Source organism: Hydractinia symbiolongicarpus, chromosome 15, assembly GCF_029227915.1.
Source record: "Hydractinia symbiolongicarpus strain clone_291-10 chromosome 15, HSymV2.1, whole genome shotgun sequence".
Lineage (NCBI taxonomy): Eukaryota > Metazoa > Cnidaria > Hydrozoa > Anthoathecata > Hydractiniidae > Hydractinia > Hydractinia symbiolongicarpus.
Genome location: NC_079889.1, coordinates 3,016,354 through 3,134,310, shown reverse-complemented (window position 1 = coordinate 3,134,310; position 117,957 = coordinate 3,016,354). Strand labels below are relative to the sequence as shown.

The 117,957-nt window shown below is 33.4% G+C and overlaps 9 protein-coding genes across 12 annotated transcripts; 8 read left to right on the top strand and 1 right to left on the bottom strand.

Moving 5' to 3' along the window:
- Positions 1-12,366: 12,366 nt before the first annotated feature.
- LOC130628626 (neurogenic differentiation factor 4-like) lies at positions 12,367-12,990 on the top strand. The gene has a single exon (XM_057441607.1). The coding sequence runs from the start codon at positions 12,367-12,369 to the stop codon at positions 12,814-12,816; it is 450 nt and encodes a 149-aa protein (XP_057297590.1). The 3' UTR covers positions 12,817-12,990.
- Positions 12,991-13,836: 846 nt separating this feature from the next.
- LOC130629093 (uncharacterized) lies at positions 13,837-30,911 on the bottom strand. 2 transcript variants are annotated; one of them, XM_057442196.1, is made up of 17 exons: positions 30,396-30,911; positions 29,900-29,978; positions 26,899-27,207; positions 25,444-26,487; positions 23,677-23,928; positions 23,188-23,291; positions 22,767-22,834; positions 22,524-22,681; positions 21,799-22,025; positions 21,154-21,300; positions 20,865-20,959; positions 20,236-20,597; positions 19,584-19,715; positions 18,758-18,992; positions 17,873-18,135; positions 17,239-17,305; positions 13,837-15,307 (listed from the first exon to the last, which is right to left on the bottom strand). In XM_057442196.1, exons 2-17 carry the CDS (start codon positions 29,958-29,960, stop codon positions 14,752-14,754), a joined length of 4,080 nt encoding a protein of 1,359 aa, XP_057298179.1. In that variant the 5' UTR covers positions 29,961-29,978; positions 30,396-30,911; the 3' UTR covers positions 13,837-14,751. The 2 variants fall into 2 exon arrangements, with proteins under 2 accessions (XP_057298179.1, XP_057298178.1); XM_057442195.1 differs by having other exon boundaries at positions 30,486-30,911.
- A 3,124-nt stretch (positions 30,912-34,035) lies between these two features.
- LOC130629094 (dynamin-like 120 kDa protein, mitochondrial) lies at positions 34,036-50,458 on the top strand. 2 transcript variants are annotated; one of them, XM_057442198.1, is made up of 27 exons: positions 34,036-34,189; positions 35,997-36,333; positions 37,063-37,183; positions 37,288-37,365; positions 37,769-37,881; positions 38,061-38,108; positions 38,572-38,679; positions 38,920-39,006; positions 39,730-39,927; positions 40,518-40,592; positions 40,705-40,776; positions 40,870-40,925; positions 41,156-41,199; positions 42,449-42,511; positions 42,615-42,682; positions 42,782-42,854; positions 43,095-43,167; positions 43,726-43,906; positions 44,028-44,270; positions 44,911-44,955; positions 45,158-45,280; positions 45,416-45,604; positions 46,447-46,590; positions 46,826-46,936; positions 47,984-48,077; positions 48,337-48,447; positions 48,775-50,458. In XM_057442198.1, exons 2-27 carry the CDS (start codon positions 36,001-36,003, stop codon positions 48,843-48,845), a joined length of 2,922 nt encoding a protein of 973 aa, XP_057298181.1. In that variant the 5' UTR covers positions 34,036-34,189; positions 35,997-36,000; the 3' UTR covers positions 48,846-50,458. The 2 variants fall into 2 exon arrangements, with proteins under 2 accessions (XP_057298181.1, XP_057298180.1); XM_057442197.1 differs by having other exon boundaries at positions 37,766-37,881.
- LOC130629099 (uncharacterized) lies at positions 50,436-58,918 on the top strand. Its single transcript, XM_057442205.1, has 2 exons — positions 50,436-51,147; positions 52,458-58,918. Exons 1-2 carry the CDS (start codon positions 50,470-50,472, stop codon positions 52,737-52,739), a joined length of 960 nt encoding a protein of 319 aa, XP_057298188.1. The 5' UTR covers positions 50,436-50,469; the 3' UTR covers positions 52,740-58,918.
- Positions 58,919-59,065: 147 nt separating this feature from the next.
- LOC130629098 (uncharacterized) lies at positions 59,066-60,857 on the top strand. Its single transcript, XM_057442204.1, has 2 exons — positions 59,066-60,003; positions 60,385-60,857. Exons 1-2 carry the CDS (start codon positions 59,320-59,322, stop codon positions 60,667-60,669), a joined length of 969 nt encoding a protein of 322 aa, XP_057298187.1. The 5' UTR covers positions 59,066-59,319; the 3' UTR covers positions 60,670-60,857.
- A 315-nt stretch (positions 60,858-61,172) lies between these two features.
- LOC130629102 (protein SREK1IP1-like) lies at positions 61,173-66,773 on the top strand. Its single transcript, XM_057442208.1, has 7 exons — positions 61,173-61,543; positions 61,849-61,914; positions 62,171-62,314; positions 62,771-62,810; positions 62,990-63,027; positions 64,768-64,810; positions 66,469-66,773. Exons 1-7 carry the CDS (start codon positions 61,495-61,497, stop codon positions 66,572-66,574), a joined length of 486 nt encoding a protein of 161 aa, XP_057298191.1. The 5' UTR covers positions 61,173-61,494; the 3' UTR covers positions 66,575-66,773.
- A 153-nt stretch (positions 66,774-66,926) lies between these two features.
- On the top strand, positions 66,927-70,057 carry LOC130629097 (uncharacterized). Of its 2 annotated transcripts, XM_057442203.1 has the most exons (3): positions 66,927-68,566; positions 69,063-69,156; positions 69,244-70,057. In XM_057442203.1, the coding sequence occupies exons 1-3, from the start codon at positions 67,877-67,879 to the stop codon at positions 69,342-69,344; spliced, it is 885 nt and encodes a 294-aa protein (XP_057298186.1). In that variant the 5' UTR covers positions 66,927-67,876; the 3' UTR covers positions 69,345-70,057. The 2 variants fall into 2 exon arrangements, with proteins under 2 accessions (XP_057298186.1, XP_057298185.1); XM_057442202.1 differs by having other exon boundaries at positions 69,063-70,057.
- A 175-nt stretch (positions 70,058-70,232) lies between these two features.
- LOC130629096 (tRNA wybutosine-synthesizing protein 2 homolog) lies at positions 70,233-75,546 on the top strand. The gene is made up of 4 exons (XM_057442201.1): positions 70,233-70,532; positions 71,800-72,428; positions 73,916-74,073; positions 75,115-75,546. Exons 1-4 carry the CDS (start codon positions 70,480-70,482, stop codon positions 75,532-75,534), a joined length of 1,260 nt encoding a protein of 419 aa, XP_057298184.1. The 5' UTR covers positions 70,233-70,479; the 3' UTR covers positions 75,535-75,546.
- Positions 75,547-78,648: 3,102 nt separating this feature from the next.
- Positions 78,649-106,364, top strand: LOC130629095 (rho GTPase-activating protein 39-like). Its single transcript, XM_057442200.1, has 16 exons — positions 78,649-78,818; positions 82,499-82,600; positions 84,181-84,319; positions 89,208-89,891; positions 90,040-90,365; positions 94,421-94,494; positions 94,774-95,009; positions 98,267-98,404; positions 99,062-99,134; positions 99,810-99,957; positions 100,126-100,255; positions 100,562-100,675; positions 101,063-101,220; positions 101,704-101,856; positions 102,234-102,342; positions 102,495-106,364. Exons 1-16 carry the CDS (start codon positions 78,808-78,810, stop codon positions 102,687-102,689), a joined length of 2,790 nt encoding a protein of 929 aa, XP_057298183.1. The 5' UTR covers positions 78,649-78,807; the 3' UTR covers positions 102,690-106,364.
- The last annotated feature ends 11,593 nt before the right edge of the window (positions 106,365-117,957 follow it).

Sequence of the window (117,957 nt, the reverse complement as noted above, 5' to 3'; positions counted from 1 at the left end):
CATGCTGAGCGCTAAGCAGAAAGGATAGATTCACACTTTTACAGGCTCTGGAATGACTCGGCTGAGGTTTGAACCCAAGACCTCCAACACTGGAAACGAACGCTCTACCACAAGGCTACCAGTTGGCTACTTCTGCGTACACGTAGGCCAGGTCGAGAGCGTGTGAAATTCGCTAGTGGCATTTTTGCGCACCCTCACAACGAAATAATTCACGTTGTGGCCCAGTTTTGAAATGTGAGAAAAATCGTCGTGTTGATGTCAGTAACAATTAGCATGTTTCGAGAGTATGGTCGAGAGCGTGTGAAATTCGCTAGTGGCATTTTTGCGCACCCTCACAACGAAATAATTCAAGTTGTGGCCCAGTTTTGAAATGTGAGAAAAATCGTCGTGTTGATGTCAGTAACAATTAGCATGTTTCGAGAGTATGAATCTATTAAATTAATCTGAGTGCTAAGTCGCTGCAAACATTGTAAACCTTCGAGAAGTTCTAAATGCGCGACTCTGATATAAAAACAACCAATGTGACTACATGTGGCGATCAAATTCAAAATTAGCCGTATGTGTGTCTAATCTAAAAAGTAATTAGAGGTAAGAGGAGAGAAATATATGGGACCGAAGCGAGTATCTAAAATATCATACAGTTAAACTTTGTAATTTTTTAGAAGGACCTTTTCAACAACAGTGTCTAAAGATTACAAACGTTGTGAAAAAACTATGCTTTTAAAAGCTGGAGTAACATCGTGTAACCGTAAAAAAGGCTTTCATTTTACAAACAATAGGATTTTATTGAAAATTTTTACAAAATTGAATCTTAATAATGTATAATTTTAAAACAAACTCATTGTTTTTATTTCAATTCATCAAAAGTTTGTTTCATATATTAGATTATCAGTAAAGGCCTGCATGTGAATCATCGAAGACGATTACGTCAAAAGGTCATGTAGCGATAGTAACATTATACTTAGTGAGGGAATTTTTACTTCCTCGTTATTGTTCTCGGCTTCACCAGGTTAGTCATGTGTGTACATGGAACGTGTTTTCTGTTGTATGACTAACAGAATGATTGCAAGTTATTTTTGATAAAAACCCCTTTATAGAGTGCGAATTAATCCGTAGTTTTATATTTGTCCTTGGTCTCTAAAATAATCTTTAGCCCCATAGTTAGCTGCAGCAATGGCACCGCCGGATCTTAAGCTGTGCAATCTAAAATCTTTAGGGTTAAGTTCGATGTATTTAACAGCGTACAAAACGTTTTCTCTAGCGGTTGTGTAGCTTAGTTTGTAGACATCTAGATACTTAAAATAAGAGACTACCCTCAATATAAATTCATCTTAACCTTCAGCAATTCGGCATTGATCGAAATATTTTTGTAGTAACGTAACGGGACATAAATTAGTCCTTGTCTTAGCAAAAAACAAAAAATATCCGTCTATGTACCAGTCGATTTTGCTTTTTTATATGAAGAATTTCATGTGGGTATCCATAAAGATGTAGTCAGAAGTTGTTGGTTCTTTCTTCTGTCTTGGCTTCAGACACAGCTTCTTACCTGCCTCCAGCACCATGTTGCACAAACTTGAATTGCACTCATTTGTATCCAATAGCAAATGCTAGTACGAATTCTATAACAAACACTAATGATCCAGATTGAATCACCAAAATAAGGTAAAGTGAGATGTAAATTGGTTTTAAGGAATTGCTTCAATTTCGGGAAATACATAACATAACATAACATTACATCGATTCTGACAATATCTAAATTTATTAAATCAGTCCTCTATAAAATATTGTTATTGTTAGTGAATAGGAATGTGCAATCTTGTGAAGCGGCGGCCTTTCGTTATATAAACAGGCCATGTGCAATAAACAGGCAATGTGCAATCTTGTGAAGCGACGGCCTTTCGCTATATAAACAGGCCATATGTTATATTTGTTTTTATAAACAATGTTCTCCGTTACAAAAAAATAATAATAATTTCGGGAAATTGACAGTGCCATCTCCGGAATTGAGTTGGTAATTGTCATAATTCTTATTATTGTTCTTCTCTCGCGATGTTTTCCACATAGCAGGTAGACATTGTGATAAAGAACGTAAGTCTTAATGGCTAATTTCGTTACTTTCTTGAAAAACTGCTAAAAGTAAAGAGAATTAATGATGTTTTTTTTGTCCGCCTGTGTCACATCTTTTATTTCAGTTGTATTATTTTAACCACCTGAGACATATTTGATTTAATGATAACTTTCGATTTCGCACCAGATGCTTTTCATTATCAATGGCACCCTGTGCCTGTACCGAATCAATCTTCAAAACAATCAAGTCTCCTTTATATCTATTACGTCCTGAAGGGCCGAAGACTAAAAGGTGTCTTTGATAAATGCTTTAGATTTATTTTTCGTTCTGCGTCATGCCCAAAATGTAGCTGATTTGTACCGTGAAATTACTACTATTCTTTAACTTCATCTTTCTCAATTTTGTCAAACAGTTCACAGAAGCACTAGACAGATGTGTTCATTGATCCAAGTAAAATAAAAAGGCATCTACGCCCTAAGATCCTGGACAAAGAAATTTTAAATCAAGTCTATCATATTTCTTATCTTGAAAACCAGCAAAACAATCAATCGTAAAGGTCCCCATATTGTATTGACTACGTGGAAACATTCTGGACTAGTTTCCAATCATCGTAATCTATAATTTTTGAGACTTTTACAGCATCAATCTTAAAGGATCTGGGTATCCAGTTGGTTTTAAAAGAGATCATAAACTTCTAATAATTCAAATATGTTCGATGAAATACTTTGTATTTCAATTTTAACTACTCCCAGATGAAGTTATCTTAGATGCCGCATAATTATCACTAAACGGACTTGAACTGATGTTGTTTTCTAAATGAATTAAACCAAAACTCTAAAGTCTTCAATCGTTGCCAAATAGAACTTTTGTTTTGTTTTGTTTCAAAGGAGTGAGCATTCTTTCTTTAAATCTTCAAAGATCTAGCGTCAGTTAAAATTGAAGGTATTTTCATCTAAACACTGGCAGTTACGCAATCGAAAATTATCTCTAAAATATAGCCTCCTTAAGTGCATCTGGGAAATTGAAGATATTGAAACTAGCATCCCACGATTTTCTACGATTCTATGGATTGCTACATTCGTTAAGCAAATAATGTCACCCAAAATAAATTCTGTAGAAATGATTTTGCCTGCGATTTTAGCTAATTTTCTTACAGAGATCAGCGGGTGTGTGGTGGCGTGCGAGATACTTTCAAATAAAGAAGTAAAGAAGAAATTCTTTATTCATAGACTTTTAAAATGTTTGTATCAAATTCAGGCTGAGTCGGGTTCCCAGCAGAAATTCTTTTCTTATAGTACAAATCCTGCCTTACGCAGCATGTCTCTCACTAAACAAGTATTTTATAACATTCAGAAGAAGTCTCTATCCCAGCGTTTAAGTAAATGATATTTTAAGCAGCCTTGTCATGCTAAAAATAAACTAAAGGGCGAAGTAACTTTGGAACTATGTAAGGAGCTGTTGTCAAACCAAACGGTAATACGGTGAAAACAAAATACTTGATTCACTTTCTTTAGATGTTTGTTGATTGTTTGTCAGTGGCTGGGCAATTTATTCTCCCATGTCCCTGTTTCTACACGCTTCGGTCCTCTTGACTAGTACTGGTTCACCCAAGGTCTTGTGATGGTGGATGATGAATCTGGATACCTGGGCTGGGCTATTTGGATGTGTGACATGAAAAGGCTGTTGGGGCTGAGGCGGGGGAAGAAAGGGTTGTTGGTATGATGAAGGATTGGATGAAGTTGGTATGATGAAGGATTTATCTTCTTACCATTGTCTGTACACATTCTGATAAGGTGTCCCATCCTGCAAGCGACCTATCACAATCCTGATGAGTTTGTTACCCTGGCTGATCTTCTGCCTCAGATCGGCCAGTTTTCTGAGTAGCTTGGTCTTCTTGCCTACTTCAATGAGTTTTAAAACATTGTCGATTTCTTGCAGAACATCGGTGTTGTAATAATCGAAAGTTTCCTATTAATTTTTAACTTGAACGTGCGGTTTCTTGTTTGCTCTCTCTTCACTGGCCATTTCTCTTTTTAAGGTTGGAAAACTTGGCATCAACTATGTCAAAATAACGTGTGCATCAGTCGGAAGGTATCTTCATGTGAGATGTTTGGAGTTACAGAGGCTTAGAATGTCTTTTGGCATTTAATACCTGTACACCTTGCTTAATATTGCAAGGAAGTCGCATCATGAGTGTTTTAAATAAAGATATTGTAATAAAACTGTCCAATATCAGTGTTAAAAAGACTCTTATTGATAGAATAGAACTTAATGGAAACTTTGGTTAGCCCTTGTTTCTACAGTCCTTAAATCTACATACCTATGTGAAGTCGAGCTGTTTTCTTTTCGTGTTCATAGGAGTTTAAAAATTGTGGTACGTTGTATGAATTTTCACTAACAATAGACAAATATCAGTATCTTCTTTCTGACTATTGATAGAATCATGTCTGTTAACAAAAATGAAGGCTGCCACAAGTACCAACAAAGATAATTTCTATATCAATAAAGTAAACTTTGCTAACAAATCACGAAGTGTTTATAACAAGGGAATAGGATTGTGTTCGCAAAACTTGCATGTTCTTGACATCAGGGGTGTTATAAAGTCGAGAGGTAGTAGATACAGGCGATTGCAATTAAAGAGCAACTAAAGAGCAGTGAATTTGACGATATCAAAGCTTCTGATGGCTGGCTAGGTCGCTGGAAATCCACCTTCTCAATCAAAGAACGTCGCATTGTTGGCGAGGCTGGAGATGTATCTACAGAAACCGTTTCTTCTTGGATAGAGAGGGTAAACGAATTGATTGAAGGCTACTCTTTGGATAACATTTGGAACATGGACGAATCTGGCTGTTTTTTTAAAGCCTTACCAGATAAAGGATTAGTTTAGGAAAACAAGCAAAGGGTGGCAAAAAATCGAAACAAAGATTAACTGTCGCTTTTTTTGTCAATGCAGCTGGCAAAAGAGTTGACGAACCCATTGTTATCTGGAAAAGTAAATCACCACGCTGTTTCAAAAGATTAAAGGATGCTTCACGCCCTGCTGATGTTCATTACTTTTCTAATCCTAAGTCTTGGATGACATCGGCTGTCATGGAAACCGTATTGACACGTTTTAACAGAAAGCTGGTACTCGTGGATAGAATAGTGATCCTTTTTCTCGACAATGCTCCCTGTCATCCAGAATCCATTATTGGCCAATTCTCGCAGATCAAGATCGTCTTTTTACCGAAAAATACAACTTCGAGGTTGCAACCACTAGATGCAGGCATCTTTTTAAAATTTCAAGGTCAAATATAGAAAAAACTTGTTAAATACGTATTGGCAAGAATCCAGGAGAACACATCAACAACTGAAATTGTCAAGGCTATCAACGTGCTTGTTGCTATTCGCTGGATACAAGATGCGTGAAAGGAAGTATCCAGCTCGACAATCAAAAATTGTTTTCAGAAATGTGGCATCAAAAGAGATAGCGAGGAGATAGAAGAAAATAACGGAGATGATGATTTGGAGTTTGAGGCACTTGTAAAGGAATTTACCACAGACTTATCCGCAGCAGAATATGTCAACTTCGACGCAAACGTTCCAGCATCAGAACACATGATTAACGAATTAGAAATCGATTGGCGACAGAAGGTCAGAGATGATAGTATCGATGCAATCTGCAATCGAGAAAAGCCAGATGATCAGATTCAGGAAATTTCTGACGACGACCAAGATGACGAGGATAATGACGACTATGGGCCAGAACAAGAAGAGCAGATGAGCTGCAAAGAAATCATCACAACGTTGGACAAAATGCGCCGTTGTACCGTTTTCGATGATGAAAGTCAAAAAATGCTGACGGCAGTTACAAAAAAGAATGAGGATCTACAAATTAAATGCAAGAAGCAAGCCTCTATCAAAGACTTTTTCTTGTAAAGTTTGATTAATGTTTCTGAATATAGCTTATATACCCTCAAATCCTAGCCTCTTAACTCCTTACTTTAAGCCCAGAAAAGCATAAATCACCTTTTTCGGTCAAAATCTCATCTAAAATAAAATTTGACACAAACTCTCTATAAAGCGGACATCCCGTTAAAGCGGACAGTTTTTTTTGTCCCAATGGTGTCCGCTTTAACGGGATTCCACTGTAATAGAATATTGTTTAGGAATCTTAACATTGCTTTTTGAGATTATTTTTAAACTGTCTTGATTCATGAATATGATATATGCGCCCTATCGTTTCCTTCTTTTTTATGGCGACTTTAAAAGTATGTCATATTTTTTATATTTCTTATGTTTAACGAAAAACAAGAGCAGAAACGTGTTCCCATTTTGGAAATGTTGGCTCCTGTACGGCACGCGCCACTTCTAATTAATCTTATCTTTTATAACATAAAATATCTTTGTTAGTTTATATATTTTTTGTTATTTATTTTGTTCTTAATTAAACTTTAATGATGATATTTATTTAAATGTTAATTAATGTTTAATATCTTTCTAAGTTTAAACAATGATAAGTTAGCCTCAACTATGCTAGACACTTCTTTACGTCTTCAATTTGATGCACGTTTGAAGAGTAGGGTGATCACTTTTTATGTTTGTCCACAATTTACCATTGTTTAAATTGGTTCAAAAGTTTGATCTTTTTACCATTTTTTTTATTAAGAAGAAAAAGTTGTGAGCACGAGGCTTTAAGTTATAGCAAAAGAATGGCTTTTGTGTAGGAATATCTGCAAAACAGAAAATTCCAGCTTAATAGAAATCCTGATTGAGTTTCGATTGGAATTGTGAAACATGTTTAACTTTAATGATATCACGCTATTTAAAAGTTAAGAAAATTTGATTCGAATTGAAGGTTCTTAGTTCTTAGTTGTTATTTTTTCAAGCAAAAATAATGCAGAGTCACGTAAAAAAATACTCACTTGGGTGGACTTCCTTACAGGGAGAAAAGGAAGGGGGAAAAACTAGTTTGTGACAGAGATATAAAACAGAAAATTTTTAGGAAGGTTTTCGAGTTTCTGTACTAAATTTCGTCTTTGTAATTTTGGTAGTGGTAACACTTTGAATACCATCATCGTTTGTTCGTTATTAAATCATCCTTTCCCTGAGCAGAAGTTCTAACGACAACCCTAATTATACAGCCTTTACAAAACTTTGTCATTTCTTATAAGGAAAAAATCGACTGTGTGCTTATAGCTCTTTCCGGGATAGAGTTCAAGAAAAAACCTCGAAAATATTTCTTTGTTTTATAAAGTTGTACTCCGTTTGATCCTTTGGATTTTTGAATAACTAGAAGTTGGCTGCACGGTGGTATATTTAAGTTGGTGTGCGTCTGATGATCGCTCAGCGTGAAACTCGGAGTTATGTACATATTTTGATTTTTATCTTGTAAATAAACGATAAAGTTATTTTCTTTGCTCCACTGAATGTATAGCGAAAATTATGTGGCTAGTTTTTCAACTAGAATTTTCTTTTTTGTTTTTTTCTTTTTTTCTTGTCAAGTAAACGCCTATTTTTCACATCATATGTACATCATCAAACGTCATCGCCGATAGCTAGTAGTAAAAAATGGTGCTATGACGACCATATTCTTTCCAGATATTTCAAATGGTCTTTTATAATAATCCGAATTTAAGAATTGCGTTAAATTTGAATGAAATTCATCATTTGATTTATGTTTAGAATAAACCAGGATACGATATCAAATAAATGAAATCTACAAAAAAATTCGAAACGGCTTAATATTACACAGTTTATTTAGGGTGGAAGTTAAACAATTTGAAACAATTTTTTTTAAGTCATGTGTTTAACCTTTCAGTAATAACGACACGCAGGACCAATTATCAACATGACAAATTTAGAATTCTTCTCAGCCGCCATAATTGGAAATGTGGAACATATACTGTGTATATTCATACTTCTAAGGAAAATTTCCCTTGTTAGGTAAGAAAGCTTTGTGTATGCGACATTTAATAATAATGGTTTTAAAGCTTGTGTCATAACAGTACGTTTTGTTCTTTTTTAGGTGTTTGCTGTTGAAATGGCTAATCCCTAGCTTCTATCTCTGCCACAATCCTACTAAATGGCTCATCAATCCGTATGAACATATAACATGAGCTATTCAGGAATAATTAAAATCTTAATATAAATAAAATCTTAATTTGAGTTCAAAGGTTTTATTGACATTTCATTGACATTGTTTTTTTATATTCATTTTATAAGATCCTTTTTTCCCTTACGTAATACGAGTTAGCAGGCAGTTTGCACAATGCGCTGTTACCAGATCTATTTAGCCGCCATTTCCAAAGTCTTTTTGGACCATTCCGAAATCTTACGACTTCTATTATTTCTTCACTAGCAGTCATTTGTATAATTAAATCTTTCGGTGTGCTATGCGGTCGCATCGGTCATTCTGTCAATCTGTTGTCAAATATTTATATTTTTGGACATCCGTAACTTAATATTCTGCTTTAAAATAAATGTTGCATGATTATAGTCTTCAAAAAAACACATTTAGGAGTAATTAAAGTAACTAATACACCCCTGTTGCTTTTGAAATATATTTTAATATTCTACTGGTACTTTCTACTGGTATCAACAGATATTGGCCGTAATGTTACAGTATTTTGGTCCAATTTACCCCATATAAAGAGCCCACAACGCGACTTGTGCGCCTGCGTATGACCGCGCAGAAGGTTTTCGTTACAGAATTATTTTCGAGGTAAATATTACTTAAATGTTTTCAAGTCAAAATTTTAGAGCCATGGGAATAACCAAACTGTTTTAAAGAATGTTTTACCTTATGTGGCATGAGAAGGATTTATAAACTGCTGATTCGCGTTAATTACCTATTACATGCTTTGAAAATTTGTCATTCGCGTTAATTAAAGATCGTAAGTTGGATTGTTTTTGGGCATAATAAGCAATTTTAATTTCATTTTACTTTCACTGGCTTCGTTCCTCATTGAACATAATTCTGAGTTGTGTACGGAGTCACTCCACAGCTGTGCGTGCAGTTTATGTGTAAAACTTTCTCAAGACAAATAAAATTTCATATTTCTCTTCAGTGAATTTGAAAAAAAATCCAAATCCGTGAAATCTACTACACTGACAACACAAAATTCCCCTAATTAACATCAATTCGCAAGTACTTTATTTCACGTCCTCTTTATTTGATTTATTTGCTTGGAATTTAAACAAAACAAAACAATCTTATTTTAAAAGGTTTGTAATCATAGTTAATTAGAGTTAAAAGCTCTATTTGTAATTCTCTCTTACAAACATTTAACACGTTTATAGGAGACGTTGAAATTTTAAAACCACAGGGAAGCGACTGTGAAGTTCCAAACATGATGAAGAACAATAATCTAGTATGGTTAAAAAAAAAAATTAAAAAATGAGCGAAATAACTATTATTGAATTAATTTAGCTTATTTTTATTTTGTTTTTATTATTATTCATTCATTTTTTTTGGCTTAAATGGACAAAAATTGTTTTTTTTTGTCCATATACATCACTCTATTTCTCTAAAACTCAATATTTTTAGCTAATTGACACATTCAACAAATGAACCAGTTCCCTGGCTCTCTTAGTGCTGTCTTGAATTGTCGATATATACTGGAATCAATAATTCAACATTAAACATCAGGATTTTAATATCAGGACCGTATAAGAGTCGTAGATATATTAAGAAGAAACATCTGTGTGGAATATCGGGACCGTAAATTATTGCTAGGGTTCGCCCGTCTTTTTTATACAGCATTGCGCGCGTCTCACTACTTGCGGTACCATTTTGCGTGACAGAAAGGCAGAAAAACGGGTATTATAATTTAGATGCTTATCAACTTGTATCAATTTGAGTCGATTTGTTTCGATTTGCGTCAATTTGTGTCGATTTGTGTTGATTTGCGTCGACTTGTGTTGATACACGTAGATATATATATCAACTTATGTACTTCCTATCGACGCTTTGATAAGCTAGAAGGAACGATACCCCATTCTGCTCCGTTAATACGTGCCTGTAACTCTTAAAACTAATAAACCGAAATAAATATTAAACCGTAAAACTAATAGCTTAAACAAATCCATATAAATCTTTATAAATTTTCAATAAAAATCCAATTATTATTTCAAAGGGCCTCATTAGCGAATTCAACACTTAGGTGTTGCATGCGTTCGCGCCTGTTAAGCATTGGGAATTGTACACATTTACCGTGTGTTCACGTAATTTTCTATAGCAGATTTGACACATCTGATAGCCCTATTAACAAGTCTCTGTCGCTTCTTTTCAAATCTTTTCAATAAACGAATGATCGGTCTGTGATAAACAGATGCGATAGTGATCACATTAAGCTCTTCAGAAACTCCCTAATCCTCTTTAACAGTATTAGTAAAATCGACATGATCGTTTTTAATCGTTAACATAATTAATTGATTTTTTTAACTCATGAAATGCCTTGCAACAATATTATTATTATTATTATTCCGAATATTTATACAGGATATAGCCACGGTCTTGGAAACACTGTTATCAATGTGGTTCCTGTGTCGGAATGCATACAATAAACATACACCGACAATACCCATCCAATTTCCCTCACATGGCATGGGTTGACCCGTAGCTGTGGTAAAGACACTTGCTAAACATGCCTGCGCTGTGGACCGAACCACGGACCCTGATTACAAAGCTAACGCCATAACCACAAGGTCACGCACCACCAATGGCATGTAGAATGTCAATTATTCGCAAAAAACCGTGAGTGTTATCACTGCGATCTTGTATATCACAAAAAAACGATCGACAAATAATAGCTACACAATAAAAACATCCTAATAATCCGAAAACTGTAAACTCGCCATTTTAAACAATTTTTTGGTTTAATCCTTATCCTTCAGTATTTTTTACTGATTTTGCTACTTGGAAGATAGATTTTATTATTCCAATAAGTCTTTCGGTTTAATTGCGTTTCGAAATAGGTGAAATTGAATTTGACCTCATAGAGCATTTAAAAAACAAGTTTGTGTAATTTTTTCCTTGTTTTAATTTGAGACCCTTAAGAAAACAATGTGCAGAATTAAAAAAAACACTATGAAATATATAATTAATTAGATTGTAGTTAATAAAGTAAAAGCTTATAAAAAATAAAAAGCAAAGTTAATTGCCTAGTTTTAATTTCCCTAAATATTTTTTCTCCTTATCCTTTATGTAAGCAAAAACGAAGTCCTTTGGAGAAACATAATGTCCCGCCTTACCAGGTGCTAACTGAAGCAACTTCCAGAGCTTTAAAAAAGTTTCTCTTCAAACTTCTGGCGTTTTTAGCATAGTGATTTTGCAAGATGTAAAAAACTTAACAATGTTATATCGCTCTAGATTTCTTTTTCTTTTTTTTTCCATTCTTTTAATTAATATTTTATATTGATATCTTTCTTTTTGTATTGTTAAATAAAATGATATTTAAAATCTATTAGTTCATATATTTTTTTAATTATTCATCAACTTCTAAAAAACAACGTAATTTTTATCGTCTGTCCCAAAAACAATAACATCGCTTTTTCCTTTTCACCTCTCCTAGACGTATGCAGTTCTCTTCATGCAAGATGTTAAGTTTGATCGAAAGATTAATAACAAAATGTGTTGCACATTACAAGGTGTCAAAAAAGTAAAGAATGGAAATATATTCGTTTTACAATTAGAATTCAATTGTTTTGAATCGATTTCTTAAGCTCGTTTTCAAAACAAAGGGATTATTTCAATAAGTTTTCCCGCATTTTAAGTCAACATGGCGGTCTACACGTTCTTTTGTTTTTTAATAAACTTCAATTTTATAATAATGTTTTTCACCCCTTTTGTGTGACACGTTTTTTTTCTCTCTGAAAACATTATGAAGTCTACATCATCTAATTTTCCTCTTTATATTTTTTTATTTTCAATGCCACGCTTTTTTTTTATTCTGAGAGACGAACTCATTATAAAGAAAAAAGTATGGTCGCAGCTCAAAATATCTTTGCAGAAAAATCTTTTGTTCATGCTATCTCCTAGCTACAACACCTTGCATATAAAAAGGACATGGGCATTCAGTCAACACTAAAACATTCAGAGAAAGTACTGGCAGGCACCTATTCTAGAGGTAAGAAATTTTACAACTTTATCAATTTTTAAAGGAGCAGCAGTGTTCAAATGCAATACATAGCTATTAAACATTCATTACTAAAAACCACTTTCGGTTATCATACAAATATACTATTGGCTACATTTCATTTCTATTAGATTTTTTATGCGTAGTATCAAAGTATTTCTGCTCTTTTTTAGAATCATTATGTATCCAAACGCCATGGAATATTCCCTCGTTGAGCGACTTCATCACTTTCCTCAACATCCATATGAATCTCAGTGTGCATTGAGTCCCCACGACACAAAACTCTATTCACAAAACAATGAAATCTTTGACATGCATTTCCCTAATTATAATCATCAAGACTTCCCACAAAATGTATTTCAACAAGATGACAACGTTAAGAAAACTGGGAAGCAAAAAAACAAACTAAATAATCAAATCATTCGACAACGTCAGCTTAGGAGGAATGAACGCGAACGAGCTCGTCAAAACAGACTTAATGATGCTTTCGATGTTTTGCGAGGCGCTATCCCAGATTTTCTTGCACCGTACAAGAAAGGACAAAAACTAACACAGATTGAAACTTTGCGACTTGCACGACATTACATATCCTCTTTGAAAGAATTACTGGACACAGAACAAACCTCCTAATCCTTTTTACTACTGTGAACAAAGATAGAATTTGACTCCATGGGACAACATGATACGCTTGTTTTCAAATCAAGTGACCAATTATTTGTATATAACTAATTTGTAAAATATGTGTAAATATGTATACATTAGAGATTTAGATTTGAAATTTTGACTAGAAAATATTTTATACTTTATCGATATTGTTGTGTTCAAAATTGGCTTTGAAAAAGAAAAACCATTTACCCAAGGAACTCATAAGGTAACTGATAATGCAGCTTTTACCCTATTCGCTCTTTTTTGCTTTGCTTCATGATTATGATATTTGCTGCAGTTTTCATATTTATTTATTAGGCACCTGCATGACGAATATTTAGGTCCCACACATCTCAGAGCTTTAGATATTGGCCATTAATCGAAACTACGCCTGAAAATAATGGGGAAAATACAATAATAGGGTTACTCAAAACTAGTTGAAATGCCCTGTGTAATTTGAGCATTACTTTATATCCACTAAAATAAAGGCCAAAACGACTTTCGACCCCCCTACCCCTGGATCAAACAGGGTTAAAATTTGGAAGAAATGGTCAGTAGTGTACGCTAGATGAAGAGGGAATTTGAGTGTTTGCTTCGACGTTAAACATCAGAAGGGGCAGGAGTTGTTTAGTGTAATAATGGATAAAATTAACATTAGTAAAATGAGCTTCGTTCTTAGACATTGAGGATTTGAAAATGTATCGCTAGCATTATATTTCACGAAACAGACGAAAAAAACTCGTAATTTGCGAAAAATATTCTCCTTTTAAATTAGTTCCATTTAGCAACAAATTTCGATGTAATGTTTAGAACGACACACCCAGATCGAGTGCGTTTAATTTACTACTGGAAATCTATAGTTTCGTTTTATAAGAACTAACTTTTCTACTAACACTTTCTTGGCTTTCAGTTTTCAGAAACATCGATCCCATTCCACTAAATCTAAACGTTGGAGCGTGATGAGTATACAGACAAAATACGATGTATCAGGTGAAAACCTTGGTATACTCTTCACTATATTTTTTTCTTAACAAAAACGGAATTAGTTGGAAATAAAAATAGACATCACATTATAATTAAAATATCATATTATTTATCAAAAAACTCTCACATGTTTTGGCTTTCAGATTGCCTAGTGTTTTTTTTTTGTTTTTTTTTTTCGTTTTCGGGGGTTGTTATTTGCCATTACGTTTTTTATGTGTTTTGAGAAAAAATATTCAAAATTATTTCTTTCTGCATTAAATAGAAGTTACAATCTTGGACCAATATGTTGAGACAAAAGCAGTTTTTTCAAATATGGTCAAACAGTCAATAGGCCAGGCAGACAGCGTTGAAAAGCTGCTAGTCACATCTTTTAGCACCCCCACACACCGAAATAATCCACGCCGGGATCCATAAAGACTCCGAAATTCGGAGAAAATGTCTTGCTGACGTAAGCAACAATTAGCAAACTTTAGGAATTTGGAAATTACCAAATAACCTAAGTCCTAAGTCAACTTTGAACATTGACAAGTTCAAAATGTGTGAATCTAATATAGAAATAACCAACGCAAATACTTGTGGTGGATAACCTGTGTTGTCTCGACATATTTTGACTAAGATTGTAGCTATAAAATCATACAGTATTTCTTGTGTTTTCCAGATTTTCATTACCTTTAGTAAAGCATGAGCAAGACTCAAAGTTTTCCAGCACGCCTACTGCAAGTTAATAAGGTGAAAAGCAAGACCTATATACAAAGGTATCAATTTCTGTGTAATACTTTTAATGACATCATAATGTCGTGAAAATATGTGTTTTTTCTAATGTTTTCCTATCTTCAACTCGCTATTGCTTCAGTTTCACGAGGAGAGATTTCCACTATCACTGCCTGAACAGTTCACAGTCCATAAAAAATATGAAAGATTCAATCAATGCAGACCTTATCGCTTCCCATTTCGCTCCATATATGATGAAAAAGAAAGTTCCGATTTTGTTAGACTATTATTAAAAACGTTATTTCCCTCGCCAATTTGACGATAAGATAACTGCAACGCGGGAGGAGTCTGCTCTCCTTCGCTGCTCTTTTGTGTAGTCTTTCTAAGATGGCTTGATGTTGTGCTTGGTTCGTAGGAACGTCCATGACCAGATAAAAATTGCATCCAGGCTTCTTTCACACGGGTTTGGCGTAATATATTGAAGTAAAATATAAACGCCCCTTGGAGGGAGTTAAAAATGCAGAACAAATATTGAAACGGTAGGCGTGCATCGGATATAGCTAATACACCAAACAGCCAGGTTAATCCGAGTAGCGTACAACAAGATACAGCTATGCGAACTTGTGTAGCAAAATCTGGAGATTGTGAAAACCTCTGTGAAGCCTTGTTGTTTTTTTGTAGCGATATGACGACAAGGATAAAAACAATAGCGTTGAAGAAAATGATGCAGCATGTTGGAAGAAGCAAACCATACCTCAGTGCATTTCCACTAACGATGCACCTTAAAAGAGAAGACGGCTTTTAAGAAGAACTTCAAGTAACTGTGTCCATACCTCCAATTGAAAATAATCTTATGTCTAAGTAATGCCTTGTTAAACCTACTGTTCATGCCCCGGGCGTTTATATTCCTTGCAGAATTTTAAGGGGGCGTTTATTGAAAAAAGGACGTTATAAAGAGACTGGGCGTTTATCAGAAACTGAAAAATAATTATTTTTTGACATATCTATAATTTCATGACAAAGTCACCACAAATAAATGGACAAAGAAATAGCAAAAAAAGAAATATTATGATGTTTTCTTCTGTTTTATCCTTTTATTTATCTGAAATATAGTAGAGAAAGTTTAAAAAATCTTCATTTCTCTTTGAATTGCCTGAACGAGAAAAAGCTCTAACACATGCTCTTTTTTGACTGAAAAGGAGGCGCTTATTAGAGCCGGGCGTTATTAGACAGTGCATTAAATAAATTTTTTAATATCTTAAGGGGCGTTTATTGGAGACGGGCGTGCCACACTAAACAGTTTGGCTTATTACTAGACGTGTTTGCGTGTTTTTCAAATAAATGTAGAAAGTTCATTGAAATATGCAACAACATGTCCTAATTACACAATTACACCTCAGTTTTTTTTTTCTGGGGGGGTCTCCATTTGGCACAAAACGAGGCTCAAGGGTAAAAGCGTTGTTAAGTACCGGATATTAAGGTGGTTCCCCTAGAAAAAAATTCTAAATTTCAAGAATCTTAGAATACTGTGGCAAGTAGTGCTTATGACAAATTTGGGTTTTTATTGCGCAATCTGCCACCTTTTCCAACCAACTGCAAATATAAGTGCATAGCAACGCCCATAGCAAAGATTTTCGCATTTTTAGACAGCTTTTTTGCCCCTCCGTCGATGTTTAATTCCTTGCAATAGCTAGATGCCACTTTCGAGCCTTTCAAGACAATAAATTACAGTTCTAAATGTAAAACGTATTGTAGCAATAGCATTCAGAAAGCTGCATTAACAGTGTACCCACCAAACTGAACTCGTCATCTAGTTTTCTCGTCATCAATTAGACTTAAGACTTGAGGTCTTAGGTATTTGGTGCTTTTCAGGTCGAAATAGTGCTGGCGTACACCTTTTGTTGATCCACAAGTCAAGAATGTCCATATAATAATTTTTGAACAAGTTTTTTACCGTTTAAGTTCGGAATCCACGCGAAACAAGAATTCTCAAGATCGAAGCACCCACGCTTTACAATTTCTTTTGTGGATACAGGCATTAGTGCCACCTAGTGTTTAAATGAAACCAATTTTCAAATCGAAGTTTTGTCTTTCAGTTATTTTGTCGAGATATTGCCTGTTTCGCCCCGTTTATGCTTTCCTGTCGTCCAAAAAATACCACATCAGTTCTTTAAAAGACGAGTCAGCCTTGCAAAAATGCGCTTCAATCAATCCATACACGTAACCCATGCGGAACAAAAGCGCCCAAAAAGGCGCTTGAAATAACGCATGTTATTCAGTTATTTGGTTAGGCGTTGAGCAGCTAAATGTCATATTTTGCCTGTACTTATCCTAGCAACGGGTAACCATGGCAACCAATCAATGAAATTTTTGACTTAATTTTGTCGTACCGTCACATACTATGATAACCTCATCAGGTTCTTCAGAAAAGACAATCCTCTGCGATATAGTTTTTTTTCTAGGAAAACCCCTTAAAGGGCAAAGGAATGGCTCGATAACAACCTTATTTCCAGGGTTTTTTGTTTCTCACCGAAGCTGCGCTTATTAAAATAAATATTTCATATCTCGTTTCACCGTTCAATACACCAAAAGAGAAAACAGGTCCTTGGATCAAGTTTGTTCTCTGTATGGCGAAATTTGTTTTTTCTTTAGTTTTTCTCAAAAAATTTCGAAAATTCAGAAAAAGAGTTGAATAGACAGATTTTCACTTACAATTCCTTATTGTTATAATCATCAAAACGAACGCCCATACAAACTGCAACAATCACGGCTGGTAATCCTAAAATAAAAATTGTGAATATCGTATATGTCGTGGATATCATGTGGATATCGTGTGTGTCATGCGAGTATCGTGTCAAACAGAAAACAGCGATTAATCTATATCATAATTCCTGTATACGTCTGCCTGTCTGTCACGCAAAATGGTACCACAATAAGCGATACGCACGCAATGCTGTATAAAAAGGACGGGCAAACTCGTGTTTTCCACGAGACCAGCGACTAGTTTAGAAATATTGATGTAACAAAACTAGATATTAGGATACTTGAGATTCTAAGCATTAGAAAGTAATAAAACATGGATATACATGACTCAGGGGTGCAAAGCGGTCAAGAGGATAATTTAATCCCTCACCAGTGCCACAACTTAGCATTGCAATTTTAGAATCCAAATCTAATTACAATAGAAAAGAATTTGTCGGGAGCTTGCTTTCTGTGCACCTCCATGAAGATGTCTAACTCCCGAAACAAATGGAATATGAAGAAAAAGGTTAAATGGAAAAATGGAATAATGGATTTGGCGTATGACGATTGCATTTAAAAAAATAGGTAATAAACTTTATCGTACCGAAAGCCACTAAAGATGCTTTCAATATAAAATTAGACGTGTACTCTCCAACTACTTTAACCACCTTTAGGTACAACATGACAGCTTCCACAAACATCCATCCAAAGCTGGTCAAAACAAAGTATTGAAGACTAGCTGAACCAACAATACACAACCATCTGTGTTCAGTGCGTTTGACAAAAATGAGAAAAGAAATCATGAGGCATCCAAGAGATATGCACATTCCAATCAGGACTTTTGATGGCGCATTTCGTCTTAAAAATCTAAAAAAGGAAAAAAAAAAAAATATATATATAGGCTTTGTCTTCTTATTTTCTGCTTTTCTGATAGATATGAATGGTCATTTATTACAGTGTTACTTCTTAGGGAGGGGGGATTCTCCACTGTAACGGCGAAATATGGAAGCTATTAATTAATTAGAATTTGGTTTAAGAAGTCCAAATCTGGTAAAAAGAGACAACAGCTAATTAAGTTCTTGTTACACTTCTTTAATTATTTATTTTTCCAGGAAAATTCAAAAAGTGTGCGGTAAAGTTGAACTGCAAAAGTTTCTCCCGCAAACACTTCTTTCCTTTAAAGGAAGAAGAGTCATAAAATCCTTGCGATATGTCCATCTCATTATTGTAGTTGTTTTAATATAGTGCTGGGAAATAAATAGTTATTTTTCCAACTCGTACAGAAAATAATCAGGACACGCTTAACCAGAATAATACCGTAGTATTATTCTATGCGAATGTCACCTAGCTGCAGTACTATTGTATCGTTACTAGTTTTGTTGCCAAATAGGAAGATGTGGTCCACAGTTGGTTCAAAACAAGCTGAACATTCTAAAGTATGTAAATAAACACATAAGAAATACCAGCAAATTTCATGTGCCGTACTTACCTAAACATAAGCAGTGTTAATAAGGTAAGAAATATTCCGGTGAGTGACAAAGCGCAGCCAATGTAAGTGATCACAGTCAAAGCAAACTCGTGATCTTTGTCCAATTGGTTTACAGATTTAACATCCAGATCAAACAGGACAGCAAAATGTGTCAAGTGGTTGCAACTACATTTTGTCCAGTTTTCACCTGAATGGAGTTGCCTGCATCCATCAGCTGACCAGCCACCTAGTTCGCCTAAAGCATTTAAAGAGCAGTATTATCAACAATCTGGCTAATTGTGGATTTTATTTTTTATACGTGTTTATAAAAATATCAGTCGATGTACTTTCTCTAAAAAACCTTAGGAACTGTGCTTTTGTGTTTGTAATTTGCAAAGAAAGAAATCGTTGATAAATGCCATAAAATCGTTTAGTCCATTGAAAATTATCATTGGTTATACAGCTTTTATTAGATATTGCATTAGCAAGCGTCGTGCACTAACTGCTACAAAATAACTGGGAGGAATAGAGAGAGGTTGGGTAAAAAAAAGACCAGGGAGAGACTTTTAGGAAGAATTAGTAAAGAGTTAAGTGGGGCTCATTAAAAGCCGTAGAGGAGAAAGTTTGCATGTGCAAAAATTACATTAGACATAGCGAGTAGCAAGTTACCACGATAACTTGATCAATGATATAAAATAAAAAATTAAGGTAGATCGAGATTTTGGGAAGTTTCCGCTCAAGTGAAAGCGATTTCATTTACTGCTTTTGCAAACTATCGCTGTCGACCTCGAACGACTGGACTACATTCATCGGCTTCATGGCTTTATAATATCTATCTGCCACCTACCATTAGCATTGTAGTCCCAGTACACACACTTAAGTCGATCTTTAGAAATCGTTGAAGTTTTCATTGTGTAAATGATATCTTCCGTTAAATTGATATGATGTTTTCCTCCAATACTCATTGAAAATATCTTTCCTGAAGCAAATATATTGACAAATATTAGATGTTTTGTCCCGTAGAAAAACTGATAGGGATATTCTGCAAATCTTTAATATTATTGTACACGGTAGACGATTGGAGAGTATCGAATCTGAGAATATATCGCATTTGTAATTTCCTTGGTATTTCGTGCCGTTAGCACAAAGTCTGTCAGGAGCAGAGATAAAATACAGGGATTATTATAAAAGACAAGTTGGTAGTTCGTGGATAAATCACGTGTTAGCCCTTTCTAAATATATCTCATTTCGTTTGTTTGTAGCACAGCTATAAAATTGCGCAGAGGCAGAGAAAAGGCTTTTGAAAAGATATTTATATTGTTTATATAGGATAACATATTTTAGCAGATGTCCCTCCTTCCAAATATTGGTGGCGTTTCTAACCCTATTGTGATTTAAGAAAGAACTATTAAAGTGCACTGCAGTCAATGCATTTTGTTTTAGTTGGAAAACTATATACCCCAAGTCTAAACGTGTGGCAATGAAATACTTAAAATTACCTTGAACGACCTTTTTAAACTTATTTGTTCTAATTCCAGTTCTGTCGCTTTGTATAATGGGAAATAACGTGTCTTTAGCGTAAAACACGAAATTTATTGATTTATTCTTTTCGTGATCAGTCATCAATGATTTCGGAATGTTTATCTTGAATACGGCATCGTTGCTTTTTTCATCATTGTACAGAAATGGTCGGGATGGGATAGATTCTGATTGAGCTCGAATTGTCATAACTCCTCCGCTGTCGTGCTTTGGTTGAAACGAGGCTATTCCAATATGGTGAGATGCGACTTGCACTGGTTGGTCAGTTTTTGAGGAGTTCTTATGTAGCTTTGTAGCAATTTGTTCGACATCCAGAAGAATGCTAGAATTAAAAAAGTTTATTGCATACTTTTAGACCTCTTCATTGCTATTCATAGAATACCAAAAAAGACTACTATGAATCGCCTTTTATTCAGCCCTGTCTGCTTTATAATTTATTTTACTTTAGATAGTTCCTCTGGCATATTTTTTATTTATTTCGTTGGGATGTTAAATATGGTGGGAGAAAATCCCATTTTTCGTGGTAACATGAAAACGGGTAACAATTTTACTTCTTCAAAATTGCAAAGACAAGGTTATACATAGCTACCTTTTGAGCGCGTGGTTCTGATATTGTGCAGACGTTAAGCACGATTGGTTTACCTCCATTAAATTACTGGTGACGTCAATCAAATTTTCAGCAACCTGTATGATCGAAAGCGATATTAGAAATTAACCATACTGATAAATACCAATAATTTTGCCGCTTTCTCAATTTTTGCAAGATTTTTAGGAAAACGATGAAAACAAAACAAAAAATGAATTAGTGGAAAATGAACCGACCATGTCAAAACGTTTCTCACTACAGATTAGCCTATAGTTTTGAACGAGAGTTATACCTTGTTTGTTATATCTGTTGAGCTGTCAACGATATTTGTAATAATGTCTTTTATTATTACAGTATCTTCTGCGGTCAAAGTAGATGTTGCATTTGTGATTTGTTTCATTTGGACACTAGCTTGTTTCACCGAAGTTGATGAAAGATTCTAAAAATTAAGACGAACATTTCGGGAAGATAAACAAGTTGGTAATTAAAAATACGTGAATGGTTGTTAAATTAAAAAAATATTAAGGCATTTAAGAGCATGGAGAAGGGAAGTGCTATATAAGCTTTGTCATACAATTAAAATTAGTTTTATTATTTCATTGCTTATCCACCTTGGGCTGAAATCAGATATCAAAAATTATTTAGTCCAGCTTCGATATTCTATTATACCGAATTGAAAATCTGTTTATCATCCACCTTAAGTTATTAAATACTTTTTTACAACATTCACAAGCATAATGTTTTTATAAACAAAAATGCAGAGATGTTTCAAAATCTGAAGCCAAAATTATTAGACAAAACCAATTGCTTATAAGGGGAAGGATAGTGCTGAAATATTCCTCCTTGCGCCTTTTCTCTTTCTGGATTCTTTATGTCATAAATTAGTTCACTTTTATGTTCTATTAAGCATAAATGTACTTTTTTTCAAAGAAGTTACCTTCAGCAAACCATCCAATTGTTTGGTAACTGGATTACCATATTCACATTGTTTTACGTTTGGTTCCAACCAGAATGCGCCAACAGTGAAATTTCCTACACATTTCCGTGATGCTGTCTGACTACCGAAGGTGCAGGGAGTTGCAGCCGATGAGTTGGATATGGTATAGTTCCAACGAAATTCTCCGTAACTGGAGGATGTCCCAGTAATTCCAGAAAGACACATGTCTAAAATAAAGGGTAAATTTAAATAATTAGGCCAATGATGATGGAGTTCATTTTTAAAGGCTCTAACTAACGAAGCATATATTTTTATATTTACAAAAAAGTCCAAAAGTTTTTTAACCTCGTGTAAATCGCACGAACTTGCAGAATTACAGCCGTGTGTTCACGCCTAGTTTTAGGAACCATTTACACGTTTCTAACAAAAGTGAACGCAGTATGCAATGCCGTAGGGAATAAAGTTAATTAAAGGGTAATAAAATGTATTGCCTCGGCGATGGCAAATATTTATTTTAATCAAGAAGGACATTTTGAAAACGTTGCGCCTCAAACTTGATGTTGACTCAATAAGAACACTCAATATAATATGTGCGAAGGATTGTTTTTTGTGTTTTTGAGAAATCGAGGAAATATTGTTATCTACATTTTATTAGAAATAAGTAATTAATGGTATAACCCTTAGCCCCACACCCCTCTGCACCGAATATCACTTTTAGTACTTACCTCTATCAAGTATCAGTAAAGAGGATTCCCTCACTTTAAATGGTTTCAATTTCTTATACTCATTAGTAATTCCAAGAGATTCGTAATAATTTACAGGTGTCTCGTTTGGTTTTAGTTGACTATATGCAATAATTTGCACTTTCAACCAGGCACCGAATCTAAGAAAATCAAATTAAAATTTAGAAGATAGAGAATTAAATCTTCACATGTTGAGATGATGGATCGCGTGATTCATTTTCTTACCCTTCTGTAATGGTTGGCATAGAAACAGAGGTAAAAGTCGATGCATCATGGGATATCAAATTGTGAATCTAGATACAAAATCAATGAAAATGCGAATTTTAGGTGGAAAGATTTAGATTGGGAGAAATGAGAAAGGCTTGATAAACACAAATGTTAGCAAGAGTCTGTGAGCAAGAAAAAGGTCGTGATACGGGTACATCAAAGTGCAAATGCGACATATTTTTATCCACTTTGTTAAGATGTGCAAATTATCGTAGAATTAAAAAGAACTGGCGAACCTGTGAATTTTTCGACGGGTTATCGACTAGTTAATTATACATTTATGTTAGCAGAACAGTGGTAAAGATTTCAACATAACGAAAGGTAAAATACTTGCCTTGCAGGAAGAATAAAAAATATCGAAATAGAAAAATTGTGTCACCTTTGCTTTCAACGTAACCTCCACGTTCAGTTTACCGTCACGTGCCACCATATCGTCATATTGTTTTTTTAAAATGTCGAAATATAAAGTTGACTTGACGGCATCTGAAAAGAATTTGTTTTGTTTTAAATTTCCTACTATTAAAGAATGCTCATTTTGGTGATGAAACTGATGCATTTTGCTTCAAAATTACCAACGAATTCAGAATATACGTCCTTTATTGTAACTTCAAATTGTCATAATTTTTGATATGTATTGACTTGAGGTTGGTTGACCTCTTATGTTTTTCTCCTTTCTTGTGCTCTTTTAAATGGTTTTAAATTCGAATAAAGATACCAAAGTTAAAAAAAGCCCTAAAGGGTCTATAAAACCTGTTATATTCCTTGCGTTCAAGTTCGTTTTTATGCTGCGTCGAAATTAGAAACTTTGTACAGTGTCGACAAAAAGACTTCCCAACTTGAAAAAAGGAAGGACAAAAAATCAAATCACCTTTGAATTTGACCAACACAACATTCGATTTCACGGTGACATCTGTATAGACAATTTCACAATAATAAAAGCCTTGTTGTATAAAATCCTGACCAGATATCTTCAAGATCTGCGAATTATCTTTACTGGTCAGTATTTTATTATCTTTGTACCAGCGAATTTGTTGATATTGATTCGTTCTTATTCCATCGCATCTAAGAGATATTTCTTTACCGAAATAGATTTCTTCTTTTACATTGATGTGTGGTGTGTCTGTAAGGTAAGATACATCGAATTGAACTTGCTGCTTGGTAAGGTGATTGCATATTAACAAACAAATCAAGCTTGTTGCCTATAGGCAATTTGATTTACATTCAATATTTATTTACGTTTGCATTGTAATTGAATTTCTTCGAATTGTTATGTTACCATTTTAAGAGTTTAAAACTTGAGTTAATAAAATAGACAAAAATCTGTTAAGAAACTGTGTTAGAAAAACATTGCCTAGGGTTGGTACTGCATTAACCCTATTCGGTCCGGGGGGGGGGGGCGGTTTCCGCCACCTTAACGGTTTTTTAAAAAAGTCTTTGTTGCTATGTTATATGGCTATAAAACTTACTGAGTTTCAATATTTATCTATTAGACACCTGCATGCCAAATTTTTAGGTCCCATACCCTTCAGAGGCCATAATATTGACCATTACTCGAAACTACCTCTAAAAATTTCTATGAAATCTTTAAAATGGGGAAAATTTAATAACTCCAGTTAGGATTATCCTTAGAACTTAAAACTTACAACACAACTTTTTTGTTAAGAAGAATCATTTCCCATAATTTGGACAAGTAATTAACCGATTTCACGATTTTGTCAGATTTTACTCAAAAATCGGAAAAAACGGATTTTCGGGCAATTTTGGCCAATTTTTTATGCGATCCATGTAAAAACAGAAAAATATGTTAAATAACTTTTATTTATCTTTTAGAAACTTCAAACACGATGCAAAAATTCGCTCTGGAACAAAAGCAATTAAATTTTAAGCAGATAGCGGTATTTTTAACAAATTTTAGGCTTCTGATGACGTCACAGAAAATGTGCTGACGCAAGCAAAAATATTCTGCTGTCTTTTTGTTCCTTTTATGACGTACTATAAGTGTGCCAAGTTTGATCCAATTTGAACAATCCTATGAAAAGTTATTGAGGGAGGGGGGCGGATTCCGCCGCTACCGGTCATAATATGTTTGAAAAACCCCGGACCGAATAGGGTTAAGGAGTGCATGATATTAAAATTTTCCATACTTATCTAATCCTATGGTTCCCCCAACCTTTAGTCATTTTCAGTCCATTTTTTTATATTCAACTTGTTGCACTTTTTTTAAAATAATCATATTTGTTTTTTAAAATTACCAACGTGAATAAAACATTAGGGCCGATAACACAATAGTAAAAGTGAGGGTCGGGCGGGTTTTAGTGACATAGAAGGACGCACCACATGGTTAAGTCCGACAATTTTCCATGTAGACATTAAAGCACCGTAGACTAAAACAAATCTAGGCTATAGTTTTTAAGTAACCACGCTAATACTTAATCCGTGAAACAAGATTTTTAAACGAAGTTATTTGTCGAACATTTTCGTTGGGTAACTTTAGTCCCACGAATGTGTTTGAAAAAATGAACAGGTATTATACTTTTTCTACGTGTTGTTTCACTCGTTTAGTAGTTAAAAAAAGTTGCCGAATATTACCCAAAAATTGCGTAGAAAATAAGAAAGTTTAAAAAATCTGACTTACTCTGACAAGTTGAGAGAAACACCTTAAACATTTTGACGTCTTCCACGCAATGCATTACTGCTGCCTTCACAACTGCTTCATAACTCTTCCTCCACGATTTAAAATAATCCATGCATGCATTGCTTGGACAAGTTGTAGGCTTCGGAAACCCTACAACAATAACTGATCCTTTGCCATAAAAATCAACAGCTTTTCCACTAGGGTTGTAAAAGCTAACTGAGATATTCTGTGCTTTTGAAATATATATCTCTCTGCTGAATGAAACGGAAAAAAATTTTCCATAAACACGCGGGTAGTAAAGCATTCTTCTTCCTTTCACCAAATCGACAGTATGAAAGTATTCAAACATCTGCTTGTACTCTTCCCCATTGGCTCTCAGAATGACGGAGCAGTTGCCCTCAAGCAATAGACTTGTTAAATTAGTATCCAGTTGTATTTTTCCTATCACAACACCGTTATCTATTGCTACTTTGTAACTGGATATAGGCCATTTTTCATTGTTTGATGTATGCGATTTAGATCTCATCTTAGTAGGACAATGACGCTTTAGTTTTTGATATAGGTAATTAACAGGGAAACATTGAGATGAAACATGCACCACTATTGAAGTTTTTGAAGAATATGAGTTGACGTAATCTTTGACAAATACGTCAATTTGATAACGTGAAATTGATTCTTTCAAACGGGATAAGCCACCGCCATTAGCAAAGATGTACCCTGCTCTAGAATACACACAGAAATATGACATCTTTGATAATGAACCTCCTTGAGCCACATTACAGCTACCATCTCCATTTTTCACATCAACGGTCTTATCTGCTATTAAATCCTGTAAAGCTTTGGTTTGTATTTCTTTTGAATCCAGTGAGCTAACTTTCAAGGTTTTAACTTTGTCAATGACGAATGTTAGCGGAAATCGAATTGGGACTGAATGATTTACTGCAATTCTCGTTAGATATTGGTTGCGAGGGACGTCTTTTTTATCTGTGCGAGCAAAAGGGTCGATCAGATTGGGCATAATAGCAACACGGCCTGCACTGGTACCTAAGAAACAAGATAATTTAATTTACCAATCTTTCTTCCCTCAATAATGCGCCCAATATTGTTTCTAGTTTAAAATTCGCATATAAAGGTTGTTACATCTTCATTTTGCCTCTCAACGACAAACATGCATTCCGTCGTTTCAGCCTTGATACAAAAATTCGTGGAAGTGATCTGTTGTGTTATCATGTTTTTTTTCTTTTTACGTGGCATGCTATAATATTTAATCTGGTCGCTGGGGAATCTTGTATCTTTTATGACATCGGGTTCGCCGACCCGTTGTCAAGAAAGATATAAGATGCCCTGTTGATGTAGAATGTGTACCACATACATTCTGCATTATTTATGACTTCTGATTTGGCCATAGTTATTTTTGTAAGCCTCGCCAACCCATTAAAAAAATGTCTAACTTACTTTCTTTATTCGCAAAATAACACCGATACGTTACATTCAAATATTCGCCTCCTTTATCAGCACAAGCATCACCAAAAAAGTTTCGCGTCACGTCAATTTTACACGCATTCTTCAGGTTGCACATTCTTCTTATATCTTTTTGTTTTTCATTTGAAAAACATAGACTATGCGTCCTTGCGCTATCGTCCTTGCACACGGCGTGTTTACTTGTACGTCCGTACACGGCATTGGTAATATTGATCACTTTAGACGCGGCGCATTGTAAATCAGCAATTCCGCCCAAACACCGAGTTGTCGTCTGAAGCTTGACTATATCAATAAATAAAAAATAAACAAGTGAACCAAAAAGAATAAAAAGGATAAAATAAAATAAAGAAAGCAAGAGAGAAAGTTGTATCATTTATGTACACGTTATATTATTATATATTATCCACGATAGGAATTTGTGTTTTTAACCCTAAATATTAAATATTAAAATGAGTCACTGTTTAAAGATTAAACACGTGATTAACCTAGTTTTTCCGATTTTTAAGAATTTTGTCCGAAAATTCGAAAAAACGAATTTTGAGCAATTTTTAGCCTTTTAACTTTAATTTAGCTACTAAAAACATAATGTTAAAATCGTTCTAGATACGCCTATCAAATGTTGTAAAAAAAAGGGGTGGAATCCACCCCCTGCCCCTTAATTTATAGACCTTAAATAAACCAGCGTAATTTACCGTGATTCCCATGTTTTCAGTTTTATCACAAATTAAATCTCTCTGCAAATCTTTTTTCTTTCTGACTACTTTCTATGTGCGAGCAAAATCTGTTGTTTTGTTAGAAATTAGAAAACTGCAACTTGGGGTTGTGTTTAACTTAGGACAATAGAAAAATGTCTATCCTGTTAGGTTTAGCTCAAGTTGCGTGCGCAGCTAAAATACAAAATACAAAATTCGTACATTTCTCAGTGCTACCATAATAGTGAAACAGAATCTGTGCAAGCATAAAAATAAATTTGCATACAAGACTTTCCATACACACAAAACAATGGGTTTTTCTAGTAAATAATTTTTAACGTCCTTAGGAATTCCATCCTAATGGCTTGCCCTTCCTACACTGCGACTGTAACTGTGTTACATTACCGACAGAGATACGTATAGCATTACTCCAACTTGCTTGCCTGCCTTACAAGGCGGTTAGTGATCAGTAGATGGCACTTATGATTGCAATTCGAATGCGCTACCACTACATCGTAGTATCATTGTAGCATGTAATAATAAAAACTACTCGGTAGCCTGTGGATACATCCACGGGTCCGCCCGTCCTGCATATATCGCATTTTGTGTGCCTGTAGCACAGCTATAAAGTTACGCAAAGACAACTATCACCACTGTGGTAGCATTTTGTGCAAGGACAGACAAAAACCGATATTACTGATATAGAGATAGAGTAAAAAAAAATCATATTTCAGAGTCATAGTGGATGCAAATAGTTCTTAACTTCGTTACCGGTGCTTTTTACTTTTTGGATTGCCGCTCTGTGATACACCTCAGGGGCAAAGAAAAACTGGGGAAAAAGATGGCAGTTTCTTAATTTTATAATTTACGTTACTGTAACGCAGTATTTTTTGTGGCTTGTTACATGGTTGAATCAACGGAGTGAAAACAGATGGAAAAAGCTCTTTTAAAAAAGAAAACGAGGGATCAAGATACTCTCGGTACTCTCATAGAGGTTTATACCTTCATGAGTACTCAAAAAGGCATTTAAACGTTTTCCTTTGAAGAATCGAAACTTCTAAATAAATATTCTTACTTAAAAGCCTCAGGCAATTCAAATATTATTTCAGCAAGGATATTGATCTCCATTATTGCTATATTTTCGTAAATATTTGGTCGAATATAATCAGTGCGTAAACAAAAAAATTAAGTAGTTGAAAAAATCGTAGTTTACTCACAAAGGTTTTATTAACAAAAAATAACAATAACTTGACTTATAGATTGAACTCGTCAAAAAATATAATTTTAATGTTTCTTCAAGCTTCCCTACAGTTTTTTAATGTAACAGTGGAAACACATCAAGTCAGAAAATGTTGATGATAATATTTTTGTGAGTGTGAAGTGTGAGATCATTTGAGACAAATATTGGTACTAAAAAATACAGTATGCTTAACGTCGCTCAATGGGAGGCTTTGATGATTACATTGAAGTTTTACCACTTCATCTCTTTACTTTTAATAATTATTTTCTTACCCAAAAATTTCAACAAGAAGAGATAAAAATGCATAGGACTATAAAGTATATTGACAGATGTCTGCTACATAGAGATCAATTATTCACTCAATTTTAGTAGCATTTTTTTACCTTCATACTCTTTTAGGCTAAAAAATGTCCAAATACTTAAACTGCCTCGATTCTAACGAAATTTGGCATGGGAACCAAAAAAAGAATGTTAAAAATGGAAGTCAAAATGTTTGTCCCAACTTAGGCAAAATGGGTAAAAAATTTAATTTTTCACAGCCAAATAGCATAGCAATTACCATTGGTCTTATCTATCCTTCGCATTAACTCTCTTACCACATCAGCTCATCGGCAAATTTTTTATAGTAAACTATGTCCACTGGGCAGGTAAACATCCAAGGTACCACTAGCAGTCTTGTCAGGGCAACTCCGAAACACCCCGACTGGATTCTACACAGACTGTGCCACCCTGGTAAGAGGCCCTTTCTACCTAGCACTCATATTGCGAAGCATGTTTTTTTGAAAAAAATCTATTTGGTTCTTGTTGACAACGTTGGTCACTGCCAAATATAATCCATTTTTCTTATATACGGACTTCTGATATCTCAAAGTTGAGTGATCCTTAGTCTTTGCTTAGTAGATAGCATGTCGGTACTTCGTCCTTGTTGCGACACCAATAGGCGTACTTTAGAATTTAAGGGTTAAAGTGAGAATTTGGGCGTTAACTTGCGGAGATCTAGGGTCGGAAGGGATCCATTATAATTGAAGTATACTGTACGTACCATCGGCTTGTGTTAAGAACGGTACGATGAAGAACAGGAACAGAAAAAATGTCGCCATCATTCCTCGTCTTGTATTAAGCTGTAAATATAGAAAAAGTTCGTTTAACCAAAAAACTTAATATTTGACTTTGATATAAATGATAAATGCAATCTTGCCCCAGGACAATTTGTATTTTTTCTGACATCGGGACGGCAATATCTCGTCTTCCCGATACAAAAAGGCAACAGGCGCTGGGAAGGAGGTTGCGATAAATGGTTATGAAAAAAAATTGTCAGATTTACGCGCCATTTTTCAAAACCTTGGGGTTTAAAAAGCGCTGGGAACGAATATGATTTATACGATTAGATTTGAAGTGTTTTTTTGTTGTTATTCTTTTGTTGAATAAGGAAACTGCGGTAAGCATGAATTTTGCAATGGCTTGGTATGTCATAAGGCAAAAAATGTTATTATTAATGAAAAAAGAGATAAAAAAGAGTAAAATAAAAAAAATCATACCTTTAGGCTACAAGTTTCATAAAATAATATATTCTCAACTTTTAACTAATTTTATTTCAATCCGTACTTCTTATTACTCAATCCACTTACCAAATTCATCTCTGAGCCGATTTCATTTTAACATCAAATTTATAAATAAACAAATGTATACAAACACGCCGATGTAAAAGATAAACAAACATGGTGGCTGTTGTTGTGGGCATTTAAACTTTCGAAAAACAAACGTCGCAAAAAACACACAAGATTCTTTTTTAACTCTCATTAATTTGAAGAGAAAACAATGATTAGTAAACCTTTATTCTGTATGAATTTTCGTAAGGATAGGGAATAAAAAAACCTTTTCTAACATCAACAACAATAGTAAAATTTTTGTATGCTCAGATGTTCTTATAGCCTAAGGCAACGAAGAAATACAATCCCACGTTTCAGCAAACAAAAGATTATTAAACTTAAAAGGTATGTCGTAAGCAACATCAGCACTTTCGGAGATAAAAATTAACCCTCGCCCCCTCTCTCCTATCTTAAGATTCTAAAGTTTCTCTTCATCAATTTTGAAAAGCAACAAATGGTCTCATTCGTGAATTTTTCGTCACATCCAATTTTGCCGCAAAGCAGCTGCGCAAATATTGGTTTTGCGAAACACTAATTTTTAAAATTGAAATGCCTGATATATTTCATTTTGGTAGGTGCGAGCGTGTGTTATTGAATCGAGATTTAAGAACTTCTTGGGTCCTATTAGTCATGAGAACCAGCATAATTTTGCCACCAGAAAATCGGAATAGCCTGGGAAAAATTACGCTGGGTCTCAAATGATTTTTCTGCGGTCAGAATTCCGATCGCGCTTTTTGATTGGTTAATTCTATTGTTGTTTGTTGACGTGGTCAATATCGGGAATCCTTTGTTTTGAGCGCAAATGTCCCCCCTCACCCGAACAAATGTAATTAATTCTTGTATTTTTTAAGAGGGTAAGATGGGGCCACGTCGACTTTGTGCTGATTAGTTAATTATAATTCGGGGTTTGCTATGATGTGGATTTAAATTTTAGAGACTTGTTTGCGTCTAAGCTTTCGTTTAGGATAAACTAAATTTGATGTCCTCAAAGACAGTTTAGTTGACTAGGCTAGGGTCCTATAAATAAAATGTGCCTGGAAAAACAAGGTCTTATTTGGGTACGTTCGATCGCAATTATGAAAAGTTATCTTTGAAACCATATCTTTTAGTATAGCAACTAATTCGTCACATAACATGCTAAAATATTTATGAGTTTGTCTACAAAAGTCAATATATCGGGTAAACATTACAAACAGTCTGGTTGTACAATATCGTATAATTGCTTCTCTGTTTACACAATACTTTTCTAATAAGACAGTGCCATTAAGTTATTGCGTTGTCGTAACCAACCTCGTCCCCAGGGTCTTGTGACCCCTGGAGCCAATCAACTTCATCAACAAGACAAAATGAGAATGAGGTTGGGCTTGTAACGACTCGCAGCTACGATCTTTAACTTAGGGAACTTGACTTTAATAAAGTTTCATAAGTGCTTATGTAAATTTTCTTTACGAACAAAATTTAAATTACTGGAAGATGGCTGTAACGACTCACAGCTACCATCTTTAACTTACAGGAGCTTGACTGTCGTAAAGTTTTGTAAGTGCTTATTTAGATTTTCTTTACGAACAAAATTTAAATTACTGGAAGATGGCTGTAACGACTCACAGCTACCATCTTTAACTTACAGGAGCTTGACTGTCGTAAAGTTTTGTAAATGCTTACGCAGATTTTCTTACATACAAAAATTAGATTACTGAAAAGTGGCTCGTAACGAGTCGCAGCTACCATCTTTAGCTTACGGGAACTTGACTGCCGTAAAGTTTCGTAAGTGCCTACGTAGATTTTCCTGCGAACAAAATTTTTTGTTTGTAAGAAACTATGTAAGCCAAAAAAAAGGAGAAAAGAAGGAAAAATTGCGCAATAGCATTTGATTGAATATTTCTATTGTGGCAGGTCTAGAATTTAAATACTTTAATCAAGTCAAAACAAAAAGAAAATATCATTAAAATGTCTGCGTGTAATGAGGCACGAATCGGTCTTTTTGACACACAAACTTCTATCAAGATTTGTAGGTTTACTAAGCCATGATCCTTTTTTTAAGACGTGCTTAATTTGCATTTTTTTGATGACGGCGATAATTTGCATTTTTTGATTGCTGCCCTGTTGAATGATTCAAAGAGCAAGAACTAAGAAGTAAATTTACACGGAGTACGTAAGAGACATTAACGTACACGTAAACAAAACCTTACGTAAGGAGAGATTTAAATATTTCCTAAACCCTTACTTAAAAATGGAATGTAAATAGAGCTTAATAGATAAAGATAATAGATAGAACTAGTCGTTAGTCCGTGGAAAATCCACGGATTCGCCCGTCCTTTTTATACTGCATTGCGTGCTTCTTGCTATTGCGCAGCTAAGCTACCATTTTGCGTGACAGACAGACAGACGTACATGGGTATTATTATAATATAGATAACATAATCAATTCTTTGGACTTTTTTTTCATTTTGAGGAACAATTTACATTTTTTTCCTTTAAAGTACGTAGAATAGAAAATGTTGAATTCCTTCCAGCGGCCTTTACTCTCTTGTGAAAAGCTCTCCCGCGAAATTTTTGGCACACATTATTTCCCTTAAGCCACGTGTTTTTTTATACGAAGATCAAAATTTGATGCGAGGATGAGTGAGATTTTTACGCTTTTGTCGACCTCAAATGTTCTTATTTAAGTTCTTCCGTAAAAAATCTTCAAAGCCATACCATTTTACGCAGAACGCGGGTGATAATAGGGCGTTTCAACCTCGTCCCCAGGGTCTTGTGCCCCCTGAGCCGTTATATTACGGAGTGACTGCTGTCAACTTCGTCAACAAGGAAAAATGCCCTGACAACGAGGTTTGGGCGGTTTGTTATTGCAAAGATTTCATGCTTTTTTTTCTAAAAGCGTATTTTAGGAGCCAAAAAAAACCTAATCTAAATCCTACACTTTTATTGAAGAAGAAACTCTGGGCTTTAAGAAAAGTATACATAGTATACATCTAAAACCACATAATTAAACATACTTGTATGAAATCCAACCTAAATGACCTCTTTTGAGAGAATATTGCGCTTGCTGTTAACAAACTTTAAATTTGTGTTTAATTGAAATCAACTACACGCGGGAAATTTGAAAAGGAGTGTTGGATGGCAAAATATCAGTTTTTTCTCCACAAATACACGAAATATCACGAAATAAATCCAAGTAGTTTGTCGCAGACTATCTTTGGCAAAGTAATTAAGGCGTTTTTAGGAAGTGAACGAGTAGAGTAAGAAAGTGAGATATTTGTCAGAAATTAAGAAAACAGCGGGGTTTCGGGCATTTAAAATCGTGATCAGCATCCTTGAAAGCATTGAAATAAATTTTTACGATCGCACAAGTAGGATCTGGTTCTACTTTTTTTGGGTACGATTGCACGCTCTAGAATGACCAGTTTAAATAAAAACTTCGCATACCCATATCGGTTTACTGTGTCAAAATTCGCGCGGCGTGAAAGTAGTTTGAATGGAAATCAGCCTTGACTGGAAAAAGGGTGCTAGATTACCCGGGGTCCTGATGCACGGACATAAACAGAAGGTCCAAAGTCAATATCTGTTAGATCTCAAGATGGGGGCAATTGCAGTGGAGCAAAAGACCAATATTTTTGTTTTTCGATTCTTTTTTTAAGCTTTCAGCTACCCTTTTACCACCATTTTAAAGATACTAAAAATAGGTAAACATTTTATTATTTTCACATGATCTTTCCAATTCAGGGCCCACCAACAATCACTTACAATCTGAATTTTGTTGTTAGGGAGACAGAATAATAAATAGGGAAATAGGGAAGGAACACCAACACAAACCAGGGATCATGTGATCCAGGCCTCAAATCCGTCAAGCCAGGGATATTAAGGTTTGGCTCTTGCCAGCATATGTGCTTCTTTATCAGAGATCGTTTTCTGTTTATATAGCTAGCTAGTTTGGATCACTCTGTGTGTGTTCATATTTTACATGGCCTAGCCTTGCAAATATTGAGGGATATACCCTGTTTATTATTTCCAGGAGGAACTATGACTTGAATGGCGAGTTCTAGAGTATATATTTACTCTTGTGGTCGGATTCATGTCATAATACTGGTTCAACTAATCAGGGGCTAGTATACGAGGGTGCCAATAAGCCGCATACGGCGTAAAAAGTGCGGGTGGGTTCAGCGTTTTGAAAAAATTCAAGTATTCGCCCAAAAAAACTCACATAGGCCCGAACAATGTCCCCCCGCCAAAAAAAAAAAAGAAAACTGACTAATATGATTAAATAAACTATAAAAATTATAATAAACTTACTATGTGGTAGCGAAGTTCTTAAAAGAAATGTTTTTGATGGTTTTTGATAAAGTTTACATTATAAATCACTTACATATAAACTTTATTAACTCCTTTCTCTTCAAGCGCCTTCTTCCCAACTATTGTCCGAATGTCCGGGCGAGTTCTGGAGAGTGCCAGCGGTTCCGGGGTAAAACTGCCAATTATATTCGAAAAGACGCACGAACTTGCCCTTATATATATATGCGGGCGTTGCGGCTTATCGGCAACCTCTTGGCAGTATTAAGAGCAGCCTTTACAAAATGGTGTACAAATGCCGTAATGAAAACATTTTTGTGGTGAAATCTTCATATACCTGGATTTTTCAAGGAATTCTTTTTTTTTTGATCAAATCTTTTAATATGTTTTAGATACTGCTTAATTCTTGCCATTTTGCGACATTTTCTAGTGTGCAGGTTTGTACCCCATCGGAGAGCAACGAAGGAGAACACTCTGACTGCAAGAATTGTTCATTTTCAGGCATGATGCAGACCCAATTAGGGTCTGCGTTCTGCCAGACAACTACCTGCAACAAACAACGGCCAACACATTGTGCCATCTCTCCAATTTCCCTCACATTGCTTTGGTTGTCGTGACGCCGTAGTTTAGTGGTTATAACTCTCGCACTTTGTGCGGGAGACCGGGGTTTGTTTCCCCTAACATGGACGAGTGAATGTTACTATAGGCCTGGGTTAACCCAACCCATATGAGGGAAATTGGGGAAATGGCCCACTGTGTGGGCGTTGGATGCTGCCGGCAGTTGTCTAGTGGAGGGTGGACGCTAATTGGGTCTAACTCCCCTAACAGTCCTTCTAAGCCATATAGCTCCTCATGGAAATAATAGACAGGGTATATCCCTCAAAATTTGTGAGGCCAGCCATGCAAAATATGCACATCTATATATCTATCTAACTGGAGGCTATGGTAACATTCACTCGCCCATATTGATTCACAGCCAAGGAAAATCGAACCCCGTTAAAACTACTAAGCTGCGGTGCCACAAAAGCCTACCTCATCAATTGACCTAAATAATATTTTTTATTATTTTTTATTTCACCAGAAGATATTGAGTGGGTGCTATTTTAAATGCAGGAGCATGTTTTGTTCATTTTTATTCTCACATGTTTTTTGTATCATATATATACAAGTTTGTGAAAATTTCTTTCTTGTCTCCTCTTCTAGTGTAATGGCCAACATTGTCAAACCATTCAATGCACATTTGTTAGTACTGCCTCTACAGTCAGCAGCTAGAAGAATTCTATCACAAAGTCCTTCAAACAAGGCAAAATTTACTTGTCAGTGTTGGAAAAGCACTGCAAATAATAATAGGCATGTACGAAGATACACAACATATTTACTGATTCGCAAAAACAACAATATTATGCTAAAACATCACCAAGTACTTAATAACATCAATCAAGAGAGACACATAGTTTTATTACGTGTTATACGAGCTGTTTCAAAACTTCGCTATATCTTTCTTGGTGCAGCTGGAACAGCAGGAGTGGGTGCAAAGTTAGTAAGTATACAACAAAAGCTTTCATATGCACTTTTCACTGTCTGGTGTTGGTAAAACAACAACATAATTTTAATTACAATTGTTGTTTCCAGTGTTATTGTTGTTTCCGTGGAATAAATAAATGAAGTGTTTGTCTGCTGATGCATTCAACATTATATTTGTACATATCCTCAAACCTCCAGGCCTGGTTAGGAGTAAATTCCCCCAAGTGCAGCACATCACTCTCCTAAATTAGCAAAGATTTGTGATCATCTAGTTATAAGGCATGCAGAAAAGCATAATAGGTGTTCAGTTACAGAAATTCAATTATTTAACTAATCCTTCTTTTTCTTTCCTTTTATGTAGCATTTTAACTACATAAAATAAATGTAACAATGAAAGTTTAAACTATTAGCATGTTGTTGTGGTGCCATCTTTAATTGGCTTATAACATTGTTTTTCAAAAAAACATTATTTACATTATTATGTAGCTGTAAAAGAGGTTGGGAGAATCATTGGATTTTCCATTGAATTTTTTTGGATTGTAAATTACAAGTGTATAATGTGAAGTGATCTTTTGTTTTCAAAAATGGCACCAATAGTTTTGATGTGACTTGTAGGATTTCTTTATCAGGTGAAACAGCATGTGGTCTTTGCTAATTCATTGCAATGCAAACAGAAAATAAATTACCTTTGTATCCAATATTTTTATTGGCAGGTCAGTTTTTTGCATACAATTTCTTGTCTTAGACGTATGATAAATGGAAAGACAAATGGTTGGCATTTCAAGATCAGATCCCTGACATTGAATGGATGAAGGAATACTATCCACAAAGCTTTTTTGGAAGCTTGCAAGATTCATTAAGCGAAAGTAAGACTGGTCAGGTGGAAGCCTGTTCTTATACTGTTATCTTTTTTTTATTCTGCTCTGCTTTTTGACATGAACCTAGTGTTTTTGCCTTTTTTCAAACTCAGATTCTTCAAAACTAAAAGAAATGCTGGAAGCAACAAAAAGTTTGTTGTTTGGTATTGCTGGGGATGTTGTGGAAACAGGTGTTTATTACAATACATCTATACATTTGTGATCAGTTCACAGTTTGACAGTGTGTTGATTATTATGTAATCCTGCAATAAGCAGCAGGTTTTATGAAAAATGAAAATGCTGAGACGAGTCGGACAGAGTTTGTAAGCCGTTCTTTACACCATGACTGCTTCTTAAAAAAAGGATTTTTATGTACTTAAACTTTATTTGTTAAAAAAAATTTCTAAAAACAAGCAAATTTTTGAAAATGCTATAAGAGAGCCCTAAAGAAACAACATTTGTGCACTAAGAATGCATCAATGTTTTCTTTAAACTAAAACTAAGGTGGAAGTATACCTCGTATGACATCTTATTAAGAGATATACATCTGTATTTTACTGGGTGTTCTTGGGAACACCTGATTTGTTCTAGAAGTTCAACCACCAGTTCTCAATGCAAGTATATTTCCAACGGCCAAAGAAGAAATAGAAATAACTGATGAAGAAATTGATGCCGAGATGTCACGACAGAAGAATCAAGAGCAAAAGGTATATATTTATGTAATTGTTGTGCTAAACACAGAAAGAAAAGCATCTTTGTTTATCAGTTTTTGCTAAGCTGCAAATTTTTTTGTTTCATTTATATGTTTTGAGAAAGCTATAATCTGGGCACACATTCACAAGTGTTAGGCAACTAAAACATTCATGTCTTTTGTTTATATTATTAGCTTCGAGAATTATTGACACGAGCTCAAGAAGAACTACTAGAAATGCAAGTAAGATATTTGTTTTTCATCATTTACTAAAAGCCTTATTTTTGTATGGCTGTTATGATTGCAGGGATACTCTTCTCGGATTAGCTTTTTGTAAGGATAGCAATTGACCGCATTTTTTGTGATTACTGCAACTGACCCATTTTATGAATCCTTATTTATATCTTTTTACCATAACCTCAGGGTGTTTATTATCCGGCAGTGGGGCTATTCAACAAGTGAAAATTTACAAAAACAGATTCACAAAATTTTTAATATTCTCGAAGAACATAACCCTGTGACACAGTTGCAACTTCATTCCAATTCCTAAACATTTTGTTTTCATTCTTGTCGTCTTTATCAGATTTATATAAATTTGTTTGGAATGAATTTTGGAATTGGTCGACCCAACTTCTCATTATAATTTACTGCATGTTTAGTTTTTATATTAAAGGTGTGTGGTAATATTAATTTCTTTCCGTATTAGCAAAAGTTTCAAAGGGAGATCGATCGATTGGAGCAAGACAACAGAGATTTAAGGAAACAAATCATGTTGGGGAAAAATAAAACCCAAACAAGCTCAAGAAAAATGAAGGTACTGTGACTTTGCCATCTTTTTAAAGTATTTTAATTATGTTATTTGTATTCCATTCAGTTGTCATGCTGTCTAGCTTCAACTTTATTTTGGGTTAACACCAGTGAGTGTCAGAAAACAATATATTAAACTATATATTAAACTTACAGGTTGATTCACTTCTTGTGGTTATAATTATTTCATATAAAGTGTGATAAGAGTAAAAAGCCATTATAAGAGTCCCAATATTTTATTTTATAGAAATCACTCATTGATATGTACTCTGACGTATTAGATCTATTGTCAGAATATGATTCAAATTATGACATACAAGATCATCTACCCAGGGTAATTGGAACAAATTATTTTTGTATATGCATGCTTATTATATTGTAGAGATTCTTAGTATATATTGATGTAAAGTGGTAATGGCTACTCAGTTTGTTTATATATATTTCTGACTTTGTTTATTAGTTTTTAATAGGTAATTTTTTAAAAATTTTGTGGAAGCCTCTTCATAAGTTTTTATCTACAACCAAACTTGTATAAGATGGTTTTCTTAGGCAGGTGGTTATCTTAAAAAAGGCATTCTTAAAACAGTCAGCCTTGCAAACTGAGTTTGAGCCAGTATTTTTGTTTATAAGTTTTTATTAGAACAACCATGAATTTTTAATTGAATCAAAACAAGTGTAGCATCAGGCAGTTCAATTCATCAACTTAAATTTTTGCAAGTAACAACAAAAGTAAAGGAAATTAACTAGTTCTCCATTTAAAATCTGATCAGTTTTACAGGGTTTTTGCTTAAGGATTTCCACTTACAATACAGACCTTTCTTCTCTTATTCTGTAAATTACAATATAAATCGTATGTTTCTAAAAATGGCATTGATGGGTTTAGCCCCACTTCATTTTTGTGCCATTTTTAGTATGAAAATATAGATGCATTTTATGCATAGGCACTAATAAAAGAACTGCAATGTTAAAGCTAAGGCATGAAAAAAAAAAGAACACTAAAATGTTTTTGACTAAGTCTGGATCAATAATTTATGGAAAGGCCATTTTGTTTTTTCAGGTTGTTGTCATTGGTGATCAGTCTGCTGGAAAAACAAGTGTATTGGAGATGATTGCACGGGCTCGTATATTTCCAAGAGGTTCTGGTCAAATGATGACTCGATGTCCAATTATGGTCACCCTTACTGAAGGACCCAACCATATAGCATACTTTAAGGGAGACGAACAACAATGTTTTGATCTGACAAAAGAATCAGATGTATGTGAAGGATTAAGTTTTGAAGTTTTAAAGTTTTGTATATTGTTGCCCCTTTGTGAAAACAGCAATACTACATTTATTTACATTTACAATTTATATTGCCTTATTTATTTTAACACAAAAGATGTGTGTCTTTTCCTACCCAATATAATGAACAAAATTTGCCTTTAGGACGGTGTACGACTGAAACTTAACTTTAAAATTTAAAAAATTATTGGTTGTGTGTGACCATTTAAGCTTTTTGAGGGATTTTCTGTATTGAGAATATTATTTTGTATGTTATGGTGGATAGTCAAGATACGATCAAGAGCATGTCTTCATATTGTATAGTTTCAATAAATTTATTACATCATCAGGGTTGAGTGAAAACTCTTAATTCTAACACCTAACAAACAATATTTTATCCTCTATAATATGCAAAAAGATCATAAGTTCAGGTATTCTTTAACCTTGTTATACCAAATCTACAAGGTTATTTCATATGGATTGACCCAAATGCAATTATATTTTTACCAATTATGGCCACACCACAAACCTACTAAATATTTCAGAAGCTATGAAAATTATTGTTATCATTTTTTTTCCAACAGCTAAAGTTGCTGCGTCAAGAAGTGGAAGCAAAAATGACAAAATGTTTAAAACGAGGTCAAACGATAAGTTCTGATGTGAGTGTATTGTTTTTGAATATGTATACTTTGTACTTTTTATTGCTTTTTGTGTTTAATTGATCAAACAGTGAACATTGAATGCTTTCATATCATATTTATTTTTATGTAGGTTTTATCAATGTATGTAAAAGGTCCTGGCCTGCCCAGGATGGTTCTCGTTGACTTACCAGGAATTATCAGTGTATGAAAATTTATGTTTATTAAATCATCTATCTGCTATTTTCTCTCTACTGTGTAATATATTAGAGATAATTGAATCTTTTACATTATGTAGACAGAGACCAGTGAGATGGCTAGTCATACGAAAGAAGACATTGCTAAAGTCAGCAGGTATTGTTAGTATATTAATAACTCAAGCACGAAATGCCATACGTTTGAAATTTATTAAGAGAATAAGACTTCAAAGGCATATTTAATATTTGAGAAGTTCGCTTAATCAAAAGGGATGCTAATCCAAATTATTCTCTGTCTGTGTTGGAAAAAAGTGCTGTGTATCCTTGTACATTATAAACTTTTTGTTTATGCTTTTTGCATTATAAATCTTTGTTTTTGTTTTGCAGGCACTACATGTCTAATCCAAATGCAATAATATTGTGCATTCAAGGTGCAGTAGTGATATTTTCTTTCTATACCCCTTACTTTGTGAATGTTACTTTAGACGTCACTGCAAAATGTACCTTTTGTATATTCATAACATTATACATTATTTATTCTTAAAAGCTTATCTTCCAGGAAAAAAAACATTTGTTCATATGAACGGTTTCTAAAAGTTCTTTATAGGAATCTTTTTTCTTGCTGTTGAAAAAACATTTATTCGTTCTCAAGATGTGCTTAAAGTTTTGCTAATTATGCAAAGTTATAACATTATCAACAAGCTTTACAACATCTATATTATAATGCCCGTATACGTCCGTCTGTCTGTCTGTCTGTCTGTCTGTCTGTCTGTCTGTCTGTCTGTCTGTCTGTCTGTCTGTCTGTCTGTCTGTCTGTCTGTCTGTCTGTCTGTCACGCAAAATTGTAGCTTAGCTGCGCAATAGCGAGAAGCACGCAATGCGGTATAAAAAGGACGGGCGAACCCATGGATTTTCCACGGGCTAACAACTAGTCTATATTATAATGCCTGTATACGTCTGTCTTTCTGTCTGTCCGTCCGTCTGTCTGTCACGCAAAATGGTAGTTTAGCTGCGCAATAGCGAGCAGCACGTAATGCGGTATAAAAAGGACGGGCGAACCCGTGGATTTTCCATGGGCTAACGACTAGTGTAAATATAATTTTTTAAATATTAAAATTTATATTACTGTGGAAAGTTTATCATTCCTTGAACATGATAGTGTAGTAGGCGACGTTTCAGGAGATCCTTCTCCCATCATCAGGCAAAGTAAAATGATGTTGAGCATGTATTTATATAATTTCAATTATATGTTTATGACAACTTCTCTGTTGTGTTATTTTTAAACACCTATTTCACTTTCGATTAAAATTAACAATCACAAATAAAATTCAAGACGACTGTAGAAATATGAATACTGCTCAATATTCACAGTCAAAGAATATGTGAAAATGAATACTCTTCAGACAAGGAATGCTTCGTTGTTGTTTAGAAAAATGTTGTTTCTTATTATTTGCCTCTTCTAAAAGTTTATGTTTCTCCTTCATCACTCTTAAGTACATAGTTTTAAATTGTTCTATTAGCTCGTAAGTACATGCCGCAGAGAGCAATTTATTGCTTTTAATTTTTAATTCTTCCTTGTAAACTTTTTTTTTCTGGCAGTAGATCAGCAAATTTGTTCTTGTGCCATGAATAGTTCTATTATGTTTTAATAACCTCATAACAATTATCATCTTTTGCTAGATGGTTCAATTGATGCAGAACGGAGCATTGTGACTGATTTGGCAAGTCAAATGGATCCAACAGGCTAGTGATTTTTTATAAACAGACTGATGAGAGTTAGCCAGATGCCATCAAAAGCTTTTGACATGCACTGATTCTGAATAACCATAATGTTTTTGTTGATTAGGAAAACGAACGATTTTCGTGATGACCAAAGTTGATTTAGCAGAAGCGAATAACACAGACCCTTCAAGGGTATGGAACTAGCTAATTTTTGAATGATGACTGGGACTGTAAGCATATATTTTTGTTTGATAGTGGTTATTTTTGGCAGTATTCCTATGCATGCTTTAGATCAGGAAGATACTGTCAGGAAAGTTATTTCCAATGAAAGCAATGGGATATTTTGCTGTGGTGACAGGTACAGGTAAGAAAGCCGATATTGCTGATATCATTTTTTATAATACAATTTTGCTTGTTTTTTTTGTTTCTTTTTTATTTTGATAATGGTCAAAACCGTTTTGTTAAAGATCTCTTCAGTCACAAAAATTGTAATTTCCTGTTATCTCATTTAACTCCCAAAGTTTTTATACTAACTAAAATGTTTAAATGCTTGCTCTCCTTTTTTGTTATGGTATACTTTGCCAGAGTTTCCTTTTTGTTTCAGGCAACAACAGTGAGAGTATTGATCTCATTAAGCAATATGAAGAAGATTTTTTCAGAAGTTCTAATCTATTCAAGTACGGTGTATTTTTTAATGATTTTTTTTTACATTTACATAGTTGAGATTAATTTTGTTTTTTAATACTATTTCCTGCCACTTCTGTCTGCAATTTATTTTCAAGTGAAGTATACATTTTCTTGGGTTTTGTTTATATGCTCTGATTATAATGCATTTTGTTCTTCCTGCTACGTTAGCATGTTTTGCGTTATATAGAAACACATGATTTTATGAGGAATAGTTTAACGTTATTATGTACCAGACGGAGCTTTAAGCAATCTCAAATTTAGTGAAATGATAAAGTCTTTTCCTGAATATGCGAGTCGGTACAATGTTGAGCTTGAAGGAGGTGGTGGACAAAATAGATAATAATTCAAGCAACAATATTTTTTTACAATTGCTTGTGTTTTACCTTTGGTATGTTGTTAAAAAAAAAGGTCATAGTGAAAGCCTTTTCTTTCTTTTTATATTATATTTTAAACAAAAGATGGTTCAGTGATGTGTAAGGCAAATTAGTATGCTTATAAACAAAACTTTAATTTTTTGGTTTATATTTTTTTTCAATAACTGTTAACAGGTCTGGAATTCTTAAAGCAAGTCAGATGACGACTCAGAATCTCAGCTTTGCAGTTGCAAATTGTTTTTGGCAAATGGTCAGAGAATCAATTGAGCAACAGTTTGATGCATTTAAAGCGAAAAAATTCAACTTAGAAACTGAATGGAAAAACAACTATCCGACTGTCCGTGAGCTAGATCGTGTAAGTAGTAGCAAATTATTCTGGTTTTAAAGTGTCGAAAATAGTTCTCTATTGATTCAAGGATGAATTATTACACATGAATTAAGTAGATTAAATTCTTTAAATTACATAACCATTTTAGGATGAATTATTCGACAAAGCTCGTGGCGAGATCCTTGATGAAGTTTTGAGCTTATCACAAACCAAACCACATGAGTGGGAACAACTCTTATCTGGAAATTTGTGGAAATCGATCCAAGAGTATGCTTTCGAAAAAATATACTGGCCTGGAGCCCAAACCAGAAATCCAACAGAGTTTAAAACAAAAGTAGACATTTTGCTAAAACAATGGGCGGAGCGTGTTTTGCCAGTATATGCAGTTCAAGTAAGATTTACTGCAGTTGAATTTCGATTAAACCCTGTCACATATGTTGTGCATTGTTTACTAAAACTTCTTTTTTTCCTGCAAATATTGGGATTTTAAGTGACAAGCATTGTGTTTTTCTAATAATTTCAATAAGTTGACATACATATCTTTCTGGTTCTGTTGTTGATTAAAGATTGTTTTATCTTCTAATCCATAAAAAAAAGTTGGTAAAAGGTGTCACAATTTTGACCAAATGACCAATATTATTTACCAACAAAAATCCTGATAATAAATTTTTGTCACAATTTGTTCCTTTTGGTTTTTATAGTGCATTATAATCGAAAACTTCTTTAAAAAAGATGGATTATTTTAACTCTACCATTTGAAAAATTGTTAAAATTTCTTAGCATAATTATTGCTTTAGAGAAACAATGATGTTCCATTAAGTTTTCCTTAAATTAGTCTCTAAAAAGGGGACTAAATTGATAAAATTTTGTTGGTAAAAAGTAACCAAATGTGCAATAACTAACTTTTTATTATTTTTTTTTACGAATAATTTTATTACCTTTTTATCTTCATAAAGCATTTTAATAAAAAGGTTCAGGCTATTCTTCTCATTTGAAATTTCTTCTTTTTAACAATTACATTTTTTTTGCAGGTTGGCTATGAAACGTTGTTGTCACAGTTCTCTTTGGCAATGGAGGTATACGTTTTTTATTTAACTTGTGAATATTCTAATCCAAAAGTCATTGTTACAGCTCAGTGATAAATTCTTATAAAGACAGATTTTAAAACAACTGCTTTAATGACATTTACGATGATTGCTGTATTATGCAATAAAAAATCCAATTAAATTATAATATCATGTGGGGTAACTTGCTGTAATTTTTTTATTTTGTGTTTAGGAAGGCGTAGAAATAGGTGGAAAGAAAGACGCGCATAGTAAATTATTCGAACCGTTAAAAGCACAGGTGCAAAAAGATTGTGCTGAAGGTCATAGCTGGCAAGCTCGTGCAAAGGAAAGTTTGGTTAGTTTTTTTAATTTTTATTGTTTTTTATTTCTAGTTAGAATTTTTGAGGGAGTTTAGTAAAATCTAAGGTAGTCCACCTGTTTAAGCTGAAAAATAAATTCTTGCAATTAAACAAGTTTGCTTTTATTATAGAGAGTTATACAACTTACAGCACTCGAAGACAGCAATGTCCCCAGTAAGGAACAGTGGGATGATGCAATTAAGTTCATGGAAGATACCATAACTCTAGAAAATCAAAAATCAGAACAGATTTTATCATCCCTGATTGGTCCTGGTTGGCAAGAAAGATGGCTGTATTGGACATCTCGAAGTGGTGAACAGGTAAGAAGATAAACTTCTAGCATAGCATTGTTAAAACAATTTGTTTTTTATTCAATTGTGAAAATTTTAAGAAAAATTTCATATTACATCTTTTCAAAATGTTAAAAACACTCTTAAGAATACTTAATGTTTGATATAAAATAGCACTCACTAGTTGCAGTTATAGGCCACCTTTGTTTATTCACGTCATGTATAGCTTCAACAGAATGGGTAAAGAAAATGTGTTTATTACCTTCTTTCGTTACCTTTATTATCTGTGTTGGCTTTTATAGTGGTTTTTGACTTGATCCCCTCATTTATTGACAACAAACTTGGTCTTGATAGAACACAATCAATATATTTACCAAGAGAGTACTTTTTTGAAGCGAAATATGGCGATATCACTGACAAAAACCCTAAGTACAGTACTTGGCAACAAACAAACTTTGGAATACAGATGCCTTTAGAATTGTTACTTCTAATTTTAATTACAGCTAATAAAGTATTGTGTTTAAGACATGACTGAACAGACCAAAATTGCACAGCAACATTCACAACATTATATTAAATACCAAAACATGGACATATTGAACCTTGTCCTAGAAGTTCTTTTTAACACTAGTTGTAAATACTCTATGAATTATGGTGTACCAAATAAGTGCGTTATTCGCAAGTTTAGATTTGCACCATAAAATATATTTGATAACAATTTCTTATGGTCTCGTTTTTCTTGTTTTTCATGACATGTAACATAACTTTTTTTGTATATGGAACACATTGCAAATAACATGTTCACAAAAGTCTATACGCTACTTAACTAATAAAGAAATTACTCACAATAAAAATATTTAAAATCTTTATAGCATTTTCACAACGAAATCAAAAAAGAATTAGACAAGTTGTTACAAGCATCTGAGGTAACTCATTCATCAGCCTTAGAAGATGACGAAGTAACCGCTGTCAAACGAAACTTGCAAACAAATAACATTGAAGCATCACCAAACGAGGTTATTTCAATTTCTTTTTTGCATTAAATTACACGATAAGGCATGCTTAGATTTGTATAAGACTTTCTATTGGAATATATATTTTTAGTATGAATAAACTGATCACTTACCTTATGCAAGTCTGCAGGGTCTAGATAATCTCCTCCACGAACTGTTTTTTCAAGTGCTACTAAAAATGTTTGTTGATGTTATGTTATACAACACTGTCATTTAGCATTTCGCTTTTTCCTTATAGATTCTACGTGTATGGAGGACATTATATCGTACATATTTTTTGGACAGATCTTTACAAGGCGTACAAGAATGTAGAAAAGCTTATTTCCATAGACATTTAGCAAAGAATGAGGTAAGTTAACCTCTGATCTGATCTCTACATTTGATATTGTGGAGAATAAAATCTTTATCTTAGCCCTATTTACATTGGGCATTTTAAACTAGGGGGAGGTACTTGGTATAACCCCTCCCAATATACATCCAAAATCTGAAAAGCTATTGGACATAATATTATGATGCAAGCACAACCCTTAATAAATTAATAAACTTTTATATTTTGTTGATGTAATCGATTTAGAATTGACGCAATTTTTGTTGATCTTTTGCCTAATGATCTTCTTAACATATCAGGCCATTTAAGGTCAAAAATGCAACTAAAGATAATAAATATGAAACATGAAATATATTATTTACATTGAATCGACTGCAATGTGACCAAAATTTTTTTTGCAATGACAACCAAAAAGAAATTGTTTTGAAAAAGTTTTTAACAAAAATTTTTCTAGTCACCAAATTTCAACACTTAAGCCTTGCGAGATCAAAAATTATATCAAGATATTCAACGTTCTTTTCTTTTTCTATATATCTTTTTATCTTTGAACAATTGCATGCATTAATAATGTCAGATATTAAAATTTTGTTTTTTCCATTTTATTGATGAATTGACACAGACAATAAAGGACATTTTTAACTTGGTTATAAATTGAAATTTTAATGTATAGGTCTATATTAAAAATTGCTAAAGTAAATGAGAAAAAATGTATCCCAAAGATAATGCCAACAATCAGGACTTGACATGATGTCTGACAGGCCAGTGAACTCAGGGAAAAGTCGCAAAGTTCACATACCTTTGAAAAAATCAGTAAAATTTTAGAAAAATTTGCTTGTGCATAACAAGTATATACTAGATAGTCTAAATAGTTCAGTTGGTTGGGAACTGTATGCATCGGGTAAAAAGGGTATAAAATCAAGGGTTTACAGATAAATTGTTTATCTAAATAATTTTAGCACTTAGTTGGTCTAAATAAAGCTAAGAATTATTTTTCATTTTTTCAGTACCTTTGAGTCTACTGCTTTTAAACGTGTAGAATTAATTGCTTTCTTTCTTTTGTTGTTTTAGTTGGAATGTAATGATTTAATTTTATTTTGGCGATTTCAAAAAATGTTGCAAACTACAAGTAATTCACTACGTCAACAAATAATGAACACAGAAGGTACTTCTGATTTTTTATTTGATAAGAAAACTGTTTTTTAGGAAAAATAACAGGGTTCAAAACTTTCTATTGCTATGCAAATGCAAGCATATGTATGTAAATTAATATTATAACTTTTGGTCAATAATAACATTTCCTACTAAGTAATCAAAATGAAAGCTGCTATTTCATATAACAACATGACAAGAGCAGTTAATATGTTGTGTTTTGTTATCTTCTATTATTTATCCCTGCACTGATTCTTCCTTTTTATTACTAGCTCGAAGACTTGAAAATGAAGTTAAGGAAATTCTAGATGAAATAAGTCAAGACCATGAGAGAAAAAAAGAACTTATTAAAGGAAGACAGGTGGACTTGGCTGAAGAACTTAGTAAGTTCCATTGTTTATTGATGATATTGCTTTTCTAAAAAATGCAGGGCAATTATTAGGATGTTAACAAATTCCAGTTGCTGTCATTTTAGACTCACAAAGTAAACATCGAAATTTGTTTACAGCAGTCCTTAAATCTTTGTTGTTCTATATGATCTTACTAGAAACTAAGACTCCTGTCCTTGATGCATTTTAACATTATAATGATGTAAGACTGGGATTCAAAAATTATGCGCTTAAGTTAATTTTGTGATTATTTCTTCTTCAAGTATGTGAATATGTAAAATGAATATTTAATATTTTAAAGAAATTTTTTTGTTTTTTTAGAACGGGTTCGTCATATTCAAGAATGCTTAGAACAATTCGTTGAAGCATTAAAACGAGAGAAGTCTTTCTAAGATGGAAGAAAAATTAGTATTTATTAGCTCATATTAGCTTTTAATTTTTTATATGCACAGTTGCCACGTGGGTTATTAAAGATTCCATAATGTGATCAGGTATTATATCAGGAAATAGTCTTTTATTAGAGTTCCTTGTACATGAAAGGATATGATTTTTATGTGAGTTAGCACATGCCACATGTGTGCTTTTCAGAATTCTCTAAATTCTGCTTTGTTTTTCTCTTGAGAAGGATAAAAAAAATTTCCTAGAAACTCTATTTATGATAATCCTTTATTGCTTTTCCCATAAAAATTAATGAAACCTTGTCGATCTTTCTGATTATTGCAAATTAACAGATGTGTGTTACTAGTTACTTACGCAAAACAGCCTGTTTTGTTTAAAACTTCGGTTTGCGTCAATTTGTTGGAACTAATGAAATAATAAAGACAATTGATATTCTTTTTTTCAACGTTTGCATCAATTAAATCGGCATCATTATATCTTTGGTTTGAATGATTATTCCACTATAAATATGTGTAGTATGTATATCCACCCTGTGTCTATCCACCCTCGAGAATGGGCGGATAAACATCCGAAATGTTAAAGTCTATCAAGTATATCAATGTTCGTTATTATTTTGCGGATGGAGCATTTTGAAACAAAAAAGCTGTTTGAGAATGTTTATGAATGTTTATGAAGAATATTAAGAAAAAATATAGAAGAATAGTAATAAAGAATAAAAAAATAACAGCCACAGTAGAAAAAAATTTTATAACTCCATTCTGCTTACTACAAGAAGTTTCAAGTCACAAAAAAATAAGGTCACAAAAAATATTTAACAAGTTGCATTTGCTGAAGCCTGATATTACATATTTACAGGATAGAAATTATATGTATGTTTCATGGCAACATGTATAAAATAAAATAAAATTTTTTATGTTTTCTTTTGTTTGTGCACTTGTTTGTTGTTGTTGTTGTTGTTGTTGTTGTTGTTGTTTTTATAAAATATATTATGTTATCATAAAGTTCTGATACTTTTTAATACAAAATTTAAACTCTCCAAAGGTACACTTAGTCCTTGCTTCAAGACTACCAGTTTCTACTTTCATCTATGATATTACTGCTCTTGCATATGTGCCCTTGAATTACCTTAAATTGAATTCGTTAGACCAAAGAGACCAAAGTAAAATTTAGGCGAATTCAACGCTGTAGTTAAAATTCAGATGTGATCTTTACCAGAAATAATAAAAACTCATGTAAACACTCCTAAGAAACACGCAGTCGACCTTAGTGACTAAAACTGGTATAAGTGTGCTTTAGAGCTCTTGTAAAAATGACCTGTTAGAGAACATACTTGTTGTAATGCATAAAATATTATCAGTCTTTCGATCGATTTATTACAACTTTTTGCATGTTGAAACATGTCATTAAAAAAGGCTGTTTTATTTTATTGCCATTAAATCTAATTATGACAATTATTTTTTTATTAATTTTGTTTGTTTGATAAATTTTATGCATAGCTTTATGCTTGACTTGTTATGACTAACATGTCATTGCCCCACCTTTATTTTGTGATTAACTTTATATTAACTTTATGTGTGCTGATACCTTGTATGCTGTTTACTTTAGATACTTTAGAGAATGTCAAAATTATTTCCTGTTGTTAGCATTTCATATTTGGCAACTGAATATGTCTCTGGAAAACGAAGTAAAGATCATTTTCATACTGATCCAACCATCATATCATTAGCAAAAGAAATTAAAAATGCATTTATGGAATGGGGGTTTGTTTATTTCGTTGATCATGGTATAAAAAAAGATCTTATACAAAAAGCTTTTGAAACATCAAAATCCTTTTTTGGTTCTGAAGAATCTGTAAAACGAAAATTTGTACGACAAAACACTGGTGAAAATTGGGGATGGGTACCATTTAATGTGGAAACATTTGAAAAGTCTCGTCCATATGATTTAAAGGAATGTTTTAATTTTCTACCGAAAGATCAGTTTTTCTCAAAAATGGATGACACCCTACCCGAATTTATGACAGTTCAGTCAAACTTTTTTAATGCTTGTAAGGAATTAAGTATTCACGTGTTACGACTCCTAACATTGATGCTACCAGTCGGTAACGCAGATTTTTTGAATTCAAAACACATACATATTGGACAAGGAAACTTGAATGCATCAATATCTAGACAATTGTTTTATCCACCGATTAATGGTAAAGAAAATGTTTTGGAAAATCAATTAAGATGTGGAGAGCATTCTGACTATGGAACATTGACGTTTTTGTTTCAAGATGAAGCTGGAGGTCTACAGGTACATTTATGCTATATATTATTAGTTGGGTCATACATATTTTCTTAACTCCCACAATGATATATCTAACAATCCTAACAATTCAATCAAACTAACTAAAGCTGTAAGCTCACATCAAACAGTTCCAACTATATCACAAATTCTTTATTCTTCTTTGCATACTGCACCTAAGACAAGTAAACAGGGCCAAGAATTAGTTTTAGTACACCAAGTGATCAGTAAAAAAAAGAACAAATTTTCAGCTGGGTAAATTTTTTTTTATGTAAAGAACTTTTCAAAATTGTCAATTCCATTTTCAGTGCAGTCTTTAGGTCATGGTTTATAGTGTTTAAAATAAACATCAAGACAATCAGAAAACATCTTATTTGTGCAATTATTTATATTTTCATTTATTTATTTACTTATATTTTGACTATTCTTCTGTTAAAACAGAGAAATGCCTTAAACTTCTGTTTAAGTTCTGTTTTATCATCATCTTCATCTAACAGAATTTCTAGGTCTTCCATGCACCGCTCCTCTTCTGGGATGTCAAACAGATTAACTGGTCACAGAAAATTGGAAGATGGACTTGTAGTAACCTGAAACATACACAGCCTGTTGTAAAAAAAAGAACCATAGATATTTTGCAAACAAAACTTGGGGAGAAAAAATTAAAGCTGCAGCATATGGATGTCGTTGTATAGGACGTTAAATCAACGAATAATATCAAATTTTTTTTATTTTTTATTTTTTTTAAGGGGGAGGGGCTAAATAAAGGGAGGGGACTAAATAACTTTTTGGTCGCTGGAGTGGGGGGCTTATTAGAAGGGAGGCTAAATAAAGGGAGGGGGGCTAGTAAGAGGAATTACGGTACCTAAACTTTTGCAATTCCTTAAATTTTGATTATTAAAATAAAACAAACAAAAAAGCAGGTAATAATCCACATACCAACTTTTCAATGTATAGGCCTTACAAGCTTGGGTAATGCTTTTGACATCTGGCAATATTTTTCAGTTATGCCCTTATGAAAAGTAAAGTTTCCAGATGACTAAGAAGTTTTAGAATAACTTTAGAATGCAGCCATTAATAAAGCCCATCGTTTTCATGCTGGCATAGAAAATATATGTTTAACCATTGGAACCACAATGGTGATCAACACAAAGAACCATTTATTGCTTTTAAAACAAACCAAATAACTGATATTTGTGCGTAATATGAGATATCAAACAATGCTGTTTTAATTATTAAAATTTTATTTATTTTTATTTTATTGTATGTTATTCATTATTAAAAGTTCTTTTAATAGCGTTTACTTATTTTTGTGATCTTAGGTTGTAAATCCTAACGGAGATTATGTTGATGCCACCCCTGTAGCAGACAGTATTGTTGTCAATGTTGGCGATATGTTAGAAATCTGGAGTGGAGGGAAGCTGAAGTCAACAAGACATCGAGTTGTTGTTCCACATAATTGTGAACGTGCCCGACAGTCACTAACTTTATTTATTCACCCTGATAATGATGTTACAGTTTCGTGTCTTGGTGGTTCAAACATTTATGAACCAGTTAATCCGTATCAGTATTTGATGGGCAAGTTTAGTGAAACGTATGGATAGTTTTTTATTGTTTTATCCTAATGTTTATACTCGTGAAGACTACAAAAAGAAGCTGAGCAAGATTGCTGTAGTAATATATTTATCTTGAATATAAAAAGAATCAAACTGGCAGGAAGAGAACAGAAAAGAAGTATTTATTTATAGAAATAATACTGAAAGTAATGCAAATCTCACACTCTAAGAGAACCTAGTTGGATAATTAATTTTCTACATGTATTTCTACACAAAACAAATAGAAAAAATTCAACTTTCCTCGGAACAAAACGGAAATGAAAATGTTTTAATCATGTCGTCGCATCAAAATAAAAGAGTCTTAAATCAAATTTGTACATTTTGAAAAAGTCGTTTTCAATCGTGAGCTAAAAATTAACAGGCCTGAGATGAGCAAACAAGTGTCATTTTGTCATTAAATTTTATGATCAATTCACCTTTGTAATATGTATGCATTAATAAAGTTTAAATACACATATCTTATCAGATTTAAAATTACTGATGACAGAAAATTTCAAAATTTGCTATAACTTAAATATGACTTCATAATTTATGCAGTATAATTAAATCTGAAATTCTTTAAATGTGTCTTTAAATATGAATATCTTAAGAACGAAAAGATCTTTTAAAAAATTTCAAAAGATTTGTTAACCAACTTTTTAAGCTCTATAATATAAGCCCAACATTATTTTATACCTCAGGTTCCCCTTAAGGTTATTTAACACTGAACAGTTAAAGAGAATATGGACCTAACCCTCAGGCTTAGGAGACATGATGTCAACCTTATTCCATAGTAATCACAGACTTGAAACCTTCCACAGACATTATAACTCTTTTTTATATCAGTGTTTTTGTAATAGCTTAAAACCACAATAAGTACAAGTCCAACTTGTAACACAATTTCATGACAAGCAGTGAAACTAAAATTACGAGACCCTTCTTTACTCCTTGCTATGAAGCACTTCATTAATGAGGTTGCTATTTCACGAGAAACTTTGCTACATTCTACTTCACTCTAAAAGAAACAACTGGTTTTCATTCTCCCAATATCAGTCACAGTAGAGTTTTAACTAGTTAATCTTCTTGAAAAATAAAATAAACTTGTTTCACCAAAAGGGCAGAGTAGCACTTTCTGCAGGTCAAATGCAGTTATTAACAATGTGGAATCTCCCTCGGCTTCTTTAATTTTCTGTCCTAGATTTTTATCTCATAGATGATTTTCTTGTGCAAAATACATTTCATCTGTTACGTTTTCAGGTGGGAGGTTTTTGTATTGTTTTTCATGACTGTTTGTAGTTGTTTTTCATCAATACAATACGGTATTGTGAAACATTTTTGCAAACACAGGAACTGCGTCACCATCATGTAACAGTGTGCATTTCTTGGTGTACTCCTTGTTACTGGAAATAGGCTTGTTTCTCTTCCTTATACGTTTCGTTGCATTTTTAGTAACCAGGACTGATATTTCCTGTGATTGAAGAGACTTAAAATATTTTCTTTGCATTTTAACCTACATGTGTCTTTGCATGGTGACTTAATATGACGTGCTTTAACTTTCTTATTAATTATTTCATCATTTCTTTTCTTTACCTCACATTCGAACTCTTTTCCTGAGTTCAATATGTTTTCCTTAAATTTTGAACCCATTTTTTTCTTCGGATCCCCGCTTTCTTTCTACCCTTGAAGTTGGATTTTTTGGCTCAGTTCCCAACTTCTCAATGTTTGTTTTCATTGACAGCCTTTTGATGCTTTTTTTTGTTCCAAAATATTGGACAACCTGCTGACATTGTATCATTTTCAAATTCTGCCCAGTTTATTACTTCTCTCAGCAATTTGGTAACAAAACTTTTTCCTGAAGAAGCTGTATTTCTTTTTCATGCATAGTTGAATTTGAAGATATCTGTTACATATACACGCACACACAGTCTTTGTATTATTATAAGAGATATTCCTTTCCCATGTAAGTTCAAGGTCACTAATTGGGATCTAAAAAAAAGATTAAATAATTTTTACTCTCAACTATCATTTTTATTGTATATCTAGAAATCCAAAACTGTTTCACATCTTGACAGGGTCACAATTTTGTGTTTAATCACCTATCTAATTTCTTTAGCAGAGGACACATCATTACAAAAGCTTGTAAAATAAAAAGTTTATATGCCTCTCATGCTGTGTTCTGGTATATTGTAGGTGTATTTGTATGTGTATATGCATGCAATGTGTTTGTGTTTCTGTGTAATATTTATGAATGTCTTTTGAATCATTAACCTATCAATAACTAAGGTATATAAACGAGTTAATCTAAAATCTGTCTTGAATAAGATTTGAACTGCAATCTAACCAATAAGGTACACGCAATAATAATGTCTCAAGGGAATCCCTAAGTCAATAATAAATTTACCTTTTAGCTCTACTTGCTTAGAGCTTTCCAGTATTGCTGGATCATTAATTACAGAACCTTGAAAAAAATAAAACAGAATTTTATTTTCAGATTAAAAGTCAGCGAACTTTTTCTCAACTTTTGTTCTTCCCATACTATATTTTCTCCAATAAACGTTTACAACATTTTTAGTGGACGTTTATTAGAAGGGCATTAATAAGAAAGGGGCGTTTATCCACAAAATATATTTTTTGATATGTTAAATATTTTTAATAATTCTCAATACTTTCAAAGTGATCTTCTTCACCAATTAAATTCTCTTCAATATTGACGTCTTCAATGTCTGAATTATATTTTTCTTAATAAACGCCCCCTTTCATCACACTAGGGTTGGTTGTAAAGTAGGTATATGAAATAGGTATAACTTGTAACCCCCGTTTGTTTTGTTTTGCAGAACAGCAATTGTTACCTTGTGCCTTTATGGAATCAATTTCATTGCACAGCACATTAATTTGAAAGTCACATTCTTCACCATCTACATTCCACTTTATAGTGTATTTTTCACCAAATCTTTTAACAACAATGCCAAACACTCTAGCATTGGCCCACACTTTTCCAAAGGTTCTATAGGATCAATAATCTTCCTAATATTTTGCATTTTTGTCAAAGCGTCAAGCTTCAGTTAAAACTTGAGAACAAGTTTTTATTCTTTTCATTTGTTTCTAATTTAACTTATAATTTAATTTAACTAATTCTGTCATAACTAATTACTTTTATACTTTGCAAATTAACATAGTTAAACACTACACTATTTTTTTATAAGCAACTTTTAGAATTTTGAGTTGCTTGTTTTTCGCTAATATCTAGATCTAAAGTTGCTAAAATGTATGTTTGATTGATAACCTAATACTAAATATGTTCAAAACATAATCGAATACTTAATATTGCGTAGCATTGCAGTTAATATGAACTGTACATATTTTTTATATATGAGAAGCACGTTTATAAGTGATGTATGGAAAAAGTCATTGCAGTTTTATTTTTCTGTGAGTTTTGGTCATTTCTTTCAAGTGTTTTTATTTTTTTATTTTCAAGAGCTGCTCATATTTAAAATTGTACAGAACTAAAGTTGCTTGATATTTTTTTTAGTTACTTAAAAAAATTATGTATCATACTAAGTGGTGACATTACTGGCATTGCAATTTAACATAATAAATGCTGTAAAAATATTCATCTTTTATTCACTGTGCAACACATTTTTTCAATACATACCACATAGGAATGGTTTGACTTTTTCTACTGCTTGTTGTCGCTTTAGATTTCGTAATACAATGTCTTGCTCCATATTGATTTTTGCATCCTTTACCAAGCAGAGCTTGTCACCAGGATTTTTTGACCGAAAGCATCTGCATTTTGTAGGTCATTTGCCCTGCACATTCACGCAGCTTGTGGTTTATCCATTCGTAGCCTCTAATATTTAACAAAAAAGACCGAGAAAATAAAACAAATCATCCATTAGCATTTACCTTAAATTCATAATTAATGTTTTATCATCGTGCTCGTACAGATTAAGGGATTGGATATGTTCCTCCCAATTTCTATCCACAGAAACAGAATGGACTTGTTGCTGGCAAACAGACAATCACTATCCTCCAGAATACTGGCCATTTCCAATTCAAACGCCAAACAGTTACTTTGTAATGTTTTCATATGTTCCAATCTGCTCTATTTTTTTAAATGTTGTTAAGTTGTTTAGTATTTTTTGCATGACTTTCAAAAGGACAGTGTCAGCTGAAAAATCGGAGACCTCCAAAACATCAATCTCACTTAGTTAGTTGGTTAGTTGGTTTCGATATGACAATATCAATTCATCTTATAGGGATAACTTTACTATTGCAGATGTGCTTTTTCCCATCTTTTCATTGTAGAAAAATAAAGAACAGTTAAAAAAGCTAAAACTAGCTCAGGACTTATAGTTGACGCACCAACTAGACAACTACGATTTAACAAGCTGTGTATGTTTTCATTGGCTTCATTGTCATGGCCAGGCATAATACATATCAGGCAACTTCTCTGGATGTGTTTTTTCAATTTTATAACTTCTGCATCAAACTGTTCTTTTTTCCTTTCTGGAAAATTAGTAATAAATTCCTTGTGATTAGAAATAAAGTTGTCCAAATTACTTAAGATCTTACCAGCTCCTTCTATTGGCTTTGTTCTTACTTTACCAATTTCATCTTTTTGCCTAGGTTGTCGCAGAGAGCCCTTCTTCCTGTCAATAATTTTGAGATGTTCAAAGTTACCTTTTTATTGCTTGAAAAACATCTAACTTTATGTCAATGCCAGGAAAAACAGATTGATAAATGTGTTTCGACTCACAGCAGTTTTTGTTATTTTCCATTCACATACTCTATGCATTTCATCTGTCACAATAAAGACCTTTCGATTCTGCAATTTTAAAGGTGTGATCTGCACTAATGCAAACGGCTGGTACACAGGCCTTCATGCCTTTTATGTATAACGACCTTCTGTCAAGTTGTATATTAACCTTGGGTTGAACTTGGAATTAGGTGTGATTAAATTTGATGTCCATGATGATGGCTTTAACAACAAGTGATGTGTAGGACATGAGAAACGTAATTTAAACTGTTCTAACGGAGACCAAATAAACACTTGATATTCGTTATTTTCTCCCAATGGCACTAGTTGGCAATATCTTCATTCTGTAGGGCTTGTTCCAAATTGAGATAGCAAATCATGAAGCAATTCATGGGAGGTGACATTCAAAACAACAGGCTGAACAAGCACATTAGTGTGTGCAAGAAACAAGAAATATAAAATTACCATGTTTTCGGAAACTAAAAAAAAAAAAGTTTAAAATGAAGGCAAACAAAGTTGGAAAAGCTATATACAGGTGATATGTGATTTATAAGGGCTAAAATTTAAGTTTTAAAAAAATTATTTTTAGATTTAGTTTTTCTCCATAAAAGAAAACTATAAAATAAATTTCCCCAAAGAAGGTCTCAAACAGCAGGCCTATCAATAACACTCGCTCGCCCAGTGTAAATTATTAGGCAAGCGATTTATTGCTTGGGTGTTATTTTTTTATTGCTAGGCTCCTTCGACATTTGGTCAGGCCTGATGCTCAAAACATTCATTCATTTAACATTACTCACTGAATCACATATACAATATACAATAGCATCTCTCATTTCAATAAAAGGATGCTGTAATCTCACCAGCAATGCAAGTGTTTTTTTTATTAAAATACTAAACTAACAGTTTTAAGTAATGTGCTTAAGTCACTTATACTGACTGACTAATAAAAAAAATAAAAGTAAAAAAGTCCAAAAATTAAAAATAAACGGGCTTAAGCCCTTTTATCATTAAATAAAAAGAAATTAAGGCTTTTTTATCATTGAAAATATTGTAAAAAAAGAGAAGCCTTTGGAATTGGACTTAAGGCTTTCTAGACGTAGATAATATAGATAATTAAATAGAAAATATGAAACTGGTGTTAACTCATTTTTGCCAAAAATAGACTTAAGCTTTTTTATTTTGATGCGACGATGTAGTTCATGTGGAGTTTTTTTTTTGGGTCATATAATTTCAGTTTTGAACATTTCTGCAACAGGGTGTGTGTGAATGTTAGGTGAAGAGATTTATTTTTTTAATTATTATGAGATTTTTTTAAAATTAGAAATGTATTAGTAATTGGTCTATATAATAAGTCTGTAAAAATAGGTAAAAAAAATTTCTTAAGATTCTCAATTTTATATATTATGGAATATATTATTTACAGCTGTGATTGTTTGTTTTGAACTATTTGTTTACATACTTTTACGCATTTATTTGCACTAGCTGTTAATTAATAAAAAATTCTAAAGAGAAGGGCGGGCCGCCTGGCATTTTCTGCATTGCGTTTTTGTGCATCCTTGCCTGACTATTAACATGAAATAATATTATTTACTTGGACAAAATCATATTTTTTAATGCCTTCCAGGTAGACAACAAGTATTATAATGTAGACTCATTGTTAGCCCATGGAAAATCCACAGGAATTCACCTGTCGCCGTTGATAAATATTCATATATATATACATATATATATCAAATTTGTTATGCATAGTTAAAAGATTTTTATTATTATATATTTTTTTGTTTAATAATTTCTACTCTATTTTCTCTATGTTTTAGCATTTCCTTTTAGATGTCAAATACAGAATTATTTCCCATCATTAGCCTCTCATATTTAGCATTTGAATATGTGTCTGGAAGAAAAAACAAAGACCAATTTCATTCTGATCCAACCATTATATCCTTAGCAAAAGAAATTAAAAATGCATTTATGGAATGGGGGTTTGTTTATTTTGTTGATCATGGCATAGGGAAAGATGTCATACAGAAAGCATTTGAAACGTCAAAAGCATTTTTTGAATTGGATTCAACAGTAAAACAAAATTTTAAATGGTATAATGACAATAAGGAGAACTTTGGTTGGGTACCATTCAAAATAGAAACCGTTGAAAATACCCGGCCTTTTGACTTAAAGGAATGTTTTAATTTTCTACCGGATACTGTGCGGGAGTATGAAATTAATCAACGTTTACCAACATTTATGAGATCTCAGCGTGCATTGTTGTGTTCTTGTCAACTACTAAGTGAATTTATTTTAAGATTGATAACTCTTGCTCTCCCTGTTGGCGATATGGATTTTTTAAACACAAAGCATACGTTTAAGGATCCAGAACTGAATGCATCCATTGCCAGACTTCTTTACTATCCACCAATCAAAAGTAAAGAAAATGTTTTGGAAAATCAGTTGAGATGTGGAGAGCATTCCGATTATGGAACATTTACTTTTTTGTTTCAAGATAAAGTTGGAGGTCTGCAGGTAGAGTTGGTGTTATGTGTATTTCAGGAAAACCTGACTCTCAATTAGGATACAGGAGGGTTCTTTTCCTTTTGCATAAAATGAGGGTTGTTTATAATATAAAAAGTACTATTTGACTTGAGCTTGCATGCTTTTTTAATCTAACATAATTTTATAAGTGGATCCTGTTTTGCTCATTTTAAATGTATTTCAGTGAGAGATAAACCAATTTATCAATATACTTTTTTAATTTTTTCAATATTTTGTAGGTTGTCGTTAGAATTACCTATGCCAGCCTCGTGTTTATTATGCCTCTTCAGAACTATTTTTTTTGTTTGTTATTCTTTTAAATAATATAAAATGACTGCAATACTGCCTTAACTTTTTCAACTTTTTACACAGGTGTTAAGTCCTAGTGGAGATTATGTTGATGCCACTCCTGTGCCAGACAGTGTCGTTGTCAATATAGGTGATCTTTTGGAAATCTGGAGTGGAGGAAAGTTTAAATCAACCCGACATCGAGTAGTTGTTCCTGACGATAATACAGAAAGTGCTCGTCAGTCTATTGTTTATTTTGTGCATCCTGATAATAATGTTATGGTGTCTTGCCTAAATGGTTCAAACAAAAATGTGGCTGTTAACTCTTTGGAATATTTGCTGGATAAGTACAAACAAACCTATGCATAAATTTAAAGGTTTTCCATTTTTCTATTTCCCTAAACACAAGGCCAAGAAATGTTTTTTGAGCATAATGTTTCATTTTAATTAATTCCTTTTTTGTGTGTATAGTAATTGTATTTTCTGTTTTATATAAGAGAAAGGTTGAATTCTGAGGATTTACATGGGTTCGAATTTAAAAGAATTCTTGCAAAAGATTTCGGTAAAAGTTCTTATACCCCTCAAGACCCCCAGCTGACAACGTAGTATAACTTATAACTTGTACGTGCAATATTATATCATTTTTGGTTTAACACCTCTTTCCATGCTAGGATGGTTTGAACAGCGTATACTAATGACCTTACAATCCGATCTAGATTGTGTTAGATCTAAATTCAATTTCTTATGCAGTAAATCTGTCCCAATTACCTCCTGCCAAGTCTTCCTTGTCTACGTTTGGATTTTACCCCCATATATTTTTATCTGATTTTGTACATAACCACTTTACTTTGGTGTTATGGCAATATGAAAAAAAAAATAAAAGGTTCCTGTAATGTGTCTTTAATGGTCAAAGTTATTATAGTATAAGATTTGTTTTTGCACTTATAAAGACTAAAATTTACTGTTGCAAATAAATACATTTGAATTTATCATTTTTACTAAACACCACAAAAATTATGTTTAAAGTTAGAAAGAATAAGATTTATAAACTTTCTTTTTGCACTGTTTACATGAATAATTGTTCACTAAACAACGCACAATTATTGTTGTGTGCACTCAATTTTGGTGTTATCAGATTAAGACAAGCATTCTGTTTTATCTTTAGCACTAATTAATAATAAACAGAAGTAAGAAATGGCATACCAATCATCTGGAGTTTTGACAGATGCAGAGAATTTAAAAGGTTAGTTTGTTTCTATCTAAAAAAACAACACTATTCCAGGCTAAGATCTTACGAGACATAAAAAATCTTGCGAGACATTACAACATCCCTTAAAATATTATATCATTATATTACCTTTGTATGTTGAAGAAAATTTATGCCTGCTATGTTTTTAGAATCCTTTTTTTTGTGAAAATTTTTGCTTAACCTTTTCTGCGTATAAATTTTTTTAAAAATAAATAAAAAAATGGTGTATTTATGTTTTCCTGTCATCTCATTATTTCCAGTCGCTGTGGCTCATTAAAAATATTTATTTATCACCTTAGGTATTGTCAATCGCTTAACAAATGCTAATGAAAATCAAAGAATTGGTTGTCGTAAATGTGGCCAAGGTAAAAAAATTGGATTACTATTTCATCTTCTAAGTTGCCAAGTTTTGCTAGTTTTGTGCTTTATTTATTGGAAAATTTCTTTGTTGCTTTTCCAAATTTCCGGTTGCTTAGCTGTTGCGTAGTTTTTAACGCAATTGTCAGCCTCAGCCTGTAGCAACTCGCTTGCCTATAAAAAACATAAGCTGAAATAGGAATAGCTCTAATGCACCCCACCTTATTTCTTCTTGTTGCATTTCCTTCCTTTCATTCTATGTAGCTGGTCATTTAACCTACCAGTGTTACAATACTGGTGAGAACGGAGTTCAAGACCTGTTGGATGTTGACAGCACTTCTTCGGATTCTGCAACAGAGTTAAAACAATTAGAAATGCTAATAGCTGAAAAGAAGAAAAGAGAAGCTAGTGAGTTGCAGCCGTTGTTGTTTTTATTGTGCCATTTTGTGTTGCTTTTTTTTGTGGATGTTGTTTTGGTATCAGAAAACAGCGAACTAAAAGATATGCAGCTCAAAATCGCATGTACTAAAGCTGTACTAAAATGTTTATTACATCTTGCATTTTTTCTCTATATATTATAATGCTAATTATAATTCACCATGATGTTTATCATATTCTTTAGCAGTTCAGTTTTGATGGGTATGTTTTAGTGTTTTGTTAGTTTATGGATAGTTAGTTGTGGATACTGTAACATTTATTAGGTCCTGTCGGTATTTGTTGATTTTTGTTAATCTTCTTGGACTTAATTTATATCGAACCATTAACCTGTTGTAGACAGGAATGAAGGCTTTCCTTTCTATTAGTTTTAATTTATCCTTTTATTGTCTTGGTAATAAAGCAAGCGTGTTTATCATTTATCTCTAGTGAAAAAGAAAAAGAGAAAGAAAGAGAAAAAGAAGACAAGGTAATGTTTTCGATTGATACACACTCTATGATATCACGAGCGTTAGTAATAAACAAGGTCTTTTATAACATAAAAATTGTTGACATAAAACCTTAACATGAAAAAGTTGTGGAGATGATTTTTATACCAAGTCATACCAAGTCATCTAGAAGGTCATTACCATCGAGTTTTTTCTTTAGAAAGCGTCGATATAGTACCTCCTCATCTGATGATTCTGGTAAGAATTCACATGAAATATCTGCTATGATTTCCCTAATCAGTGATGTTGCCTTTATTTTAGTTTACGTATAAAAGCAAAGAAAGATCATTGTGTTTTCATTTTAGCTGGTAGAATAAAAACATCTTGCCCAATATTTTAGGTCTCTGTCTTGAGAATTTGTAATAAGCATAGTAAGGGGGCTTGACATTTGTATTTTTTGTTTGCTCGCTGGACTAGAGTAACATGTAAAGAAACTTTTAGAACTACTCACAAAAAAGTTGTTGAACATATAATCACCTGCATAAAATAACCTTTTGCTAAAAACATTCAGAACACTGTTACGAACAAAAAATCTAAGCAGCTAAAACATTTATTAATATTATTTTTTGTATAATATTTTCATAATGCAGTTCCAGAATTTTTGTCTTTGCTTTTTATTAAATCCCAGCCTCAAATTATCCAATACAGTAGCTTGAGAGTGCTAAAATACTTGGTTCAGCCCAATGGTTTTTATTATAATCTATTCTTAATTTTTTATTACAACGAATAATACAAAAGTCATTTTATGTTTTCTTTTTTTTATTACTTTAAGGTATTTTTGCCAGCCCTGAGGGAGGTGGGGGATCAAGTCTTAGTGTTTCCGCCTATAAAATATATTATTTTAAATAAATATAACCTCTTGAAAAATTGCTTTCCTTTTTATTGACGATTTGAAAATTTTACCGGGTTAAAGGGACGATTTGAAAATTTTACAGGGGTGTCATAAACTGCTTCTAATGGTCATATCATTTCTAAGTCTTTGGCTGGTTTGTTAATTGGTCTCGCACATTACTTATCAATAATATAGAAAAATACAATTCCATCTCGGTAAAGCGAACCTTGCCATGCTTGCCTCATGTGCACTATTTCTCGTTAGGGACATATTGGCAAAACAAAACAAATTATCAAAAAATTTAAAATTCCATGTAGGCCAGTTTACACAGTTCTGGGTATGACTCTAAATTACAAAAAGAATTTCTCCAAATCAACTTAAGTTTTGTGTTCGAATGTAATGCTTACCCTCGTATATTTAACACAGGTGCTCAATGCACTAAAAAAAAAGAAAAAACCGAAACAACCAAAATACTTATTCACAAAAAAAGTCAGTAACAAATTTTGGTCGGCACAAATTATTAGCTAGTGAACCAAAATTTCGTCACTTTTTTCTGACTTTTATTGATAAGGTATTGGGAAAATTCATATACCTGTTTCAAAATACCTGTGTTGCTATATTTTTTGCAACGTGGTTAATAAAACGTTTGAGCAAACATTGGGTTAACCAAAGGGGTTGCTGTTCGTCATTTGGCAGCTCAAAATTGTTCTAATAGAGCATGTAATTTCAAAAAATGGAAGAAAGAATTTTTTTGCAGCTTTTTCTGACTTATTAATATCAAGGTTCCTACGCGTCCTAAAAAGGAAGAAAGTCATTTGATTAAAGTGTCAAATCACCAATTAACAGATTAATGTGTCATTTAACCAAAGCAACAACTTTCTAACTGCTAAGTACTGATTTTGTGCATTTTTGGTTATAGTTTAAAATCATTCAAAGATTCGATCCAAGCTGAAGTAGATTACTTTTGATTGACATTTGAATCACTCGGTTTCATTTGTTTACACATAACTACTTTACCTTTTTCTCGAAATTTATTTTTCAATAATTTATTTGAGGTCTTTGGCAGAACGAATTTTTATTTTGAAAAGGCTCTATTGTTCTTTTAGAAAGTGAAGAGGAAGCAAGAAAGAACAAGAAGAAAAAGAAAAGGTAAAATTATTCTGTCAAATTATTCTGTGTCAAATTATTTTGTGTAAGTTATTTGTTAAATTATTCTGTGTCAAATTATTCTGTGTCAAATTTATCTGTGTCAAATTATTCTGTCAAATTGTTTTGTGTCAAATTATTTTGTGTCAAATTATTCTGTGTCTAAGTCAAATTGTTCTGTGTCAAATTACTCTGTGTCAAATTGTTCTGTGTCAAATTATTCTGAGTTAAATTATTCTGTGTCGAATTATTCTGTGTCAAATTATTTTCAGTCAAATTATTCTCGGTCAAATTATTCAGATTAGTCTCAGTAAAAATATTCTTTGTCAAATTATTCTCAGTCAAATTAATTGAATTATTCTCAGTCAAATTATTCGAATTATTCTCAGTCAAATTATTATCGGTCAAATTATTCTGTGCCAGATTAATTAGAAATAAATTGAAATATACAATAAAATATAAAGATACAATACCAAAAAGTGTTATGGCTCTAAGTACAAAAACTGCGAAGTAACAAAAATGAAATTGCAGATTGTCTATTAAGTCCGATTTTCATAAAGGTGTTCTTCACCGAAGCACCCAGCGGTTAGTATCTGGGCATGCGCATTAAAATATTTTTCTTGCCACCTTTATTTTGGCGGCATTGAAAGTGAGGATGAGCCGACTTACAAGCGTTTGCTGACAAAAATATTTTTAACAACCAATGAAAATTAAGAAAGCATTGCCATCTTTATTGCAATGTTAGGAAAACTGCAAGTTTATTATCTGCCATCAGCTAAATAATTTTCACAATTTGCGCGAATTTTTTTCGTATTCGCGAAATTCCAAAAAAGAACAATTCGCGAAAATACATTTGTTGCTATAAATGACTTGTTTGCTAAAATTAATCTTTGCAAATTTTTTTTTAAAAACAGGAATTTTCCTTTTTATGTAGTAATGGTCATCCTCTATAATATAAGCAAGTCCAATTAAAGACCACTCTATCTCAATAAATAGGCGTAAAATAATTGATATAACTAGTCGTTAGCTCGTGGAAAATCCACGGGTTCGCCCGTCCTTTTTATACCACATTGCGTGCTTCTCGCGATTGCGCAGCTAAGCTACCATTTTACGTGACAGACAGACAGACAGACGTATACGGGCATTATAATATAGATAAAATAATTTTCCAATATTTTAACATGACAGTCGCAAAAAATTTTCTTAGCGAAAAATGCATTTTCAGGACCTTGCGTAAAGTATCCATACCAATGCTAAAGCATATACAACTTCACCCATACTTTCAGTCTTAAAAAGCCTAATAATTTGTCCTGTTAAGAAGAGATGAGAGTGACATTTGCGTGACAATAATAATCTACATTGTTTTAACAGCTTGAAATGCGTTTTGCTTAAAAATCTTTTTTAAAAGTGTTCGGAACATGGGAAAAGCGTTTGTTATCCCACGCAAATGGTACGACAAGTTTGGTCGACATTATTAAGCATATTGTAAACGTAAAGATTGAAATATGAGAGGCTTGCATCAGAGTTTTCGTAAGCCTACTAAAGTTAAGAACAAAACGATACACTATGACAACACTACACTATGAATACACTATGAGTAGTTCGAGACAGCATATGTGTATTTTCCTTTGGTGTAACTGTTTTGCTTTTTCCTTTTTTAGAGACAGATCATCTGATCGCAAGCACAAAAAGAGTAAACACAAGAGCTTGAAAAAGAAAAAGAAAAAACACGACCCTTCTTCATGTTCTTCTTCCGATGAGTCATAGTAACTGTGAGGTGTATTGTTGTTTTTACAAAAATCTTTATCGTGATATATGTTTGGAAATTTTTTAAAGAAAAGTGAACAGTGTCCATGTGTATTTTATATGAGTTTATTATTTATTATTGTATTAATTATTTTACTTCTCCCTGACGTGAAACTTTTTTGTTTCTACAACGTGAGAATATATGTAGTGTTATGTTTTTCGCTAAAGATTTTTTTTGTATTTGACCGTCTGCGAAAATAGAAATTTATACCATTGGCTCTCTCTAATTCGAATCGCCTTAGTTCGAATCTCGAATAAATCAAACATTTTAAAATCATTCTGATGTTTTCCAAAGAGGCTTCATATATTTTTTTTTGAAATTTGAATTTTTCTAAATCGAAAACTGTTATAATTCCAACAAAGCTTTTAAGTCTCTTCGTAAAAATTTTCCCAATAATTTGAATTATTATGTGGTTTTACCATAAAACCGTGGGAACTGGTCTTTATGTTACCATAAAGACCAGTTCACACGGTCTGTTGTGGTCTGTTATATTAATGTGTCATTACAACAGAACAATTTCAGAAGGAATAGATCACAGGGGACAGGCAAAGCAAAGTTCGGTTACCTGGGATGGTTACTGCTAATGTAAATGGAGAACTTGTTGTTTCTTTCGCTTCTATATAGCAATTTGGCCAAAAATTTCGGATAAGTTTGTTTACATGGGTTTATATGTAATATTAAAAAAAGGCAATTAAAAAATTCGAGAATCTAAGCTCTAGAATGCAGACAACAAGTTTGGGTGTAGTGAGAAAAGGTAATTCCAACTCGGCATATTTTGCAAGTTGTTTTACTCGAAGTTTTCTACGACCTGAAGGCGGTCACCACAGCTTGGTTCGAAATCTTGCAACGAAGCTACGCCAATAATTTTTTTAAAATAATAGCGTTTTGACCTGGCTTTTTTTAACCGTTGCTTATAATTAGCTACATAATATATTTTTTATTGCTCTATTAAAGCCTACCCTGTTTTTCAACCTCTCAAGTATCATTCTTTATTTAATGTTGATATTTCTGCAAACTTTTCAAATCTATTAAAACCTGTAAACAAAATCCATTTTATTTACAGGTTTACTTTTGTGCATCTGTTTCAGTAAGGTGGTCTCACCAGTGTCTGCTGCACTGTCCCTTGTATATTTTTAAGTTGCATTTACTTGCGAATACTCCTGTTATCACTTAATCTGCCATTATGAATTTTATCTAGTAAATATTTATTTTGCTTGGTCTAACCTCCCATGATTCAATTTTTAAAGATCTAGAAGAAGAATATGAAAGACGTGAAGAAAATTTTTCCCATCGTGAGTTTATCACATATTAGTTCTACATACTTGAAGAATGACGACACTCTAGACGAGCAGTTTTATAAAGATCCCAAAGTTAAAGCGTTATCTCAAGAAATTATAAATGCGTTCAGTGAATGGGGTTTCTTGTATCTTGTTGACCACGGCATCGATAGTAGTGTGATCGAAAATGCATTTGGAACGTCGAAAGAATTTTTTGAGAAAGACAGGTTAGTAAAAGAGTTGTTTATACATGAAGATAGAAATGTTGAATTGGGATATGTGCCTTTTAACACTGAAACATTCGACAAATCAAGACCGTTTGATTTAAAAGAATGTTTTGATTTTTTGCCAGCTACAGACCAAAAGGATAAATTAACGGAGAAATTCCCGTCGCTTATGAAAGCCTTGGCAAACTTGTTTCAGTCCTTAGAATTACTCAACAAGTTTTTCTTACCGCTACTCAGCATTGCGCTGAAGCCCGACGATGGAGAGTTTCTAAGTTTGAATCACCACCGTATTGGTAATATGGAGGAGAATGTGACAGTTTTAAGATCTTTGTATTATCCACCAATCAAATGTAAAGAAAATGTTTTGGAAAATCAATTGAGATGTGGAGAGCATTCCGATTATGGGACGTTTACGTTTTTGTTTCAAGATGAAATTGGTGGATTACAGGTATTCCTTATATATATTTTATTGCTTGTTTGTTTCTGTTTATTTGTTTTGTTTTTGTTTGTTCGATTATGTCTTTTTTTTGTTTATTGTTCTTGTTTGGTTACTTATGTTTGTGTGTTTTTGTTATGTTGATTTTGTTTGTTTCTTTGTTTTTCGTTTTGTTTGTTTTTGTTTTTTTGTTCTTGTTTGGTTGATTATCTTTGTTTGTTTTTGTTTGGTTGATTATGTTTGTTTGTTTTTGTTTGGTTGATTATGTTTGTTTGTTTTTGTTTGGTTGATTATGTTTGTTCGTTTTTGTTTGGTTGATTATTTTTGTTTGTTTCTGTATGTTTGTTTTTTGTTTATGCGTGTGTGTGTTTATATTTGTTTGCTTGCTTGAGAAATACAAAGATTTTACTTGAAGATACTTCCAAAATTAATGAATGAAGCTTTTCTCAATTTTGAACCGCTTCTCAGACAGATTGAACTGGTATAACTAGGTCTACTCGTTTTCTAGGTTGTAAATCCATCGGGAGAGTACGTGAATGCTACACCAATCCCAGGTAGTATAGTCGTTAACGCCGGCGATTTGTTGGAGATTTGGAGTTCAGGTCGGTGCAAATCAACACGTCATCGTGTTCTTATTCCAAACGACTCACAAAACGCCCGACAGTCTATTGTTATGTTTGTCCATCCAGATAAAAACACCGATGTTTCTTGCCTCGATGGTTCAGACAAGTATAAGCCTATAAATGCCTTCGACTATGTAATGAAGAAATTTGAAGAAACTTATGGTTAATCTTGCAGTTGTTGTTTGTAAGCATATAAAGAAGAATGTTTCATTTTTTTGCTCGATTGTTCAACCCTAATGATAAATCTCAGAATTTTTGTTTGATGGAAGAGTTAGGAATGTTAATAAATTCTGATTGCAAAGCTTATTTAATTTTTTTAGCTATTTTTGTTTTACTTTAAAGCAGTCCTGGTTGAAGGAAAGTAAGATTTTACGAGGTAATGGCTTTTTATTGTTTCTAAGCAGTTGTGTCATTTGCTTCAATTTCTACTTTGTTATTTTTGGACTGTTTAGAGATTTTTAATATATGTCTTAAGATAATTTTAAAGAATCCTTTTGAGTAAAGCGCCTTTTATACTGAGGAAAGGGACAGTAAGTATGATAAGCTCACCAGGTTGGCTTGCCATGTGCAAAATAAAATCTTTCACATCTGGCTTACTACCGTCTCACTGAATCAAGATTGAAGATTGTTTGCATGGCAGGGACCGCTATACTCGGTGTGCATTTTGTGATGACTCGCCCTACAAGCTCTTGCCAGCTAACATTATGTGAAATCAAATTGTGTGAATTGCCACACCATATGGACAAGTTGTCAAGTAACGATTTCTTATAAAAAAATATATTTTATACAAATAGTAATTATTTCTTTTAAAAACAAAATCCATTTATTTTATATTTTGTATATTGTTTTGTTCATTTCAATTGATATTTCGTTCGTTTCATTTGTATATTACGCTGCTCTCACATAATTCTCCTCCTGTTAAAATGTGATAGCTGTGAATGCTTTGAGTTGTACTAAGTTATAGCCGTATTTCACAGAAATAAAAAGAAGTTCTTAGTATGCAACCTTTCCTATACTTTAATATGTAAATTATTGTTCACTCGAAACAAAAACAAAAAAACTGGGGGGAGGGAGGGGTAAGGGGGAGGGAGGTTGATCACCACCAATTTCCGAGTGAAAATTATTGTTGTTTAAGGGTTTGGGTTTTGGTTGGGTTCATACATGATGGTTTATAGATTTGCAATCTATTTTGTTCTATTTTTTTCCATTGATTTTTTTTTTAAGCAGTTTTTCAATTTCAACTTTTTTACGAATTTATACTTCTCTATATTTTTTAAATTGTTGTTTAGATCCTAAATAAACATGAACGAAATTTGTTGCTTGGCAACAACTAAAGAAAATGTAAAGAAGTTAAAGTAAGTCGCTTGTTGTGTATGTACTTAATATCATTGTCATCAGTATGAACATTTTTGCTGTGCTATTTTCTATTCTTTATTGAGTTTTGTTTTGTTGGCTGTTTCTTTATGTCGTTGTCATCGGTATGAGCACGTCTTGTTCGTACCATAACGAGCACTCCTTGCTCGTACGCTAGTGTTCGTTTGGAGAAAAGAGAAAAAGAAATAGAAAAAATTCCTCCCAAGTTGTTAGTGTTCTCTATAACTCTTGCACTGTCTGTTGAACGTTGACGTGCGAGCAGATTGCATCGTGGCACCGTGGCACCGGGCATATTTTTCTTTGTTTGTTAATGCGGCGAAAAGAGGTTATATAATTCTTTCTCTCTTACATAGATTTTAAATATCATTGCATGCATTTTGCTGCACCTCGCGCTCTATTGCCTCCATTTCTGCATGATGTGTGTTAAATAAACTTTTTGGTGCTTGAAGATTTGGTATTTTGACAATATCTACAATAATGAATAAAGATATCCTGGAAGCCATTCTCGTAAACTTGGTAAAAGACAGGATTTTGCGGTTTTGGGAGAATTTTGGAGGAGATACTTTGTGTAAAAGTTTGTTTAACTTTCTCTTTAAAAAACGAAGTCAGAGGTGCCACACCTCAAAACCCCTCAATTCTCTTCAATTTTGAAAATTCCCCTCAAAACTCCTCATTTTTCTTCAATTTTGAAAAGTCTCCTTAAAACTTCTCATTTTTAGAGGTTTGTAGAGAGCGTGTATTATTTGCTAGTTGAATTCTTTAGCGCGCCGGTACAAAAGAATAATCCACGTCAGGGCCGACATACGTCGCGAAATTCGAAAAAAATGGTCGTGCTGACGTACAATCCGAAGTCCTATGTCCACTCTGGACATTAACAAGTAAAATTTCACAAGTTCAAAATGCGCGACTCTAACAAGTGAAGAATTGGTTGTTTCCATGTTACATGGAAACAACCAATTCTTCACGGCTAAATTCGAAATTAACCGTGCTGTTTTGTCCATGTTTGTGGCTCATCCTGTCAAATGTTTCAATTTTCAAAATAAATAAAAATGCTACATGGGAAAAATAATTGTTTTTGGCTTTTGACATCACGTTTCAAATCTTTTCAAATACTATTTTAATACTTTTAAAAATATTCTTTAGTGTCAATCCTGGAATTGTAATGGACAAAAAAATACAAAAACTTTAAATTCTACCTTCTTTTCTTCTCTCATTTATTGCATATAACAGTATAAATTTTTTATTTAGAAACCATTTGGAAAAGCTTGGACTTCTCAACAAGCAATACCGCATAACAAAAGTGGACAACACGTTTTTGATACCTATTACATTCGGAGAAAGGCTTCTGGAGGATGACTTTCAGACAAGGTTAAGCAAATTAACGTTGTGCGCCTTCTCAATACTTTATATCGACAAAGACCAACTATTAGCGGTAAAACTAAAAACGCCTCACGAAAAATTACAAGAATTCGTGTTATCTTACATGAAAACAAATTCCCTGATTGAATGCAATTTACAGAACATAATGGCGGAGTTACCCAAAAAGTGGGAAATACACGGTGATCTGATCATGTTTCCCGATTCTGCGTTTTATTCACCCGTTTGGAATGATTTTCCTGAGGAGTTCTGGAAAGAGCTAGTAGAATTATTTTCCGTTAAACGCGTTGCCGTGACGTCTCGAATACGTGATGACGGCTATCGTACGCCCAGAGTGATAATTAAGTTAGGGCGGGACGGATGGGTGGAACATGTTGATAATGGAATAAAGTATACGTTTGACGTGACGAAGAACATGTTTTCGAAGGGAAACATAACAGAGAAGTTGAGAATATCAAACATGGATTGTACTGGCGAAATAGTCGTGGACTTGTTTGCAGGTAAGTCCCCTCTATAATTTTGTTAATAATAGTTTTGTATACACTGCTTTTACCTCCCCCACTCTCTTCTTCCCATCTCTCAACCTCCTCCTCTCTCCCTTCACCCAACCTCCTCCTCTCTCCCTTCACCTATTCTCTCCCTCCCCTATTCTTTCTCTCCCCCCACCCACTCTCACCCTTCCCCTATTCCCTCCTCCCCCTATTCCCTCTTCCCCTTTTCCCTCCCTCCCTCCATCCATTCCCTCCCTCCATCCATTCCCTCCCTTCCCCTATTCCCCCCTATTCTCTTTCTCCCCCCCACCCACTCTCTCCCCCCCACCCACTCTCTTCCTCCCCCTACTCACTCTCTTCCTCCCCTATTTTTTTCTTCCCCTATTCTTTCCCTCCTACTACTCTTTAGTGTTAGCTGAAAGTATATTCTTAAAAGTCACTAGCAGTTTTGCCGGGTCGATCAACACAAAATTAACACTGGCTATGAGGGGGTATTTTAAATGCCCCAACTATCAGAAAGAGTCAAGGTTTTTGTTTTGTAAAGAATTATTTCATTTTTATTGAATGTAAAGGTCCATTAACAAAAAAGTGTTGAGTAAAAGTTGTACAGCCGTTACGACTTTTTTTGGAAACAGATTTTACATAACAACTGTTACACGACAATGAATTTAATAGCCTAGTTAACTAAACTTTCTTCGATTTTATCAAATTCGGTTTCTCTCAAACGAAAACTTAAACGCAAACAAATATCAGAACAAATCCCTAAAATTCAAATCCACCTCATAGCAAACACCGAATTACAATCAAGCAATTAGCGCAATGTCGGCGTAGTCACATTTTACATTTTAAATTTATTATATTTGTTTGAGTGAGTGAGGCCAAAAATTGACCACATCAGCAAAGAACAATAGAATTAATCAATCAAAAAACGCAAAAAAAAACGTTTAAGTCCCAGCGTAATTTTTCCCACCTTAACTATTCCGATTTCCCGGTGGTAAGAAAAATTATACTTGGTGTCTTAGCTATGACTAATGGAAACAAACCTACCTTGATTTTACTACATGTATTGTTCCGTAGAACAAAAATTAAGAATAAAACTGCTTGAAAAAGATTTTGGTCAAGCGAGGTAACCTAGTTGTTTAACCCGATCTATTTTTTAATTGTTTAACAGATACGGGATAACAAATTTTTAAATTAAACTGGTACAATTTTTTTCCATTCGCATACATTGCGATTTTGTGGCAGCAATTTATCTAATTCTAATTCTTATGCAAAAAACTAGAGGGCTAGCCTTTTGATGTGTTTTTTTTCTTGTGTGATGGGTACTTTATTAGACACAGATTTTATAATTCCTTGTACACATTAAGACTTTTACACTGTCTGAACATGTGTTGTGTAATTATACCTTTAGTTTTGTTGCCGTTTCTTAAAGGTAAAGACAAAACCATTTAATCTTATTTTTAAGGCAGCATAAGAACATACTTGTTTTCTTTTAGGTATTGGGTATTTTGTGCTTCCGTTTCTTGTTAAAGCGAACGCGAAGAAAGTTATCGCTTGCGAATGGAATCCTGACGCCGTGTTGGCGTTGTCGAAGAATTTACTGTTAAATAACGTCAACGGCAGATGTGAAATCAGAGAGGGCGATAATCGCTTGGTAAGATTCTTAACTTGTTTAATTTTCGCGAAAATTAATTTTGGCGAACAAGGTTTTTCGCGAAGAGTACTTTTTGCGAACCAGATTTTTCGCGCTAATTACCTTTTTTGAACCAGAAATCACCTATTGCTATTATTTTTCCTGCAAACTACATTTTGCGAACAAGACTTTGTGCGAAGACTGATGCAATGCAAATGGAAAGAATATATTTACTTCTTATTTTCATAAATTGTACGACATTAGTGCAAGGTAAAATTTTTTGTAAAATTTTCACGAAATTTTATTTTCGCGATTGGTGCCTATTGCTATATTTCACAAAGACATCAGTGCGAGAAAATTGACGAAAATTCATCTCTTTAAGGATATATAAAACACCTATTATTGTTGAAAATACTGTCTGTTTCTCAACTGCGAAATATAGTTACTTCGAAGGATACATTTTCTGAAAACCAGATAAATCTCCTCTTGAGAAGTATTATTTTTGTCATAAAAATATAAACTTGAAAATCGTGAAAATTATCAATAAAACTCTCTACCCTACAATGTCCAACAAGGATTTTAGGTCGCATAAAAATTACTTACACTGCGGTGATATATGAATTCGTTTTGTCTCGATATTTATAAATACTTGCACCTTTAGGTCGAAAAAACAGATATATCGAGCAAAAATATTTTTTGAGATATCAAGATTCAAGCATAATTTTAAAATTTTTTTGGTTATTGTACATTTTCTCTTTTTTCATCGTATTCTTTTAAATATTTACATTTTTTATATAAAATACATATTTTCTATGATTTATAAGGTATTCAATGGTGAAATAGCGGTTACAGGGTTTCATGTATCCTTAAGGTACGGATAGCTTATCCGGTAAAAAGTTTTTCAGACAAAATCATAAACTTTTGGCGAGGTGAAAAGCTTCTATCAATCAACATTTTTCTAACAAGTTGTTTTGTCGGCTGTGTAGTGTTTCTATTTAAGTTAAAGTTAACATTGCAGGTAAACTCGATTTCTTCTCATTTTGAGTATTTGTTTTGTTTCAGGTTGCACCAAAAGGTATTGCTAATCGAGTCAATCTTGGTTTGATCCCAACCTCCTCTGCATCGTGGCAAGTCGCTTGCGATGCATTAAATCGTACTACAGGAGGTTATTTACACATTCACGAGAATGTCGAAAGTTGGTTAATCGAGTCAAACGAGTCAGATGATATTAACATTCTCAAGGAAAAAAATTGTGCTTGCAAAGACACCTGCATAGTGACTCAGACTTATAAAGGTTGCTTAAGCGAGACAAAACGTTTGTCGTGGTGTCGTTTTACTTCATCATGTTTAGCAGCACTTCGAAGCATGTTTGATTTATCGAGTCAATGGAATATTGAATTGTGTCATATTGAGCAAGTGAAATCGTACGCGCCGCATGTAGACCATTTAGTGTTTGATATAGAATGTCGACCGAAAAACTAAATTTTACCAAAATTGATGTTTTTCCTTAAAGTGTACAGTGCTGACGAAACTACAAAGGCTATGCTCAATCCCCCCATCACCTCGTATGTTTCAGAAATCGCTAAGATAGCTTTGAAAACACTATTTTTGCCATACTGCCACAATTAAACTTTCAAATTTAGGTAATCTTAAGGTCAGCTCACCGTAGTCACTATACTTGCCTATCCATGTTTAAAGTCAATTCCTAAACTTTCGCGTCTTGGAAATTATCTATGACTTGCGTGAATAAAATTTCGCCTGTTTAAACTTTCGCGAAAATGAGCAGAAACGGTGGGAGCTTCTAACCGTAAAAGCCTCTGCCAGCGTAATTATTTACTCGTTAAGCATGTAACTTTCTCTCGACTTGTCGTGTCTGTTGTTGTTTTGTTGTTTCTTCTTTCTTTTCTTTATGCTTGGTCTTCTGAAATGATTTTTTAAAAGCCCAAGCATCATGTTTTGTATCAAGGGCGTCGTAATTTTTTAATGTGCACACGCGCTGACAAGAAAGTTCTCAGAGCATTTTGCCTTGTTGATGATGATGCGGCGAAAATTGTTGGCCACTCTCTCCGTAATAACGGCTCAGGGGCACAAGACCCTGGTGACGAGGTTAAAAAGAGTTATGATTTATTGGCGCTATAGCGGAAAATGCAATTGAATATGGCGTTTAGATATACATTTCTTTGCACTAATTAATCCCTTTTGCATGTGTATATTCGTGGAAGTCTTTCTGTCTTTATAATATTGTTTAACCTCATCCCCGCGGCTTGTTGGGCTTTCTACAGGCCGTCCAACTTTAAAAACCCTAAATAGTCCTGGGGACGAGGTTGGATCTTTTTGTGTCTTTGTCAGTGGACCTTGAGGTTGACGAACCAACATGCCTCGTCTATTGTGTTATACAGCTCTGAATACTGTAGTTATCTGAGGGGTGGTAACTTTTGTAAAGGAGGAAAATTTTTTTAACTATGAACAAACAACCCAACAAAGTATTTACATCAACTCAGCTAGAACTTACTTTTGAATCAAAACAGCAGAATGATCTGACCAGCCTCGTACCCGGGACAACTTTTGGATTTTTATATTTTATATTTTTATTTTTTGTATTTATATCGCTGTCCTCAATATAAAAAAGCGAAACGGGATCATGGGGACGAGGATGTGATCTGATGATTTGATACATTTTATCAACTTAGCCTATTAGGACTATGCATGTATATTTTTTTGAATTAATTTTAAAAAGATAAAGTAAACGAATTGTTACCAACTATGTCGCAAAAGTCGTCATCAAATAAAGAGAGACAACCTCGTACCACTCTTTCGTAGGGCTTGTTAAGGTTCTTATTTGGATGGGACCCAAACAACGCTCATACTGGTGCACAAATCCTGGGGACGAGGTTGAAATCAAGCTCCAACTGTTTATAAAAATGACAAGAATAGTTTATTAGCAGCTGGTGATTGTCACATCTATTTTCGTCTTTTCAAAACACTCTGTAAGCGATTGAACCAAAAAAATTAATTAGTAATCATTGAACTAATAAGGGTTTGGTTACGAGGGGGATTTTATTTTTAACTTGATTCATCAGGCTGACGTGTTTATTATAAGTACTGAATTATTTAAAGTCACACAATACTTTTGTGTAACACACAGTTGTTCTTAGTAACTCATTTTAAAATATGAAAGAAAACCTCAATAACCATAAGATTTTATAATGCTTATCACAAAATTTTTATACTCCTCACACTATTGATACCTTCTCAGGTATACATTATATCACAACCGCTTCCCCCCGCCCTAGCCCCAAAGACTTTGCATCCTACAGCTCGCATTACATTGGATCTTAAGAGTATGTGACACACTAGAACGTATGTTAAGGAAGCCTCGAAGATGGTGATCGTATCAACACAGTGGCGGATATTTTCGGCCAAGTTTTAAAAGTACCCTTTTTGTAATTTGAATGTTTTGTTTGTGCATATAGGTTATATTTAAAAGCACGTGATCAAGAATAAAGCCTCTTGGTCGTATAATTCCCTATATACATGTTTCATTTTCAACATGGCGTACTCACAAAACTCTTTTTTTTCCCCAGTTTAAAAGGTAGTTGTTCCACTGGGAAAATAATTAGCACAGCAACCTGGCAGCGAAACGTATATACTCTTGCCTATTTTTGAATGCACGGAACAAAAAATGCTTTGAAATTCGTGTCTCACATTGACCAAATATATTTTTAAAAACTATGCAGCCAGTGATTTTACACGTTTATTTTTTATATGAAACCTGGCGAAGGGCCTAGTTCTAAAAATTTCTTATTTGTAGGCTGAAATTCCATGTTTTTAGTTCCAAAAGTTTCTTATTTAGTTTCTTCATTTTTCTAGTAAAATAAGGGTTTCTTATATCAAATAAATAGTTAGTTTTAAAAGTTTCTTTAATTTTTGGACTAGTTGGTTTCAAAATAAAAAAATATAGCATTTTTCGTTTCAAAGTATTTTAGCATTGGGAACTTGGGTACAGTAACGTAATAAAAAAACTTTCTCTCCAGTGATGATTGTAACATCTTCTTCAATTAATTGTAAGAATTAATTAGAAACAAGTTTTTATTTCAGAAATAGTTTCTTAGTTTTTGAAGATTCTACAGGTAGGTTTCTTATAAACATGTTTCTTATAAAAAACGTGTACCGAATGCGCGAAAAACAAAACAAAAATTATTTTTAATTAAGTGTGCAAGCATGACAAATACACTTCACACAGCTTGATATGACAAATCCAGATTCGTAGAAAAAATCTTCACGTTTCCAAGGTGTTATATTACAGAGTATTCAATTTATAGCCGATCATGATCAAGATATTTTATTTACGCGCGAAGCTTAGCGCCCACGAGAAAATGACAATGGCCTGATTCTGGACTCTTATTTTCATGCCACATTTGACACAGAGACAGGGTTTGGAGCAAAAAGTATTGTGGTTTTTAAATTAAAAATTATTAGCTGTAATTTTGAAAATATCCATATTTAAACAACTTTAACAAGGAATTTAAATAAGTGTCATTTACTTAATTGCTTAATTATTTATTTGTTTCCAAGATTACACAAGGAGTTTGGGAACAAGTTTACATTTGTGTTAAACATGGCCGACCTGGGAGGATTGGAAGGCTAAAAAATAAAAGTTAATTAAGTTGCAGCAGAAGTAGTGGAAAAGTCTGCGTTTTTTTATATACTGGCAATGTTTTTTCTGATGTAAAGGAGTTTATAATTGACAGAAACATGGGAGAAAGGTAAAAATATTGTTTTGTCTGTCATATTGTATGGATTTAAAGTGCATACTTAAGGAGCACTTGACTGCTTCTCATATTTTTTAAAACATCTTTAGTCCAGTCAGTAATCTGCTTTATAGCTTATTAAAGTTGGATTATATTTATTTTATTACAATAAAAATGTGTTATTCTGAGAGGTATGGTTGACATTTTTGATATAGCTATATATATAACTCTTTTTCTAACTTATTTTTTTAATGATTCTTTTATCGACTTTTTGGGACATTCCTCCAGCCTTAAAATTTATGATTTAATTATCTGCTACCAAGTTTTACACAAAGACGACACAAAGCTTTAAACATATACCTTTCCAACAAAATGTCCAGAATGTGATTCAGGGAATGTAATCCATTAAGTTCGTTTCCACCGTACACCTTCTTTTTTCTGTTGCAATTTTTTTTAAGCTCTTAACGCAAACTTTTCTCTTCCATTCCGTGTTAGCATCAATCTAGGCAGTACATTTTAAATCTTATGTATGACAAAAGTCCAAATTTGATCAACGGTTTAGACTGCGATTGTCAGAAAATTAGTTTCTACTATATTTTTGAGTTTGCAACAATATTTTCATGTTATAATAATTCTTGCTTTTTTAATATAAAAACAAAATATAAAAGTTTTCTTACTCATGTTAAATGTCATTTTAATTCACAGTATCTTCCTTTTTATATTAACCAGCAATCAATTTCAAGAGAATGTTTTTAAAATCAGCAGAAATTAAAAACGTACGAAATTTTCAAAATGAAACCACCTGTTTTATTTTATGTGACTTATAGTGTTTTGATATTTTCCCGGGGCGTTCAAAACATTTTCACTCGCTTATTGGACTATCCATACCATCAGGTTAACTCGCCAAAATTATTTTGTATAAGACCTCTGACTTGATCCCTGGTTATAGCGCCTACCGAACAGGGCCAATCACCCAATTGGGCGAGTCAGCGTGGCGGATGCTAACTTTTTATTACGTGAGTGGCGCTTTGGAGCTTTTAATCAGTCAACCGAGTATTTCTCCCCCAATCAATGTTAGGACATAATTCACAAAAGTGTTGGCCTATCTTTCCACATTATAAATGGGTTCCCCTGCTCAGAGTTTATTTTAATATGTGATAAAGCCATTACATCAATAACATGTTTCTTATGTCTTCAGCTAGCTAGCACTATAGGGTATTAATCATTATTTCTTTCACAAATAATTTTTACATTAGCTTTTTTGCCTTGGCTAGCCTAATTAGTGATATTTGTCACCCAAGCCATTTGTCACTTAGCCGTTTTGGTGTATCCTGTAAGTATGCAGTAGCTCTATCGTACACGTAATAAAGACTCACATATACTTAGTATTAACAAACTAGCTACCCTTGCTTCCAGCATGTTAGCCAGAAACAAATAGTATTTTACCGTGTTGTTGATCCAACGTAAATAAGCATTAATAGTGCCAGAATGGCATGGTGATTTTTTTTTTTTTAATTGGTAAATCGGCGCAAAATACGCACATGAATTCATATAAACAAAATTGGCCTGCACTTTTGTCCAGTGGCTTGCCCTTTTACAAAACAATTTTTTTCACAAAAAGTACTCACCTGATCCGGGTAAGTCTTAACTAATTTGGAAGTTGCAGACTAACCCGATTGGGTGATTAATCATGATCACAGGACACCTACCCGATTGGGGAAAGTGCCGTACTGCCAGAAATGGTAAATCTCTTGATTATCTATATCTTTCTATTGATGAGTTGTTTACAAAGTTTTGTATACGTGTGTGTGTGTGGACGTTTAGCCGAGAACGATGATAATGTGCACCCTGACAGGCAAGAAAAGAACAAATACGTAGGCCAAGGTGGCTACTTTTTGTCGACTATTACCTTCTCTGTTTATAGATAGATTTTACTAAATTTAGCACCCATCTTTTTGTGTCATTTCAATATCTTCAATCATTATGCCCTATAGTTTATATTTTTTACTGGTGCATATGCTTGGACATGTCAATTGTTCTTGATGCAAAATCAAACTATGTTACCCTGCAAATCAACTATTTTGTGGTGTAATTTTGTTTATTTAGGATTGAACAACAAGGAAAAAAACATCTTTTTGTTTCATTGAAGTAGGAGGGCATAAAGAAGAGCCCACAACAAATTCAAATTGTAATATCTTGTAAATAACCTGCTCAATTTGAAACTGTGACTAATAATATTTTTATGATTGATGTCACGATTTATTAAACAAAATCAAAATCACTGCAGTAACCCCTTAAATGGAAACTGTTAATGTTTATAATGCCAACGTGTAAATTGTAAATTGCATGCGTAAAATAAAAAAATAAAAATATTTTAAATAAAAATAAAAATAAGAAAAAAAATAAATAAAAATAAAAAAAATAATAAAAAAAAAGCATGTGTAAATTGAATAGATTTTAAACATAATATGAATGCATTGTAAAAGCAGACCATGTTTTTAAAAATTAAAAAGTATGAAACTCTATTTAAAAGACATGCACAATTTTGTCCTCATAACTCCTCTCCTCAAAATCAAAAGGTCTCCTTAATTCTCCTCCAATTTTATTTTGAAATTTAGGTTTTCTTCTTACGTCTCCACAAATATATTTTGACATTTTGTTATTTTTTATATTTGCTAGTTTTTATATTATTTATTTTAATCGCCACAATTTGTGGTTGCTGTGGCCTATAAACATCACATCTTTTGTTGCGTTTGTATTTGAAGCAAAGTTTCTTAGTTATCTTTTGTAAGAAAATATTGAGATGCCAGTCTGTGTGTTCCTTCATTTTTACAAGTGCAAGTTTTTCTCCTCAAATCTCCTCAATTTTGTTAACAAAAGCACCTCAGAAATCACAAAATCTCCTCAAAAGTCCTCAAATCTCTCAAATTTTGTTTTGAAAAAAAGAGTGGGAACCCTGATTATACAGCATACTTTATTAAACATTTGCATCCACTATTTTTTTTATTAAAATTGCCTTAAAATTAATTAATTGTTATTTTGGCTGCTTGCTTTAATGCTGTAATGCATCTTTTGTATTTCTAATAAAATTCTACTTATTATAAGATCATAAGATTTTATAATTCAATATGTCTTGATCAGATTTGAGATGTTTTTATGAGCATGTGCTTTGCTCTAGTTTCTATAAAAAAAAGTTAAAACTTGTATATGTATAAAGTGAATTAAAATAATGTTCAGGTGATTTTTTTTACATTTTATTTTGTAAAATGATAGGTTATTTTAATATTGTCTTGTTTTGTGTTCTATATCACATCCTTGCAAGGGTTTTGCCAGAAGCATGCTTTTATGTGTGCTTTATTATTCATCTTCTGTTAAAGTTTGTTATGCAGGTTTTTTAAGAGATGATTTGGGGTGTCCCTGCATTGATCAACTTTTTGATAAGTTGGCATTCTGCATGTAGGCTTTTTTATTGCTGGAAGATTGTAATTTTTTAAAAAAAATTGATATATATAATAATGACTGACTTGTGTGTGTAATTAATGACACATTAATCCATCTGGGCATGTGTTTTGTAAACACCTATGTATGTCATCGCACAGCTTTTTTGAAACAGCAGGCAATGCTTAGAGTTTAGTTAATCCATGTATATTGTGGTAAATTTCAAAGAAGTGTGACAATGCATCTTCTTTTTTTAGATTTGAATGGGTTGAAATCATTGAGCCAAGTCGCCAAGAGCATATGTTTGCTAATTTAAAAACTGGTCAATGTTTATGGGAGCCACCCGATGGTGTGATTGTGTAAGTTGTAATTTTTTCAATAGTACCAGGCCTTTCCATGAGTCGCGAGAAATCGCCCGTTTAAATGCTCATTACCCATGCATTCTACTGCTCGCATAAATATTACCATTTTGAGATAAGTGTAAACATTTTTCTCAAGAATTGATTGATCTTTTAAGTGAAATTCCTGCACGAACTCTGAACCTGAAACTTAAAAGATATTTGGTGTGATTATTTTCCACCCATCGTGCAACTCTTCATTCGCCATTTTGTAAAATGTGTGCAATACGGGCATTAAGGCGCTTTTGTTGCTCAAGGTGTCTTTGTTGCGCATTCATTTTGCAGTAGAAAATGGGGGACGTTTTAAATTGTGAACCCCAAACATGATGATCGAGCGTCTACTGGTATAACGACTCTCTCAATCTTAACTTCCTTTTCTACATGTCCGAAATAGTATGCATGACTATACTGTCGTTTTCATAAATTTAATGTTTATTTCTCAGGTCATCACAAGCAAATAAGAAAAAATATGCTTCCTTTTTTAAATTAAAAAAAATCTCTGTCCACATGGTTTAAATAAAATTTCAAAATTCATTCGGAAAGTTCAGGTAACACATCAGGTACATAGAATTTATGTGGGTTTCGTTTTTAAAATTGTTTGAATAACAGTTGCGGCATAAAGAAAATAATCCATTAAATTTGGACCTGCTATGATTTCCAAAATCATAATCCATGATGAATTGTCTGTTCCGCCGGTAAGTGCAGGTTACAGACTTGCGTCATCCGTGCCCCATCGGCATTCACCTCTGCATTAGTTAAGAACCGCGTGGCTGGATTTCTTGTGTAAGTTTTAACCAACGAAAGTTCGAAACGAGCTACGGACATGTCCCACCAAACTGGAAATGTGGCAGACGTTTTAATCACATGCCTGAAACGATTTAGGTGTGTGCCAAGGCGCATGCCTCTCCTGAAAAAGATGCTTTGAGAGACTGAAATGCAAAGTTTTTTTAGCAAAAATATGGCGAGCAAAATTGCTCGCGTGGACACTATGATGTGAGCAATTAATTGCTCACGGCAAGGCCTGAGTATGTCATCCTTATAAAAATAGTCGACACAAAAAAACTTCAGTGATACATATGAAAATAATAGGATGACCAACCTTTCTTTAATTTTGTACAAAGGAGTTTATAGATTGACTGTGAAGTGATGCGATCACACTTCCACGCCTCTACACACACCTGAAATAGAATTTTACGTGCTGTTTTAAGTTGCCCATGTTCATGTTTACCTGAAGTTGTGGCAAAATTCAAGAAACAAAACTCAGACGAATTGAGGAGCTACGGAAACATGAAATAACAAATCTAATTATATATTTTTATCTGCTTTGTTGAAACAAGACGAATCCCCAGAAAATTTAATGAATGGGCAAACCTGTGATATTTTGCACTGGCTACCAACTATTCTATTCAAAATGAAATTGTGCTATGGAAGCAATGTTACAGATGCACGAAATTTTACTTTGAGTGTTGTCATAATGTGTTTTCATGTTATATGTTATTCCTGTGTTCTGTTAATTACTCTCTTTTTTTTCTCTTTCACAGAAAACCAACACATGAGAACCAATGGTGGGAGCTTTATGATTCTAGAACACGTAAATATTATTATTACAATGCAACATCACAAAAAACTGTATGGAGACGACCAAAGGATGGGGATATAATTCCATTGGCTAAACTTCAGGTAATTATCGTAATGCTCTGATTTATTTTTATTTCCCTGATAATAGAAATTTTTCACTTTATAGTTCCTATAGCACTAAAAATAGTTTTAAACTAATGAGTTTGTTAAAGTTTCAATCTTTCTAATTTCTGTTGGCACGTAGCAAATGCTAATTTAGATGTTGACTTCAAACCCAATTTAAATATTATTTGTTAAAGTCTATGTCTGAATCTTTTAACTGATTTTTTATACCATTTTAAAGCTTTGTTGTTTTTATCGAAAATCTATGTTATAATACCTGTATACTTCCGTCCGTCCGTCTGTCTGTCACGCATAATGGTAGCTTAGCTGCACAGGTAGCGAGACGCATGCAATGCAGTATAAAAAGGACGGGTGAACCCGTGGATTTTTCCACGGGCTAACGACTAGTCTTCTTAAAGTGATGTTTAAAACTGAAAAAACAGCAAAAAAAAGAAATAAAAAGGACTATAATTTGCATGTGCATTACTGCTATAGTCTAAACAATTTGTGGCTCCACATGTTTCCAGACATTGACTGTTGTTGCTGTAAAAGAAGTGTCCACTTCTGAGTTTATGTAGTTTGTTATGAGAAATTATGTGTTGATATCAATTTTTTTCCTTGTCTGTTTTGATGTGAATCCTAAGAGGAATGTTTAACTTTGAAAAAATGAAATTAAAGATTAATGACTAAAACATCAATAACAATGATTGCTAATTGTTAATTTGTACATGGTATTCTTTACAAGACAATATCAATTAGCATAATTTAATTATAAAATTTTTTTCAAATTTGAGTTAACTATTATACAGTACCATTCAAAAAAGTATTCTCATATTTTTTCATTCTATTCTGCAATTATTGTTTTTTGTTTGAATTAACTTTACTGCTTATTATGAAAATTGAATGGAAAAAAGATTATATTTACAGGAACTAATTTAGAAAAAATATATATAGGTGTTAAAATTGTAGGGATTTTATAAATGGGCAAAAAAAGGATTTCCAGGAAACAATGAAATGATCCCCAGCAGTTATGTTTTTAATACATTTGAGATCTTATGTTGGCAAAACCTAGTCATTCAGAGAAATAATTAAATGAGTATATACCACAGTGATGCCTACGTTAATTTTGCTCAAATTAGATGTCTCTAAATCCAAGTACTAATGTGCAAGTTAGATTGAATCAGCTTCTGTTATGCCCATCTTTGTCTGTCCTTTTGTAGATTGGGCTAACTTACTGATAACTGATTTTCAGTTTTAATAATAATAATTTTTGTGAGATGTGTTTCTTTTGTAGTGTGCATTGATGCACATTAATTGAATTAAAAATGAAAAATTAACATTTTGGAGACATCAAAATAGATGTCTCCAAACCAAAATACCAATGTCCAAGTTGGATTAAATCAAATTCTGTTTTGCCCATTTTTTCTTCTAACAGATTTTCAGTTTTAATAATAATTTCTGTGACATGTGTTTCTTTCTTGCCATTAATCTCAACTTGATAAAAATGGTTTGAGTTATTTATAGTTGCTATTTCTTGTCTCCAAAATGTAGTTTCCGTTAGTCCAGAAAAAGTTCATTGCACAACACTTTTTGTGACTAAACTTCTGTAGTGTGTATTTGATAATGCACTTTAATCAAATTGAAAAAATTAACAATGACAACTTGTTTTTCTTTTAGCCATTTTGAAATTAAGTGTATTTGTTATTTTACAATCTAAAAAATGTTAGGACACATTTCTGAAAATTATAAAAGACTTGAATTGATATTTCACTTTTCTTAAACTGTGGATTTCTTAGTTTGGCACTGCTAATTACAATAAAAAGCTCTGGGTTTGGATACTAACTTGGTAGTTTAATAAATCATAAAAAATATACAGAAAGGATTGTACTCCCCCTAACCCGAATACTTTGCATTCAGTGGTGAAAACCGCATTTCAAAATCGTTCGAGAAATAAGTTTACTCCCCGCATACTTTCTTTGTATACATTTGGCTATACCGGGTGGGTCAGGGATTTACAGGAAAACACACATTTTCAGTTTCTAGCTGTAAAACTACTTTCACTTGACGTCTGATTAAAAATGATACCATTTTTAAAAACTACAAGTCTCATGCTTTTCAGTGGTGAATACCGAATTTTAAAAATCATTTTAAAACGTCCAGCCAGGTTACAGCAACCAAGCATTTTTTAAGAATGACATGTTATTTTTCTTTTTTCTCTCTAACTCCCTTACATGCACATTATTACATATTTTTGAAGAAGTGGAGAGTGAAGAAATATAGGCTGTTCTCTCAAGCCTAGCATAGCATAATTTAGGTACAATTTAAATATGATTTGAGTATGTATATGCAGCAGAAGATTTGCGATTGATTTTTTCGTTATACTGACTTTCCCCAATATTAAAACTAAAGGGAGGTGAACATGTAGTCAAAGATTAAAGTTTCCTAAACAATTTAATAAATTAATGGACCGTTAAATAATGTAACTTTTTGGTTGTATGTTGTCTTGTCTTTTGTTTTGTCTTTTGTTTTGTTACTTAGTGATATAATTTCTTAATTTTTTTTAATTTTTATTATGGTTTGGGTTTATTTTTAGTTCACTATTTTAACTAACAACTTTCTTTATTATTACTTTAAAAGTTTCATTTTGCATCTATTTTACTTTGTAAGCATTTAATTCATCTTGTTGATCAAAGATTGTTATAAATAGCAATCACTTTTTTATGCTTTTTCCTTTTTCTTATTATTCTTTATTATTCTAATCTTTAAAACATTTCTGTGTAATTTTTTTAAATTTTTTTTTATTATATAACTATTTTAATTAGTACAGTTTGTACAGTTTTATGCAAGTGTAAGAAAAGTTTATTTTTGAAGTTATAATTTTTTAAAGGGCATCACATTGGAGATGGTTGAAGGTATATCTATGTTTTCTACATGTAACTAACTTTGCATAAATTTTTCCATCTTTTAATACCATTTTGTGTTTTTTTTCTATTTTTCATTTTTTTAAAAATTTATTTCGGATGTTTACAGTATATTTTAAAATCCTTGCTGCTTATAAGCAATTTAATTCTTGTAAAAATGAACACATCTTTTTTTATTGACAAGAAAGTGACAATAATGTCTTGCTGCTATTTTTTTCAGCTTAGACCAAGATGCATTATATAGCTGTAGTGTTCAAATCTAAGTTACTTAAATCAGCATCCATAGATCAATATTTCTGCTAAGGATGACTTGTTTGTAACTGTGATGCTTAATTTCTGTAATTAATTGTAACTGTTTAATACATAGTCAATATAATTGGCTTGTTTTGTTTTGCTGAAGAAGGATGTCCGTTTGCTCTGTTAGTTCAAATCAATATTTTGTATGTATTTATAAAGTTGGGTAAAAGAAAATTTGAAAATTTAGATATGCTTTTAAAAAGTTATCTTTAGAAGGTTTTTACAAAAATGTTTATTGTTTTAAATGATTCTTTTATTCCAGACAAGAACAACAACAACAATAACTTTTTTTGTAAGTTTTAACAATCTTTGCTTGAAAAAACGGAACAATGTTACCTAAGCTTAAAAATGAAAAAAAATGAGAATCACTGATTGTTTCGTTTTTCGGGAAATTAGGAAAAAATACACAAAAAGGATTACACGTAATTCATTGGAATCCAAAAAGATTTGCATCATTACCCAACCTGAAATAATCTGTTGTATAATATGCAACAAAAGACGTTCATAATAAAACCATTACCAAGCCTTACCTGTTTATACTAATTATTCTTTTTGTATTCCGTTTATGTTAAGTTGCCAATTTAACTGTTCCAAATTGCAGGTTATGATATGAATAGTTAATTATAATGGAATCGTAACTGTTTTCATGGTAATGACATGCTAATTTAAAAGTTTTTTCTTGTTGTTGTTGTTACTTGGAAGGAGAGGATAACAGAAGGTGTTATGTTTAAGATGTGGCTCTGAGAGGAATATTTTGTCATTCATAAAAAGCATGTAGGAGCTTTTTTATTTATTTAACTTCGGGAGAGAGAGGATAAATTTGTGTTCTTGTTCAGATATACAGAAATTGCTTGGAGTTTTGTTTTACTGTATTGATTTGACTGTCGTTATAATAAACTTTGTTATAAATTGTTCAGTATAAACTGTTCAGTGCTCGTTAAGCCGAGAATGACAATGATGATGATGATGATGATGATGATGATGATGAGTGCTACAATTTTTTTTGGATTTGGATGTTTTATTCAATGTGTTAATAGAAACCTTGCATTGCAGAAGCAAGTCGTTTTACAGAAACTTAAAATAATCTTTCTTAATGTCTTTCTATTTTTTCTTTTTGATTTCTTCAACATGCTGGTTTTTGATTCCTTTTATTTAATTTCCTTATATATTTCCATAATTTCCTTTTTTTACATTTGATCTGCAGAATTATCTCCTTTCTATGCTAACAGGGTCCACCATTATCCATTAGTACTGGTCAGCACAAGCTGTTCACAATTTTGTTAACAAGCAGAAAAATGTTTTCTTTTTCTGTATGTCTAAATGTAACCTATGACTCAAGACAATTCTCTTTCTGCTTTAATACCTACAGATAAACCTTTTGCTTGTCTCAATAAACAAGTCAAAAAGAGCTTTACAAATTTTAATTACTTTCATTATCATACATTTAATGAGTTTTTTTTATCAAGATCAGTTCTGCTGCTAGCAGGAATGAATGCATAACTATTTGCCAATAATAGTGAAAGGGGAAAGCATTTGAATTGAAAGCATCTAAGAGAACATTCTTTTAATTCTTTGTAGACTTCTATGTTATATTTATTTCTATGTTACTATTTGTTACAAGTATTTATTTATTTGTTTTTCTTTACTAAACAAGCTTTAACATGTTGTAGATGCTGAAAGCAAAAGAGGTGGAAAAGAAGAATACGAATATTTCAAAAGAGATATCCAATACTTCCCTTGAAGAAATAGACAAAAACAATAGTGTTGATGATAAGGCATACACAGGGAAGAGTGTTAACTCCAGTGAGCATCCATATGAAGATATAAACTCGAACAGTAATTTAGTAGAACAAACGAAAGAAGCACAGAAAGCTGCCAATGAACTGCAAATTTCAAACAGTACAGAAGATAACAGTCCCATTGATTCAGGAGTAAACATTGAAAACGTGAAAAATAACGTAAACACTTCTAATAGTCTTATTATTGCTCATGAACCTGACAATATGTTGGTTTCAGAAAAGTTTCCAGAAGAACCAGTTTATCAGAATGTAAACTTTGAGGTTAGGGAAAGCAAAGAAATGGAAGCAATGCCCACCGAACATTTTGTTTCTCCAAAAAGCGCAACCTTACCCAGGACAAGTGTAACTCAACCTATTGCAGAAAAACCAAAGTTTAATTCAGTTAGAAATAAAGCACCACCAAAGAAGCCTCCTAGAACGCTAACAAACGTTGTGGTAGATCTGTGTCAGTCGAAGGAACTAATGGCTATGAAGAGAAGCCCTAGAAAGGAAACTAGTTTTGAAAATAAGGAAAATGCAAGTTACGTTGTGACTATGGAAAGTAGCCCTAGCTTAGTAAGTTGAATAATAAATACTCAATAATTTCTTGTGTCTTGCTTAATCTCAAGTAAGGATCCTTATTAACAAATTTATCTCGTTAGTATCGTATGTAAAAGAAAAGAAAAAATTCTGTTCTGAATTTCTTTGTTGCTTTTTTGTGTAGACTCGTAAATTGCCGAGTGAGAAACCAAGCCAGCCACCTACACAAAAGCCTTTAAATGTCAAGCTGGCAATGTCTGATGCAACTAATATTCGAAAAGTTAAGGGGTCTTCACCCCCACCACCTACCAGTCCAAAGCCAACATCTGTAGGATCGCCTGTACCTCCAGCCCCACCACTACCTGCTATTCCAGCCGGCTCACAAAGACTGCATTCTGTGTATGATAACGTCAACAACACAATGTCAATGTATGACAATGTATCAGACAACGACGACTTAGATGAAACACAAAACAGTGCAATGTCTACATCTCCAAGACTGCGGAACATGTGAGTTAACTCCTGTGAATGTTGTCGTAACTTTTAGTCATTTCCCTTGTACTCACAGTACTGATTAAACTCATTTGTTTAGTATTAAGCATTTGTGTAATTGTTTTCAACTTAAACTATGTTGTAAATTATTTACGGTTAAGGCCTTTACTGGAATTCATTGCTAAGGCAATCCCATACACTGTAAAAAATTGAAAAATGTACGTCAGAGTTAAAAATGTTCAGAATTTCAATATCCAAATTCACATATATATAATACATCACATATGTATGTATATATCCTTGTTTAGTTAGATTATAATTAAATATAATGAAAGGTAATAAACAAAGGTTTCGTCCTTTTATTTTAAAGTTTTCCAAAAATGCTTTTGCTAACTGGCGAAGCTCAATTTTTAATACCTCATGTCCATAACATGATAAAATAAACTGTTATTTAACAGTGGTGTTATTTAAATGTTTTTGACACAAAAGATTCACGTTGTGTCTGTGTTCTTATTAAAAAAGGAAAGTCGGCTAGACTAGACAATTGCTTAGTCAATTGCAAGTGAAATTTGACGGTCTTTCGTTGTTAAATTACTTTGATGAATTTAATCAGGAAAAATATTTTTTATAAAAAAACAGAATAAGGAAAGTGTCACTGTACCTACTGTTGTAAAACAATCTTCTTATTCTCAATTCATTTCCACAGAAAGGGATTTCCTCCAATTTAGATAACTGAACATTGTTTTGGGATTTTGTCCTGCAAAAATTTTGTATTTAGGGCATAAAATCTTCAATGTGTATACAATTTGCACTCCCTGAAAAAGTGTGTAGATTTTCTCATGTTTGTAGAACAAGTATTTTCTAACTTGTTTTCAATTACATAGGTCTTATTTAAGAACATTTATCTTGAAGGATGCCTTCAAATGTTCTTAACTTTTCCAATTTAAAGACTCACAATGTTTCTAAATTTTTCTTAATTCTCCTCTTATTTTACCAATTTTTGAAGTTTGAAGGAGCACTTTACTTTTTGTAGTGACAAAGCCTGAAATGTTTTTAACATGTTCTAAATTTAAAAACCTCAAAAGCCTTTGTGTTCTTATAAACTTCGTTCTTAAAAAAACGTGTATATTTTTTTTAATAAAGTCTGCAAGGTAAAAACGTTCTCTGCCCATATAAAGCTACACAACTTTCTATGCATGTATAATGAGATAGTATTTATAAATTTATGAATTTGATAGATTGATACTAAAGAAGAAACAGGTGACCAGTATTAATAATGTGAAGAAATGTTCTCCCTCCCTTATTGAATAATGTTTCTCTATACTTCAATCATTCAGTCCTTTTGAGAAAACACCACCGAAGGAGATTTATGTTGCAGCAGTGAATCTTTTTCTTAGTTGAGCATCCCAGCAGGTGTTGCTGCTCATTTTGAGGGAAAAAACACTTGGATTTCCTTCTCTATAATCTACCTACTTCCTGTGTACTCTTCTTGAGGATGTAGAAACCTTTAGTAACTATTCTCATGCTGTTTATAAAAGTATCTGCAAAGGAGAGTGGTTGAAGTTCTGTTGATGTTTTTTTTACAGTAAAGCTAATTCTTTAAGAAGATGAAAGTGTAATGTGGAATAAAAGAAGATCATGTTTTTTGTTTGTTTTTTTCTGTTATGTTTTCACAGTGGGTGGTTGTTTTGTTTTTACCAGTTCTTTTGGCACCTTTTAGTTGTGTTTTGAGTATTGTTGTGCTGAATTATTAGAAGTAGCCATGTGCAGTGAAAGTTTTAAAAACAAGAGTTATTACTAATGCAAACTTGGGAATTTTAGTTGTTGTTTAAGTTTAGTTAGCTCTGTCTTTATTAAGTTTTGTTTATGTTTTTATATATAATTTGTTTTAAAACTGTTATGTGGATTTGCAGGTCTAACTTGCTTTGACTTTAAGATTGACTTTTGGATGTTCCTAATGCAGCATTAGAAAAATATTTCAACTTTTGAGTTTAAAAAGGTTTGGCAATCAACACTGTGCTCTAGTTTCTGCAAATGAATTTCCTCTTTGTTTACGTTTTTATTTTTTAACTGAAAAGATATGTTATTGGTTGAACGTTTAACCTTAATGAGATCACATGCTTTTTTGTTAGAATAATTTTATAAAAACATAAGCCTTGGATTTTGCTGACAAATAAGAACAAAAATAAGAACGGCTTTAGCTTCAAATCATTGTTTTTAAAGTTTTTAAAAAATTTTATGTTATCCTGATTATACAATGTTGGGAATTAGTAATTTAATATTTATCAGGTAAAAGCCACATTTTTCGTGTTAACAACATGCTTTCTCGTCAAAAGCCGCTGTTGGTCAGATTAAACCCTGATGGCAAATCGAAACTCAGAGCAAAAGGAGAAGAGTAAATTAATACAACTAAATTTAATTTCAAAAATACTTTTAAAAATGTTTTCTTGTGCTGTATTTCTTTGCAATAAGAATAAGAAAAAGTAACACTAGAAAGCACTCTCTTTTCAGGCTTCCAAGCAGGTAAAAAAAATGTCGCATTACCAAAGTCAATGAGTCTAAATTCTGAAGTTGTGTTCTTTCCAACCAAAACAAGAAAAGAACAAACTTAGGAGCCTGAGATCAGATTCCACTGGTCCTTTCAAAAAAATGTGTAGTCAATGATTGCATAGTTCTCTTTATAAATTTCATGACTGTAATGTCTTAAATTTGGAAAATTTTCTAAACTTCATAACTGTAATATTTTAAATATCTGAATTTTCAGAATAATTATAAGATAAAGATATATGCTGCTAAGAGTTATTTAACAATCTCCTTCAAAATTACCCAAAATTGCCACAAATCTATAAAAAGAATTTGTTTTTATGCTTGTTTTACCGCTAAATATTAAATCCCACCACATTTTTATTTGTATTGATTTGATAACGACTATCCACATTATCTTCTTATGCAGAAATTTGTTTTTTGTGACTTCTACGCATTACCAAGATCAAAAACTACATTAACTGTTCCAAATAATTTATTAATTAATTTATATCTATCCTATAATACATATTTACTATAATACACATTTTTGTTCCTGACTTTTTCTTGCAGTACAGAATAATTATGGAAAACTACATCTAACTACATCATCAATCACTATAAACCACAAGATTTACATTATCCTATTTTTAACACATTGTTTTGGGATTTATCTAATTAAGCAAGCGTATATAAGTATGTTAGTAAAGAAAATGTGCAAGTTTCTGACAGTTGCTTTTAATGAAACCTCTCAGGTGCCAGAACACCCCTTTCCACCACTGCTTAATAATTTCCTGTTTTTTAATTATTTTTTTGGCTTTGTATGTTTCCCCTAGCTATTTCGCAACCCCACCCAATCTAGGGTTTCTAGTAACTCCATTTGTGTTCGAATTCAAATATAAAAGTATCAAAAAACTAAAGCCAATTCAATGCCAGTCATGAATCAACCATGCTTAGTGGACCTTTTTTGTGATATTCTGAGGAGGCTGTTTCCTTATTGATAAATGTTCTTTCAATGGATTTTGATTTGTTGCCTGTCCATGTTTTGCTTCTGCAGCGTAGTCAGACATGCTATGTTACATAGGTCAAAGTTTTTCTTAATTAGTACAAGTAATTAGCAGAGTAATTAGAAGTGTTTTTAATTTTGATTAGTTTCAAAATCAAGACAAAGAGTTTCGTTGCTAAAATGGAGTAAACAAATAGTTTTATATTTTCTTGTGAGGATAGATATTATAAATAAAACTTCTTTGGTTATGATGACTTTATGTATTGGATTTCAACAAGCAACTTTATGTGTTCGATGTTCCTTCAACAGGTACATATATTGACTTGTCAGGGAATGTTACATATTTTATAATTAATCGTTTGCAATACACGTGTTGTTCCTTGTTCTATCCATCTCTTGTTTTGTTGGTTATAAGTTGAAAGTTATTTTAAAGAGACATTAGAGTTTTGTTCAGAAAAACCCTATTTTTGTGGAATTTTTTCCAGTCATGTGATATTTAAAGTAACAGTTTTATTTTTTTTAAAAAAAATTATTTTATACTTAGATCTGGTTCATCAGATGAAAACACAACTCCCAGCGGTACACTTCTTCGGACAGAAACAGCACCTCCTGGAAATCGTAAGTGCTGTCCTGTTTGTATTACGTTTAACTTTTTATGTGACTACCATGTAAACTTTTTTGTAGGTTTTTTTTTTGATTTGTTTTATGCTTGGTGTTATTATTGTTGTGATGTTATCCTAATTTTATTTTTTCATTTGTCAGGTAGTACAGCCGCTATGTGAGTATGCGTGCTTTGCAGTTCATGTCTGTGGCAAATGTATATGTAGCTACCCTTCTTATTCTATTTGGCTAGTACATTTCTTAGTTGCTTCAATCTGGTCATTGTTTCTTTTACAGGTACATCATGTTATGAAAGACTAAATGATGATGATACGCCAAGTGACCCGCCATCCTCATCACAATCGCCACGAAATCCACACCAGTCAGATTCTGATCGATCGCCTCCTGCCAAGCGTAGTCCATTGACCAGGATGAAATCAGATCCATCTGATATGGAAAAGAAGGCGAAGCTTTCAAAAATATCTAATGCAGTTCATAATTCACAATTCCGACCAGTTTCAATGATGAATTTGGTATGGAAATAATTATTAGGCTTTATGCTATGTATTTATTATTTATATGGTACTCTTGGTAACGTTATTATTATGAGTTTTTAAGATTGGAAGAACCGGTATCATCATCATCATCATTCTCGGCTTACCGTCCGTTTTCCACTCTAGCATGGGTTGGACGGGGTATATTAATGACCCAACTTCCTCTGTATCAAGTCTGTCCTTATAACCTCCTGCCAAGTCTTTCTCGGTCTGCCTCTGGGCTTTGCCCCAGGAACTATCAAGTCTCTACACTTTCTTACCCAATTATCCCTCTCCATTTTTTCCAAGTGCCCCAGTCAATGCAATCTTCTTATCTGGAAAAAATATTTAATTGTACGGATACTTAGGCTGCTTCTTAGCTCATCTGAACTTTTTCTGTCTGTCAGACTGGCGTTGCACATCCACCTGACCATTCTCATGTCATTCCTTTCTAAACGGTCAAGATCTTCCTGCTTCACTGCCCATGTCTCACTACCGTACAACATAACACTTCTTACACAGGCCTCATACAACCTACCTTTTAACTCAATTGACAAGACTCTGCTAGTCAAGAAAGGAAGTAACTGAACTTTTTCCAAGCAGAACCTATCCTGCAACAGTTCTTCCAACACCCCCTTCACTGCCCAACATATCACCTAAGTAACATAAGTTCTCAACTATCTCTAACGAGCCACTGTTGTACATCATTGAAGCTGGAAATACTTCATTTTCTACAATCTAACCTTTGCAACGCTTGCATACAAACTGAATGTCAGCTCTTAACCTTCCACCAATACTACTGCACTGCTTATGTACCCAATGCTTGCAAGTCTGACGAAAAATTGAGTTACTACCAACCCCTTTCCTGCAAACTCCACAAGGCCACTTTCCAACTACAAGGTCACACTTGGCTGCAATGCTACTAATCATGACTTTAGACTTTGCTGTGTTCACCCTTAGCCCTTTCTCTTCTAGTCCTTTCTTCCACTTCTCAATCTTTTCAACTAATTCTTCCATCGACTCTGCTATGAGAACCAAATCATCTGCATACAATAACTCCCATGGACAACCTGTTCTGAACTCCATCGACAGCGCTTCTAAGACTAGAACAAACAACAAAGGACTATGTACAGAACCCTGATGTACACCAACATTTACACTAAATTCATCACTAAATGAATCGTTAAACCTGATACGACTTCTAGCATTCCTTTACATAGACTGTACCATCGTAACTAGCCACTCATCCACAAATAAATTTTCTCATATTCCACCAAATAACTTTACGTGGCACTCTATCAAAAGCCTTATCTAAACCTACAAAGGCAAAATAGAGATTCTTTCTCTTTCCTAAATACTTTTCCTGAAGCTGTCTGAATAAAAATATTGCATCCGTAGTGCCACGCCCAAATGCATCAAAACCAAATTGCATCTTATCTATATATCTCTAAGTAACTAATCAATCACTCTTTCAATAACTTTCATTACTTGATCAACCAACTTCAAACCTCTATAGTTACCTTTTTCTCGTGCATCATCCTTGCCCTTGAAACAATTCACTATTACACGTGACTGCCACTCACTCGGAATAGCACCATATTTTATAATCTGATTAGCAAGACTTGTAATAAGCTCAACTCCAATATGTCCAGATGCTTTTACCATCTCTGCAACAAAACCTGATACTCCTGCAGCCTTGCCAATCTTCAATTTCCTAATAGCCTCCACTACTCATTCTGTCTTGATCTGCATAGCTGGCCCTTCTACAACATCATCATCAGACAAATTATCCTCATCCCAATCACACTCAGTGTTAAGCAACCTCTGATAATAATTCTTCCAAGCTACCCTTTTCTCCTCCTCTGTGCTAGCCACAACACCATCATTACGTATCCACGTCTCACCTACAACATCTTGATTAGTCTTCTTATTTTGCTTTGCTATCTTAAATACCTCATTGCGCTGGTCTTCCCTTCTTAACACATCTGCAAATCTGCTTCTCTCTGCTTCTGATTTTGCCTTATACACTGCTGTACGAGCACGACGCTTAGCTTCTAAGTAAATATTTTTACTACCACCTGACTTCCACTTTTTCCAAAGTTTCCTCTTTTCCTAACTGCTGAACTTTTGCACTAAATTGTCTTGCTACAATCTCTTTCTTCAGCTTTCAGACTTTACGATGGGGCCTGTACTTTCCCTTGGATTCTTTAACACTCTTCAAGATAATATCATAAACCAGCAAACTATGCTGGCAAACACACTCTTCCCCCGATATAACTTTTACGTCCTTCACCAATTTCTTGTCTGACTTTCTAAACAGGAAGTAATCTATCTGTGTCTTACAGCCACCTGACTCATGTTATCAGTCTACTCTGTCTCTTACTAAATGATGTGTTGCAAACCACCATGTCCGTTGCCATTCCAAACTCAAGCAATCTCTCCCCTTCCTTATTTCTGCTTCCAAATTCATAGCCTCCATGCACACCTCTATAACCTTCAGATGACTTTCCAACATGACCATTAAAGTCGCCGCCCACCATGACAAGTTCAGTGTCTCCAAACTTTGATGTGACTGGTGTTAACTCATCATAAAACTTATCTTTATCTTCCTCACTGAGTCCACAGTGTGGAGCATAAACTGACAGATAAGTGACAATCCTATTACCTATCAAAAACTTTATCACTATGATACGACTATTAACACGCATAACATCTATTACTTTCTTTATCCACTTCTCTGCAACGAATATGCCAACATATGCCTACATATCCATCACTATTACCAATCCAAAAAAGTTTATACCTTGCCCTCCTACCTTCCACAATTCTCACTGAAGCTCCTCTCCACCCGACTTCCTGAACACAACACATATCAACAGATCTACGTTCTAACATTTCAACTACTTTACCTGCTCTACCTCTCACAGACTCATTTGCTTATGACACATCTAAGTTATTGAGAAAATTTTGCTAGCATTAAAATCCATGTACTGGAGGTTTTGTTGAAACGGGTTTTCAAAGCGATAAATACTTAGGCCATATTAATTCTTTTCTCTTCAATTTCATTTTTTCTACCATACATTTTGACCAAAATTTAAGCTGCGTACATTATTTAACAAAGTAACATTCCTCCAAAAGTGTTAAAAAAAGCTCAAAGTGTACTATCCTTTATAATGCTTGAGATGCTAATGTATCTCTATTCATAAAATTTTCTGTTTTTCTTCGATGTTTTATATTTTATTTATTTATTTTTTTAGTCATCAGGTTCGTCGACGTTAAAAGCTAAAAGGCTTTCTTCAGAATCAGACATCCCTGAAAAAGTTCCATTAAACACTCATCGTAGGGGTTTATTTAGAAGGAAGATGTCTATCCACAGTATGTTGTCATGGTCAAAGGTAAGTTGTTCTTTTTTAATTTTATTAAGACCTGCTAGTGCTACAAAAATTAGAATCAAACTTTGCTTTTCACATGGTGAAGTTAAATTTGCATTAGATGTTGAATTAGTTCAAACACTTGAGAAATGCTTCACCATTTTTATAAGCTATACTGCAATAACTGTTGACTAATGTAATGAGTACCTTCACTCCACCAACTCCTTGCATTAAGAACCTACTCTGCAGATTTGCAAACTTCTTGCACATGTAAAACCTACTTTGCACCTACTGTGCACAAAATAGAACTTACACCATCTATTTAAAACCATACTCTGCACGTGTAGAACCTACTCTGTACGGACATTATAGAACCAACACTGCACACACTAACTACTCTGTGTATTTTGTTTTCATTATACACATTCAGGACCTATCTTACACGTGTAGTAGACTTTAAAAGCTTTTAAATTTACTACACACCTTGTACATCAAATGCCGATTCTGCATAAAACTTAAAAAAATGTGTTGAACGATGAACACTTTAAATTTAAATTATCAAAACACCCTAAACAATTCATAAAATTTGTTTATAATTTAAATTAGTCTATCATGTTATTACAGTACTTGTTTTTTTTCAAGATCTCATCCATCCAAACCACTTTCATTTTTGTTTTGCAGACTCAAATCAAGAAACCGATGGTTCTAACAAGAAATAAACAATTACGAAAAGACGCTGTAGACGTGTTTAAACGTAAGCTTACTGTTTCTCTCGTGTTTATTGTGCGTCTGCCCAAGGTTGTTCTGTTAAAGCGTGATATGCTTCAATTTTTTTTTCCAAACCAACTCTGTATCAACCAGTATTTTTAAAGGAAAAAAACTGACTCATCTATTTAAATAACCAAGCCTTATTTTTGAGCCCTTGATATCTGGTAAAGCTCAAAAATAAGGCTTGACAAGGCATATAAAATAAAAAAATTTACGAAAGATTTCTAAACTTTTGTGCATCTTCGCACTCCGTTCTGGCTGGCAGACACCTATTGAAAATGTCATCATAACACAACTCAACCATTTTCATCCTGCAGAAGAAGTGTGCGCTAATATCCCTAACCATAGTAATAAATACAAAAACAGTAATATGTTCTAAAAAAAAAATGCGCTCAATTTCGAGCGCAGTGGAAAAACCTTGGCACCGTAACCCGAATTACGTTTTCGTGCTTATTCTTGCATCACTCTAAAATTAGGAAGCCATTTTTAATCTCACTGCGAGGCGCGTTCACGCAAATTATTAACATTTATTTTAGTTCCATGTCTATATAATATGGTTCTTCTCCAAAAAAAGTTTACGTGCAAATTTAACTATCCTGCCGTCCCTTTTATAACGGCCAAAATGGTGGCAGTCACGGAATGTGTCTTCTTCTTTTCATAGTTATACTTCAATACATGGGTGACAAATCTACGAGGAAGAGCTTAGACACACTATCCGTTGACCTGACAACCAGAGGATGGAGCACTCCGGCTTTGCGTGACGAAATATTCATTCAGCTGTGTAAACAAACGACTCATAATGAAAAACCGTGAGTATAATGTGCTTTTCAAGAGCACCTACGAAGGAGACTATTTGGAATATATACTACGTGTTTGTTTGTTTATGTGGTGTGATCCCAAGCAGAATATTTCTCAATGTAAATCAACCCTCCTGAGTTTTTTCTAGAGAAATTTTTATATTTTCTTTTTTCTCTTAGGACAAGTTTAAAACGTGGTTGGGAGTTAATAACAGCTTGTTTATCAATATTTCCCCCGTCTAGTAAATTTCATTCCTATTTGGAAGGTTATATATCCAGAAACCTAGATGATGAATCTAATAATCCACAGGTAGCGTCACTTTCTGTCTAATTAAATCACTTAAATTTATTTTATTTTTTTTGAAATTTAGGTTTTCTTCTCAAATATTTTTTTGACATTTCGTCATTTTTTATATATGCTAGTTTTTATATTATTTATTTTGAATCACCACAACTTGTACTTGCTGTGGCCTTCAAACATTTTTTTTTTAGGTTGTGTTTTTATTTGAAGCCAAGTTTCTTAGTTATCTTTTGTAAGAAAATATTGAGATGCCAGTCTGTGATTTTTTTTGTCTCCCGCTATCTAAAAGTTCTACATTTATTTATTTTTTTGCAGGCACAAGTAGAGATGTATGCGAAATATTGTTACAAGCAGTTAGAGAGAATCTGTCAAACTGGTGCAAAGCGTGGTCTGAAGGGTCCCACCGTAGACGAAATACATGCAGCGATTGTAAGTGAGAATTGTGTTTATTTATTTGTATTACGTTTTATGTGACCAAAAATTGATGTTTATCTTGCAACTGTATTTCTACATTACTCCAATTCGAAAAAATTAACAGCTTCTATAACATTTAAAAAGAAAGGATTGATTTTAGGTAACTTCATTTCCTCCTTAAATTTTAGCAAAACCTCCTAAAACATAGAATGGTTCTTATACGTATTTAGTGTTTTCACCAAAAATTTGACTCTAAAACTTCTTAAATTCTACTAAAATGTCCTAAAATTACGAAGTTATTCGTTCTGGTTTATTTATGTATCACATTGAGATTTACCAATAAGAACGGAAAACTTTAGACCGGTAAAAAGTGATCAGTATTTTATTTGACTTCAATTGTAGAAACGTGTGTTCAACCCATCCTTGTTCGGTAACGCACTCGAAGATATTATGGAAATGCAACAAGAACGATATCCTGATTATCGGCTACCGTGGATTTTAACTACTTTAACAGACGCTGTTCTAATACAAAACGGACTTCAAACAGAAGGAATATTTAGGTAAGTTAAAATATGTAATTAAAAGGGAAGTAAAGGGAAGTTTATATCCCGTAAGGATTCCATTCTATCGCCTGGCTATTCTTCCCCTCTGACTGTAACTATGTTACGTTGCTGCCAAAGATACGTAACATTTAATGTATGCCGAAGTGGGGACTCGAACCTACAACCTTAGTATTACGGGCCGAATTTCCTACCGCTATCCCCTCCCAGATGTGTTGGCCGATACAAAATTTAACGTAAAGTTGGTGCAAGATTTTTTAATTTGAATGTTTCTGCGAAAATTATTCAATCTGTTGGCTTACACAAATTTAGAAGCAAAGTCGATGTGATTTCTTTTAACTTAGTGCTCACTCAATATGGCTATTTTAAATTTAGTTGATAAAATTATTAAAGAAAACACGTACGTGTGAAATTAAACTCGTACTTTTTTGCGAAAAAAAAATAGTAATACGGTAATGCAAGATAATTTAAATTATTTTTTAGAGTTCCTGGCGATATAGACGAAGTCAACTCTTTAAAAGTGATGATCGACAACTGGAATTTTCCCGAGCATCTTACAGACCCGCACATACCGGCTTCGCTCCTCAAATTATGGTTCCGTGATTTATTCGAGCCGTTAATACCGCAAAAGTTCTAATATCCTTTTCATATTTGTTTTTTGTTACGAGAATTTTGTGTTTTAAAAAATAGCGTTTTCTCAGGTGTCTTCCCGATCAGGAATGTTTAAGAGCGCTGGGAACGAGACTGTTTTTCTCAATGGTTTTGATATTGTCTTCACATTAGTCGTTAGCCAGTACCGTAGCAAAGCCGATAAAAATACATCGCCTTTGCCAAGAAACAATAGAGAGAAGAATGTGTTTTGGAGACCACCAGCGTGACAAGAAAATGTGCTTTAATGACATATTGGTTTCTTTATCTTGTCTTTATAAAGTTGATTGATTATTAAATCTATTTTGAAGTCAAAACCGAGGCTGACAAAACAACATGCTTTTCCTTGACTGTGTTTTGTTTACTGACCAGTGTATACACAACTGCGATAATCAAGACATCTGTTTAAACATCGTCAATTCTTTGCCTCCCTTAAACAACCTGGTCTTCTCATATCTTATTCGTTTACTGCAAGTAAGTGAGTCCAATGAGTGTGTTTTCTAGTCTTTTTATACGAGCTATTTATATGTTAGGAAGAGAAGGTTTAAATCCTTTAACGTTTAAATATTTCATGCTGTAAATACATTGATTTGTAGAGAGTAGATACACGGATGTTTCCTTTTTAGGCTTTTATGATACCAGAAAATGTTAGCATATCGAAAATGGATGAGAACAATTTAGCGATGGTCTGGGCGCCAAACTGTTTGCGTTGTCCCTCCGACGATCCGCGGGAAATCTTCGAGAATACGCGCAAAGAAATGACGTTTTTACGGACTGTAATGCAATCATTAGATACGAGTTTTCTGGAAGGCGTCGTGTGATTTAAAATTTAATTTATTATATCTTATATATATATTATACATAATCGAATTAAAGTAATGCTTTTCTACTATGGCGTGGCGCCCATGTAGTCGCCCTACCGTGCCCAAGTCCGCAGTTCTGGTTGATACCACGTGACCTTAATGTAACACCAATCGATGCATGCGTGAAAGGAATTAAATAGACAACAAACAAAATTTGTAAAAGTGGTACTTTTAATGAATTATGTCCCACTTCGTGCAGCAGTGAGCAAAAGCTCTATTGGTCATTAATGGAAACTACCCTAAGAATTCGTTTTGTTCTTTGTTCAGGTTTTGTTCAATATATTAATAAAACTACTTCGAATACAGTACTTTTTAAATATCTTGTATCTACTATCATGAAAAGAAGTACTGGGTTTGAAGCTTGTGAAATTATTTTTATATATTATGACGCAGTCAAATTTGCACCGTGTTTAAATGCACTGCTAGAGCCGCACTTTTTTTTAAATTCTTATATTTAAAGAAGTAAAGTAGATGTCCAATCCTTTCTTACGCATCTCTAAGTTCGAAGTATATGTTTTCATTGTCGGACAATAATATTCTAGTAAAATCCAGCCCATAAAATCCCCATTGGCGTAGAGTATATATGTATTAATTTATGCAGCGCTAATTTATGCCAATACACTACAGCAAATAATTTATCAATCGTGTAAATTCATGTTTAAATGTCAGTCTGAGCGTTTTGTATACTTCATAAAAAAATGTCTAAGAAATATTTGGTTTTCTTTCGTCTCTGGTCTGCCGCTCTTACCCACTATTCTTGATTTAACTGCATGTTAGTGCGATAAAGTACACGTAAAACATCTGCGAGTGAGTGTGCATTAGCACTTTTGTAAGTAACGAGTATTAATTATTATTTGGTGTAATTTTTGTATATATTTGTCATTTTTTTTAAAACCTGTAAAATTCATGAATTTTTTTCCACGATAATAGAAAAGCAATGTGGATCGTGCTGTAATTCTTTTTTCTAATCGCCCAGGGGCGGGAGAAGACGGGCGGTAAAGGGTTGCCTTAGTTTTTTTAGGACAGAAAGAGGTGAGGCTATATCCCCGAGACCTTGAAATACTGGGTTGATGTCCAGCGGGGAATAGTCTATCATTACCCTTGGACTCGCATTTATTGTGTCTGTCAGATTGTCAGAAATGTATAAGACCTAAATTTTACCCTGTGTATCTGACAAGGGAACCGCCTGTCGTACGATAGAAAGGCTTAGCATTTTTAACTACTATGTATCCTCCTAATGATACGTCAAATTTAGGTTATTGTTAGCAATTGCATGTCTTTTTTTATAAGAAACGTACTTTTTTGGTTTAATCTGGATGTTTCTTAAATTTTATGGAGATTCTTTTTAAATATTTGGACTCAACTCCTGTTTTATAGCGTTAAAAATTCTTTTAGCAAGATACCTGCCAATTTATTAACTTGTCAACTTTTTCAATATTTTGCGAGAAGTTGAAAGTACCCATCTTCTCCCTCCTTTCCCACTTTTTCAATGTCGGATAGTCGCTGTAACAGTATTTTAATTTTGAGATATTAAGTAGAAAGGCCGTAAAATGTTGAGGGAGTAAGGAAGAGAGTAAGTTTTGGTAAAAAAAGACTGATTATCCTATTATTTGTGCACACGATTGTCTCAGTTTTATTGGACTTTTTGCAAAGCAATTGAGCTTCGCAAGCGAAGCGAAATTGTGGAGCACGTTTGCTACGCGAAGTATACCAAGAGAATTATTGAGATTCTCAAAATTTCGATAGAAAAAAAATCATATAAAATCAGCTTAAGGAGATATGACTGATATTTTTTCTCGAATAGGTAGGTTATTTTTTTGTCTAATAGAACAAATAAGTTTGGACCAAGCAGCTCTTATAAATGTTAGCTAAAAATGCCAGTAAATAGGCTTTGTACCCCCCTACCCCCCGTCTTTCGTACCCCCCCCCCCCCGGCTATCGGCTAAATTGAATTATCGTGTATTTTACAGACCTAACACAAATACATAGTTTATACCAAGTGCTGATAATAATTGGCTTAGCTGGCATGCTATTTCTCTTAATATTTGCACTTGGAAAGCTTGTATATACCTTTTGAAGGCACATTATATTAATTTGAACGTTTATAATGCGCAAAAACGTGTTATATTTATGGCTTCTTTAAAAAGAAGATTTTAAAGTACCAAATTATCAGCTTGAATTGGCATGTTTGTGGTATTCTTTTCATACCGCAGAAGAAAAGTGAGTTGCGAAGGTATGGGTGATTTGAAAGTTATATTTACGTTTTTTTCCTTGGTTTGATGTAGCTAGCTAACTAAATTACTTTTTGGTGCCTATGGCCACCATGGAAAATTATTTTTGCTGTCATCCTTCAATCAAATCATTAGCTAGCTAGCTAGATAGCTACCTCTAGCTACAGTCAGAAGAAAATTCAATTCATAATGATTAACAAAACTCTTTTTTTAAAATTTTATTACACGATTTTTAAATATTTCCTAAAACTCAAGTTGCTTCTTTTTTTTGTTGCATCGTGGAAATAAATTTAAGTCACCAATCCAAAACTAACGGGAAAATACCTCTTTATTCTTTAAGGTATTTGCTCATTTGTGGTTAAAAACTTTTGTACTTTTGCTACTAGGGTCTTTTTACTGATATATGTTCTAAATCTGAACTATTTTATCAAATGGTGCCTTTACCTGGAAATTCTACTTTGTTTACCTACTTTCGCTTCTTGTTAAATTCTTCAACACTCAAACCTATAGCAATAAATTTTTCAAGAAGTTAGCTTATGTACGACGTGTGAAGTCACAAATGACCAATTGGACTTTTGTTCGATAATGGTGGCAACCGTTAATGTAATTATTGTTTTTGTGAGATTAAGTTTGGACATATATAAAATATTTAAAAAAGATAAAAAAAAACTGGCCAAAAAAGCCATAAGTATGAGGGCAACCTTGAGCAAATTGTTAAGTACAATTTGTACTTTCCAAATGGAAAACAGTGCCTTCAATTCTTGTCTTGGCCACAAAAAGTAGTGATCTATATTTTATGTGGTTAGCCTCATTAATTGCAATAAATTTACCGTGTCAATTGTTCCAGGAGGGACAACATGGCGGTTCTAGAGTGCTAAAAAGTTTCCATTTGAGCTACAAAAACCCTTTAAATTTCTGTTCATTAAGGAACAGCTGTTATATGGGATTGAACCCATATGAATATGAAGTGAACGCTCTACCGACTGAACTACCAATCCCCAAAAGAAGACAACCCCCAAAGTAAACAGAGTTGCATTACTTTATTAATTCTATCAAGCATGTATCAATCATATTGTATTTAGTAAATAATTTTTGAGCACTCTTTCCCATAAAAAGATATATATTTGTAGTTTAGAAATTTAGCTCTAAATATCTTCTCTCAAAGGCACTGGATTTTAATGTATTTAAAGACTTTACTATATATATAATATAATATACTATATAAAAATGTTTTCTGTTTCTTTTTAGATTGCGTACAATGAGCGAGAGATGTTATCTTTCAATATGTGAGATAAAAAAAAGAAGGCGAAACCTCATCCCGCGTTGTTATTGTTTTTCTGTCAAAAACTTGAAGCTGTTTTATAAATCTTGATAAAGTTAATAAATTGTTTTCGTTTCTGTAGATTGTTTGTTTTTGTTTATTTTTTCCCGTGAGTTTACAAAATTTATTGCAGCAGATTCATTGGCTTCAAGAAATCGATTTTCATAACTAGTGCCGTTATTTTTAAGTGAAAAAAAAACACATGCTGCTTCGTTCGCCTTCTTGTCTCTGAAAGTCTCTATTATTATCTGTGTTCCGAGTATTATTTTCCGGTTGAAAGAGTACCTTACGATGCGCATCCCCTTAATTATTGTCAATATTTAATTTTATAATTCAGTGAAAGAGGTTTTACGAAATTTCTTAGTTATCGTTTATGTTTAGTTTCGCGCGATCTAAATTTCTTGTACCTTCTTAAAAGAAATATTCCGCATATATATATTGTATTTTTGCCAAAAAATCACTACTTTTGCACAACGAGTTGTTGTTGTTCCGCGGCGAGTTTATTTTACAACCTCGTCGCCAGGGTTTTCTACGTCTATGATATTCAGTTTTGGTGTATTTCCCAGATATCAGCTGCAGTAAGATGTAAGCACCTCGTCGTATTATATCAAAGAGAAACAAAAGCACTAGGGTCAACTATTGGCTAGTTTCGATTTTGCTTGCAACTTGCGTAATGCTTCGCAACCTTTTTTTAATTTCTAGTTATGTTGAAGTAGATGGCTGAGCGTCTTGTTTTTGTTATAAAACTTTTGTATGGGTCTATTGGCTATAGTTCAGAACCACCATGTTTAAGAAATGATAGGAGATATAGCATATCACTGTCAGTAACGTGTTAGTAGCGTGTCGGTAGAGTTTGGTAGCGTGTTGATTCAACCTTAAAATTACGAAAATTAGCATATCACTATCAGTAACTTGTTCGTAACGTGTTGTTAGCGTGTTCCTTAACAATAATCTTTTGTGCACGTACTTATAGCTTTGTGTAGTAGAATAAATCCTACTTAGCTACTTGAAGTTTTTAGGCCTAAATTATTATGTCAATAGTATTAAAAATGACGGTTGCATTGATGTGTTTGAGTATATATTATGTACTTGTATTATGTCCTTATGTTATGTGAGGTTATTATCACAGTATAATAACAATCCCCTTTCCCCCCCCCCCTTCTCTCCCCCTCCCCCCCTTCTCTCCCACTCCTAGCTTTTAACCTTTGATTCAGCCATTAAGAAAAACTCACTCGAAGAGTGGCTTATATCCATTGTCGGAGGTAATATCAAACCTGGCAAGTCTGACAGTGCCTATTCCAAAAACGGAATTTTTCTAGGGTTGTAGAAGACATCTTTTTTTTTCACATCAGTGTATGTAGTCAAGACAATCCTAAAATGATTTCGAAATTTCATTACCCCAGAGTATCAATACCTTGAGCAACTCTGGGAAAATTCGTGGTAATGTCATCAAAACTCTGCTCTCCTGATGCACTGAAGTCCTCTAGTGCTCGGAAATTACGATAACGTCTTAACCCTGTCATAAAGCTCGTCGTGTCGGGTACGAGGGGGACTGCTGTGATTCTATTCTTTGCATCTGGGCGTGTTTTCTTTCCACTTGGTGGTACCAATTTATGATATTGAACACTACATGGGTATGCTGTATCTTTTTTTATTACTTTGTTAAGTGCTTGTCACTTTCCTTCTTGGACTTTCATGTTTCTTTAAAACTACTACCATCCTCAAGCCCTATTCCGTTGAATGTCCTGGAGGTACTGGTTCAATTACACCAAGCAATACGTTCGAATCTAGTTGGACTTTAAATTCATCCTTCCACTGATGTGACATGTGGTGTGGAGCAGATGATCCAGATAAGAATAAGATTTTCATTGGTGGTGCTTAAATTGTTAAAAGCGTTATTAGCGCAATGTAACTACGATGTTTTTCCGTCGAAGGAAATGGTAGCTTTTCAGGAAGTGGTGGGCTCATCAGATCGAATCTAACAACTACAGGGAGCTATTGAATTGTCTATGGGCAAAGATGATGGCACGTTTATTGCCAAGGATACTTCTGGAAACGATACAGATCAAATTTTCAGTTCTTTTTGAGTGCTGTCTGTGATAGGTACAATTCAGTTACGCCGTCACAGATATAAAATAGTTCGGCTTACGTACTTCCGCGGACCCATAACTCGAAAGCTATTTTTTGATCCGAGAAGCCATTCTTTTGTAATCAATGTTCTCTTAAAATGTGGGCCGCCAGGGCATACTTGGGCGCCAGTATCCGTAAAAGCCTTTTCGTTTATGCTGTTAGGGATAAGTGGCCAAATTTTGTTTGAACAGGTGTTCGTGCAGAGTTACTTTTACAGGAACGCCTGTTGTTGGAGGGGCTTTGAATTTATTTGGAGCGAATGTATTATTAACGAAAGCGCCGTGTGGGCAGCCATCTAGTCATAACAGGGCTATAGAATCGATTGTTTATATTATGAGGTTCTCAATTTCCTCTCGGATGGCGGCAACCTTAGGGCTACTGCACACAGCAGCGAAATGGTTAGGTTTATTAGAGTTTCTACATAACTTTTCCCAAGCAAGATATTTTACCCGACCTTTTGAATGAAATTGCCCACAGCGACCACTGTACGATTTGTTGATGGCTGAGCATTAAGACTTCGTCGGGGGATTTGTTGGTTTTAGTGCCGCAACGTCTGTTTAACTGGTGGGGATTTGTTGTGGGGATCGGAAGGGACGCGTTCGATATATTCTAAGGTTAAGAGACGGTTTGTTAATTGTTCTTAGAAACTTCCATTTCTGATAGAATTTTCGACTGTCAGATGAATTATGAATTATGCATTCCAGCGATTAGTTGTCAACAGATAAAATTGGTTACTTGTAGCGTTTCCACACTGTCCTTTAAACGAGATATAAAAAATGTTATTGCTTCACCATCACTTTGCTTACGTTTGTAAAAGTGTTGGTGGTACACTTCGGAATGTACAGCTTTCAAGGCTAACGATTTGATGTAGCCGAGAAAATCGTGTTCGCTAGCTGTTTGTATAGCATCAGGTCCAACAAAGTTAAAAGGCATTTTATGTACCTTTTGTAAGCATGTTGATCCCAGCTTATTTTTGATATAGGCAATGTTGGATAAATCAGTCATTTTCTTATATCGCCGCCATTTGTTTGTTTATCGACATCTATGATGGATCGGACAATGTCGTGCGTGATTTTGTGGCCGAGTATAAGGATGATTACCGAGTATAAGTTGAAGACTGGTGGTCTTGTGGTAGAGCTTTCGCTTCTACTGCGGGAAGGCTTATGTTCAAATCCGGATGAGTCATACCAGAGACTATAAAAGTGTGAATCTATCTTTTCTGCTTTAGCGCTCAGCATGAGAATAGGATTGATATATTAGAGCTTATCTAGTTGAGCGATTGCTGTACTTGTACGACTTTTGTTGTTAAAATGGGAGCTTTAAATGCCCTAGGACCCCTCGTTGATGGCAGTGCCAATAGGAGCTGAAGAGGTTATCCTGGGTACAATAATAAATAATAATAACAATTGAGCCATTAGGGCTTATTTGTTTTTGTATTTGGCACGGAAGGCGAAGGGGCGGATGTACTATTGGCGGCTGATGTAAGGGTGGATATGTCGGAAACAAAATGGCAGTAATTAATATGAAAAGACACTGCTGTGCTCAATGTTTTGTTGACAATGATTCGAATGATAAAAACACTTTATGGTGTGGTGCCGTGCACCTTGTGCTTGAGCAGTGTTTAACATCAGCAGTGTTTTACACAAAACAATAACAAGTTGTAAGAAGTTATATACCTTACGATTTGGCCGATACAGTGATCAAGAGAATTATTGCTTGCGTGCCGACTTACTAAAATTCTGTTTGTTGTGTTGTCCGTGACTTGTAACCCCACTTCAAAAAGGATACCTGTCTCTCTGCCTTGCTTTCGCAAATGCCCTGTATTGTACTCTCGCTCTTTTCTCTCATCAAAAATAACAAAAAATGAAAAAATAATGAGTTTAGTTTACTAGATTACCCCACTTACAAATTATGGTAACGTTGGTCCTGAATGGTAGTAACGTTGAAAGTACTTTCGTCTGCTATTAATGTATATGTTGTTAAATAATACTCTTTTGGACTAACATACTATAATAAATATTCAAAACGGAAAACTATCGGATAATCGGATATATAAATATTAACGGGGATATACACACAATTTTGCAGGTATACCTATTGTTAATGTGCTCCTTGGCCTATTTTATAATTTTCCTAAAGATTAAGAAAATCGTGTGCAATGGGGCAACTTTAACTTCAGATTGTGTGTTTTAAAACTCATCTCCTATTTCTCAATGCTGGAGATCCAGAGCACCTCATGACGGTACTTCAATATTGCGATAGGGAGGAGAAGGCCTGTAAAATATCAAGTGGTTAGATTTTTATAAAAAACCTGTTTGTCCGAAAAATTTGTGCAAACAATTGTAGTAGTGCAAAGTAGTGCCAGTACATTTTGTGTCAGAGTTCTTAACCCTGACATGCGTTGTTAGGGTGGTTTCCCTTCAAAAATGGCTAAATTTCAAGAATTGTCTTTTACCTGTTTTCTGACAGCAAATTCATCTTAGAATACCATGGCAAGTAGTGCTTATGACAAATTTCGGTTTTTATTGCGCAATCTGGCACCTTTTCCAACCAACCGCAAATATAAGTGCATAGCAACGCCCATAGGCATTGTAGAAAGCTTTCTTGCCCCCCGTCGATGTTTAATGCCTTGCAATGATTGATGATACTTTAGGGCCTCCTAAGACAATATATGACAGTTATGAATATTAAATGTGGTGTTCCACACGCAGTCAGAAAGCTGTCTTAACAATGCACCCTCCGAAGTGACCTCGTAAGAGTTTACTTACTGAGACTTATATATAAACCTATTTTATAAAATAATCTTTAAACAAGTTTTACCCGTTTAAGTTCGGAATCCACGTAAATCAAGAATTCTTAAGATCAAAGCACATATCCAAATTATAATGCCCGTATACGTCTGTCCGTCCGTCCGTCCGTCCGTCTGTCTGTCACGCAAAATGGTAGCTTAGCTGCGCAATAGCGAGAAGCACGCAATGCGGTATAAAAAGGACGGGCGAACTCGTGGATTTTCCACGGGCTAACGACTAGTTCTTTACAATTTCTTCTGTGAATGTATTACCTATTGCTTAACTGAAACCGAATTTCAAATCGAATTTTTCTCTCTTAGTTATCTTGTCCAGTTTCGCCCTGTTTTAGCCTTTTTTGTCAAAAAATACCGCATCATTTGTCTGGGAGACGAGTCAGCTTTACGAAAATACGTTTCACTCTCACTACACGTGACCCTTGAGAAACATACGCAGCCAAAAAGGCGCTTCAAATAGCGCATATTATTTAGTTAAATGTCATATTTTGCTCCTATTTCACCTAGCAACGGGTAACCATGGTAACCAATGAACTAAATTTTGCACTTAATTTTGTCGTAATGTCGGGTGCTATAATATCCTCATTAAGTAACTTTAGAAAAAACAATCCTTTGCAAGTTATTTGTTGGTAAGCCACCCTAACTAAAAGTAGAGTAGAGATATGCTATCATCTGCATGTCTCCAAAATTATTTTGAAAATAACATAACCCTGAATTTAAGCTCTAAATCAGAAAAGACTGAAAAAATGGAAATTATGAATTCTTAGAATAATAATGAAGGTTTTATCACTAGAAGGTAATGTCTCTTAACCTCAAGTTCATAACCCGGATTTCTGTGACATTACTAACATCTTTTTTATTTTTACTGCTGGGCTTTCGGTGCCGGCCAACTTAAACAATATGCTCGCAATATAAATATGGTAGCGTAAAAGTGTAAAAGAAAGACGTTTTGGTTAATTAAGAAGAAACCTTTTATTATTTATTATTCACTTATTTTATTTTTACTCGTACCCCAATCATGGCTAGTCAAAAAGAAATGTTCACAATTTCATCTCCAATGAATTGTATCAAGAAAATATACAAGAAAATGAAGTTGTCTTTCTAGGAGGATCAAAAGGTATATAAAAAAGTTAAGGATTTATGAAAAAATGTGTAAACCCTAAACTTGTTGATGGCAAAATTATGAAAACACTTGCCTTTGCAAAGTTTCCAGTATGATTAATCCTTTCGCACAGACTCACCATTTTGTTCATGGCGCCGTAGTTTAGTGGTTAAAACTCTCGTACTTTCCGCGGGAGACCAGGGTTCGATTCCCCTTGGCGGTGATTCAATATGGGCAAGTGAATGAATCGATATTAAAACAATTTTTACAAGAGCAGAACCTTGAAATGACGACCTTTCGTTGAGAGATCTAAATGATATTAAGAGAATTTTTGACAGTTTGTATAAAAATTTCCTGTAAACTTTTAATGTGTGTATTGAATGCAACTATATAATTTTATCTCCTGATATCATAAGAATTTTTAACTGCTTTGTCGTACAAATTTGAAAAAGGACTACTTCTACTAAGATTGGCTTTTAACCTCGTCCCCAGGGTCTTGTGGCCCCTGAGCCTTTACTGGCGTGGCCAACATCGACCCTGGAACAGGCTGATCATGTGATACAAGAATGCCCGGATATGCTGGGCATTTTTGAAATTTCAAAGATAATGAGATGCAAAAGAAGCTTTTTCGTCAATAAAAAAAATTTGTCAGAATATTACTGACTCATTATATTATCTGGCTTAGCTTGGTTGTTCAAAATTGGTGAAAGACTTAAATTTAGATGTTTTGAAAGTTTGTTGGACTCAAAATTCATGAAGTAACTAGCTAACGTGACATCCTAAGAAAGTTTTATTTAACCATATAGCTATCTCTTTAATAATAGCCGTCGTCTGTCTGTCTGTGTGTCTGCGAAAGCCGTGTCCCGTAACGGAAACACGAAATTTTTATAATGCGCACCAATACCAAATGCGATATATTTCTGTCCACTTTGTTGCGACGGGTAATATAAAGGACGGGCCATGCCGTGGATTTTTCCACGGGCAACGACTAGTCTATATTATAATACCCGTATACGTCTGCCTGTCTGTCACACAAAATAGTAGCTTAGCTGCGCAAGTAGCGAGAAGCACGCAATGCGGTATAAAAAGGACTTGCGAACCCGTGGATTTTTCCACGAGCTAACGATATTGTTGGGAACAATGTCAAGTTCCACCTCTATTAACGGTCAAAAAAATTCTTTATGCAAGCAAATAAAAGGAAAAATAAAAACAATTGTTTTTTTTATTTACAACAGGTATATTTCTTCATAATATATCATGTTTGAAATTTTCTACCGAGGTCAGTAGCATGTGAAAGGATCTTTTTCGTAATTTGCTTTAGCCACTTTAACGCTTTCACATATCCACTTACTTGATATGTTACGGGTATTTTAAGTCCTAAACCAGCCCCACGATTCACTTTCTTTCCAGTAACAGTACATAATATGATAGATCCAGGCAGTGAAAGGAAGTTTAAAAAACCCTTGCTCAAACCCAGAGGAGCAAGCCCTACAACATATGAATTACGAATGATGGAAACAGCGTAGGTATCATGAGGATTCTCAGTTTCTCGCGTACAAACCAATATTTCTTCATTAAATGGATTCCAGATGTTCATTTGTGCGTGGTAACCCCTTGCATACGAGTTGAAGTATAAACAATTTGCTTCGTTAAAGAGAATCGGCATAATAATAAAGAATTTCAAAGTATTTTACCGCAAACAACCGGGATGTAAAGCATCTGATGTGATAGGCAGTGTCGACCTTTTAAAGTCTATTGGGTGGGTAATGAACGCATGGGGAAAGGTTAAAAAGAAACGATCATCAAGTGTGGCTTCACTGAAGCTTCCTTTGAGTTATTCACAGATGATGACGTTTCTGCTGAATTCGCAGAATTGCAAAGTTTAATCTCGGAAGTATCTCCTGATTCAACAGTCGACTCCTACTTAAATCAAGACGAAGATGCAGTGACATCAGTAGGTACAGTCGATATACGAACTGGAAGGAGAATCTGAGAGAAGCAGCAAACTGTGCGCGATCGCAGGTGATAACGAGATTGAAACACCACGAGAAGTTGAGGATGATTTTGATATTGAACGACCAGAGTTAAAAATAAAGTCAAGTCAGGCAGCCTTATCTATTGTCGATGATTTGAACAACTTTTGTGAAACATTAGGTGATGCTGACTTAGTAAGTGCTTTAAATCTTGTCACACTACGACTTAAAGCATTTAGGCTAAAAAATATTTCACAAAAAAAGTAACAGATTATTTTAGTAAACAGTTGAACACGATTGTAGATTGTACTGATAAGATACATGCATTTACTTGTGTTTATTTTGATCATGAATCATTCTTTGAGCCTCTCCCACCTCTCCCGACCAGAGTTTTTGATAAAAAAAGGATACTCATATAAAACCTCCATGCATCGGTCACCTCTAATGCAACAGCCACTAAGTTCCCGCTATTAGAGGTTCCACTATTTCTAATATACACAACATTCTAAAAAATTATTTTCTTAAAATCGAAACTAAGAATGACAAGTTGTAGTGCTAAATTATGGATTGTTCTCTGATCTGGGTTAACATGCTTGACATTTTCTGATCATTTTCAACCAGAATAAACATTTGAATTCAGCATCAAAATTTATAATCTAAGTAAACTGACTACACAAATCAACTGCAGTGTAAAAATGGTTCACTACAGTTGACTATTACTGTCAAATTCTTTTAAAATTTAAAATTTAACAAATGTGTAGCTAGACTATTTTCTCCAAAAGTTTTTTCTTTTCTCTTTTAAAATGATCTAAACTGAGACTCGAGAATAAAAACTCTATCCCTACCAGTTTTAAAATTAGCTGGTCTTTTTATTATCCCCTCCACAAAATAAATCGACCGCTATATTTGTTGTATTCTTGTTTATATGAAACTCCTGCGCAGGCTAGAAATAACTTTTTCCAAGGCAAAAACATCATAAATTTTTTGGGGTATAATTATCATATATTATAAGCAATCATGTGATCAGCCTGTTCCAGGTCCTTTTCGCCGCTATTAACTTTATCAACAAGGTCAATATAAAAAAAATCCTTTACTTTTAACGCGAATGGCTTCACTTACCTGAACAAATAAATGTAATTCTTGAATTTATTTAAGAGAGTTAGACGTGTCTATAACGACTTTGTGCTAATGACGTGGATTTGAATTTTAAGGATTTGCTCTGATATTGAATTTGATTTCCTTGAAAAAAGCTAAGTTAACTAGGCTAAGAGATATAAGGAACAAAGGTTTTATCTAAACCACTCAGCGACTCTAAACGACACTGTTGCCAAGATAAAACACACGTTTCACAAGTTGACATTTACCATCCCGCGACAACAAAGATAAAACCAGTTTATTTAGCAAACACACTATGTTTCCATTGTATCGAATAAGTTTTGTGCCGAATCATTTTACTTATCGGGGATAGCTTCTAGGTTGAGCCGCTTTCAAAAGTGATACGTCTCGGGTGTATAGCTTGGTCTTTTGCTAATTTGTACATTTTCTATTATGACTTAAATGACATGTATATTTACAAAGGGCTACATTAAGAACTAAAGTTTTCGGCGGAAAAGGTTTCGAACACAATTTTTTTTCAGCGGAAAAATCTTTGGACAAGATTAATAAGGTCAAAAAACGTATGGGGAAGTCTTTTGAACAAATTTCAACCAAATTTCAAAAGTAATGATTACAGAAAATGACAGAAAAAGAAGGCTAAAGAGTTAAAAAGTGTGCACGTATTCAATCAAGATTTAAAAAAGGGTCTTCAAGATCCAATTTTTTAGATAGAGCTTCAGCTAAATATGACATCACATTTAACATAAGATTAACAACTACAGTTTTTATAATTGCTATGCACTGGTTCCTTTTTAAAAAAAAAAAACAGAACTTTGAGACAAAAAAACTTTCGGCACATACAAATTGTAGTTAGACTGAAAATTTCCGGATAGAAAATAATCCGAAAGTTTTTTCGTCAAAAAATTCTTGTTTCTCATGTATTCGGCATATGAAGACAGGGCTGTGCCGGCACTGTTCGTATTTCTATTGAACCGGATCATTGATTCGGCCCGAAAAATGAGCACAAATTCAAATTGTTTAAGGTTACGCAACAAAATAAAAAAAATTGTTTGGTTTTGTTTTGAATTGATTTTACCGTTAAAATAATTTTTTCCCACCATATGATAAAATAATAATTCAAGAAAGTTTGCAGTAATGTATTAGCCAAATTCATACGGCGCGGTCAAGTTCGTCTGAATTCACTTGTAGGCAAAAAAATCATAATGGCGGCGATTGTTTTGATGTACTTGGCTATAGATAAATAATAATAAATCGAAGAAAAACGTTGTATATTGCAAAAGTATATAGTTTATTTATGATATCGATTATTAAAGTTTATAAACATGGACAATACAAAGGATGTTAGCAATTATAGCTTTAAAGAATGTTCAGAATGGCTAAAAAATATAGGTCAGTGTGCCACACAGGAAATGTTCAAGAACTGCAGATAAAAATTAGAAAGTTTATGCGATATCCTCGTTTAGTAAAACGTCTAGAAGACAAAGCAAATAAAAATTACAAGTTTAGTTGTAGCTTAGATCCCACAGATATTCCACTGAGTGGCAATCTGCTAGATATATGAAAATTACTGGTAGTAGACTACCAGCCCTTCTTGGTATTTATGGGCGAAAAAAGTTTCAAGAAATGTGGGATGTTGTGAAATTGGGTAAACCTGAAAAAGATATATCTTTCATACCAAATATAGCCCGTGGTCAAAAATTTGAGAATGATGCTATCAAAAATTTTCAGTTAAAGTCAAAAGCAACTGCACAAAAATGTGGATTTTTTACAGATCTAACTGACAACCATTATGGTGCAAGCCCTGATGCACTTGGCCCTGCAGGAATTTTATTAGAAGTCAAGACAAGAGGACAAAAAAATGATGGACCACTGGAATCACTTAATGGCTTTTCACAATACTTTGTGCAGTGCCAGTTGCAAATGCAGTGTACTGATGCAGAATTCTGTATCTTACAATCCTATCACCCAGAGACTGTGAACAGTAATTTCTTTATGATAAAACGACATTACATCCTTATGCAAGCCCTTAAAGATGTCACAAATTCAATTTTAAATAATGAAAATCTTCTTCAATGGGAACATAACGATGTCAAAGAGCTACAGAGCTTTGGAATAAAAGTAGTTGGCACACATGTTGATTTTGAGAAACTAAAACCACTAAGAGCGTACCTTGGCAAACTTTCAAAATCTGTTAAAAAACTTTTATTTTCTGATAAACTTGATATAATTCCGTAAAATGTTTATTAATAATATTATATATATATATATATATATATATATATATATATATATATATATATATATATATATATATATATATATATATATATATATATATATATATATATATATATATATATATATATATATATATATATATATATATATATATATATATATATATATATATATATATATATATATATATATATATATATATATATATATATATATATATATATATATATATATATATATATATATATATATATATATATATATATATATATATATATATATATATAACGCTATATCAACCTTAGGTGGACA

Excerpts from the sequence above, each read along its gene's own strand:
- LOC130629102 (XM_057442208.1), top strand. The coding sequence starts at position 61,495 with ATGGCATACCAATCATCTGGAGTTTTGACAGATGCAGAGAATTTAAAA. Across the intron at positions 61,915-62,170 it reads TTGTCGTAAATGTGGCCAAG|CTGGTCATTTAACCTACCAG; the intron begins GTAAAAAAATTG and ends CATTCTATGTAG. Across the intron at positions 64,811-66,468 it reads AACAAGAAGAAAAAGAAAAG|AGACAGATCATCTGATCGCA; the intron begins GTAAAATTATTC and ends TTCCTTTTTTAG.
- LOC130629093 (XM_057442195.1), bottom strand. Across the intron at positions 23,292-23,676 it reads TGTGTTGGTCAAATTCAAAG|ATGCCGTCAAGTCAACTTTA; the intron begins GTGATTTGATTT and ends AATTCTTTTCAG. Across the intron at positions 21,301-21,798 it reads AATTGGATGGTTTGCTGAAG|AATCTTTCATCAACTTCGGT; the intron begins GTAACTTCTTTG and ends CTTAATTTTTAG.
- LOC130629094 (XM_057442197.1), top strand. The coding sequence starts at position 36,001 with ATGGCCAACATTGTCAAACCATTCAATGCACATTTGTTAGTACTGCCT. Across the intron at positions 39,928-40,517 it reads ATCTGACAAAAGAATCAGAT|CTAAAGTTGCTGCGTCAAGA; the intron begins GTATGTGAAGGA and ends TTTTTCCAACAG. Across the intron at positions 41,200-42,448 it reads AATAATATTGTGCATTCAAG|ATGGTTCAATTGATGCAGAA; the intron begins GTGCAGTAGTGA and ends ATCTTTTGCTAG.
- LOC130629095 (XM_057442200.1), top strand. Across the intron at positions 95,010-98,266 it reads CAGTTTCAATGATGAATTTG|TCATCAGGTTCGTCGACGTT; the intron begins GTATGGAAATAA and ends TTATTTTTTTAG. Across the intron at positions 98,405-99,061 it reads GTATGTTGTCATGGTCAAAG|ACTCAAATCAAGAAACCGAT; the intron begins GTAAGTTGTTCT and ends TTTGTTTTGCAG.
- LOC130629097 (XM_057442202.1), top strand. The coding sequence starts at position 67,877 with ATGAAAGACGTGAAGAAAATTTTTCCCATCGTGAGTTTATCACATATT. Across the intron at positions 68,567-69,062 it reads ATGAAATTGGTGGATTACAG|GTTGTAAATCCATCGGGAGA; the intron begins GTATTCCTTATA and ends CTCGTTTTCTAG.
- LOC130629096 (XM_057442201.1), top strand. The coding sequence starts at position 70,480 with ATGAACGAAATTTGTTGCTTGGCAACAACTAAAGAAAATGTAAAGAAG. Across the intron at positions 70,533-71,799 it reads GAAAATGTAAAGAAGTTAAA|AAACCATTTGGAAAAGCTTG; the intron begins GTAAGTCGCTTG and ends TTTTTTATTTAG. Across the intron at positions 74,074-75,114 it reads GAGAGGGCGATAATCGCTTG|GTTGCACCAAAAGGTATTGC; the intron begins GTAAGATTCTTA and ends GTTTTGTTTCAG.
- LOC130629098 (XM_057442204.1), top strand. The coding sequence starts at position 59,320 with ATGTCAAATACAGAATTATTTCCCATCATTAGCCTCTCATATTTAGCA. Across the intron at positions 60,004-60,384 it reads ATAAAGTTGGAGGTCTGCAG|GTGTTAAGTCCTAGTGGAGA; the intron begins GTAGAGTTGGTG and ends CTTTTTACACAG.
- LOC130628626 (XM_057441607.1), top strand. The coding sequence starts at position 12,367 with ATGTATCCAAACGCCATGGAATATTCCCTCGTTGAGCGACTTCATCAC.
- LOC130629099 (XM_057442205.1), top strand. The coding sequence starts at position 50,470 with ATGTCAAAATTATTTCCTGTTGTTAGCATTTCATATTTGGCAACTGAA. Across the intron at positions 51,148-52,457 it reads ATGAAGCTGGAGGTCTACAG|GTTGTAAATCCTAACGGAGA; the intron begins GTACATTTATGC and ends TTGTGATCTTAG.